The sequence below is a fragment of the Trichechus manatus genome, unplaced genomic scaffold, assembly GCF_000243295.1.
Source record: "Trichechus manatus latirostris isolate Lorelei unplaced genomic scaffold, TriManLat1.0 scaffold00028, whole genome shotgun sequence".
In the NCBI taxonomy this organism is placed as follows: domain Eukaryota; kingdom Metazoa; phylum Chordata; class Mammalia; order Sirenia; family Trichechidae; genus Trichechus; species Trichechus manatus.
In genome coordinates, this window is record NW_004443964.1 from 21557692 (window position 1) to 21697034 (window position 139343).

Consider the following 139343-nt stretch of genomic DNA (forward strand, 5'->3'; position numbering starts at 1 on the left):
GTCTGTTCCTGCTGGCTTCATTGTAGAAGGCGCTGGCTAGGCCTGGGTGTGGCAGGGCAAAAATGAAAGTTGTTCTGGCAAAACACAGGGATCGTCAATATTTCCATCCCAGCAGCTCCCAGGCCTGAGCCCTTCTCCTGCCCAACGTGGCCTGTCAAAATGAGCGCCTGGAATGGAAGCCAGGCAGGGCTGGCCAGGCCTCCGCCCCTCCCTGTGTGTGGTGGTAGAGTCAACACAGGCTCACTTGTGAGCCGACTAACTTCCTTCGTGCCACTGCAGTTATCCTTGCTGCCAGCCTGGTATGCAGCTGTGGCCAGCAAGGTCTGGGAGGGTGCGGGAAGAGACAGAGTGTCTGCGGAAGGGTGGGTCTGTGTGAGGGTCTGTGAGCTCATCTCGGAGCCCAGTAGTGGCTGGCATGCTGGTGGTATCTGTATCATCCAGGCTGACCCTCTATTATGCTAACAGGTGAGAGGCTCACACACTTCAGAGGGAATTTACCACACACGTGTTTAGACTCAGAGGAGCAGGATGCACATGGACGCAGGGCAGGCATCAAGAAGGCCAGGCAGTCCAGTGCTGTTAAGAATCCATCTGCTGTCCCCCTCTGCCTCTTGGGCTTTATTTTCCATCAGGAGAATGCATCCCTTGAGTGCTTACTCGGAAGCGCCCTTCCAGGAGGAAAGGGGACAAACATGAGATGACTAACCTCCTTCCTAAGTCCTTGCTGGAGGACTAGGGGTATGTGGGGACGATGGGGGTGCTGTCAAGGAAAAAGAGACACAAGACACTCAGACCTCATCTTGCCCAACCCTCTCGATACAGGGAGAAGACAGGGCGCCTGGGAGCAAACCTGGAGTTCCCGGGTCACATGAAAGGTTAAGTGCTCAACTACTAACTGAAAGGTTGGTGGTTCAAACCCACCCAGAGGCACCTCAAGAGAAAAACCTGACAATCTGCTTCCAGAAGTTCACAGCCTTGAAAGACAGATGGAGTGCAGTTCTACTCTGCAACACATGGGGTTGCCATGGGTTGGAATCAAGTTGATGGCAACTGGTTCTTTGGTTTGGGAGCAAACTTTGAAGGAATCCCTGGGACAGAATGACAGCCTGGGTTGGGCCATCTCCTGAAGTCCCAGCTCCCTCTCCTCCAGGGGAAACTCCCAGCTCCTCATAGCCTGATGGCATCTCGTCAGGTTCCAGCTGAACCTGGGGGCTCCTGATGAGCTCCCTCCCACTTTGGCATCCCCCTAGAAAAAACCTTCAGTGCATTCTGATTGCAGACCCAGAGAGTGGAATTCAGGCATCGTGGGGACCCTGATAGGTCCCCAATCCACAGCTCTACTATCTTCCCAACTTGGGGCAAGGGGGGACTGCAACCCCAAGTCCCAGACCTTCCTGGGAGGACTGGGCTTGGATGCCTAGAGCAGCCCTAGGGGATGGACTGCCCTGCCAAAGCCCATGAAGTCAACACTAGCCACTCCTGTTTGGTTTCACCAAGATCTTTTAATTTCTTTATGAAAAATAAGATGACATCAAAGAACAAATTGTGGAAATGACAAGGTAGACGTCAGAACCAATTTCAGCTGTTCTCAGAGGACACAGGGTACTGAGAATGGTTTTCATCTGCCACCTGCCTCCCTGGGACCCAGCTAGCCTGAGTGGGTATAAAATGGCACCTTCTCCTTGGCTCAGCCTGGCTGGGGGGCACCCCTAGGTGCCCAGCTCCTCACTGCAGCTGCCGCCCACTCGGTTCCACATCTCGTTCTCCTGCCGAAGCCGCTGGTTCTCGGTCCGCAGCCTCTCCACCTCGGCAGCCAGCTCCTCCAGCTGACGACAGGGCTGCTGGTTGGTGTACCGTTGCAGCTGCTGCAGCCTCCGGGTCTCCTCCTCAGCCTGTGACAGCCGCCTCTCCAGATCCAGGTAGTCTCGCACCAGCTCCTGCTTGCTGCGGCCCTGCAGGCTCTCAGTGTGGTAGCGCTCACAGGCCTCGGAGAAATCCCTCTGCAGGAACTCACCGTGAGCCTGGCCTGGCCCGTCACCGTCCCCTGCCTCACTTTCCCCACTGGAGCCTGGGTGGGAGACCCTGTGGGGCACATCCAGGTCAGGCTCCTCCGGGTCTCGGTCATTCATCAGGAACTGGGTGGTGTTGTAAGGCGCCACAGGCTGGCCCTTGGCGAACATCTCCTCGCGCACCTGGAAGGCCCTCTGACTCTGCCTCTCATCCCGCTGTTGCTTCTCAGCCCAGCTCAACTCCAGATAGGGCCGCCAGTGCCTCTTGCGCTTCGATGGCCGCCGGCGGTGCTTCTTCCGGGCCAGCACTGCCTCTGCTGAGCAGCCCCCTGGGCTCTGGGTCCGGGGACCCCTACTGTTCCAGCCACCAGCAGCCCTGGCAGGATCCTCATCCTCTGAGTTGCTCTCCATCGGAGGTGTCAAGGGCAGGGAACTGCCAGGGTCATGAGGCCCAGGGGGTGTTTCAGGGCTTCTGGGAGCCCCAAAGCTCTGAAGAGAGAGGACAAAGGGGAAGGGATCACAGACAGCCTGTCCCTGCTGGTAGAAACTTTCCCATTCCACCCAGCATGAAGCTGACCTTCCCATACCCAGCTAGCCTGGTCATTCTCTAGCCCGTTACCCTTCTGCAACCATTTTGTTTATTTAGCCTTACCTGTCTACTGTCTGCCCACACTGCTCCATTCCCAAGTAAACTCACAGTGAGATCAGAAACTCTGCCTGTGTTGTTCACTCTAATTTCAATACCTAAAACAGCACCTGGCACAGGGTAGGTGTTCAATGAAAACTATTTGAATGAATGAAGCAGGAGAAGAAAACCGGGATGGAGGGTGACTTAGATGTGTTTGCTCAGTCAGAAGCCCAAATAGTACTTGCTCTTCTTTCTACCTAGAAAGCTTGTCTTTCAGACAGGGCTGGGTCCATGGGCCCCACGTTCAGAAAGGTCTCACACTTGGCTTAAACCTCTGCGGTCACCATCCTGAAATTCTCAATGGGCCCTTTTGCACTGAGCCCCATAAATTATGTAGCCAATTTTGCTTCCAGATATTTACATAGCTGACTCCTTCTCATCCTTTAGGGCTCAGTTCCAGTGTCATCTCTTCAGAGAGGTCCTCCCTGACCACCTATCAAAAGTAGCCCCCACCTCCCTTCCCCAGCAACTCCCTATCAGTCACCCTGTTAATGTCCCACATAACACTGATCACATTACCATTTACCATCTGTCTTCCTCCCATCTGAATGTATTTTGTCCATTCGGTTCACTACGCTATCCCCAAGCCTGACACAAGGTAAGTGCTCAATAAATGTTTGTTAAATGATCCAAAACCTATAAGATAGGGGGATCCAAAAGATAGTGGACAGTGAGACTCTTCTTTCCATGGTTCTAGGGTACAGAAGATAGAGTGTATTTATTCCAAGCAGAAGTTGGTGGATCACTCTTCTACATGAGGGGCAGGAAAGAGGTTCCAGTCGGGAAGAAAAGCCAACCTCCAGTCTGCAGCTGAGAGAGTTCTAGAACTTATCTAAGAGGTGGAAAGGATTCTGCCAAGAGAGTGTGTCTGTGTTCAGGGCATCTGTTTATCTCTCTGTGGTGAGGGTGGGAATACAGAGTGTGGGGGACAGGGAATGAACTGCGCTAAGTTTGTGGTTTGGGGATTTCTAATAATAACCACTGCCACTGGTATGTTGTTTTGTGATATACAACATGGCTCAGAGACATGCGCGCATGGGTCTGTACAGGCATAGGGTGTATGTTAGGGGACATGGTGTGTGCAGCCCTGTAAGAGCTAGGGATGTGCTATGTGCATTTTGGAGACCCTGAAGAGAACTGCTTCAGGGAAAAGGAGGCATGTTAGAGTGTGAGTGTGAGTGTGTGAGTGTGTGAGTGTGTGTGTGTGTGTGTGTGTGTGTGTGTGTGTGTGTATGTGTGGTGTTGGATGGGTTGTACGTTTACTTCACCAGCAGGGAGATCATCAGTCAAAAGCAACAGGCCTTGTCTCCATCAGTGGCTTCGGTCAACTGAGAAAGACCTGCTAGCTGACCCGGGAGAGGCAAGGCCACTAGCTACACTGAGGCAGCGTGGCTTGTTTGTGTGTGTGCACTCACCTGCTCCCAGCCCTCAGCAAATGTCCTCTAAAGATCTTTCCCCGCACCCAAGCTAGCCCTGCCCCTCAGCCCCACATGCTGCCTCCCTCCTGAAGGCTTGTCCTTCCACCACTATTATCACTACTGCAGATAAGCTGTGTGACCTGGTTGAGTCGTTTGCCCTCTCTTAACTTTCTAGCCCTGACATGCCATGAACTCTAAATTAAATAATTCCAGGAAACACTAGAAATAGCTAGGTAGTGTGAGTCAGAAGCTCCTGAACCCCCACTCTAAATTCCCTCCTCATCTACAGGGAGTTAATGGCTGGAGAAGAGGGGGCAAAGTGCGGGCCATGAGAGAGCATAGGCTAGGAGGGTTTTGGTGGTTCAGTAGTAGAATTTTTGCCTCCCATGCAGGAAATCTGGGTTCAATTCTTGGCCAATGCACCTCGCGCACAACTACCACCTATCTGTCAGTGGAGGTTTGCCTGCTGCTGTGATGCTGAACAGGTTTCTGTGGCGCTTCCAGATTAAGACAGACTAGGAAGAAAGGCCTGTGATCTACTTCGGAAAACCAGCCAGTGAAAACCCTGTGGATCACGACGGTCTGATCTGCAACTGATCATGGGGATGGTGCAGGATCGGGCAGTTTTGGTCCATTGTGCATGAGGTTGCCATGAGTCAGGGGCTGACTTGAAGGCAGCTAACAACAACAGTCTGATAAGAAGGTGATGTCCTCAGGGACCTGATACAATCTGCCTCTCCTCTCTCTCCTGGGTCATATCCTACTCCCCACTGCCATCCCAAATTATAGATTAATTGTTCAAACTCTTCTTCCTGCTTCAGACTTGGTTCTCAACCTGGACAACATACAACTATTCAACCAAGTTCTGTGGCCTTGAGGTCAAGGCACAGTTCTGTTGTCAGAAGGCCCTTGGTTATACCTGGGTCTGTTGCTTGCAGGCTCCATGATTCTGGAAAAGTTATTTCAGCTCTCAGAACCTTAGCTTCTGTAAAATGGAAATAATAATTCCTATCTTGAAAGGCTACTAGGATTTCATCAGATAGCACCGATTCAGCATCTGGCATATTGCCCATGACATAGCAGGGACTCATTAAAAAATGCTGGTTTTCCAAATCTGCCACCACACCTGAGACAAGCTAGGATCCCAGCTGGCAGGATCTAAGTTCAGCATAGTCAGGTGGATGGGAGGGTCAGGGCTTACCTTGGCCTCCTCCAGGTCTGCTGGTGACTCTGTATTACAGTTGGTCTGTTTTGGAGCGGCCACCTTCTTCTGTTCCAAATCTCAGAGCAGATGCCTGTAACTACTGACGCCTGCTTTAAAGAACAACAGAAACCTAAGTCCTGAGGGGGAATTCTGAGGAGGGCTCTGGCTATCCAGGAAGTCTTTACGAAGGCAGTGGCAGCCATTTCGTAGCACCAGACCTCCACACCCTCATTTTCAAAGGAAGGCCCTGGAGGCTGCCTCCACGCCCTGGTTTCCACACCTCCAGCCAAGAAAAAAACAACCTGACTTGCCACCAAGTCAATTCAGACTCAGAGCGACCCTATAGGGCAGAGTGGAACTGCCCCATAGGGTTTTCAAGGAACAGCTGGTAGATTTGAACTGCTGACATTTTGGTTAGCAGCTGAGCTCTCAACCACTGCACGACCAGGGCTCCAACACCTCCAGCCAGCCAGGGGTCAAATGGGGATTAAGGGTCTATCTTCCCAGTGCTGTTCCTTAGGCCCCAGGCCAGAGTTCATTTCCCATACTGCCCTCCTGGACGTCACTGAGGCCCAGTCTGGCAGCTAGGAAACTAGGCCTACTCTCTGTTCCCCCAATAACCAAACGGGAAAAGGAGTCCGCCTCAATATACCATCTACAGCAATAACCCTGGGGAGGCTGGGAGTGGGATGGATCTGTGGCTCTGACAATATGTAGCTAGTTTAAAAGGGGTCCTTTACCCACTGCATCCAGAGGCCCCAATCCTGGCTGCAGCCCCCCAACTCCTCCTCAGCCGGGGCTCCAGAAGGCAATGCCCCTTGAAGCATGGCTGGGGGCTGGGCCGAACCTGGGCTGAAGCTTCTTCTCTACAGAGCCTGGCTTGCCACCCCTCTTCCTCTCAGGACCGGGAAGCAGAGGAAAGGGGAAGGAGAAGTAGTCCCACTAGGTGCAGCTGAAAGGGAAACCCAACTGGGATAAGGCTGGATTCCTTTAAAGAGGGCAAATGGTCTGGGAAGGAGATTTTGCAAAAGCAGAACTGACCTATTTGCTGTCAAGGGCTGCGCACACGACTACATCTATGTGTCTTTCTGTGAAGCACCCTGTCTGCAATTCCCAACGTCCAGCCCTACCTCTTGCTGCCATTGCAGCAGCTCTGGTCAAGCCGTTCAAGCACTAAGGTTGGTGGGAGGGGACAGCCTGGACAGCACCGAGCCTGCTGGGGATTGTAGTTCTTCTAGCCTTGGAAGGCGGATCAAGATCCTGTCACGTCAACGGCCACATCCGAGGACTACAAAACCCTTCTATCCTTGCGCGAGTAGGGGGCCTGCGCTCACCAGTTCTGTTCTCTGATTGGTCAAAACATATGCCAGTATTCTTACTTTCGTCAACGATTAGCTGTGCAGAAGCACAACTGGATCCGCCTTTCCGAACTCAATTAAAAAGTTCATTGACGGCGTTAATCTTGAAGGGCAGAAAATAGATCCGGCTGAGGGGGGGGCGGGCCTGGGCGCGGAGGGATCCTCGGCCCTAGAGGAAGGCGACGAGAAGATCGGTGGCCGCAGCCGCCATTTTGGGCTGGGAGGAGGCAGCGGAGGGACTCGCTGCGCAGTGAGAGCACCCCGCGGGGGGTGGTCTGGGCGCGGGGAGAGGCCGGGCCAAGTGGGCTGCCTGAAGTGGCGGCGCCAGGAGACGGTGGGGTGTGGTACCGGGGGCCGGGGGGGGATGAAGGTTGGAGTCTCCCCGGCTGGGCCCGGTCCTCAAACCGCCCCGGCAGCCCCGCAGCCTCTGCTCTTAAAGAGGTCAGGGTTCTTGGGTAATTACCGCGTGTTTCCCGAGAGCCTAGTAGGGGAGAGACCGGGTGAAACGGCTCTTCTCTGCTGTCCTTCCACTAAAGCGCGGATTCTAAGGCCGAGCTCTGCCAAGTTCTCTCCCTACCCCATCCGGCCTGGCATGGCAGCGAGGCGCAGCGTAGCGGGACCCCCACCTCGACGGGCGAAGTGGGGGCGACGCCAGATTCCAAAGACTGGCGCCGCGGGCAAGGGTGGAGGTCGCATCTCCAGCTGCGCGTCTCCCCACCGGGTCCACCCCTTGGCTCCAAGGGCAGAGGGCCTGACGCGACTACCATCTCCCCCAGCCCCATACACCAAGGCCATCCTGTAGCCTGGGCTGCGAAAAGGAACAGCCTTCATACTGTAGCAACCACTGATTTCTCCTGGGACCAGCTAGATAGGGGCACGTGGAAACCTTTGCGAGCCCAGTGCTTGGAGATCTCTGAGCGCACTTGCTCTCAAGATTTCTCCCGTCCAGCCCCGATTCTGTAACGACCAGACTCAGCACGTCTCTAGTCACTTTGGGAGGCTCCTGAAGTGTGCGGTTCCACTTGTCTTGAAAGTTCACACCAAAGGGATGGGTCATTGCCCTTTGCAGAGTTGGGACAGAAAATAACTCATAGTCGCCACAGCCCAGGAATAGAAATGGAGTGGCCCATTTTGAATGCTTCAGGGACATCTGTTTGCATTTTGAAATCCGAGCCATAACTTTTACCAAAGCTTTTGGAGAAATGGCTGCCCTTTTAGAGGAAAAAACGAACTAATTCCAATGTAGTCTTTGTAAGACTCCAAATTCTTTGCGGTTTAAAGAATTTTCTCTCCCAAACTAAGCAAAGTGAGGGAGCATTTTGCAGCCACCGGTGCATTGTTACTAAAGCAAAACAAAACCAAATCCGTTGCCATGGAGTCATTCCGACTCCTAGGGACCCTATAGGACAAAGTAGAACTGCCCCAGAGGGGTTTCCAAGGAGCGCATGGTGGATTCGAACTGCCGAACTTTTGGTTAGCATTGTTGCTAGGAAGTCTCTATTTTGGAATTCCAAGTAATTGAAAATCACTTCTGTAGATCCTAGATGCTACCAAAATAGAGAGCACTTTTTAGCTACTTCATGTATGTGGCGTTTGGGGAGAGAAAATCCACTTTGAAAAAATAAAACGCTCGACCTTACAGCTGTAGCAGCTTCTGAAGGACTTAAGTTTAAGATGAAGTTCTTGTTCTTGAATGGCAGATTAAACCATCTTGTTTCCTACTGCTTGAAACCTAAGTCCAGAGAGGTTTATGGCTTAGGGATATCTTCAAATAATAGTCTTGTTGCTAAAAATAAAAAGTTGGTTAAAATGATGCCTAGGTAGGTTCTTAAGTAGTAGAGATTTTTCTGGGTGACTGGGTAGTGAACTTTGTATTTGTGGGTACCTTGTGATGAATCTTGTTATTAGTTACAGATACTCAAATCATTTCTAAATCTTAATAACAAGAATCTTGGGAGAGTTCTTCAGAACTGAAAACTTGCTCCTGTTACTCAAAAAAAAAAAGCCAAGCCTATTGCCACTGAGTCGATTCTGGTTCATAGCAACCCTTTAGGACAGAGTAGAACTGCCCCATAGGGTTTCCAAGGCTGTAATCATGGAAGCTGACTGCCACGTCTTTCTTCCCTGGAGCGGCTGGTGGATTTGAACCGCTGACCATTTGGTTAGCAACTGAGCACTTAACCACTGTACCACGAGGGCTCCTTGTTCCTATTGTTTATAATTTTTTTAAGTTGTAAGGGTGGGACATCTCCACAGCCTTGACTATTCCTCCTCCCCTCCAAGATGTTCTCAGAAGAAGTCTTAAAACTAGATTGCAAAAATATCACCATTGACCCAGGTTCTTAATGTCAGACTTGAACCACATAGTCCTAACTAAATGAAGCTTTGGTACACTTGATTTGTATTGTAGGTTGACTTTAGTCTGTGTCATGTTCATTTTATACTATTCAGATGTCAGTTAGGAAAAGCTGACACTAACTTGGTAGGAGTTAAGTTAAATAGTTATTAGGAGCTGAAAGGGGCTTTAAAGATTATCTGGTTCTTCTGCGGAGAATTTAATGAAGGAGAATCCCAGGCTCTTGTGATTCATCCTCCATTGTGAAGTAATCTAGTTAAACCTTTGGATGCTACCAAGTGAAAAACACTTTACTAGGTGCAGAAATTTGTTACTCATTTATAAAGATGAAAGCTTGTTGTCTTTAAGGTTGACCCATAAGCTTTTCCATTCCTCGATTTAAAAAAAAAAATGAGAATAAAACCAGTTTATTAATGGTTCTCTGGTTATCTACTGAGCAAAACACAGGCTTGGGAGTTAGGAACTCCAGGTTCTATTTGTTTGTGCTACTACTGACTTCGTTGGCTTGGCTACACTCCAAATCCTGAAGATGAGGCCAGACTGGTCATTTTGTTACTGAGTCTTGTTGTTCATCTAGTGTTCAACCAGACCTTCAGCTTCCTCCTCAGCTCTCGCCTTTCAGCTGAGTTGCTTTGTGGTGTATGACAAATTCTCCAAACCCTGTGTACCTCAGTTTGCTAATTTGAAAGTGGTGTCCATGCTCCCTCCCTCATAAATACCTTGAGGAGTAACTAGTCATCTTCAGTAGCTATGTAAACATCTACTTGCTGTAACTTCATTATTTGGGAACCCTAGAACTTATGCTTCAAAGGTCATTTGGGACAGTTGGGAGGCCTGTCTTATTGAACTATAGCCTGGATTGCCCACAGGACCACAAAAGGTGACCATCTGAGTAGGCTGAACAAAGGGCGGTCTCTCAGGGTGCCAAGCAGTTGTTACTGTGAAGTCCTGGACATTGTGTGTTTGCCTGATGTCCAGCTCCTGCGGGCCCCTGGCTATGTGTGAGCAGAGTTCATTGACAGAGGCAGGGAAGATTTTTAGCCACAGTCCTCCCCTTCAGGATGAAGATGCTTGTTTCTGAACAATTTAGTTTCCACAGATAATCGATTTTTTACTCTCCTTTCTTTAGCTCCTGCCATCCTCCCTCTACTTTTTCTCTTTTTAAATTGTTCAAACACTTATGGTTTTAATAAATATGCTTTTAATAATAACCAAGAGGAAGACAGGACTAACTTCTTAGACATTTCCTTCCATCCCCTAGTTTGGTCTTCCATTCTTCAGTTTGGTCTTCTGAAAGTTGTACTGGGGTTATCCAGACAAGTACATGTTTAAAGCAGGCTTCAAAACTCCAAATTAATTTCCTCCCTTGACCCTCTTGAAGCTAGAACAAGTTCTACTGAGTAGCTTATAAGAGAGGCGTTGCTATCATTTTCTCAAATTCTTGTGTATGGAGCACTCTAAAGCTCCTACATTTCCCTTCAGGAATATCCTTTTTACTCACTGTAGACCCAGGGCTTTTTAAAACTTAACACGAAGTGATCTGTCAAATAGAATACAGCTTTAGATGAGAGTTTACAATTCACTTCTGAATTTCTGTTATTGAAAAAAACTTTTAAGTCAAATATAACTTCTTTTGTTGATATATTGAGGAGAAGATCACACTAGCTATTTCAAAAGACTTATGGACAGTTTCCTGTAGTAGCTGAACCATTTGAATTTTGTTGGTGTGCAAAAGTTATTAGTGAATTATTAGGATTATTCCTGCTGTTGCCCGTGTTGTTAGGTCTTTTGTCATAATTGAACCTTCTCTTCCTAAGTAAAGCCCAAGAAAAAGTTTATTCTGGAGGGTTTGTGAGAGCTAAATTATTGATCTGCCTAAAGGATTCCCCAGCCTTTGTTTTTTTTTTCCAACAAGAAACAGAATGAGGTTGTAAACTTTCCAATATCCAAAGACAAGTGTCAAAAATTGGCCAAAGATTGATTCTTTACCTCCTAGACAGTATATTCTGTCCATGTTGCATAGTATGACTATTACCCTTTGGTCAACAGTTAGACATTTTCTGTCTTTTAAAAGTTACTTTTCATTTCTAGCATGAATCATTTACACTCTATATGAGAAAGGATAGTCAAGTGGAATTTTTATTCCAATGATCTTACATGTGCAAATGCAAAAAATAGCAACTTTCCAAATAAGCTCACATGTACTAAGGTAAAAGTACTACCTTGACTGTAGCCACCTTTTCCATCACACTGTTGTGAATATTTGTTACAGGATGTTAAGGGTGTAAGTGGCCAGTGGGCCTGCCCTCAGGAGAACACCTGTGGTGCATTACCTAACGTTTGACTAAATATAGCCAGCCCTTGATTTTCTGAAGGTAGACTGTTGAATTGTGGATTTTTTAAAAATTCTGTGGATTCTCTTTTTTGGGTTCTCTTAAGTTTTGAAATTATTAGGGTAAATTTATTTTCATTCCCTCAAGCAGAGGATTTTATTTTATTCCGGATAAAGTGAAAATTAAAATACCAATCAAATGGCCAGGTACTCTGGTCTTAAGCAGAACCAATAATAATAACCGTAGCATTACTTTTGTATAGATCTTTACTTTTGTACAGAACATTTTCATTTTTTGTATTATTTCACACTGTCACATTTAATTCTTACAGCAATTATGTGAAGTAGCACAGCAAGTAGTAGCCCCATTTTGCTGATGAAGAAACAGATTGAGACTCTGAGAGGCATAGAGATGTGTCCAGGGTTGCACAGGTAGTTCATGTCAAAGGTGTGACAAGGACCCTGGTTTTTTTTACTCATTTTGGTCTCATTTTTATTATGTCATGTTTCCTCTCTTTAGACATGCCTAGTCTATTTTTCAGAATTAAACCAATCTGAAACCCACTGGCTTTCTCTTCCCAAAAAATTCTGAAAACAAATTCAGGACCCTGTCTCCCGAAAGCCTCTTTCTGTTTTCGGCCAGCCCAAGAAAAGCTGTCCTCACTCAAAGGAGGATTAAGGTGTCCAAGTAGCTGTCTCAAAAGTTTGGTAACCAGTTTGCCCTGGCTGGATACCCAGGCCCCAGTATGAGCAAGGGAACAAACTGAAATTGCAAATTGGTAAGCCTGGTCTTTTGAGCAGCTCAGTTAAAATGTTTGGCATAGGAGGCTTAAGTGAAAGGTTAGAATGCGTGTGAGGATCATTTGTCATCACAACCCTGTTAATAAAGGCAACTCAGAGGCTTTTCTCGCTGTTTGGAGAGCAGTATCCTGGTCCAATGTTTCAATGTAGAAAGCGTTCATAGCTGAAATTTCACACAAACCTCATTCTGAGAACATAAATGTAATAAATATAGTAAAATGCCAGTGTCTTTGAAAGGAGAATTCAAACCAGAAAGTTACATAACTCAAGGTAAATCAATTTATGACAGTTACTTGAAACTGTAAATAATTGTTTTTTTAAAGAAAACTGAATTTATCTCCTAAAAGTAAAACCTTTTTTTTCTGATGGCAAATGCATTTAGAGATTCTTTCCAAGATTCTTTTTGGAATTTTCATTTTTCCAATAGTAGGGGAAACAAGACCTTTATAATTAATCTACCTAACTAAGAAGAAGATCTAAAAATCAAAGGTTCTCACTGCTGCATCCATCCCATAGTGCAGTCACAATGAGGCTTCCACTCTGCAGTGCAAAGCCAGAGGGCAGTGTTGCTGCCTCTCGACAAAGCAGCGGTTTTTTGGGGCTGCTGCATGATGTCATAGCAGAAGGAAGATTGAAAACACGAAGTAAACTATTTCAAAATAAACCTTTAATGTAATTTTTAGGTTAAAGCAAGAACGACCATACATTGTCTCCAGTGGACCATCTGCTAGAATAGGGCCAAGCTCAGTCCAGCTTTGAAGGCCCTGAGTCAGTCCTGACCAACATAATTTCCCTTGATTCATTGATTTGTGTATGCCTCTTACGTATCATAAGGTGCATTTAAAGTTCCCATCTCCACTATTTCCATTTAGATGCAAAACCAAGCTTCCCAATGGGAAGCTTTCTTTCCCTTTCACTTCAGGAATTCTTAACCTTCAGGGGGAGTTTGACAATATGATTCTTTTGAACTCTCTCCCCAGAAAAATGCACATATAACAAGTTTACACATAATGTCATGGAGTTCACGGACCCCAAGGCCCCCTGTGGTTTCTAAGGCCCCAAGTTAAGGAACCCCTGTGCTAGTGATTTGAGCAAAGCCATTGCTCTGGGGAAACACTGACACAGGGCAGGTGAAGATGGGCTGGGTGATGGAAACTATGGTGACAGGAGGGAACAATCTTACCATTCTTACTATTTTAATTTTGGGGCAAACATTAATTCCCAGAGCCTCCCAGCTGTTTGAAGAGCTGAACTACTCAAGAACCTAAGCAGCTATCAGTGCAGTTTACTAGTTGAGAATAGCAGCTGTACAGGAACAAGAAGGGTTCCTCACTCAGCCCTTAAGGACCTAATTTAGCTTAATTAACCAGAAGCTTTACATTTTATTTGGAGTGAGGGGTCTTTAATTTGACCCTCCTATTCCTTTTGGGGGGGAGGTGGGGGTGGGTATAGGAACCACTTGAGTATTAGACAATTAGAGTAAGTCCTTGGGACCACCCAAACAGCCATTTACTCTATAAATCGAGTATTCCCTGCCTCTAAACATCTTAACACAAAGAGCTGCCCCAAAAGTTGTGTATCTTATCTAACCATTGCTTGCAAGGGTTTACTGAGAGCCTCTCCCAAGCATCCAGGATCTCGTTACAGCCTTATTTGCCCCAGAGGTAGGGGGGTTTTGATTGCTGAAAACCACCTTGTACAGATGAAACACGAGGCTGTCCTCTAACCTAACAAACTGCCAAATTATGTTTTTGTTAACACACTTTCTAAATGGCTATGGGTAAGCAGAATTAAATTTTAAGCTTTTTATTGTAGCCGCTTTGCACTCCCCCAAACACCCAACACTGATTTATTTCTCCAGCATCAGGGAAGAAAACCAAGGCACTAGAAAGCAAGCACACTTAAGTACTGAAGATAATTAAATTTTTATATTTTGCCTGAACAGTGTATTGTAGCACGCTAAAACCCTTCAAGAGGAAATTTGGCAAATTGAAAATTCTCCCATTAAGATTGTTTTGCAAACTGACAAATTTAATGATTTCTTTACCCCAAAAATGTAATCACATAAAATAACTCAGTACTATTTTGAATTAGCTAGAAATCACACTGAAACTATGTTACATTTACAAATATTAAATTTATTATAACTAGAATGAATTTAATGGTTCTCAGATTTGGCCACCTTAAAACTCCGTTTAAGGAGGAGGGGATTTTTTTTTTTTTTTTAAACAGAAAAATGCAGTATAACTTGGTCAAATTACACATTTAAAAAAAAAAACCTTCTAAAAAGGAAAAGAAAAGCAACCCTTCAGATTCACATAATTAAAGAACAGGAGAAAGCACACAAGCTACATCATAGCTAAATTAACCAAACCAACCAAAGCCGGGGGGGATTTTCTCTTCTGATTATTTGTCATAAAAAGGTCCACTGTCTTATATACACATGTATATAATGTTACATTCCATCACTGTAAAAAGTCCCCTTTCCTCCCTCCCCCCAAAAGTTTCAGTCTAGTCTCCAAACTTGGAAAGCGGCGCTCGCTCCTGCTGCCGGTGCAGTTCGTTCTCCGTCAGTAGCTGGAGGTTCTCGGCGCGCAGCCGGTCCAGCTCCAGCTCCAGCTCCCGCACCCGCGCGTCTTCGCTGCCCAGCCGCTTGCTTTCCAGCCGCAGCCGGTTGTTCTCGTCTTCCATGCGCGAGAGGCACTTCTCTAGCTCTAGGTATTCCTTGATGAGCTCCTGCTTGCTCATGTTCTGCAGGCTCTCCGCGTGGTACCGCTCGTAGGTCTCCGAGAAGTCCCGCTGCAGAAACTCACTGCCGTCCCCTCCCATCCCGTCGCTGCCCCCGTCCTCCTCACCCGCTTCTTCCATAAAGTCCTCATCGCTGGTGTCGTCGGATTTGGCGGCGGCTCGCTTGGGGTAGAGACCGGTTTTGAGATCCGGCTCCTCCTGGTCGTGATCATCCATGAGGAACTGCGTGGTGTTGTAGGGCGCGACTGGCTGGCCCTTGGCGAACATCTCGGCTCGCATCCTCGAAGCTCGCTGGCTCTGTTTCTCGTCGAACTTTTTCTTCTCCTCCCAGGTCAGCTTGTAGTACGGTTTCCAATGCCGCTTCTTCTTGGAGGGGCGTCTCCTATGCTTCTTCTTGCCCAGCTGTCTCTGCTGCTGTCCCCACGCCTCCTCGCCCCCGGAGGCAGGCGCCCCCAACTTGCTGGCCTCGGAGTCATGACATGGGTGGACGGGCGGTCCGGCCTCGGGTCTCGACTCCCCTCCCGCCGCTGGCGGGGAGGCTCCGCCAGCGGACAGGTCGTCCCCGTTCTGGCCTTCTTCCCCCGCTTTGGGGCAGCTAGGGTCTGGGCGGGCCTGGCTCAGAAGGGGAGGTGGCTGGGGCTCCAGGCTCCCTTCCCCCTCCTGCCCCGGACGGCAGCCCGACTGGGGGGACGCTCTCGATTGCCACCTACTGTCCTCCTTGGGCACCCGCTCCTCCGCGCCCGGGGGGCGCTCGGGGTTCCGCTCTTCATGGACAGCAGCAGCACCTGTACAGTTGGTAGTTTGCGGTCGGTGCTGATATTCTGACAGGAGTGGCTCAGCCATGGCTAAAAGAGTCCTCTTCTCGAAGTTTGAAAAATTTTGGCTATAAGTCCTTAAGGAAAAAAGGTTTCTCTTTTTAAAAATATCCAACGGAGTCCTCTTCGGCTAGTAATTCCTGCAATGAACGCCTTCAACCAGTCCTTCTGCCAGCAAACTCCAATTGCAACTTGGGGGAGCTCAAGTCAGTAAAGGGTTAAGTGCCCTCAGCGCAGCCAGCTAGTGGGTCCAAGGGGGTGCAGTACGTAATGTACGGAGGGGATGGGCCTCAAGCCTCCCGCAGAGCACCCCCACAATCGAAGAGTTGGTGGGCAAAGAGATGAGGTTAAGTCCAAAGGGTTAAGCCTCGTCCCGAAGGGGTTAAAACTACCCGATGACGCTGCCTCGGAGGGGCCGGATCCACAAAGGGTTAAATCCCTTGCCGCAGAGCCCACAAGGGGTTAAAGTCCCTGAGCCACCTCCTCCCACTTCCACGGGTGTCGCTCCAACCCGAGCTCCCAGTTCCCTAGGCCCGGCCGGAGCCTCAGCCGAGGACAGACAAACTCATCTCCCCTTTGGCTCGATGCTCTGCTCAGCTCAGTTCTCCTCCGCCTCCTCCTCTTTTCCTCCCTCCCTCCTCCCCCTTCCGACAGCTTCTCTTCCGCCTCCTCCCCCGACTTCCCCTCCCAACCTGCCTCTCCACCTGCCAACTTCCAACTGCTGTCTCCCAGCCCTCTGCGCCTCTTTTATATACAAGCCTGTCCGCTCCGCCCCTGCGCATGCGTAACGGAGTCCCCATCGCGGGAAGCCGGGAGTCGTAGTTCCTATCTTTTATGCCTGCCGTCCTCGCGCGCCGTGCGACGTAGCCAATCCCAGGACGCGTAGGGGGCGTCTCCCAGGCCGACTCCTTCCATCGCTTATCCCTCGCTAGGGAAACGTAAGAGACCATTGGTCAAGAGTCACACGACTCGCCGAGGAAGGAGGACCAATCGCAGGGAAGATGGGGCGGGTTCTGGACCATACCATTATGCTTCGGGAATATGAGGAGATTTGGTGGTCTGTGAGGGCCCACACAGAATATTTTTACGGAAAGGTGCGTTTTAAAGGATATTATCGTATTTTGTCCTCAGCGGAAGGGTTGTGAAAATCACAAGCATTTGTTAAGTAAAGCAAAAATGGTTTATTCCTAAAAAGTAGTCCCCAAAGTGTAAAAGAGGATTAAATTCTATGAAGAGAGAAGTAGGCCCACGGCTATTAACCCTCAATTCTTAAGATTATAGTGATGGCTTCAAGGTGGGTGGTTAGCTCCTGGAATTGGCATTTGCGGAAGGATATAGTGAACATATTTTGTAATAAAACGAAAAGCGCATCAAGAAGTAAACAAATGAAGAATAAAAAGTGCCGCCTTAAAGGGACAGTGTGACTCCGTTTAGCGTAGCAACCACGTACTAGGCCGCGGAAAATGAGAGGGCGGGTTCGAGTCCCAGGTGACGTTGACCCTTGGTCTGGCCTCAGCCCCTTGAGCGAAGGAAGCCGAATCCCAGCCCCCGCCACTGGCCTGTTCTCTCAGGGCCGCCTCTGCCACAGAGGCCAATGCAAAATGGTGATCCGCCGCCGCGCCTCTCTCCTGGGTGGGGATCGGAAAGTGCAGGGTGTGCGCCTGGGACAGCCGGGGCGGGAGGGCCTCACCCCCGGGGCCTCAGCTTCTGTCGAAGAAAATGGCCTCCAGGGGCCGACATGGTCTTTTCACTTCCGACCAGGAGCATTTCCTGAGCTTCGATGGGGGAATCCAGGCCAACTGAGGGGCCTCTTTGTTGGGGAGGAGTTTGAAATTAATAATGAGTTTAACTCATCAACCCTGGCTACTGAAAGAGAAGGAGGTTGTATCTGCAGAGGCCCTTCCTCATCAGTGGACGCTGGGCAAGACCGGGAGGGAAGCCACCAGCTTCCCTGAGGAGGAGGAGGCCTTGCCCAGAAATGGGGAGGGCAGGGGGAATTCTGGCCCAGCACTGTGGGCAGACTCATAGAGGGCATATTTTCCCTTGAGAGCAATTCTCCAGACTCCAAGCCCTTGACTAAAACCCGAATCCTCCATAATCACTTTTAGGCCTAAAATCTTTTAGTCGCTACCCACGCAGTCAGTGACCCATTCTCATTATTTCTTCCTTAATAGTAATCCCTTCTACATTCCTATCACTTTGCACCATGTAACGTTCTTTTATACAACTATTTGACCTCACCACAGCCCAGTGAGTTAGGCAGGGTAGGAATTATTGGCTCCATTTTAGAGATAAGAAATCTCTGAGACTCAGAAATTAAGTGATTTGTCCAAAGTCACATGACAATTAAGTGGCAATTCCTGGCAGAGGCAGGTTATGCTCCCCATGCCATTTTTCTTTCTGCCACGAAGTCTCCTAACGTCTTCTTTCTCAAGAACTCTGGATTTAGTTCCTTTTCATTCCCTACAGCTTCAGCCTAATTCAGGCCCTTATTCCTTCACTTGGCAAACATTTGTTAGGAGGGCACAAAGGTGAATAAAATGTCATCCCTGCCCTCAGGTGGACTGTGTAGAATGGCTCCAAATCACAATTCAATAGGAAAAGAGCCAAAATGGCAAGTGAAGAAAATCTTGGCAGGAGCTTGTGAGCCAAACTGATGGGAGTAGGGAATTGTGGACAGGTTTCACAGAGGAGGTGACTTCTTAGCTGGGTACCAAAGGATGAACAGTTTTCCCAAGCAGAGTGTCATGTAGAGGGCATTCTGTGAAAAGCAAGCATCATACTAAAGAAAAGACTTATCTGGGGACTCAGGAGGGGTTTTGTGGGACAGTGTAAGGTGTATGGTGGGGCAGTGGTGATGGACATGCCCTCTGTAGACTGTCTCCAAAGTGAGAGGCAAGTGGAGTGCCTCTGGGGCACATCAGGTGTTTTGGAGTTGACCATCCCAGTCTCTTATTCATGTTTTCCCTGGACTTCCAAGAACTCAGGTCTTATCTAAAAAGCCTGCCCTATGTTTCTCCATCCATCAAGCAGGAGACTCCCTGAGGGCAAGAACTGAACCCTTATACTTTTTTGCAGAGTACTCAACTGGGAGTAGGAAACCTCCAAATTGTTACCACATTTTCAGACTCCAGAGGACTCCTGGGTGCCCCCAGTAAGGGGATTTGGAAGATACGGCTGAATCCAGCGTCAGCTCACTGGCAGGGCTCATCCGCATGGTCTCATTTGTCAAATCGGGATGGGGCAGGGGGTGGCCAGACTGATAGGTTTTGTGGAACTTCTAGAATTCTAGCAAAGAAGGAGCCTGACCTCTTAATATTAGCTGAGTTCTAACTCGGGCGGGCATTTTACATATCCTTATCATTTAAACAGTAGGATTGCTTTATGATAAAGAGAGCATCATCCCTATTTCACAGACAAGGCAGCGCAAGCTCAGAGAAGTTAAGAATCTTACCCAAGGTCACACAGCTAGTGTGTGCAAGTGGTGGAGCGGGCTTCAGATCCATGCCTGCATCCCTGGCATCAATTTCGTTCCCTCCCACTGTCCTGCTGTTAGTCCATCCTTATCACAAGGGGTTTATGCAGCCTCTGTGCTTATGACCTTTGGCTGGGTCCTTTGGAGCAGCAGGGTCTGTGTCTGTCCTAAGGGATACCCTCCCCGCCTCGGGAGAAGGACTGATGGACAAAAAGTGACCGTGGCTTCCAGTGGTACAGATGATCGCTACGCCCCAGTCCATGGTCAAGGCAAGGGGCTGACGGAAAACTCAAAGAGGTTAAGAGCATCTAAGGAGGGGTTTTCAGAACTGCTTCTTCCTCACCTAGGGGCGGGAGGGTGCTGGGGTCCCAAGAGGTGGGAATTGCAGGGGGGCTCTGGGCTGCTGCGGTCTTCTGCGGGGTGGGACCCTGGACAGTGGCCTCGGAGGCGCTGGGCACCGGGAGGCACTCAGAGTGGCGAGTTCTGCCACCGAATTCCGACCCGTGGCTGAAGCCAAGGCTGCCCGTGGGGGACGACAGGGCTGGCAATGACCGGAGGGAGCCAAAGCCACAAGGCCAGGGAGAAAAATTAACTCGGAACCCAAGTAGCCTGCAGCAGCTGGGGCACCCGGAGGTCCGTGCACACGCGGGCGCTCTGCCCACTCCGACGGGGTCTCCGGGCCGCACGGGGCCCCGCCCCCCACTCCTCAGACCGGGCGGAGACAAGGCTCCCGCTGGCCCTTGGTCTTCCGGAAAGTTCCCTGGGAAGCCCAAGCGTGGAGGTCAGGGGTATACGGCACCTGGAACCGACGGCTGGGCAAGGGGAGACGGGCAGCTCCTGGGACTGGGGTCTCGAAGCCCCCGCCCCATGCACAGGGCGCGAAGCTGGCAGCAGCCGCCCCCCACCCGTGTTCCTCTTCCCCCACCAACCCGGGCTGCCCAGGACCGAGCCCCCGACGTGCGGGGGGCGGGGCCGCAGCTGCGTCCTTGGCCCCACCCACCCCGCGGCTGTTGTCAGCCCCGCTCCCCTCCCTCCCTTCGGGCGCCCCCGCTCCGCCCAGGGCGCCCCGGGCCTCCCTCCTTCTCAGCCTTTCTTCCAGACCGAGGCCTCGGTTTTCCCTTCTCCCGCCTGGGGGGAGGGAAAATGTTCCTTATTCAAAAACACCAACTGGGGCCTTCTACAAGGGGTGTGGCCTGTGGAGTAGGGGTGCGGGTGCAGGGAAGGGACTTGTTCCTCGCGCGCCCCGGGCCCGGCTTCTTGCCTCACTCTGTGGGAGCACAGACGGCAGCAAATTAAGGTTTTGTTTTATTTTATTTAGTGAAACATTCGTTTGTAAAGTGAATCTTCAGTGAAGATGTCCTGAGTGTGCGTGGTGAACGATCGTGGTGGGGGGCGTCAAGCAAAATCAGTGCTTACTCCTCCTCCGAGTCCTGTCCCCTCCCATTCCCCAACTCGTCCGGGCCTCCCAACCAATCACTTGCCCAGGCCCCGGCCCAAATCCCAACTTGCCCAAAAACTGAGCCTCCTGGGGAGAGGCTGGGGTGGAAGGAGTCAGATCTTGGGGAGGGCAGGGGCTGAGACCCGACAGCCCCGCCCCTGGCCGATTAAGGACCGGGAACCTGCACCACGCTGCCGCCTTCTAGGGAAGGCCGGGCAGTTAGGAGAGAAAGCGTTCATGGGAAGCTTGCAGAGAAGGGTAGGGTCTTATCCAGCCCCATTAGAGGAGGGGGTGTCAAGGCAAACACTAATGGGGTGTGATTTTTAATGCCTTCTTCACTCAGCTCTAGCAAGGCACAGAACACAGCAGAACAGGGGCGCTGGTAGCCTCGCCTTCTCAGTTGGCTGCAGAGACCCCTCCATGGAGAGTCACCTCTTCTGGGTCCGAAACTGTCTGAAGAGCCACTGGACAACGAAGGGCCACAGGAGGAAGAAGAGCAGCGTGCAGCCTGAGAGCCTGAAGGGCCAAGGCCGGATACTGGGTGGGGGCCTCTGCTGCCAAGAGGAGGGAGTCAGGGACCATCCCAGGCCTCAGCACAGACTGGGCCCTCCTTAGGAACCCCCTTCCTGAGCTTAGTGGGAGCTAAGTTGTGAGGAGGGGGACAGAAGAGACCCTCTTCCAGGAGTCTGGAAGGGAAGGGATCCACAATATGTCCCTGACACACTGAGCTCTACCACCCTTCCACATCCTCCTCCCCAGAACAATCCAAGGCTGGGGAGGGGCTGCCATATGGAGGAATGGCTTCCAGGATGTCTCCTCTGGTCCACAAAGCAATGACCCTGTTGGTAATCTGAAGACCCCATATGCCACATGTTTCAGAGGAGAGCCCTGGACACTCAGATTTTTTGTTTCTAAATACCATTCCCCACTTAAAGGATCCAGGTCTTCTTGGAGAAGTGGCTGATTCCAGGTCTGGTGCAGGGAAGGAAGAGGTAAATTGGGACATCTTAGACCAGAAAGCAAGGAAGCTTTTAAAGATTAATGAGGTCCTGTTATAAGGACATAGGACCTCGCTTGAAAGGGTCCTGAAAGGATACTCAAAACAGCAAAAATTGGAAATTTGTCACCACTGAGGTGACTTTTAAATCAACTCCTTACTTAAAAATAGATAGAAAAAGAAATTAAGCACTTATCCTGCCTTTCCATCAAAATCAAACCAAACCCATTGCCATCAGGTCAATTCCAACTCATAGTGACCCTATAGGACAGAACAGAACTGCTCCATAGGGTTTCCAAGGCTGTAATCTTTACAGGTGCAGGCTGCCACATCTTTCTTCCATGAAGTGGCTGGTGGGTTTGAACCACTGACCTTCCAGTTAGCAGCCCAGCGCTCAACCACTGCGCCAACAGGGTTCCTTAAGGAACTATATTTCAGGGAAACCCTAGATGATCAGAGAAAGTTCTACTATACAGAAAAATGACAGCTAATACATGTTAAAGGCATAATAAACTTTAAAAGTCAACATTTTTTGCAACCACTAAGTAAATTATTGATTCAGGCAAGAATTATCAATTGCTGTTTAAAACCATGTGGCAAATGGGGTTAGCAGGGAACTAGACATTTGCGAAGTACCAAGATAACACAAGACAGAATATTCCCTGGCTGCAAGAGGAAATTGTGACTTTATAATGGTGGGATCGGGCCATTATTCCCTTAATCCACACAAGTGGTCCATGCTGGAAACACTACTGGTGTGTCCCCTGATGTGAAGAACATAACTTCTAATATAACCTGGTCAAAATTATCTAACTTGACTCTAATCCAGCCCTTAGGTCTAACCTCTAGCTCACAGGAAATAAAATGTATAGAGGAACTAGCTAAAATGATACCATGAGAATGTGCTCAAACAAACCCAGAAGATGGGACATTCTACAGGACCACTGGCCCATTCTCATCAGCACTTCAGTGGCAAGGAAAAGGGACAGTTCTAGATGACAAGAGATTTAAGGAACGTAAAATGCAGTGTGTGGTCCTGGACTGGACAAATAGCTGGAAAGGGCAATCTTGGAACAACAGGGGCAATGTGAATTTGGATTAGGTATTTAATGATATTAAGAAATTTCTAATCGTGTGATAAATGTTTTGGCTAGGTAGTAGAATGTTCCTATTTTTAGTGATGTAAACCTAAGTATTTAGAAGAGGAACACCCTGAGGTCTACACCAGTTACTAGTTGTTGTCAAACTGATTCCAACTCATGATGACCCCATGTGTGTCAGTAGAACTGTGCTCCATAGGGTTTTCAGTGGCTGATTTTTCTAGATTGCCAGGCCTTTTTTCTAAGGTGCCTCTGGGTGGACTCAAACTGCCAACCTTTTGGTTAGCATTGAAGCACATTAATCATTTACATCACCCAGAGACTCCTATGATGTCTATAATCCACATAAAATCTCAGCCTATAAAGTTAGTGAAAAAAAATAAAGTTCTAAAAATAAATAAAATGTAAGGGAAAAAAATAAAGTCCTGTGTGGGTAGGTGGAAGGTGCTGAAAGGTGGGCTGCTGTGGGTCTGAGGAAATTCCTGCCACCCTGTTTGATTCCAACTGTACAGAGCGGGTTACGGGTCACCTGAGGGATCCCCCATATCGAGCAACTCAGCCCCCTCCTGCCCCACCACTCCAGGCTTATCAAGAACAGACCCACTCAGAGTTAACGATGGGTGCTAGCTTTAGGGGGAGATAGGCCTGGGGCCACTCCCAGCTCCATCACTTAATCTTAATAATAATAGTAACAACAACAACGGGCCCAGTCATGAAGGGCTTCCTGTGTGTTGGGCACTGCGGAAGCACCTGCATGCATTATCTCACCTAATCCTCACAGCAGCTCTGTGAGGGTCTTCCAGGCTGTGCGCCCTCAGGAAAATTACTCAACCTCTCAGAGCCTTAGTTTCCTCATCTGTAAAAAGGAGATGAAAAGAAAACCTATCTCGTAGGGTTGATGTGTGATTGAATGAGATAATGTAAGTAGCAAGTCTGGCACACAGCTGGGGCTCAAGAAATGGCAGCCATTACTTATTTTGCAGAAGCCCAGGAGCCAAGATGTAAGGGGCAAACAGATCTAGGCGTCAAGGAGAAGGGGTGAGGGATGCAAGGGGTGATCTGTTTGTGGGGAAACCTTAAGAATGGGAACAAAAGCCTGACTGAGGGGCGCCCTTCCAGCTCTCAGAATTCATTCTCATTACTCCTTTCTCTTCAGGCAGAAGGAAGGTAAGCAGGAAGGGAAGGGCCTCCCCATTCTCCCTTACAGGGTGGAAGCACTTCAGACCCCCTGGCTTCCCTACTGGCAACATGAACCACATCATTCTCTGAGGAGGCAGGCTGTGGGCAGGTGGCAGCATGGGGACAAAGACAAACGCAGCTGGGTGAGAAGGCTGGAATTGGGACGCCCAGACTTCTGCCCCAGTCTTAATGGGGTTGGGGGGGCCCTCACCTGCTTGTGCGGGTGGGGCATGCTTTCCAGGCTCTGCAGTCTCCCCTGGACATCCTGCATGCTCTCCTGCAGCGCCTGAACTGTCCCCGTCAGCCACGTGTCCAGTTCCTGGGGTCCCAGCAGGCTGCCCCCAAACCCCTCTGTAGAGCACAGACACACAGGGAAGGGAACTCAGGAGGCAGCTCAGCTAGAGGCAGGGTAGGGTGGTGGCAGGCTAGAGCACATCCAGGGAAATGTAATCATAGAATGCAATCCTTGTACCAAGTGTGACTCTTGCAAAGGCCATCCATGTGGCTGAGTAATGGGCCTCCAGGCGTTTAAATCCTGGCACTACCACTTACAGCTGTGTGACTTTGGGCAAGTCATGAACTTCTCTGAGCCACATTTTGTCATCCAAAAATTAGGGTAAGATGCCCTTTCCCTCACAGAGTTGCTTGCTCAGAGAAATAAAGGAGATAATATATATGAAAATGCCCCTATAAGCCTTGGCATACAAGAAGTTCTAGAAGGGGTACAGGGCAGGACACACTGTTCTCCTTTGAGATTGCCAAATGGGAGGCCCAGAGAGAAATGGTGACCTCCCTGGGCCACAAAGCTGTAGGTGATAGAGTTGGGATAGGACTCTCATTCCTTCTCAGCACTAGCGGGGGCTGCAGGCTCCTGGGTGGCCCTCAGGGGGAGGATGCAGGGCAGGGACTTTGCCCACCCAGGCAGGTGTCTGCCTGTTTGGCAAGCCTTCCTGGAAAGAGGTTGCTGTCTCGGTGCCCAGAACTGGACTTTCACCTCTGCCCTAAGGGGGTAGCTGGGGGAGGCCTGGGTGCTAGGGCTGTGAGGAAGGGCAGAGGAAGATGAAAGGTCGGACAGGGGCTCACCTTGCTCTCTGGGGGGGCTGGGGCTGGTCCTGGTGTCAGGCTCTCCTCCAGGTGCTCCCCTCTGCTCTGCCCAAACCTCCTGAGATGAGTCATAAGGTCTGAGGGTGAGTGGGAGCAGCCAGGGCACCATGGGGATGGGGAAGGGGGGGAGAATGGGTATAATCTCACCAGCTCTGGCTCCAGCTGCTCCAGGGAATCACAGAAAACCTCGGAGTCCAAATCCCTGGGCAGCTGGAACTCTGAGGAGTGGGTAGGTGGAGTTATTGACAAGCGGGAGGCTACGGATGGAGGGCAGGGGCATGCAACTGGACAGAGGACCTGTTCAGGGGGCAGTGGAGACATTGCCATGAGGGGCACAAATGGGTCACACGAAATGAGGCCCTGGCACGGGAGTCCCAGAACCTGTGCCCTGGCTTTTGGGAACATAGGCAGTCTCAGTGTCTGTGGGCATGAGGCGTGAAGGGCAAAACATGGCATCCAGCCTTCTCCCCTCCACCCCACCTGGAGGTCTCTATCAGGGTTTGGCTTTCTGCTCCTGTGCCCAGGTACTGACCTGGGCTTGGAGGGGCTGGTTCCTTGCGGGGGCAGGGAGGCTCCAAGTCAGCCCCAACATTCCTGTTCAGTACCCGCTCTTTCTGACCTGCTGAGACACAGCACCAGAGGTGGGTCTAGGGGAAGGCTGGTACCCTTGCTGCCTGTCAGCTCCAGACACTGCCTGAGACCCTTTTCATTGGGGGCACTGGTTGGGGTTCTTACAGGGTCATCATCTGGAGCCCTCTGCCTCAGCCTCCCCACCCCCAACTGAGCAGCCCCCTTAGCACTGGCTGAGCTCCTGTACTGGGGGCCTGACCTGTGACTCTTCTCAGGAAGGTTTCCGGGGGCCTCGGCATGTCAGGGATCACCTGGTACAGGGGCTTGAAGTAACCAAACATGTCCTCTGCCACCTCACCTAGCGGCACTGTGTCGATCACCTGTGGGAGAGGGGGCCTGTTGAGGGGAGCTGGCCCTGCTATGCTCCCACCACTGCTCCCCCTGCCCCTGCCCCTGCCCACTCTACCTTTCTCCAGCCAGGGGCAAGAGACGGGCAGGATTGGGAGGCAGCATGAAGGCAGTGATTCCCATGGGGGTATCAGTGTGTATAAAACATAATGAGGTCAGCACTAGAGGGGTGGAGGGGTTGGGGGCAGGCCACTGGGGTGGGAGCTTGGCCGGCAGCCCTCCCTACCTTCTGCGCCACCACCTTCATCTCAGCGATGTAGGCAGACATGGCCTCCTCCCTGCTCATCCTGCCCAGGCTGTTCCAGGCATCCCTGGGGGGAAGAGGGCTGTGAGAGGGCTGCTTGACAGCTGAGGCTTGCTTGCCCGCCAGGTCGGTAGCTCACCACTTATAGCGTCCAATGGGGTCCCAGAAACCGGGCCGGGGAACCAGGCAGGGCCCCATGGTAGCTTGTTTGTAGTAGCTGTAGAAACGCAGCATCTCTTCATAGGAGGGGCGGTAAGAGCCTGGGCGGGGGTTGAGAAGTGGAGGGCATAGTATCACCTCCAGCCCTGGGAGGATGAAGACGGAGGGGAACCACCCTTGGAATGGACAGAGACAGTGAGGGGTCTCATCTAGAGCAGCTGGACAGGGGCGAGTAGCAGAGGGGTCCCACAGTGCAGCTTTGACAGGGACCAGTAGCAGAGGGGACCCACAGTGCAGCCTTGATAGGGACCTTTCTGTAGGAACTTCAGGGATCAGAGCCACTTTCCACCTACAGGCCAGATCCCAGCAGACCTGACACCCAAAACAAATGCGGGTCCCCACGATGTCCCCCGGCCTCACCGTTCTTGGGCAGGCTCTGAATGACGCTGACTGCAGCCTGGAACTGCTTCTGGCAGTCTGGCTCTGGGCCTTCATCCTCGGTGCCCATACCCAGTTGTTCCGAGCCCTGGAACCCTACTTTTGAGCGATTCTGCAAGAACAAGTCCCATCAGAGCAGGCCTCCAGGGCCCACCCTGTACACACCTCCATAAGTCACTGATCCACTTTCCAGGAGGGCAAACCAAGCTCTTTAGAGGCCTGAGTGGGACATCCTGGGAGGTCAGAGCACGAGAAGAAGAGGCTGAAGGAGATTCCTTTTCCTACCCCAAGGCAACGTGGGCGGGGCCAGAGTATCGGGGAGCTCCGGTGGGTGGGCGGAGAGGCGGGTGGTAAGGGTCCAGTATCAGATACGTCCCTTGATGCTTGTCTTTAGGTACGCATCCCCAACTCCTAGATGGGCGAATGGGCAGGTGAGGAGTCAGGGCGGGGCGAATACTGTCTCACCTTGGACCCCTGCACCCCGACCCGGCCGCCCTGCACTCACCCCGTGGCGCCCACTGCACGGACACCTGGGTCCTCTCTCGGCACTTGCTGGCGGCTTCCGACTGACCGCTGGGCCCAAACTGGCCGGGATGGGCACAAGCAGCAAGGGAGAAAATTGAGCCAATAGGAGAGCCCGTTTCACATTCGGCTTCTAAACCACAACCACTCAGCGTGGCTCTTTCAAGATTATGCAAATAGTTTCACGGTGCCTCTCCCAATCAGACGGGGCGATTGCGCGGGTCCGGCTCCCCTCCTGTGGACTGCCAGAAGCGGGCGACAGCACCCGCTGGTGGGCATAGTGAAATGACGCTGATTCCTCGCGCCACCTGGTGGAAACTCGCGTCTGGCTGCTTAGCTCCCGCCCCTCAATTCGGAAAGACACAACTCACCTCATCAAACACGTATCAGGTGCTGGGGATAAAGAAAGTCATGTCCTGTAGTCAAGCGTTGCAGAGAAGAAACATCGGAGCTGACGCAACTAATAGTAAAAGTAAGCCAGGAGGAGAATGAAGAAGGTCATTCCTGGAAGAAGGAACTGCAGTACAGAAACGGAGACTTGATATTCAGGAAGAAAATTCAGGACCCCAGAGGGGCATGGGAACCCGAGCCACTACGCAGCATCTCTGGGTTGGGGGTTTCTGAGAATGGGATAGAGCCGGGCGACAAGTAGATGGCAAATCTAAGTCCTGAGAAACCAAGCTTTCTCTTTGGGATGCCACGCGCTTGGCCGCCGCGGAGTGACGCTATGCGCCCAACTCCCCGCCCCCGACCCAGGGCACTAGCTATAGACAGCGCAGACGCGCGCACACGCAGACCTTTGTCACCTGTACACCCTACCTTCCGAACACATACTACTCTAGTGGTTTCATATATATTAAGTGCACACGTGACACGGCCACCATGCGATCCCCAGGCGAACGCGCACTAACCTGTTGATGTCGCGGACACCTACGCGCCGTGCGGCGGCCGTCTCAGGACTATCGAGCGCAGGGTGGGGTGCAGACTTGTCCAAGCCTCGAGCCCCAAAACTAGTTGCCGGGGACTCTAGAACTAGCTCCACCCCATCCTCTCTAGACTACTCAGCCTCGAGACTTCTACCACCGAGGGGGCGGCAGCTGGCTAGGCGCCAGGAGGGTTAATCCTATGACGTCACAGCCAGAGCCTTTCTCGCCTCTCCTCCTTCCAGCTCCTACAGCCTAGGCTTTCCCGACCCCACCTTCCCCCGCCCCGAGAACCGCTGGCCCAGGAGGAACCGCCCTGCCGATCCCCGCCCCCTCCGTCTGGTTCCCTTCTGAGACCTCCTGAGGGTGGAGTGTGGTGGGGGTAGAGAGCGCGGAGTCCTCATTGAGTTAGGGTCCCCGGGAAGGAGAGAGTGTCTGTGCCAGAGGGCAGCCTCCGCCCCCTCCGGCGCGCCCCCACCCCCGCCCCGCCGGAATGGAGGTTGTGACCACCGGTGGGGCCGCTATTCGAGGATCGCTCAGGGAATGGGAAGGCAGACCCACCAGCAGGCGGCGAACGCAGAAACTCTGGTGAACGTGGGAAGGCTCGCCCGGCTGGGGATCAGCGCCCCTCCGCACCCCCGCCGCCTCGCACCGCCCTGCGCCGTCTTCGGCCCCTCCCCTCCTCCCTGTCCCTCCCTCCGGTCCCGGTCCCTCCTTCTCCCTCCTCCCGACACCTCCTCCCGTGTCCCTCCCGGCGCCACTAAGTTTTTTAGCTCGCGACTGCGCGCGGAGCCGGGGCCCGGCCGAGCGGCGTTCCAGCTGCCCTGTTGCCGCGCGCAGACCCCGGCCCGGCCCCGGCCCTAAGAGCCATGCTGTGCGGCCGCTGGAGGAGCTGTCGCCGCCAGCCCGAGGAGCCCCCGGTGTCGGCCCACGTCGCGGCGCCCGTCGCGCTGCCGCCGCAGCCCGCGCCCACGGACGGCGGCATCAAGAGGCCCGGGCTGCGGGCGCTGAAAAAGATGGGTCAGTGACAGGCATGGGTGGCCGGGGTGGGAACCAGGGTGTTCCAGGAGTCGTTCGTGGGCTTCTCAGGCTGCGTGGGGCCGTGGGGGGTATGGCGAGGGGTGGAATGTCAGCGCCGTCGCAGATAGAGGTCGCGCCGCGGACTGGGGGAGGGCGGTGGTCACCTGGGGTGCCTGGGACCCGAGCGAGGCGCCCAGGACGTTCTTTGTTTCCCACCAGGAGGCGCCCGCCGGGTGTGCTGGGGTGCCAGCTGGGTCTAGCGGCGCGGATCGGGATCCCCGAAGCCGGGAGAGCAGAGTGGGAGAGGGAGGCTGGGAGGGTCTCTCATCAGCCTTCACCCTGATCCTGTTCCTTCCCGGGTCTTGCGGGCGCCCCGGAGCATCCTGGGTTCCTGGCAGCCCCTAGAAGGGGATGGGGGTTGTTTTAGATGAGGGTGTTTGTGGCTGGCCTCTGTGGGAGAGGCTGGGCTCCCAAACCAGCCCGCCAACCCCCGGCCCCCACAGGGGCAGCAGCAGCCAGACAGCACCTGAAAGACTGGTCTAACTAGTGAGAAAGCCAGGATGCTGATCTTTTTTGATTTTTGCTTTGGGGCGAGTTACCCAGGGGGGAAAGAATGTGGCTGTGGCTTATTAAGCAAGTCCCAGGAACAGGGCCCATGCTGGGTGGTTTACATATGTAGTGTCTCACAATCCTCTTTACCTTACTAAGAGGTGGGTCGTCTAATCCCCATTTCACAGATGAGGAAACTGATTCAGAGAAGTCAAGGAATTTGTCTACGTCCACACTGCTCATCCAGGGGCTAAAGTCTGGGGAAAGTGGGACTCATTGGGTGATTGAGGGGCTTGAATGAAGATGTGTATGTGAGAGTATTCTGTAGACTGTAAAGTGCTGTAAAATGGAAGTGGTGTATTGGAACTGCTGTTGGTAGAAAAGTTAATGACAAAGAGGGACGGGGAGTGAGCAGAAGGGCAGGGCTGCCCAGGAGACTAGGTGAGTCTTGGGGCAGAACTTGGGCATCCTGGCTGCCAGTCTTTTCTTTCCCTTTGACTCTGTCCCCTTTCTTCTACATCCTCTCACTCATTCGACCTACATTCACCAAGCTCTGACGATGTTCCAAGCACTGTGCTTGCCACTTACTGAGACATGACATGATTTCTGCCCTGCCCTCCATTCAATCATACATGCATTCAACAAACATTTATTGAGTGCCTATAGTATACGCAGCCACTGGGATTCAGCAACGAACAAGGCAGACACAGTCCTGGCCCTTCTAGAGCTGAGGCACCAGCAAGGAGGTCAGACAATGAAACAAGACCTTGAAGGGGAAGGGCAAGTGAGATGCTGGGGGACCTAGCAAGGCTGAGGAGCCAGCAGGAGCCCAGGCTGCACCTCAGAGCCTAGAGGGAGCCTGGAGTGCAGCAAAAGGAAACAGTTCCCCTGGTGGGGGCCAAATCCTCATGGCCTGTGCTTGCACAGGTATGGACTTTATCTGGAGGGCAGCAGGAGGCCCGGAAAGGTCTCAGGCCAAGTAAGGCAGACAGTGAGCTGTGAGGAGCGGAGGGGGTGAGTGGGACATAGGCAGGGGTGAAGCAGGGAGACCCACAGAAGGCTGAGGAGTCATTTGGGCAAGGGCCAGTAGGGCTTAGACTTGGGTGGGTTCAGCCAAGATGGATTCAGAACAACCTAGGAGGTAGACTTGGCTGGACTCTAATCGGGGTGAGTGGGGGGGGGGGGGGGGTCTGAAAGATTTCTCTACCCCGAGTGCCTGGGTGGGTGGCAGTGTCATTTTCTGGGCTAAGAACCAGGGGTGGTTTGAGGAGAGGAAGAGAGCCGTGGTGAGTTTGAGGTGCCGCTGAGACTCCCTGGTGTTGGGGGTCAAGTCTGGGCCGGAGACGCAGCCCTGGGAGTCAGCCCTGAAGAGCTTATGGATGCTGTAGGCAGGCTGAAGGCTGTCCAGGACACCCGTCTACCTCATCATTCCACACGTGAGCTAAGCCTCAGCAATGTGCTAGGGCACTGGGCCAGGGCCACTGCTGAGATGAACAACACAGGGCCTTGCCCTTGGGAAGCACACAGTTTAGTGTGAGGAGACACTGGTAAACAAATGATTACAGCGGAGCCCAGAACTTGGCACCGGTCACCTGAGTAAGGCTGCGTGGGCACCCTGTCAGGGTGACACTGTTAGGAACTATGTGGGTGTCAGAAGGTCATTTCGATCACCCTCCCCTCTCCACCACTGCCCCTTTCTGCTGAGTGACTCCCTAGAGAGGAAGCTGGACTCCGTGGGGAATGCCACACTGAGTGCAGGGACAGGTGGAGATGAAACCCAGGTGTCCTGGGGCCCAGCGTCCTGTGCCATCAGGGGCCAAGGCCCAGGCCTGCCACCCAGGTAGCTTCTGCAACTACTGCAGCTGCCACCTCTTCTGAGATGACCCTCACTGCCGCGCCCTACGACCGCCATCTCCACACCCCTTAGGCTAACAGAGAACAGAATTTATTTCAGACCAGGTGACTGGACTAAGTACAGGGAGTGGCTCAGAGGTCAAGGGCTTGGAGGGCCCCAGGGAAAAGGGGCTTTAGGGCCATACTGGGTGGGACCAGGACCATGGGGAGGGCAGTCATTTGTGGAGACTGGGGTCTTGCCCTCTCTGGCCCCCTGCCCCCAGGCTGGTCTGCTGACTTGGCCAGCCCTCAAGAAGCCTCTGGAATAGTTGAATAGTGAGAAGAGGAGCTAATGCTAGGATATGCCAATTCCCATCCTACTTAATCCTCAGACACTCCTGTGGGGAAGGTGTAGCAGGGAGGCACCTCTGCTGCCTCACCTCACAGACAGGAAACCCAGGTGGAGGGGATGAAGTAACCTGCTCAAGGCCACACAATTAAGAGGTAACGTCTGTCAACCACCATAGCCAGTTCTCAATGATAGCTCTTTATGGCCAGAATTAATGAATACTAATTAATGCCTGAAATCTAGTAGCTTCAGCCCTTGTCTACATTCAGGAGGAGAGATGAGAATTAAGATCAGCACAAAGCTGATTCCTATGAGGTGGAGGTCAGATGTACCTCCATTCTCTCAATTCTTCACCACTTCTGACACCAGCCTTCCACCTCAAGGCACTCTACTTCTCTGCTGGGCTCAATTAACAGAGGCATATCTAAGGTATGGCCGATACCCCGCATGCCACTTGAAGGGGGGTGCCACTGAACAGTTTCTATTAACCATTGCTGTTTCCATCACAAGCTGTGAGAGATCATTCAGCAAATTAAAACTAATACTTTCATATTTGAGAGCCTCCATGGGTCAAGGCTGACTGTGTGATCTTGCTCTGCTGAGTGTAGAAAGAGAAGAAGGTGAAGATAATGATTTCGAGCACATCATAGATGAATTTTCATCAGTGAAAGCAAGGAAGGCGCAGTTGTAATTTTCATGTAGTGCCATCATGTGTTAGGTACAAGAATAATGAGCTTGACTTGTATTTTTGAACTGATATTATGGTAAAGCTATCTAAAAGATGGGCATCAGATGGCTGGACAGGGCACAATTTCAGTGCTTGCCGTAGGGGCCATTATTTGTAGATATGCCTCTGGTTCAATAATTCGTTGCAATGGCCACAGAATTCACAGACCATATTCACAGCTATGGGGTTTATTAGGGAAGTAACAGGCTACAACTCAAGATCAGGATAACTTAGAAGTAACAGGATACAACTCAGGAGAGAAGTTACAGTTCTCCTGTAAGGACGGCTTCCAAGTAAGACAGCTCTCAGCTCCTTCTTGGCCATGCCCACAGGCACGTGGCCCTTCTCTTGGCTGTGCCTGCCGCTGGGTCTTTTTTTGGTCATGCCAGCCAGCAGGCCCTTCTCTAGGCCTCTGTCCTGCTGCTCAGGCAAGTGTTACAACTCTTTAGCTGCAATGACAAGTGCCCAGAGGCACTCCAGTCCAACAGCCAGCCTCCTGCCCAAAGGCGCTCAGCTCTCTCTTGCTCTGAGTAGGCAAGCCCACTGCAGCCGCCTTGCGCAGGTCTCCTGGCTCCCGCTGCCGCTCGTACTGCTGCCGTTGTTTCTCTGCCACTAGGCTCTGCTGTGGTTGCCACTGTTTCTTGCCGTCTCCAGTGTTTTAGCTCTCCTGTGTCTAGGAGGTTTTCAGCGCAGGGACCAGGGGTCTAAAGGGCGTGCTCCACTCCAAGCTCTTCTTGATGGTAGTGAGGTCCTGGTCCTCCTAAACCTGTGTGGGATTGGCCTTTATGCAAGCCTACTCTTTGTCATTTTCAAAGCATGGTCCTCCTACCAGGACCACGACCAATTCCCTTGGTAGGCCACAGTCACTTAGTGGGCATAGTAATCACCAATTCCCTCCCCGCCCCCCGCCCAGGTCACTTAATCCTATTGGGTGGGTTTACACATCCTATTTGCATGGTAGACTGACCAGTCCTTGTAAGGCACATAAAATAGACCAATCATAGGGCAGGCTGCAGCCCAAACAATTATTATTATTTTTAATTTTTTTTATTGTACTTCAGATGAAAGTTGACAGCACAAGAAGCAGTTTCTCATTAAACAGTACACATATTGTTTTATGACATTGGTTAACAACCCCACAACATGTCAACACTCTCCCTTCTCAACCTTGGGTTTCCTATTATTAGCTTTCCTGTTCCCTCCTGCCTTCTAGTCCTTTTCCCTGGGCTGTTGTGCCTCATTAGTCTTGTTTTGTTTTTTTTAATTTTTTTGTTATTGTACTTTAGGTGAAGGTTTACAGAACAAATAGTTTCTCATTAAACAGTCAGTACACATATGGTTTTATGACATCGGTTAACAACCCCACAATATGTCAACACTCTCCTTTCCCAGCCTTGGAGGACCTTTTTTTTTTTTTGGTGAAAATATACATAGCCAAAGATACACCATTTCAAAAATTTCTACATGTACAATTCAGTGACGTCGATTACATTCTTCCAGTTGTGCTGCTATTCTCACTTTAGATGAAGGTTTACAGAACAAATAGTTTCTCATTAAACAGTTAGTACACATATTGCCCTATGACAATGGTTAACAATCCCACATGTCAACACTGTCCTTACTCAACTTTGGGTTCCCTATCACCAGCTTTCCTGTCCTCTTCTGCCTTCTAGTCCTTGTCCCTGGACTGCTGTGCCTCATTAGTCCCGTTTTGTTTTATGGGGCTGTCTAATCTTTGGCTGAAAGGTGAACTGCAGGAGTGACTTCATTACTGAGCTAAAAGGGTGTCTGGGGGCCATACTCTCCGAGTTTCTCCAGTCTCTGTCAGGCCAGTAAGTCTAGTCTTTTTTTGTGAGTTAGAATTTTAGTCTACATTTTTCTCCAGCTCTGTCTGGGACCCTCTATTGTGATCCCTGTCAGAGCAATCAGTGGTGGTAGCTGGGCACCATCTAGTTGTACGGGACTCAGTATGGAGGAGTCCGTGATAGTTGTGGTCCATTAGTCCTTTGGACTGATCTTTCCCTTGTATCTTGTTTTCTTCATTCTCCCATGCTTCCAAAGGGCAGAATTATAACCCAAGGCCAGAAAGGCCATGTATAAGAGAAACCCATTGCATCGCAACACCTTTATAGTCTGTGTCAAGAGCTTTCACCTATATCTCATTTAATGTTCACAATCATATGAGGCCCTGCCTTAGTGCCTTCTTTATAATCATTTATTGAGCATCCACACTGGTGCCATTAGCCTCATTTTACAAACGAGGAAACTGAGGCTCAGAGAGGTTCAGTAACTCACCCACGGCTCAAACCCGGAAAGTAGCTGAGAGGATTTGAACCCAGCCAGTCTGACCCAGAGTCTGTGCTCATAATACAACAAATGTATGAGCAGCTTATGCCTCTTACTCCCCTCTCCCATGGTGGCCTTGCCAGGCTCCAGGGGTGCCATCGTAGGGTTGCCAGATAAAATACAGGATGCCCAGTTAAATCTGGATTTCAGATAAACAATGAATAATGTGGGACACACTTATACTAAAAAATTATTTGTTGTTTATCTGAAATTCAGATTTAACTGGGCGTCCTGTGTTTCATCTGGCAGCCCCATTTCCCCAGGGCCCCTGTCTGCGCCTGTGCCCCCAATGCCCCGCCTCTGCCCCTAATCCTTAGAGTACTGAGTGGGCAGAATCCCGCTCCCTTTACTCTCCTGTCTGGACACACCACCAAGTCCCACTGCGCAAAAGGCCTCTCCTGATGGCCTGCCCAGGATGTCTCCTGCAGGGTGAGTGGGGCTGTTGTGGGCAGGGTTGGCATGTGGGGGGCTTCGGAGTAGCCTCTGGCCCTGTCAGACGCTTGGCCTGGGCAGCCCTCCTGGCTAAGCATGGGCATGTCGGGCAGAACTAAGGGGGCTACAGCCAGCTCTGTCATGGCGGGGGTCCCCCCTCACCTCTCCTCCTTCTTCGGCTCTGGGGCCCCCCCACCATTACCCCCAACTGGGCTGTGTGCCTGTCTTGGCCCTGCAGGGAAGGGAGCTGCCACCTTCATCTCCCTGTTTCCAGCCCAGGGCCCCGGGAAGCACTGCCTGCCTTTCCTGACTTTGTTGATTCTCCCAGGAATGTTATGGAGTCTGGCACTGAGCCCCTAGTGGGCTCCAGCCCTGGGTGTGGCAGCCAGCGGGGGTGGGGTGGGGGCACACTTGGTATCTGAGGTGCCGGGGCTGCCTGCTGGCTAAAGGATGAGGGTGGGAAGGTTTGGGATTCCTCGCTGTTGGGTGCCCTCTCCTGGAGCCTCATGGCTCCAGACACCAGGGAACCTGCTGTTTCCCTCCCTCCCCTCCCTTGCTGCCTTGGCATGAGGATGTCGCTGTTCCCGGCATGTCTCACATTCCTGCTGGAGCCCATGTGCCTTACTGAGCAAGCACTGGCTCTCACACACGCTGCCTATTTTCCTCCCTGAGCAGACTCACCTTCCTCCTGGCCCAGCAAGCGCACACACACGCGCGCGCGCACACACACACACACACACACACACACACATACACACACCACCCTACACACACCCTTGCTCCAGACCAATCACTCCTTACACACTCTGCTCTCTGCAGGTTACTACTCTGTGCATACAGCACCCCCAGGCCTGCTCTGGCCTCTGCCCAGCCCTGCCCAGCCGCTGCATCCATCCCTGCCCTGTGACACCCCACTGGCCCTCCCTGAGCTTCAGTGGCCCCATCTATGAAAAGGATGGGACTGGGGGATTTGGACCTGGACTTGCCCTTCCCCAGTGCCCCTCCCACCTCTGACATGAGGCAGTTTCCTGCCCCAGCCTGGACCCCCAGGCAGAACTGTTCAGGCCCCAGACCACACTCCCCAAACAGCCCACACAGTTGGAAAGCTCTGGGTCCTGCCCATCCCTCACCACCTCATGGCCCCTCTCTGGGGCCTGAGATAAGCAGGCCACTCAGGGAAGGTGTCTGGGCCCCAGCTGACAAGACTGGATGGGGCAGGAGGCACCACAGTCCTGGCCTAGAGAAGGACCCACCCGGAGGGCATGGGACTGAGGAGGACAAATGTATGGAACACCTGGTCCCTCTTCTCTTCCAGGGCACTGACTCACTTCCTCAGAATCCAGCCTCAGTTTCCTTCTTTATTATCATTTATCGAGTGTCCACAGTGGGCCAGGCCCTAAACCAAGTGCTCTGTGTGCTGAATGTAGCTCTTAGTAGCCACACGCCAGCCCTCCCAACTCCTGATGCACCCCAGCTCCACCACTTACCAACCTGGTACCCCTAGACAAGTTAGTTAGATGCTCTGTGCCTTTTCTTCCTCATCTGTACAACAGGACAGTAAGAGCGTCCTCTTGGGTTGTGGTAAGGCTACACAGGATTTTCGCCGCTCAGTACATGCTCACTATCATTTTCACTGCTATTATGTCAGGATTGTTCTCCCACCCAGTCAGTTGACCATGGCCATGGACGCTGGCCCAGCCCAGATCCAGGATTAAGGTAGAGGTACTTGGACAGATAGAAACACACAGAACCTGTAGGAGGTGGGCTGCATGTGCACTTGCTCAGAGCAGATAGGAATGAGGTCAAGGAAGCATGTGTGGGTTTGGACAGGCAGGACCTATAAATGATCACTGGGTGGCTGGTGGGGAGCCAGGCCCTCCTAGCATCATTGCCCCGCCCCCTTAGCTCTGTGGGTCCTGCCCTTTCTGACACACCAGTCTGCACACCACCCCAGAGTTCAGAAGCATGCACCCTCATTCTGTTTTGCTTCTCCATGGGGTGTGTGGTTTGGAAGCAGAGTGATCCAGGGGCCAGTGCCAGCTGGGCAGGCAAACTGGAATGCCACCCTTCCCCCCAGCAGGCCTCTATGGAGCCAGGGGTGGGGGCCAGGAGCAGGGCCCCCTGCACGTGGGAACCTGCCCCAGTGGGAGACCATGTCCAGAGCTCAGACGACCTCTCCCACGAGCCTGTTTGTAGAAGACCCTGGACAAAGCAGGCCCCTAGTGACTCACCTCTATTTCCGGCCTTAGTCATTCACCACCACCGCCCTGCCCCCTGGCTTGGCACCAGAGGGCTGTGGAATGACCGGGTCAGGGGAGGCGGCCTTGGCTGCAGAACACAGCATGGTTGTCATGGCAACAAGGGGTCCCCTTCCCAAGGCTGAGCGGGTGGACAAGGGGCAGGCCCAGTCATGGTGGCACTACCTACACCAACCCCATTATTTTTCAGGGTGCGAGGAGTCAGACGTTGCCCAGATGTGGGGCGGAGGTTGTGGGTCTGGTGAGCTCCTTGGCCTGGGCATGTCCTACGTACCCAGCTCTTCCAAAAAAAGAGGGTTCCACCTCCTCTTCCTGGCCAGGGAGCACTGAGTGGGCACTGACCCTTCCAGAGGGCCACAGGCCAGACCGTGAGAGACCCCATGGAGCCAACAGGCCCACATGCTGCCCAAGGGGCATCAGCCTCCTAAGGATGGCAAGTCTCTCCTCCTGCCCCTGAAACCTTGGTTCTCAACCATAGTCTTCCTCCAAGTCACAGAGTAGGTTCTTAAAAGTACCTGCTGGGTGAGAATTTCCACCATGGGGTTTACAACTTCTCCCAGGTAATTCTAATGAACAGCCAGGGTTGAGAAACCCTGACCCAAGGTCTCTGACCTGAACTCAGGACAAGTGAGAGCAGGGCTGGGAAGAGAATGTCCATCCCTCCACCTCCCCCTTCTATAAACATTTGCTGAGAGCCTGGCTCATCCCTGCCCTCAGGCTTATTAAAGTCCACTAACATGACAATATGAGTGACTGTTTGTTTTTTAGTAAAAAGTGTTGTTGGTGGTCAGGGAAGGAGAACTTCCTTACATTTGAGGACAAATCAAAGAAGGCTTCCTGGAGGAGGTGATATCTGAGTTGGTCCTTAAAGGACTTTGGTGTGAGGAAAAGGAGGAGATTGGAGGGATCTTACAAGAGAGTGCCAGGGGAAGGCCGGGGTCTTGAGTCCCTGGGTCAGTTTGTAATTGGGCAGGGGGGCTCCCAGAGGAACTGGCCCACTGTTGTGTTTAGTTTGGCCCACACAGTGGTGTTGTGGTTTTTTTCCCTCAAATATGATTTAGTGGCCAACATTGAAAAATCTGGAGATTTCACATTCAGATCCAGATTCCAGTTGCATGGAAACACTGCTCTCTCCTTCCAAAGGGTGTGGACTCTCCAGTTTGCCTGGTTCGCACCTCATCTATTGTCCTGTGACCCCTGCTGAGGCAAACTGGAGCCCTGGGAAGATTTAGAACAGGGTGTGGTATGACCAGGGCTAGGCAGTGCATGCTTGAGGAACTAGAGGAAGGAGAGTAAGTGGTCACACAGCAGAAACCTCCAAATCTTTACTGGGTTCTAGATTTTGCAGCAGGTAATACTGTCGTCTCTGTTTTACCAATGGAGAGCATGAGGCCTAGAGCCATCACAGGTTAGTGTCACCAAGGCCACGCAACTGGGAAGCGACAGATTGAGACTTGACACCCTAGACCTCTGAATTTAAATTCTGCTCTTTTCCTACAGCCCCCTGCCCAGGGTGGTAGCAGGGATGGGGGAGGGAGGAAGATAGGTGCAAGAGAAGAGCTGTTCACTGGAGTGGCTAAGGGCAAAGGTGGCAGAGCCTGACCTCCGGGGTTTGAAGCCTGCTTCCACTTCCTAGCTGTGGGATTCTGGCCAGTTACTTAAGCTTCTCTGTGCCTCAGTTTCCTTGCGTGCTAATACATGAGCAGGGCCTGGCACCTTGTGGCTTTGCAAACATTTGGTCTTATTTCTGAAGGTGGACATTGGCTGGAGAGCATATGTGGGCTAGTGGTGTGTGTGAGTATGACAGTGGCTGGGCAAGGGAAAAGGCCAAATGTCATAAGTGACCATCCTTTTAACAGGGCCACACCAGGGACACCTGGAGATGTGCCAAGGGCTGGCCAAGGCAGGCTGATCCTGAAGACCGTGGCCTGTGACCTTGGAGCCAGAGTGACCTCTGCTGTTCTCCCTTTTCTTTGGGAAAGGAGAGGCGAGGAGCTTGGGTTGCAGCAAGAGAGATTTAGGTTAGATAGTGAGAGGGACTTCCTGATGGTCAGGATTTCACATCAAGGGAAAGGGCTGTTGGTGGCAGATTCTGGGCTTGAAAGCTGGAGGCTGGGATGGAGGGATGTGGCAGAAAGGGCGACCCTTATTGGGGTTTGAGTTCTAGGCTCTGTCTGAGGGCTTCCTTTACTTTGGGGTACTCCAGAGGTAGCTGCTTGGCAAACAGAAGGGAGGGCCCGTTACTGGCACCACTCCCAAGGGAGTCTGGGTGGGGCACGCCAAGCAGGGACATAAAGCCAAACCCGGTATTGGGGGCTTGTCACAATAAGGAGAGGTCTGTGAGGGGTAGGTACGCTGACTGAAGGGCCAAAGCCTGGGTTTGAAGAGGCTCAAGGAGGGAAGCCCTACAGCTCCCAGCTGGAAAGGGAGCCTCTGGGGTTATGAAGGCCAGGCCCGGACACCCGCTGCCCTCCCGCCCTGCAGGCCTGACGGAGGACGAGGACGTGCGCGCCATGCTGCGGGGCTCGCGGCTCCGCAAGATCCGCTCGCGGACGTGGCAGAAGGAGCGGCTGTACCGGCTGCAGGAGGACTGCCTGAGCGTGTGGTTCCAGCGGCGCATCCCGCGGGCGCCGTCGCAGCACATCTGTGAGCCAGGGCCGGGCGGGCGCCGGGCGGGGACAGCGCCGGCCAGACCGCGGCCCTGACCGGCCCGCTTGTTCCCGTCCCTCTCCAGTCTACGTGCAACACATCGAGGCCGTCCGCGAGGGCCACCAGTCCGAAGGCCTGCAGCGCTTCGGCAGCGCCTTCGCGCCCGCACGCTGCCTCACCATCGCCTTCAAGGGCCGCCGCAAGAACCTGGACCTGGTGGCGCCCACGGCGGAAGAGGCGCAGCGCTGGGTGCGCGGCCTGGCCAAGCTGCGCGCACGCCTCGACGCCATGAGCCAGAGGGAGCGGCTCGACCAATATCCTGCCCGCCCGCCTGGGGGCCGGGAGGCTGAGGGAACGGGGGAAGGGAGGGAGGGAGGGGGGAATGGGAGGGGAGAAGGAGGGCCGGGGTCGCAGGGCGTTCCGACGGTGTTCCCAGGCCGAGGGCAGGGGTGAGCACCGCTCTCAGGGAGCCCATAGTCTTCAGAACTGAGGGCAGAGGCAGGTGCCCTTGCCTTGCCTGAGCTCCCAGTAGGAGGGGAGGCCCGGGCCCTCCTTGGGGTGTACCAGGGCTCCCTGAAGGTGGAGACGCAGCCTCCTGTCTTCTGGGAGCCCCAGTCCCACTGACGAGACACTGCTGCTGTCCTCAGGGAGTCCACAGGTTGAGGGAAAAATATAGCTCCTAAACTGGAGAGCCTTGTACTCGGGAGCCCCTAGACCAAGGTGGTGGTGACTTACCTGTCTGTGACCTGTCAGCTGAGGGTAGGTGCCCAGTCTGTAGCTTTTATTTTCTGAGCACCCACACTTGGATTCACTTCTACCTGCACCGGGCAGACTCCAACCAGGATAGTAAGATGAGCTTCAAGGAGATCAAGAGCCTGCTCAGAATGGTCAATGTGGACATGAATGACATGTATGCCTACCACCTCTTCAAGGTGGGCTGCCTGCCTTGAATCCTGGCTCCCAACCCGTTACCACTCCACCCTCTGCCCTCCTGCAGCCACCATCTGAATCATCAGTGCCCACCCCCCTCAGCTTTTGTGGAGGGAGTGGCCTCTCCCTGCAGAACGGCAACATCTGGGCCTAGTTACCCTTTTACCCTCCCTTGAGGCCACTGGGCCAGTACTGGATTGGGGAGTGCCAGCCCAGGACTTCTTTCCTCGCCCTAAGGCAGAGTCCAAGGGTAGGGAGGACCTAAGTGCCTCCATGCCTTCCCTCTCCAAAGAGAGCAACATAGCTGCTGTGTTATTTGTCTAAGTCTGTGGGCACTTTCTGCACATGTGACCACCTGCAGCTTGCACACAGGAGCACAGAATACCCCACACATGGGAGCACGGGGACACACGGGTGGGCTCTCCACCCATGGCCCAGTCGGGGCACGTGGCAGACACCTGTGCCGATGGATGTTGAATCTGAACTGTCTGTGACATTCATGGTGCCCACCCGTATACTTGTGCCAACAGCTCCGTGTGGACTGCTCCATGTTCTTACTTGTTGCTCATTGACTCTGGGTGTGTATGTGTGAGGACAGTAATGTGTACACACAGGAGGGGAGATTGGGCCACCATTTTTCCTCCCACATCTTGATTCTTGGGGTAGGTCATAGTACAGTAGAGGGACAGGCACTGAACCTGAGAGACTTGCCTTAGAGGTCTGCCATTCACAGCTGTGAGAGCTTGAATGAAACCCTGAGCCTCACTAGCTCTCAGTCTCTCCACCTGTGAAATGGGGACACCTGCCTTCCCAGCTGTTGTCGATGATGAATGTCAGTGTGGGCCAGGTTTGCCAGGTGCCCCCTCCCCTGAGCTTCCTGCCCTTGCCCTTCCAGGAGTGCGACCACTCCAACAACGAGAAGCTGGAAGGGGCTGAGATAGAGGAATTTCTGCGGCGGCTGCTGAAACGCCCTGAGTTGGAGGAGATCTTCCATCGGTACTCGGGCGAGGACCACGTGCTGAGCGCCCCTGAACTGCTGGAGTTCCTGGAGGACCAGGGTGAGGACGATGCCACACTGACCCACGCCCAGCAGCTCATCCAGACCTATGAGCTCAACGAGACAGGTGGGGGTCTGATGACACGGGGTTGGGTCAACACAAGTAGGGCTTGGTCTGCCTTCCCAAGTAAGTGGGCTCCGCTATTACTGGCTGTGGGTGCTATCTCGGGCAGGTTACCTCACCTCTCAGAAACGAAGCTTCTACTTCTGTAAAATGGCATAACAATGTACCTTCCCCAGAGGGGTGGGTTGAAGATTAAATGGCATAACTTATGGAGAGTTCAATCAGTCATTGGGTGTTCATTATTACTAAGTTGGGGGCATTTGGGGCCAGACATGGGGTCCCCCGTGTAGCTTGATGCTGTCTCTTCCGCCTCCCTGTAGCCAAACAGCATGAGCTGATGACACTGGATGGCTTCATGATGTACCTGCTGTCGCCTGAAGGGGCTGCCCTGGACCCGGCCCACACACGCGTGTTCCAGGACATGGACCAACCCCTAACCCACTACTTCATCTCCTCCTCCCACAATACCTACCTGACCGACTCTCAGATCGGGGGGCCTAGCAGCACCGAGGCCTATGTTAGGTATCGTAGGGAGGATGGCGGGGATGGGTGGTGGTGGTGGTTAACATGCCTGTGAGCCCCTTGAGCAAACACCCTTGACTCCCACCATGGGCTCCCTGCGGCCTGCCCAGCTTGGTCTGTCCAGCTCTGCCCAGTGGTACCCACACAACACCTCGCTTGTCCATCTATCCATCTGCAGGGCCTTTGCCCAGGGATGCCGCTGTGTGGAGCTAGACTGCTGGGAGGGCCCAGGAGGGGAACCTGTCATCTACCATGGCCATACACTTACCTCCAAGATCCTTTTCCGCGACGTGGTCCAAGCTGTGCGTGACCATGCCTTCATGGTGAGCCCCTCGGGCCCTCCCAGCAACCCCATCCACACGCCAGCCACCTCAGCCCTTCCAAAGGAAGCCCCTGTCCAGAGACTCATTCACTCACCAAGTGCTACTGGGACAGTTGGCCAGTGGGGTATAATAAAGCCAGGTGAGATGCTCTCACTTCCACCCTCATTTTTAGTAAATGTAATAAAACCACAAAATTTCCAGAAGGAAATCTTGGGGTAGGGAAGGACATTTTAATCATGACTCTCAATAAACCATAAAAGAGAAGCTCAACAGTGGCGTCTACACAAACATTGCAACTTCTGTCAAGCTATATAAATCTTAACCATTAACCAATGACAGGCTGGGGGAAAAGTTTTCAACATAAACTACATGGTCAACGTTCTTAACATATAAAGAGCATTTATAAAAGAAAACCATTGTTGCAGCCACCCCAGCCTCCCAGACAGTCCATCCCTTCCCCGAGGTCCCAGATCAAACCTCCGCCCCTGGACCATACACAGGTCCCAGTGTGTGACCCAGATCCCTCCTACTCTCCATGTCTCCCAGAATGGAACCCCAGAGCCCTGCCTTTTCCCTTCTGTCCTGAAGGGGGCGGGGGGGGGGGTGTGCTGAGGGAGGGGTGAGTGACTCTGAGGTTCTGCCTCTCCCCCATACAGCTCTCCCCATACCCTGTCATCCTGTCCCTCGAGAACCACTGTGGGCTGGAGCAGCAAGCTGCCATGGCCCGCCACCTCCGCACCATCCTGGGGGACATGCTGGTGACACAGGCACTGGACTCCCAGAGCCCTGAGGCAGTACCATCTCCAGAGGTGATACTCCCGGGCCCCAATCTGCCTGAGTGGAGGGTCTGGCTGGGGCCCACCCCCTACCAGTCCTGCTCATGCCTTGGTTCAGGGCCCCTCACCTCTTGCTGCCTTAAATTTGCAGTCCTCTTCCCCCTGCTTCTCCATTCGTCTGACATCTGCTGCCCCATGGTCCTGTCACTCCTGCCCTCTGGCTCTCTGTTCTTGGCCCATTCGCCCTTCTTACCCAGCATTCAAGGCCTCCCATGACTTGGCCCTACCCTGCCTGCTCCCTTCCAGGCCTCTTGCCCACAGAGTCTCTGCAAACTCAGACTTTTCCACCTCAAAGGCCTTGGTTAACACTGTCTTCTCCACCTGGCTCTCCCTTCCCAGGCATCTGCATTTGCCAAATGCCAGCCGCTTGAAATTCTAGCTCAGCTTGAACCGCCTCTTCCAGAGTCTTATAAATGTCCTCAGTCCTCTGGTCAGAGGTGGTCCTTCCTCCTTTCCTCCCAAAACCCCAGAGCATTTGTCCCCTTGGGATGGTTATCCTTTTCTGGCTCCTCGGGAAAACTCCCTTCCTCTTGGGGATTCCTCCCAATCCCAAATATGCAGGGAATGTTGATTCACCTTTGTTGTGTGTGTGATTTGATTTTTGTTATTAGCATGAAAATAACATTGTTGTTAGTTGCTATTGACTCATGGTGACCCCAAGTACAATGAGATTGGACCGTTGTGATCCACAAGGTTTTCATCGGATGATTTTTCGGTAGTGTAGATCACAAGGCTTTCTTCCTAGTTTGTCTTAGTCTGGAAGCTCTGCTGAAACCTATTCAGCATCATAACATACACATGGTTTTAAAAAATCTGAGCTGTACAAGAGTATACAATGAAAAGTATACTGGCTCCCTCAGTCATAGTTCACAAGAAGTAACCATCTTCAAGATTCTTGTGTGTCCTTCCAGAATTTTCCCATGCATATAAATCTATCTATGTGACTATGTTCTCTTTTAATTGTTGCACAAAAAGGATCATGCACTTACATGCTGTATACTTCTTTCATATAAGATCTTTTCTAAAACGGGCACTTTCTCTTTCAATCTGAGCTGCCTTCTCTTTTGAATGGCTGCATAGTATTCTGATGTATAGAGGAACAAGACCTTATTAGCCAGTGGGCATATAGGTTGTTTCCCATTTTGTCCTGTTGGAAATATGCTTCATCTCTGTGTCTCTGTTCCTGCCCTGCACCCCAAGCCAGCCCCTCACACAGCCGTGGTTGAATGACTGATCAACTGGCTGACACAGAGGGTCATGAGGGCCTAATCCTTCCATCCTGGCCCTGATAGCAACTGAAGGGCCGTGTCCTGGTGAAGGGGAAGAAGCTGCCGGCTGCTCGGAGCGAGGATGGCCGAATTTTACCGGACAGGGAGGAGGAGGAGGAGGAAGAAGAGGAAGAGGAAAAAGAGGAGGCAGAGGGTGCAGAGCAGAAGCGGAGGGTGAGTGAGTGAGCCTGGCAGGGCCAGCCTCCCTCCCCCGGGTGTGACAGGGGCAACATGGGGGAGGGAAGCAAGGGAGGAGGACTAGGGGGCTGGAGCTGGCAGACCCCAGCTGAGGCTTCTCTCACAGGCCAAGCAGATCTCCCCAGAGCTGTCAGCCCTGGCTGTGTACTGCTGCGCTACCCGCCTGCAGACCCTGCACCTGGCCTCTGTGCCAGCCCAGCCCTGCCAGGTCAGCTCCCTCAGCGAGCGTAAGGCTAAGAAGCTCATCCGAGAGGCAGGTAGGAGTGGGGTGCTGGGCGCAGGGCCCTTTGCGAGTGGGCAGGGAGAGGTGTCCAGAAGTTAGTCTGGGAAGGAGGTTGAGAGGGCTTTGAGGAGGGGGCAGTCAAACAGTCAGGAGGACACCAGAGAGTGGCTCAGGGATGAGTGCCCACCCAGTGCCAGCCCTGTGCCAGGCGTGGATGGAGGGAAGAGGACACAGGAATAAGAGGCCTGCTGTCTGCCTGCATGGCTCACACCCTTGTGGTGGAGCCAGAAATAGCCGGATAATACAGTAGTGGGTAACCAGGGCTGGATTCCTGGAGCAGGTGATGCCTGAGAAGACACCTGACCTGAAGGATGCATAGGAAGTGGTGAGGTAGTGGGGAAGGATTTCTAAGCAGGAATCAGGAGGAACAGGTTGCACTGAGGCCCGGAGGCATGCTTCTGGGAACCCACTGCGTGGCTGGAGGATGGCGTGGGCGGAATGGGTGGAGAACGACTGGAGATGCCAGGTGGATGATGTGAGTCAGGAATGGGGGAATTTGGGGCCAGGATACAGTGCCAGGTTGTGTGGCTGGAGCGTGTCCTTGTCCCTGTCTGGACTCAGCAGCTTCCTCTTTGAGGCCCCCTCCCCACCTTAGGACTCTAAGGTCAGAGGAAGAGAGGCCTGGGGTCCGAGAGGAGGAGCTGGAGGAGGGGTGGTAACAGGGCCTGGCACTGGGTGAGGGACACCTCAGGGGCTGTCACAGTCCTCCCCCAACTTCTCCTCCCCCACTCTGACCCCCACAAGGGAACAGCTTTGTCAGGCACAATGCTCGGCAGCTGACCCGCGTCTACCCGCTGGGGCTTCGGATGAACTCGGCCAATTACAGCCCTCAGGAGATGTGGAACTCAGGCTGCCAGCTGGGTAAGTGGGCCAGCAGGAGCGGGGATGGCAGGGCACTGCTGTTTGGGGTGACCCCCGGGGAGCTGTGGGAGGCCCCAACAGTGACGGGGCCACATAATTTTCCAGAAGGCAAAAAAAAACCTGTTTTGTGGATAATAATAATTATTAAAAAAGTTGTCAGCAATGTATGTGGGGAAACAGATCCCACCTGTTTGTTCCTGACAGTGTAAAAGTCTCATACATTTTTATGAAGGTAGAAATTAAAAACCTCCACTCCCATGTGCCCCTCCCAACACACATACACACCCAAGAGTCCCACTAAGTCACAGTGATGAGGGCAGGCCAGGGCACTAGCCGAAAGAGGGGAGAATGGTCCCCTTGGGGCCTGGCCCTGAGGGCGGGGGCCCCTCCAGCCCTTCCCTTGACAGCCCTTCCCCAGCCCTGCCCTCAGGTGGTGGGGGATACCAGGGATGAGGTACTGGTGACAGTGGGGGCTAGGTCCTCTGGCTGTCATGAGTCCCCACCCCCAAGCTCCTGAAACTGAGCAGTGAGGAGGGGGGCACTAAGTCCCTGTCCTGACCCTGCTGTGTGTCCCCAGTGGCCCTGAATTTCCAGACGCCCGGCTATGAGATGGACCTCAATGCTGGGCGCTTCCTCATCAACGGGCAGTGTGGATATGTCCTGAAACCTGACTGCCTACGGCAACCCGACACAACCTTTGACCCTGAGTGCCCTAGGCCCCCCAGGACCACACTTACCATCCAGGTCAGCAGCCTGGGCTGAGCCCCACCCTGGGTCCGAGCTGTCCAGGAGAGGTGGAGGAAGATACTGAGGCAGAGTGGGTGTGGTGGGCGGGAGCCGGGGTCTGAGTGCAGGAAGGGCAGCTGGGGCCCAGACTGAAGCACACCTTCGTTCCTGCCCAGGTGCTGACTGCACAGCAGCTGCCCAAGCTGAACGCCGAGAAGCCCAACTCCATCGTGGACCCCCTGGTACGCATCGAGATCCACGGGGTGCCGGCAGACTGTGCACGCAAGGAGACTGACTACGTGCTCAACAATGGTGGGTGGGCCTGTCTGGGTGAACATGGGGGAGGTGCAGGGCCGGCCCTGGGGGCCTCAGGCTCTGACCACTGCTTGTGCCCTAGGCTTCAATCCACATTGGGGGCAGACCCTGCAGTTCCAGTTGCGGGCTCCGGAGCTGGTGCTGGTCCGGTTCGTGGTCGAGGACTATGACACCACCTCCCCCAATGACTTTGTGGGCCAGTTTACACTGCCTCTGAACAGCCTGAAGCAAGGTTGGTGGGGACGGTGGGAGGTGAGGATGGAAAGGGGTGGGGTTTGGGGCGCAGACCCTGGCCACCTTTCTGCCAGGTACTTCCTTAGAGAACCTGAGGTAGATCTGAGCTGGGGCCAAGCACCGGGGTAGGATGTGGTTTGTGCCTGCACAGCCTGGCCTGCAGGGTGGTAGGCAGTAAGCCTGACCCGACTGCCCTCCCCACAGGGTACCGCCACATCCACCTGCTTTCCAAGGATGGGGCCTCACTCTCACCAGCCACGCTCTTCGTCCACATCCGGATCCAGCACTGCTGAGGCCCGGACTGACCCACCCTGGGATTCTGCGGGTGCCATTCTGGTCCCATGGCAGAGACCCTCTCCCCCTTGGAGTGAGGGGCGGTGGGAATAGTAGAGTCTCCAGCCACTCACTGGGCTTTGGCCTCAACTGGATGCTGAGGGCTGCCTCAGCCCCTCCTCTGAGAATAGGCAGTTGATCTTTACCCGGAAGAGTTGCTGATGGGACTTGTGCACGCCAACCCCTGGGGCCTTAGATGGCCCCAGCTTCTCTGGTCCTCGCGCACTTCCCTCATTGTGGCTTATGAAGAGCCTGGCCCGTTACTCCCGGTAGACTTGGGGATCAAGGCGCAGCCGAGCCTTCAGCCCCTCTCTGTCCTCCAGATGGGCCACCCCAGCCTCCTTCCCTTTCCCCCAAGGAGCCCAGCACCCCGTCACTCACCCTGAACTTTAGCCACCCCTTCCTTTCCCTACCAGGCCTTCCTGGCCTCCTCCCTCACCAAGCTCTTAAACCTGATCTCCGTCCCTTCTTAGAGCAAGAAGTATGTGCTGAGGCTTGGGGCCCTGAGGAAACCTAGTACCAAACAAAAACCAAACCCGCTGCCGTCAGTTCGATTCCAACTCATAGCGACTCTAGTGGTAGGTTTTAACTTGTGTCATAGAAGAGTCCTAGAGAGGACAGTAGAACAAGACAATGTATTTTAAAAAATATAGCAGCAAGTTTATTTGAGCCCTTCCACCCACAAACACCTCTATGACGCCACACCCACAGGCCGCGGGAGGAGGACTGGGCTGGAAGGAGAGTCCCTGGGGCCTAGTCCCCCAGCAGTGCTTGCATCTTCTAAGACAGCCAGGGGGTGGGAGGGCTGGAGATACCACAGCTCAAAATAGCCGACCCCTCTCTTGGGTTGGAGCTGCTGCCAGCATCACAAGACTGCCAAGGACACCAATTCACAAGGCCACCCTGTCCCCCAACCCACATACAGGGGGCCCTGAATGGGGAGGCGGCAGGTGGGCAGGTTTTAGCAGGGCAGAACCATCATGGCTCTAAAGAGGGTGGGGACAGGACTCAGGGAACCTCGGACAGGCCCCCACTGTGTAGGCTCAGCTGGGTTCAAGGCCCGTCTGCTCAGCAAGGCAAACCCCTTCTAGCAGCCGATCAGCCTAAGCGAAGGCCTGGGTGGGCTGCTCTGGCTGCCTCTGCAGAGATGTGGGGATCTTGGATGTGGTGAAAAACATGTGAAACGGTTCACTACAGATTAGTAAGTATGCCAAAGTAAGCCCCTGCCGACTGAGTCATCCGCCCTTGTCAGGGATTGAAATTTGAAAAGAGGCTTTGATTCTGTAGGACGTTGCTGTGCGGTTGGGAGAGAGACAGATGGCAGCAATACCTAGAAGCAGAATCTCTGATGTGGTGAGAAAATGTGGAATTGTTCACTACAGATCATCTGGTAAGCAGGGAGTGGCAGTCACTCTGCGCTGGACTCAGGCTGGGAGTGGATTTAAAAAAAAAACAAAAACCAAACCTGTTACTGTGGAGTCAATTCCAACTCATAGCAACCCTACAGGACAGGCTAAAACTGCCCCATAGGGTTTCCAAGGAGCACCTGGTGGATTTGAACTGCTGACTTTTTGGTTAGCAGTCATAGCTCTTAACCACTACACCACCAGGGAGTGGCATTTAGTTCTGATGCATTCCTGTCTCAAGGAGGATGATCAGAATCTCAAGGGGCCCAGAAGCCCCTCTGACCAGGGACCATGGAGGAGTGGGTGGGCACATGGTACTCAGCAGTGTCAGGAAGGCCAGGACGCTGAAATGCAACCCGTGGGGGCGGGTGAGAGCAAGTGCAGCTTTAGTGCACGAAGAACAATTAGGGTCGCCCGGTGCCTGCAGGCCCAGCTCTGGTCAGGGTCCTGTGTCAGGTGAGCACTGGCCCCAAGCTGAGCCCCCAGCCTGCTTCTCTTCTCACCTCTGGTGTAGGAAAAGGAAGGATTTATTATTTATTACTAGGATAAGTTCCCCAGATCTTCCTAAGGGCAAGAGTCTAAGGCTAGAAAGTTGAAAGGAATTGAGTATGAGAGGTGGAGGCAAAGGAGAAACCACAGCTTTTAGCCCTGGAGGTTCCTGGGTGGAGACCACCCATAAGGCTGTGTTCTCCCAGCCCAAATCTAACAGCAGGAATGAAGGTATGAGCCTTCAGGAGCTAGAACCACCTGGTTGAAGCTGGTTGTTCTAGCTCCTGCTCAAGGCCTGACAGCACAGGTGTGAGGGCTAAGGGGTCGGGAATCGTCCGTGAAAAGCCTCACACAACGCCCGAGGCAGGTCCTGCAGCTCAGTGCCCAAGATGCCTGGAAAGAGGCTCAGAGGCGCCAGGCACAGGGGGCCACAGGTAGGGGACCGGAAATGAGGAGAACAGGGGGAAGGTGAGCTGTGCATGTAGATACTTGGCTTGCCCTGAGATCTGATTCAGGAGGTCTGCGTGGGGCCTAGCAATGGCAACGTTAACAAGCACTCGTAACACCTGAAACGCCCCCCCCCCCGGACACTCTGCTAACCCAGAAGTGAAACCATTCCTGAAGCCCACTTTTCAAAGATTAGACAGGCCTATAAAACAAAAAAATAACACACGTAAAGAACGTGCTTCTTAGTTCAAAGATACAAGACCAAATGGGCAGCTCCTGTCGAAAAGCAAGACAAGAAAGCATGAAAGGACAGGAACTAGACAAATGGACACAGGAAACCCGGGGTGGAAAGGGGGAGTGCGCTGTCACATTACGGGGATGGCAACCAATGTCATAAAACAGTATCTGTATACATTTTTTAATGAGAAATTAACTTGAGCTGTAAACTTTCATCCAAAGAACAACAAAAAAGCAGTTCTGAGGCTCATCAGAATCCTGGCCCCTGGCCCAGGAAGGGCGCGGGGCACCTGGACACAGCTGGCCCAGCACCCTCCATCAGAGGACCAAGGGAGCTTCATCCACTCCTGGCCAGTGAAGCCTGGGGGGGCCTCCCACCCCAAGGGGCTCTCAGCCCACTCTATACTGGCCCTTCTGCCAAGGGGCTCAGGTGCTGGCTCAGAGTCCGGCTGCTCCTTCTTACATGGAATGAGCTTGGTTAGCCCCAGCTTCTCTCTGCCGGAAAAAGAGCCAAGTTTGCACTGAAAAAAGGGCAGCCTCGCCCTTGTCAAAAGTTGCCCTGCACAGTGAGCCTTTCTTGCTGGCCTCCTCACCCTCAGGAAGAGAAGGTGCTCTAGGCCAGGCCCCAGCCTGGGATGCATCTGTCCCACTGCCACCTGCTGACCAGAGGAAGACCAGGAGGGCGGAAGGGTTTGTTCAGCTGCTTCCTTTATTAGAAACAAGTGAGATGTATCGAGCAGAACAACAATGTATTTGGTGTTTCCTCCCCCACCCTGGAAATGGACGCCCCTCCCACAGCCCAAAGAAAAGCCAAGACAAAAAGGTGAAGCGGCCCCCTTCCCCATTCCCAGATGTGGCACCTGCCTGCCAGTCAATTTTGAATTGACCTGAATGAACCAGTCCCCAGGGGCAGTCTGTTTGCAGACCTGCCTTCACTGTGCAGGAGGGTAAAACTGAAGTCTCGAGTCTCTTCCCACTCTGGCCAGGTGGGCCAGGCCACAGGAAGGCAGCCCCTAATGGGAGGCAGTGACCAGCAAACCGCTCCTGCCCCTCTTCCCCAGCCTCACGGTCAGCCCCTCTTGCTCTCCTAGACCACAGCTCGGGGAAGCTGTCCCAGGCTGTTGGGGCCATCCCTTAGGTTGGTTAAATGCTGGTCATCTTTTGGGAAAGAATTCAAGACTACAGGGACACCACCTCTGGGCTCCAGTCAGCAGGTAAGAGGGGCTAGGGCAATTAGAAGGGAGTAGCAGGCCAGGCCTGAAATTTTCCATAAACCTGGGCGCTGAAGTGGCTTGGTGTAGGCCAGCCTCCAAACATCATCAAAGTCTTCAGAAACAGGCATTTGGTGGGGGAAACGAGGCCAGTGTCGCCCTCAATCTGGAGCAGAGGCTCATTTCTCCCCAGCACTCTCCCTCACAGAGACGATGGTGGGCGTGTGCCATGGGGACAGTGGTCAAATGCAGAGTCAATCCAAAGGCAGGAGGTAACTGTCATCAGTGAGAGTCCAAAAGCCCACTGCTAGCAGGAATATTGGGTGGTGGGGAATGAGCGCCAAGTTCAGGAAGGCCCTCCAGCAGTAGCTGCCTGAGGCCGCCGGTCCCAGAGTCATGAGCCTGGAGGCCCTGGGTCCTTTCTTTGTTTGGTTCATGTCAGCCATGGCACCACCCGACTGCAACGCTCCTTGGCTGAGACCCTATACCTCAAGCAATTGTTCTCCCTGAGCACTGTGACCCGAAGTCCTGGAAGGGGCTGAGTGAAGAACCCAGGGGTTGTCTGGACAACAGCAGGCACTGAGCTGACTTCTGCAAACCTGGGCAGTGCTGCTGAGGGCCAGGCAGCGTCCCCATCATGAGACACCGGCAGAGTCCAAGGGGCAGTCCACATAGTTTTGGAGGAGACACTGGGCCTCTACCAGGAGATCTGTTTCTTCCCAAGCAGCCACCCGAGTCTTGGTATTTCCATTCCATGACCTGGGTCAACCGAGGCAAAGCACACTCCAGAGAGGCTACTGAACACCCCAAATCCCACAGAAGCAGCTCGGGCTGCGACCTGACCCAGAGTGGACCAAGACTAGGACAGCAAGCCTTTCAAGGTTCCAGCTCCCGCCCAAGGGAGGAAAGAGTTGAGTACTCTGTTCTTTGATATCCTTGCAGATCTGGACAGGTGAGCTGCTCTGGCACTTGGGGGGCTATGTCCGATGTCAGTCAGGCTGTGGATGCAGGCCCTTGCCTCTCCAACTTCTTGTCTGCAGAATGCGGTGTACACCTTGCTAAGAACAGCAGCTTCTTTGGTCTGGGTTCTTGGAGTCAAAGGTCAGCCATGAACAACAGGGAGTGGGGGGTCCCCTGACACCTCTAATGAAAATCCAGTACGTGGAGTCGATGGCTCCAGTGCAGTCTACGGAGGGCAGGAAGCATTCCGGTAGGTGGTGCAGCCCCCATCCCAAGCACACGATTCCCTCCAGCTTTGAGGACTCTGCAGAATTAGCCTGTGGCACATCTCAGCCCAAACCCACAGCCTGAAAACAAACCCCTGTTCCTGCAGAGAGTGACTTCAGTTAGTGGGACCAGGCTGAGCCTAACTCCTGGCTAAGGCTTCATTCCGCCTAAAAGAACCGAGAATGAAAGCAGCAAGGAAACCCCACACATCACATTATCCGTCCACTTACGTCTTCCTAAAGTTACGTGCAAGCCTGGAAGGGGGTGGCTGACAACTGCACAGCCTGGTTCTCCCCAAGCCACTTGGCGGAGCACAACCAAGAACTGCCTACGTGGACAAGCCATGTGCCCAGAGGCTCAATTATGCTTTGGAAAACTGGCAGCATCACTAACCACCACCACCACCACCATCCACAAAGCATCATCAGTGGCGATGTGAAATAATTTCTGCAGCCAAGTCTAGATCTTCCTCTACTCACCACTCCCTGCCACCACTTGCTGGCTGTCTGTCTTGGAAAAAAGCACAAGCAGTGGCTAATGAGCTGACAACAGTTGGAAGGCCCAGGCCGGGTACAGGCCCCATGCCATGCCTGCCCAGCCACCCATCCAACCAGGGTGCTGCCTCTGCTCTCCTGATGAGCTCACCAAGCAGGGCTTGCACTACTATGGTCTCCACAAGGTCCCAGATGCTACAAGGAGCTCCAAGATCCCCTTCAAACTGCCAGTCACCCCAGGCAGTGGGAAAGCCAAATCTCACAGGGGACTCATCCCAATAAAGCTGGCAACTGCTGGCTAAAAAGCCCTTTTAAATTGGTCAGTAGGATGACTTCCCACAGGGAGCAGGCCAAGGGGATGGCAGAAGGGACTTGATGTATGAAATCTGCTTCCACTGATCTTCCCTGCTGCCCAGTCTCAAACGCAAAAAGCTTTGGACCCTTCAGGAACGCCCTGATTGTGGGTCAGCCATCCAGGAGGTCGACCTGCTGTTCTGAGAGATCGGAGCCCTCCCCAAAGCCTGGTAGAGTCCCTGTGCCTTCCCCTTCCTTCACAAAGCCAATCATTCCAGCCAATTCAGAAGGGGAACTGCCTAAGATTCCCCAGATCCTCTTTCTGCTGCTCCCCCAAGAGAAGTCGCTGCCTGCTTCCAGAAGCAAACAATTCCTGTATCAATATGTGTCCTTCTGGCACTGTTCTTGGGTTCTAATTTTGAGGAATGATCTGGATACAGCTTTTCATTAGAGACCAAATATCCTTGTACATTTGGAACATGAATGATATTTAAAATATTTATATATATATAATATATATATTTTTATTATTCACCCGTTAATTCCATAATATGCCAATCACAAGCTAGTTTTCAGCAGTTACATTCCCTTGATCACGGCTGCATGAAGATGTGGTTAATTGGAAAACAGAGACCAAAGACACGGCCAGAGGTGACATCACGCAGCCTATGCCATCGCAATACAATTGTCAAATTCAATGGCGTTTGGTAAAGCCAGTTCAGTTCTGTTCCCTTTGCCAGGGATTCTCACGTTTGTGAAAATCAGACCAACAAGTGGTGGGGTTCCATTTCCTGGTTTGAATTCTCAGTGGCTTTATCCAGAATTTCACTGGCGACTGGTTACTGTAACACCAGTCCAACCTAGGAAAGCCAACAGGGAGAGGCAGAGTTGAGATGACAGTTGTCCAAAGACTCGTACACTTCCCCATCCCATCCTGAAGTTCGACTGACTGAGCCAGACTCCACCTGTATGGTGGGAGCAGACTCCCAGCAGAGCCTGGGACTGTCTCACCCAACCTCTGCGCCAGGGTTTACACATCAGATTCTTCCAGGAAAGCCACTGTCAGCATCCTGAAGGAAAACTGGTCAGAAGGCCTCCCTCAGCAGACCTGTCAGTATTTCCTCAATGCTGCCTGTACCCACGCCCCTGGGCTGCCCTTGGGGATGGAGGAAGAAGGGCTATGCAAGTCTCACACTGTGCAGAGGAAATGACCCACCACTGGGTCCTTAGGCTCTGCCCTTTCTGGCTAATGTTCCCACTGACAGTCTGAAATGGCCTGTCTCCAGCCATCTGAGGTGGCTCGCTGCTGAAAGGGGAAAATGACCCTGCTGGCCTGACTGTCGGGGGAGAGAATCTTTCAAGGGCCCAAACACCAGTTAACCAGAGTTCAAGCTGACGCTGTATCCCACACCTGGGGCACTGGCTGCTGGAGACACCAAATCCCTGACAGGTGGCTCAGGCCAACTGTGCAGGAGCCTCAGTGGAAGGCTGCCCATGGCAGGAAGGCGGCACGTACCTTCTCTGCCCCCATGCTGGGGCACTTCCAATTGTAAAGATAATACTGCAGGTTGCCATCCCCTATGCCGAACTTGAGCTTCTCCAGGAAGGTTTTGTTCTCCATGAGATCCAGTGCATTGAACACGTCAAACCCTTTCTGCCCGGAGGCAGGGAAAAACAAGAACACATTAGGATGGATGGAGGCTGTCTTACCTTCCTGCCCCCTTTAATCACATCCAAACCAACACACAGGCAGCCTTGACAGCAATCTTCCTTCAGAAGCTCCCACTGCTTACTTGTCAAAGCCAAACTCCTGCAAGAGCCCAGCTCTCCAGGTCACGTTCTCACGACACCCTGAGCACCACCCCTGTAGCCCGGCCTCTCCTCAGCATCCCTCTGAGCACACACTTGTCTTGTCCAGGCCACTGCTCCTGTTGTTCCTTGTTATGCCTCCCTGAGACACAATGCAGCGACTTCCACAGTCCTCTATGGAGATCAAGCCCCAAACCCTAAGAAGCTCGCTCTCATCAGCTACTTGGCATTGGCATTGCTCCCTCACTCCTCGGAGACCCCAACTCCTAGGCCTTTGGTATGCATCATGGGATTTAATGACTCCTAACTTGTTGCTTTGACACTGTGAAGCACTTCCTCAATCTCCCCAACTGGATCAGCTCTGAGGGACAAGGACTGGATTGTCCACTTCTGGCCTACCTGCAGTGTGCTGGGCTTGCTGCAAGAGGGCACCCAGAAGCACAATAGGAAGGACTGAGCAATGACCTCTCCAGGGTAACAGCAGCCTGGGCCCCTCCACCTCATGTTTTACAGTCAGATACTCCAATGACTCACCAAGACAAAGACCAATCTCCCCAGCCCCATGCTGGGGAAGTTATAAGGAGAACCCCTTTACGCCCAGGGCAGGCCTGGCTATTCAGGCTATTGGCAGCACCGCCTGTGAGAAGGAAACTCACTGAAATAAATGAAGAGTTCAATGCCTGAGCTTTGTCTGGATGCTCCTTGCTCCCTCCTACTTTTGAGCTGTTGGCTGAGAACTGCTGAGACTCTACTTAAGCAGAGCAGGAGAGTTGGGCAGGGGTTGAAGCCTCCTGGCCTCCAGGCAGCTACCTCCTGGGAGCCGTGCTCACCAGCCCTCCACTGTCCTGCCCCAAAGATCTCTGGAGAGATCCTCTAGTTTGCTCCTCACCGTTTTGGCGAGAACAAGGGCGTCACTCATGAGGTCTAGAAGAGGGGTCTGGGTGTGAACGTTGTAGAAAGAATAAGCGGCTTTTAGACTCTTGTGGGTTGGATGGTTCATGATGGTGGAGGGAAGGGTGTAAAAGCTCAGGAAGTCCGTCACCTCACCGTTTGCGTTCTGAAGGGAAGACAATAAAAGGAGGCAATGTCACACACAGCGATACTGCAGTATGAACAAAATGCTTCCTACCACTCATGTCCCCCTCAGGGTGGACACTGAAACCAGATCTGCAGTGAGGAAGAAAATGCGTTGGCCAAGGGCATTTGAGGACAGAGCCAGGAGGAAAATCCAGGCTGGACTGTGGCTGAGGCTGCCTGGGCATTGCCAGGGACCTCTTCTTGCCACTACTCTTCTTCAAGAGTGTGTCCCTGATGTTTGGTCAGCACCAGATCCAGCTGGGACAGGCAGGGAAGCAAAGGCTTACTTGACTTATTAAGAGGGGCTCAGTTCTCTCTACTCTGTCACCACCCTCAGGGGGCGGGGGAGAAAAGAAGAGCTCAAGCCAGTTCAGAGACTATCATTTTCAACAAATGCAAGCTATGACTCTTACTGTCTTTAGGCAGGACCAAACATGGATGGGCAAGGAAGTCTAGGGTGTCAACGCTCCTGTCAGCGATTCTTCAGACACCAAGTCCTGGAAACCCAGCCACTCAAGGAGGATGCCTCTCTGCGAATGAGCCAGAGGCCCAGGATACCCACTGGCCCCACTCACCTCCACCACAAAAGTGTCGATGATATTCTCCTGGGGGTAGAACCAGTGCTCTACCTCCTCCTGGCTCATGACTGGTGTGAGGTGGAACTGCTTCAAGTACCTGGTGAAGAGTTGGTGCACTACTGGAATGTCCTTCTTCTGCATTGGTCGCAACCCAGCTGTCTTGGGAGTCTGAAAGGAAGAGAAAAAAAACCGCCTCAGATGTGCTGAATGTGAAGTCAGTGCCTTGACTCCCTTGAATCCAGGTGGGCAGCCTTCTGACCAGCAGGCACTCAGTAACTATGGGCCAACTAACTGCTGACAGAAAGAACTCCAAGGAGAGAGAAGGAATTTTAAGAATTCCTACCACAGGCTCCTGAAGCCAGGCACAACTGGAGACCACCAACCTGGCTGGATAGATCCAGGGCCCTCGGCTGTCCTCAACACCTCCCTCTCCCTCAAGGCCCACAACTACTCAGGCACCAGTCCTGCCTCTTCAACAGCTTTTGGAGCTTCCCCGCCCTAGTGAAGGCTGTCATCTCTGGCTGAGGCTGCTGGACTGATGTCTCATTCACATGGCCCCAGGCTGTTTTCCTAAGAAAACACAACCCATCTTTCCCTCCCGTTTCAAACTCCCTAACGAGGTCACAAGCCTTCCACCCACTGGACCAGTTGGCTGTTCTGGCTGTGTTTCGTTCCTCTAGCCTGGACGCTCTCAGGCGTGGGGGAAGTTTTGCCCCCCAAGGGACACTTGACAATGTCTGGAGACATTTCTGGCTATCACAACTGGGGGGAGGAGCTACTGGCATCTAGTGGGTAGAAGCCAGGGATGCTGCTAAACATTCTACAATACACAGGGCAGCCCCCCACAACAAAGAATTACCTGCCCAAAATGCCAATGGTGCCATGATTAAGAAACCTGCCTGACCCATGGATGTGTTGGGGGCTTTCCCACCACCTTCCTGTGCCCAGCACAGTGCTACTCCCAGGCCTCTGCACGCGTCCCTTGGCTCCTATCCCAGGCCCCCAGCCTCGCCACACCGCACTGTAACTGATCTCTCTCTTCCTACACTGGTGTCTCTCCTACTAGGCTCAAAGCACTCACAGACAGGGCCAGCCCACAGTCTGCCCTGGATGCTCACAATGTCCGTTCACTCAAGACACCACTGTACCAGCAGTGCCCCAGAGGATACTGCAAGTTAAACTCAGAAGAAAAGCAGCGAACTCCTCGGCTTTAATCTCAAACCAGAGTCCCATCGCACAGCTGCCTTTCTGTAGGAAAAATGCTCCAATGGAATGAGATCATGTGTTCCAGTGGAGAAAATTCTGGGGCTGATAGAGCCTCTTGAGAGGCTGATACACAAAAAGGTGCAGTTGGGCCAAACCTCAAAACAGGGTGGAGTTACCAGTTTATATACCCTCAGTCACTGCCTGGTTCAACTGCTTCCCAGTGCCTGCTTTTAAAACTTCAATTCCAGGGCCTGTAGCCTCTGAAATTCCCTGCTAACCTTGACCTCTCTAGGGAGCACTTACTGACCTTGTTTCTACACAGCAGCTCCCACAATAACACTTCATGTCCTGGGCTGAAAAAGCAGCCATGCCAGGGTTCTCACCCAGATCAGTGGCTGCTACACCACTTTAGGAACACTCTGCCTGCCTGCCTAGAATGCAGGCAAATTTGTCATGGTAACAAGAAGACACACATCATGACTTCTAAAACCTGTTTTTTGGCACAGTGTCTAACTGCACTGCAGCAGTCTCTCAAAATGGGATGCTAATGACCCCAATCCCATGGTAGATTAGCTCGATCCCAGGGTGATTAATCCAGTTTGATGGCTGATGAATCCAGGCGGGCGGCCTTCTGACCAGCAGGCACTCATTAACCATGGGGTGACTGACTACTAACTAGCAGAGTTTTGAGAAAGAGAAGGGATTTTAAGAACCCCTACCATCAGATCCTAAAGCCAGGCATAACTGGAGAATGAGGAGCATTTGTTCCTTTGGGAAACCAGGCAAACTGAGACCCAGCACAGAAAAACCACTCCCCCGAGGCTGCCCAGTCCTCCAGTGGTGAACTCTGGGTGTGGGAACTGGGATTGGAAACATGGTCTTCCAGGCTGAGGGGAGCAGCAGACACCCTACAACTCCCTTACACTGGGCTCTGGGATGTGATGCTGTGTACATGAAGGTTCAGTAAGTGGATTCATCTTTCTATTTATGCTTCACTTCGGCTAAAATTAGAAAGAATAGGTGTTTTCTCTGAGCTCATCAACAGATGGCAGGGAAGCTGGCCCAGGCGCAGAGCCAGGAGAACTGAGAAAGTCAAAATAAAACCTTTGCTATGGATGGGGAGCCCTGGTGGTGAAGTGGTTAAGCACTTGGCTGCTAACCGAAAGGTCAGCAGTTTGAACCCATCAGCCACTCCTCAGGAAAAAGATGTGGCAGTCTGCTTCTATAAAGATTTATAGTCTTAGAAACCCTATGGGGCAGTTCTACTCTGTCCTACAGGGTCATTATGAGTTAGAATCGCCTTGACAGTAATAGGTAATTGCTATAGATAACAGCAAGGACAGAAATGGCAAGTCCAGGAATCTGAAAACTATGGGTTGATTGACTTTTCTGGTAAGAGAACCTCCCCCAGCCACGGCCCATCGCCAGGCTCTCCACAGCCTCTCCCCGCACCCCGCATCGCCCCAAGGCACCACTGGCCTCTGGCAGTCGGTAGAGCTTCATGGTACGCTGCATGGTCATATTTCTGCTCAGGTGGGAGAACTTCACTTCAATCAGCTTCCGAGGGTTTAGCGACCGATGCCAATACCTGTGGGGACACAAGCGTCCTGTCCTCCGGATTCTGGCCAGTCCCATTAAGATAACAGCATGGAGATCTCAGGATGGCCAGCAGGTGGCGTGAGAAACACGTCAGGCTCCACTTGAGCCAGGGGCGCCCCACCCTGCCCTCCAGTGAAAGCAGAGTCTTATTTTCTTCCTCAGCCTCAAAAGCCACTATTTTGTTACTGGGAAGAGCAATCCTCACACCATGCTCTCTTTGGCCTACACAATATTCAAAACAAAATTGAGCCAACCATTAAAAAAAATGAGGACATTTCTCATAAAAATCAAGATTAGCTGGCTCATCCTCAAAAACAAAATCCCCAGCAGATCGACCCTCTACTTCCAAATGGCAGTAGTCAGTAACCGAGAAGGGCTGACCCCTTTAGACAGGGCATGTACTTTCCAGCTGTCTGTTCCCACAATGCTCCCCCTCCACCCCTCCATGCTCCCCACCTGGTTCCTGTGGGCTTCCCACCACCCATTTCACCAGAGACTTATAAGTGAGATGCTCCTGGGCAGGCACTGAGCTGAGAGGTGACACAGGGACTCACAATGACACAAGCCCCTGGACTACAGCAGATGGCAGAAAGAGAGTTTTACCTGCAGGTGCCAACAGGCTTTGGTAGTACTACCCCAGCAGTGTAAACAGCTTGGAAAATGCCCTCCAGGTGAACCCGCCGAGTTATCTCCCGGATCAGGACTGGAGCCACCCTCTTGGAGCGCAGCTTCTTGTGGACACATAAGAAGTTGATCTCCACCATCTTCTTCTCTCTGAAGGAGGAAGAAAAGACCAGGTGACTAGGCTTTTAACAGGGGAAGGTTATCATTTCCAGGGTCTGGGGCTACACTTGGAGGGCCCAGGCCTTCAGTACAGGTATGCATTCTGCTGCCACCTGCCCCTGGCAATCAGATCTTGGACTCTCGCCGCTCTAACAGCCTCTACAGGCAAGAAGCCCGCTTCCTCTTCCACACAAGCCCAATTCCAAAGGAAAGTGCAACTCAAGCAAGCTCCTTTATTTGAAGGCACCACCAGCATCTATCTGATTCATCCCCAACAGCTGGGCTGGAGGTGTCCCATCTTTAAGAGGCAGGGAAGTGGCACAGGTAACCCCTCAGAGTAAGCAAAGGCTATTCTAGGATTTCAAGGTTTTGATTCCCACAAGAATCCATGGCCTATAAGCCCAGAAGACTGTGGCAGATAGTTCTGACGTTTCCAGGGAAAATGGAGAGATAAAAGCCCCAATGATTGTGTGAATCTGGGTTACACCGGCTCCAGCCCATTTCTGAAACTGCACAAAAGCATCAGCAGGGGACTGGTGCAGGAGTGCAAAAATGAGCCTGTTTAGTTAGTGCACCTTCCAGCCCAGGTCACAGACAGGAGAATCAGCAACTCAGAGCAAAAGAGGTAGTGCCGATCATGAATTCCTATTCTCAGGACCCAGGCTTCCTGCCTTTGTGGGACCTTCCCTTGTTCTTTCATTGGTGGGGGGAAGAAGGGGAAAGACAGGGATATGTGTATCTTTTTTCTTCTCCCTCTAAGACCAAGCAGGATGGTGGTGATGTGAAGGCTGGAGGTGGGCACTGGTGCTTACGTGTCATAGATATGGATGATTGCTGGGATGGCACTGATGAACCCAACCAGTTTCCGACTTGAGACCACTCGAACCCCGCAGTGCCACTGGGGAAGCCAGCCGGGCGGCCGGAGAGCCCTGGAAAGGAGACAGGGGCTGGGGTTGTGGTACTGTTTGCAGCAGGCTGGACTAGCTGTTTGGGCTCCACAGCTGCCACCCACTAGGGGTTGAGAGCTGAATTCTTTTTGGGACCAAGCTCTCCAGGACACAAGCGTAACTAAGCCTTGGCCCTTTCTCTCTGCTCAGCCCGCCTGGCCTACTCACTCACTCAATCCAAGGCTGGTATACTGATGCTTTCAAACCCAATCTAATTTTCTTTATGCTCATTTTGACAGCTCAAACCAAGCTACCAGAGGACTAGACTCCTCAGCTCAAGGACAGTGGGTCTGTGGTTGGGAGTGGATCATGGAGCCCCTGGAGCTCTGGCCTCCCATCTGCCCTCCCAGCATCACCACTCCCCTCCCTCTGCTTGCCCATTCTTCCTTCCTCGCCCCCTTCAGGCAGTTCCTCACCACTTCAGCCTTCATGCCTCTACCCTCCTGGATAGTAACTGTGGCCCAGGCACGTAGATGGCTCAGCCAGGCAGGGTCATTTTTATACAACAGCATGCTCAGGAATGGGATAGAAAACAACCCTGCTTTTCTTTTAAATCATAGTAGGTCTTATCCCCGTTTCCTTCTTCCATAAAGTCACTGTACAATAGAGACTTTTCTTCTAGGTACCAGTTCTACAAAGGTCTCCCTCATCCAGCCATTCTGTCTAAACAAGGTTTCATCTCTAAGCTCCCCTGGAAGCAAGTCTCCTTCAGATGCAATGGGAACTCAACAATCACACACTAATTTGCCATTCGAAGGCTGGCTCTTGGCAGGCATGGTGACTGTGGTACCCTGCGGTTGTCCTGCTCTCTGCCTTATACTCAAGAACCATAAGAAAACCCTACGACTCACCACAAAAGAAATTCTGGGGAATAATCAAATCGGAACATGTTGTCATCATCTTCCACATAATTCTCATTCAGGAGGGTGTACAGTTCTTTCAGCTGTAGAGAAATAAGGCGTTTGCTTAGAGGTATTCTGCCAGGTGGGGGACCAACTCCAGGACTCGGGGGCACCAAGCCTTTCAGGAGGAGGCAAACCACCAAAATGCTTGGTCTAATGTCATGAATCCTTCTCACCCCGGGTACGACAGGTCTTCTCGGAACAAGCACCCTAGTTGTGATAGGAATTTGAGCCACTATGGGTAGAGTGGCTGACTTAAGGTACATAAAGTGGCAGACCAAGAATGTTATCCAACTAACCAACCATTCTATCACTTTTGACCTATCAGCAATGGAGAGCTACTGGTTTCTACTGTGCAGTTCTTTGGAGAACTGACCCTTGGGGTTAGTCAAGGAATCACTCCAAGCAGAGTCACTGCCATTTCCTACCATGTCTGGTTTTTATTTTCTGGCCCAACAAAAGCTTTTGACCTTTTTCTCCTTTCCCAGCTGTCTCCACCTGTGGGCCAAAGTCTGGAATTAAAAAATTCTGTTCGTGTTTTCAACGTTCCTTACAGAGGAAATAAAACAAAGAGAAGAGGCTCTGGGCAGCTGAGGTGGGAAGGTGAGGAGAGGCCTTCAATGAGCAGCCCCAACTTATCAGTTAGGGTACAGGCTAGAAATAAGATAAGGGAATGAGTGAATGAAAACAAACCAAAAAAAGAATGAATGAAAGAAGGATATCCATCTTGGGGAGCTACAGAGGTCAACTCTCAACCTGCCAGAAAAGCAAAGTGTTATTTATGTGGAGAATCTGTGTGGGGTCTCTGCTCAGATCTGTTTGGTTCAGCTCTCAAGAGGTTCCTTGAGGAAGGCTAGGTGTAGCTGCAGGGCTTACTGTGAAAACAGCACCCAACCCATACCTGTGGCCTGCCTGGGCCTACTCACCACACCACGGTCCCCCAGGTCCAAGGCGTCCCAGGTGAAGCCCTGGGGCAGGGTGTAGGGCTCCTGGCGGATGTTGTCTTTGTCAGGCTCCACAGGGCCATGGGTGTTCACCACCTCTCCTGGAAGAAGGGCACAGCCATGAGCCTCACTCTCTGCCTTCTTGGGGAGGGAGGGGGCTCAGCTACCCCTGTTCCTAGGAGCCCCCCATCTGAAGTACATACTGTACTCAGCAACAGTAGCCCATACCTCCAGCTATCCTTGGCCTCGTATTGAGGGCCAATCCATGGCAAAACCTCAGAACAATCACTAGGATCCACGGTGGCTGTTTTTTTTTGGAAACCTTTCAAATGTCCCTTCAGTTACTGAATGAGAAACATTTATCTTCACTAATCTGGCTTTGTGCCTCCTGGTTGGTGTAAAGAGTGCTGTCATGGCCCTGGCCTGGGCCCATCGATCTGGGACAATTTATAAGAAGTTGCAACAAGGCTGCTTTTGTGTTAACAGCTACAACAATGTGCTGGGCCCATTCCTGAAACAGATGATGGCACCTAGGCGCCAGGCTCAATCTCAGCCATGCCAGACTTGGCTTTCAGCAATGGGAGCCAGTTACTGTCATTGCCAACCCAGACCCTCAGTGTTTACAGAGTCTTACAAGTGCCCTTGAGCTGAATCACTGAGTCTCCACAGTGCTGCCGGGAAGCGACCCTCACACAATACCCCCAGCCTAGACAGCAAGCCCCTCCTCAGGGGAGTGCATGGGAGTGCTTGGAAGGCACGGCCTGATTCCTATCTAGTGCCCAACAGGACTCATCTGATAAACCTAGACAAACTGACCACCAAATTTTGGCCCTTGAGATTAGTTTCTAGAGTTCAGAACTCATTTCATGTTCATACTTGGAAGAAGGCATTTAGTACATTTTGAAAACTGAGTTTTCAAAAGGTTCCCACCCCGTCAGTACACTGCTCCCTAGCATAGAGCTCTGCACATACTAGGTACTCAATTCATGCTTTTACTATCAGAGTCCTGGCCCAAAACTTCATTGTAGTGTATGAATGAAGAGGCAGCTCGAGGCCCTCAGTCACTGATCCGTGGGGCAGGTGTAGTGGAAACGGCTACAGCAGGCTACAACCTGAGGACACCACCATCAGCACTGACCATTCCACTCACTTTCATTCAACCTATTCGCTGAACATCAACCATGCACCAAACCCCGTGCCTTGCACTAGGACAAAGCAGTGAGAAAGACAAGGTCGCTGTCCTTAGACAGTGTACCATTTTCTGGAAAAGATGTTCAATAAAAAGTCATTACCAATGTGCTAAGAGTCACAAACTGGAAAGCGCAGGCAACGACAGGCATCTAGCAAGAAAGCGACTAGCAACCTTCCACTTACACTCTAGCTCCCTAAAAGGTTTGGTTGCTTGAGCAGTTAAGATTTTTCTTCCCTAGTTATGAAACTGGCCTTTTGATTTATTTACAAAGTAGTCCTTGTGAATTCATTTAATGTAAGTCAACCCACTTCCAATTCTATCATGTACATGAACAAAATCAAATTGGAGCCTACTAAGCTGAGGGCTAGACCCTGGAGTCTAGTGAGGCACTACATTTCCACTCTGTAGTCTTGTCTGGGTGGCCAGACATTTTCCCATCTCTGACTGAATTTATACCCTTTCCAAAATGCACTTAATTTCATAACCTTTTTATTGTTGTTTTTTCTGTCCTGATTTCCATGGCCAAGATACTGTAGTCTTCCCTACTATATTACAAGGCCAGAGCTTTTCATCTGGGCTGGTAACAAGGCCCTGCACACAGCAGGTATTTCCATTCACGATCTGGGACAATTTACTTCACCGAATGTTTACTCAATCCTGGAACACACCAGTTCTGTGATGGGAGCTGGTGAAGGAAATGGACGTAGGTCCTCACCATCATGGGCACCAAACAGACAAGCAAGTACGTATGCAAAGGCCTGCAGACGAAGGACAGGAACTGAAACTAGGAGACAAAGCTGGAGACGACAGCTGGGGTAAATCATGGAGAGCCTGTGAGCCATTCCAAAGAAGCTAGGCTTTATCCTCAGGACTGTAGGATGTCCTTAATGGGTTTTTAAGTGGGAATGGGGGGTGGAGGATGGTGGAGACAAGGTGTTTAGATTTGCATTTTACAAGGAGCATTCAGTAAAGGCTTGTCAAGTGACATTACCAGTGAACTTTTTTATACATTATTCAAATGGTAAGGATCTATCTTTTGTTAAACCAGCTCTCATAGGTTATCCGAAGACTGTGTAATATACGACAGAGCTGACAAAGCAGAGTTACAGGGAACTCTGAGAAAGCAGCAGCCACTTTGAACAGACTCCCAGTCTGGGGTGGCAACAAGGCTGAGACACGGCTCGAGCTCCTGCAGTCCTTCCCAGTGCCCAGCACCGTGGGCTTCTCCAGGGCCTACTCTGGGGTGCCAGCCAAAGCACATGCGGTATTTCAGGTGCTGAACCACTGCTGCTAAGCAAAGTTTCAAATTACCGTGCATTCAGTAAGCATGCACTGACTTAGAGACAAGGGGAAGAGGCTAGGGACTCTGGCCATCCCAGGCTTAAACATTTGCCCAGATAAACAAGACAGTTTCTCTGTATAAAATCTTTGTGGAAGAAAGACCCATGGGCAGACATCCTTGCTCATCATGTGCCAATACAGTTTTTCTTTGTCAATTTATACTGGATGATGACACACTAAAATAATCATTATCTTCAATGTGTGCTACTGTAAAATAATAAAGTCCCTGAATAACAGTCTTTTCTCTACTGCATGTTAAAGACTACCCTCTAATAATAACCACCCAGAACTCTGGAACTCTACTGCTCTTCCTCAGATTCAGCGTGGAACTCTCGTGCAGGTACCACTGAGGCACATCTCTCTCCCACGCCTGGGGAAGAAAGAATATACATACCCAGTTTGGGGACGGGCTGTGTATCCCAGAACTGGTAGCTTCGCTTGCTAGCCTCCTCCATGGTTTTGGCAGGCCCCTGGCCCACTGAGAACAGTTCAATAGCCTTCTGTATTTCCTGGATCCTCTCTGCTGGCAAAGAGTTCATCTGGGCAAGACAAAGTTGGGAAGAGAAAAGGCCCATTATGTTAATAAGTACTTTTGATTAATTACAAGCTCAAGAGTTAAGGGTGGGAGTGGGGTGTGGCTCCTCTGTCCTAATCCCAGAGGTCATATACTGTATGACAACTAGAGAAAGAGGGGTTGATGATGAGCTATCTGATGGGTGAGTATTTCTTATAGGGTTCCTCTCCTTCTTAGTCTTTTTGTTTGATAGCAAAAGTAATACATGCTCAGTATAAAATTTCAAACAATGCAGAAATGTGTAATACATACAGAAAGTAAAAAACCAATAATCTTATCCCTCCAATATAATCCTTGCCATCTTAATCCAGGAGGTAGGGTGGACAGAGGCATACATACTTTCAGACTTTTTTGCACACAAGTTCCAAACACACACACACTTTTCAAAAGCTAAAATTGGATTGTATGATATTATTCTACACACATCTCTTCTTCAAACACCATATCTTAGAGACTTTTCCATTTGAGGACGCACAGACTGGCTCATCTCTAACAACCAAGTCCACCGTGTGCATGGACCACAACATATTTAGCCATCCCCCTTCTCATGGGCATTTTGGTGGTGGTGGTCTTTAGTTTTACAAGCAATGCTGTAATTAACCTTCTTGTACATCTATTTCTATACGATAAAGTCTAAGAAAGAGGCTTGCTGTGTCAAAGGGTGTGCACATTTGAAATTATAATAGATACTGTCAACTTGCTTTCTAAATAGAGAATGTTAATCAATCAATGAACAGAGTTGGAGAGTATCTGTTTCTCCACACCTTTATCATTGGATACTACCAAGCTTGAACCTCTGCCAATTCAGGAGAAAAAAACAGTTTCTATGTGCATTTCTTTCATTGTGAGTTTAACCATCTTTTCATACACTGATCGAACATCTGTATTTTTTCCTTTGTGAACAACCTACTCATTTTATTATTTTTAACTGACTGATACACACACTGCAGATATCTTCCACAGTCTGCTGTCTTTTGACTTTTACAGTACTTATTGCCAGAGTAAGTTTTAAATTGGTCAGTTTTTTCTTTTATTGCTTCTGGGTCTTATGTCAGGCTCAACATGATAAAATATCCAAATTTTCTTCTCTTTTACTTTTTTAAATTTAAATTATGAAGAAAAGGGAGACTATCAACTAAAATGTTTACACTGCTTATTTCTAGGAAGTAGGACTAGAAGTGATTTTAATTTTCTTCCTCTTAGATGTTTTTTCCTAAAATCTATACAATGAAATGTATGACTCTCACAGAGAGGAAAACAGAAAGGCTATGTAAACGGTGTTTTGTTAAAAATTCCTAATTTCCCACAAACTGTTTTAATACCAGGTTGGAGTTCTAATCCCACTGGAGGCATCTGAACACCTACCCCTAAACAAATAAACTAACAATCCTAAAGCCACAGCATGGGCTTGGGCTAGAGTTCATGACAGACAGACTTTGGGTAAGTCACTTAAACCTGTCTTTGAAATGAGAAGACCCCACTTACTCTGCAGGGACGGTGAAGGTTTGGAGCTAATTTAAAGTGAAGTGCCTGCCAATGTGATGGTCAGTTGTTGTTGTGTGCCATGGAATCAATTCTGATTCACAGAGACCCTATGCGACAGAGTAAAACTGCCCCATAGGGTTTCCTAGGCTGTAATCTTCACAGAAGCAGATCACCAAGTCCTTCTCCTGCGGAGTTCCAAGTGCTTAACCACTGCACCACCAAGTCTCCTTATAATGGTCAATAATAGCAGTTATTTTCTTCATAGTGGGTTTGACATTGGAAATAGTAAAAAATTACTTGGAGACACATCTGAGTAAGGTTGTTGTTAGGCGTTGTCAAGTCGATTCCAACTCATAGTGAACCTATATACAGCAGAATGAAACACTGCCCAGTCCTGAGCCATCCTCACATTCCTTGTAATATTTGAGCCCACTGTTGCAGCCACTGTGTCAATCCATCTCACTGAGGGTCTTCCTCTTTTTCACTGACCTTCTACTTTACCAAGCATGATGTCCTTCTCCAGAAACTGGTCCCTCCTGGTAACATGTTCAAAGTATGTGAGACTAAGTCTCACCATCCTTGCTTCTAATGAGCATTCTGGCTGTACTTCTTCTAAGATAGATTTGTTCATTCTTCAGGCAGTCCACAGTATATTCAATATTCTTTGCCAACACCATAATTCAAAAGCATCAATTCTTCTTCGGTCTTCCTTAGTCATCGTCCAGCTTTAACATGCACATGACGCGATTAAAAACACCATGGCTTGGGTCACGTGCACCTTAGTCCTTAAAGTGACATCTTTGCTTTTCAACACTTTAAAGGTCTTTTGCAGCAGATTTGCCCAATGCAATGTGTCGTCTGATTTCTTGACTGCTGCTTCCATAGGTGTTGACTGTGGATCCAAGTAAAATGAAATCCTTGACAACCTCAATCTTTTCTCCGTTTATCATGACGTTGCTTATTGGTCCAGTTGTGAGGATTTTCGTTTTCCTTATGTTGAGGTGTAATCCGTACTGAAGGCTGTGGTCTTTGATCTTCATCAGTAAGTGCTTCAAGTCCTCTTCACTTTCAGTAAGCAAGGCTGTGTCATCTGCATGTCGCAGGTTATTAATGAATCTTCCTTCAATCCTGATGCCCCGTTCTTCTTCATATAGTCCAGCTTCTTGGACTATTTATAAGTAAGGTAGGAGATTCAAATTGGAGCATAACATTTGAGGCATAAAGCAAAGTGTGGCTCATAAGCTTGTAAGGCTCATAAATTCTGTCTGAGGCAATTCTAAAAGGAGAGTTATGGATATGTTTTGAGTTTCCCTAGGGGCTTACTTTGAAGAGCAACACTTACCTGAATGAAAAGGCTTTAAAACAGATGTTTTATTTAAGAAACAAACAATCCTTATCCGTACCTCCGGGTTCCATGTCAGGCAGTCAGTCCTAGGTTATAAACTCTAGGCCAGTGGTTCTCAACTAGTGGAACTCACAAACAGACTTTGTGGGACTCATGGTTTTCACTACAATGACTTTGGCATTAAGAGAATGCTTGCAAATACATAAAGGTCAACCTCAAAAAGAACAGGTTAGGGGCTTAAGACAGAAAAGGTTGAGAACCACTGCTCTAGGCAACAGGGGCTGTTACTACGTAATTATCACTCTATGGCACCTAGCACAGCACCACATGCAATGACGTACCTGTAAATTCTGATGGGGCTCCTTGCTTGGGAGTCAGTGTCTAACCTGCTGTGTCTTTTAAGGTACTGATAGCAGTTTTATCACCTAGGTATAGGACAGCAGAGGGATCCCATTCTTCCATCTTGAAGTAATACCAGTGGAGAGCATCAGTCTAAATTGTTCCTATACAACAATCTCAAAACTCTCTCAGCTGAGAAACTGACCCTCAGTCACAAGAAAACAGAGCCTCCTTGTTACCTTCACAGGCTGATCCTGGGCTGAATCGGTCTCACTGCCTTTTTCTTTCTTCTTTTTTTGTTTCTTTTTCTTCTTTTTGGCTCCGGTGTCATTGGCTGGACTCAAACCACTGTAAGACAAAGTAAATACTGATGCAGGGTTTTTAAAAAATCATCTGTTTTGCGCTACACTGACAAAACAAAGAGCTTTCTGTGGAGCCAGCCCTTCCTTAATCAAACCCATTGGCTTCAGAGGCTGACTGGAGAATCCAGGTCTCACAGAGACATTCAGAGGACACCAGCAAACACCACTCTCCTCCCCACTCCTACCCCACCTAGCCTCCCACGGATGGAGTGCTGGGCAAGGAATGTCCTATTTGCTTGAAAGGGCCTTTTCCATTCTTGCTGGGTTGGTGTGCTTATTTTCTTTAGATTGCCAGGTTGATGGCATCAAAGTCACAGGATACTTGTTAACAGGACATTCATACCAGCAACACTCCCTTACAGCTCTGAAGCTCAAAGGATGACAGCCAAAAGGCAGTAGTCGTCTTTCTGGAATGCTTTGCCCTTCCTTTCTACCCCCATGCTCCAATAGGTTAGGTTTTATTGAGTTTCCTCAGCTGAATCTAAAGTACAAGGCAGTATGGGAAAGGGAGGAAGGGACAAGGAAAAAAGCAGTTTAAAGTTCCTCCGATCCGTGTCCAAAATAGTCAAACGATCATGAGAAATGCCCAAATCAGGCCTGTGGGATGAAGGACAAATGTCAGCTGGCTCAGACTGAGTAATCACTACAGGTAAAATCCAGCACTAGAGATCTAAGGAAAATTCAAAAACCAAACCAAACAAACAAAAAAAAAGACACTCAGCTGCTCCTGCATGAAGAAACTACACGAAACATGGGTGTGCACATGAACAGCGTGAACGAGTCTTCTTCACGCTACTTCCTCACCCCTACATGATGCATCCAGTGAAGGCAGCAACAGCAGTTTCTCAGCCACATTTATCAATTTCCATAATCTTTTATTATCGTTTCCTGTACTGTATCTCAACATCTTTATTGAGATACAAATCATGTATTATACCGTTTCTTTGATATTTTCTATTCATTCTCTCCCAGATGTTTTCTCTCACTTCTTGTTCATTTGGTCTTCCTCTAATTTTAGGATAATGGTTTTGATTTTGGGGTTCCTTCATTTTATTGATGAATTTTAAGGTTCATTTTGCAGCTTGCTTTCTAGTTACTTCTGTAGTTTGCTGGTTTCTGTTGTGTCTAAACTGAGTTGGGTACTGTCAGTCTGGGATTAATGCCTGATGTCACTCTGCCATAGTTCCTGAAAATCTTCCATTAAAAAGACAAAACTTGGAGCCCATGACCATTATGGCAAGTACTATTTAAACTTTATCATTCAGAAAGCTTTCAGGGTCTTAAAATGCCTTGGGGTTATTATGAATATTAATTACTTTACAGTAAGTGGTACTCTCTGGGGAGAAGACAATCTGTAACCAAGTGCTGATATTTCCTTTTGTAGAATATCTTCAAACTCACCTCTTCCTGCTCCTGGCAGGAGCACATGTGTCCAGACTTCATGACCTCACACTGGGACTAAAGTAATCTCCAGCCTTTCCTGGGTCTCCCTGACTTCAGAGTCTTTCTGGATCATCCTAACCTATGTGCAGCTGCAGGACTCACCTCTGTGAAAATGGCTTCCCATGTGTCCCTTTCACGCTATGAAAGCTGCTTAACTTGGAAGGTATCAAGCCCAACCTTCCTCTAGGCACATCACCCTCAGTTCCCAGCCAGCTCGTCCTAGTGCTGGATTTTCCATCCCACTGCTCTAGACTAACTGTCCCAATACCAGTCTGGCCAGGCCTCTCGATGGCCCCTGATGCAGAAAGACTGTGAAGTCAGGGAGATCTAGTAAAGTCCAAGCATAAAGTCATGAGTCTAGATGAAAGTGCTCCTAAAAAAAAAACAACAACAACAACAAAAAACCGTTGCCATCAACTCGATTCCAACTTGTAGCAACTCCACAGGACAGAGTAGAAACTGCCCCATACGGTTTCCAAGGAGCAGCTGGTAGATTTGAACTGCTGACCTTTTGGTTAGCAGCTGAGTTCTTAACCAGTATGCCACCAGGGATCCTACTAGGCATTATATTAATGGAACACAGATGGCATAATACGGAAGGAAGACTGATAACATTCAGAGGGGGAAGAGGTGAACTCCTTAAAACCTGATGCTCAGAAAAACCTCCAACGCCACGGCAAAAAACAGGAACCACAAGTCATTTATGGCCTGAAGATAATTTTTTCCTCTTAATAACTCTTTTTTTTTTTTTTTTTTAAATCACACACAGGCACATTCGCAGACTACGACAACTCTGTGGTTTTCTCATTCCAGAGATATTCTCACTTCAGTCTCTGGATTATGAGCTGCATTATAACATTTAAACTCAGCTGATGTTAGGAGACAAAGCAGTGTCCCACTGTCAGGTATAGTTTCTAAGTCCTTATTCATATTGACTTATGGAATGAACTATGTAGTCCCTGTATATGAATTAGCATAAGGATTTTTATAATTCTGTCAAAGACAGAACGATAAAGTTCAAGGCGAAGAACTGCCATGTACCAACCAATGGGATACTTACTAAACACTGTTTCACATGAGAAAAATAGAGGAAATGACTTCCTTCAACTTTACAAGTCTTTACAAGTACAAACAACCACTATAAAAACTACCTTCCTGCCCCGCCCTTTACTCTTGTTATTCTATGGAGCCATCCTCGTGGAGCCCATTTCTGTTGAAGGATTTTGAGCTGAACTCTTGTTCTGTTTTATGTATTATCAATACAAGTGCCTGGTAAACTCGAAGACCTAAACTAAAACCAAGCACTAATTTCATTTTCCTTGTATTGGCTTGATTTGCACACACAGCTACTGAGCGATGATCTTGTTTCAACTTGTACACCAAGCATACAGACAGATGAAGAACAAAGGCAAAAAAAAAAAAGGAGTCATTTTCACTGAGCTATCAGATATTGCACCACATCCATGAGAACACATTATAAGCTCAAGATAGTCTTACAATCAATACCCCCGGACAGGAAAACAATTGAGTCAGAGACTTGTAAGAAGCCTGCTGGGGTTAACATTCAAAATGATTATAATCAATTTAATTATTCATAAGAAACCATGTTCAGAAGCCTTGAAGTAGGACTTCAAGAAGCATCGCAGAAGCCAAAGCCATCTCACAGGAAAATGGCCTCCATTTGGCTCTGGGGAGCACCAAGCCAGAGTTTGGTACCATGCTAGACCTCTCCAAGAACTCAGCATTGCTTTTAAAGGGCCCTAAGGTCCATACAGAGCGCTGGTGGTGCAGTGGTTAAGAGTTATGGCTGTTAACCAAAAGGCTGGCAGTTCGAATCCACCAGCCACTCCCTGGAAACACTATGGGGCAGTTCTACTCTGCCCTGTAGGGTCGCTATGAGTCAGAATCAACTCCATGGCAGCAGGTTTGGTTTTTTTTTGGATTAAAGTCCATACAGGACACCTGGTGGTGCCGTGGTTAAACACTTGGCTGCTAACCAAAGTCAGCAGTTCAAACCCACCCGCTGCTCTGTGGGAGAAAGATGTGGCGGTCTACTTCGTAAAGACTACACCCCTGGAAACTCTATGGGGCAGTTCTACTCTGCCCTATGGGGTCGCTATGAGTTGGGATCGACTCAGCGGGAACAGGTTGGTTTGGTGTAAAGTCTATACTTACTGGGTGGGTATCCCAGGGCATGCTGGGATTCTGTGAACTGAAACAGAAATCTCTCAAAGATCTCTGTAAACCTGCAAGTCACCTTAACATCCTTCAAACTGAGGTTGGCCCGAACTAGAACCTTAGAATACAACAAGTCAAAGTCCAATTGCTCCATTTGGTTTTCTAGTCGATCATGAAATCATCCTCGAAAACAAAGAGCAGTGAATTAGGTAAAATTTGCCTTCTTTGGTGGGTGCCTGTTATGGAAAGGGAGATGGGAGTCCATACAAAAATTTTGAGACTTATATCCTCTCAATGTAAAGTTGACAGAACCAAGTCATTAATAACCAACTTAGTGAATGTGGGACTAACTAGTAAAATGACAGACCCAGGAACAGGGTCTGTCATCTTTTAAAGAAAGCCAGAACATTCTAAGTTCAAACGTATTAAGAAATCCTATGGATGACCTTAAATAAAGTCAGGGCTAGGGGATGGAGCTGGAAAACAAATCTCAGTACTTATTTCTAAAACAGAATGCAGTGCCAGGGTGTGTGAGTGGGTGGGAGGGACGGACAAGCTGACAAATGAGCAGTGGGAGCAGAGAACTTCCAGACAGCATAAGCGGTGAGGGTCCATAATGGAGGCCTCCCCTCAGTCCTACTGGATGACAAATCCACTCCAAGCTGACAAAGCAGCTATAAGAGGGAACGCAAACTGAGCCACCAGCATTGGAAGGAATCTCAGGGCCATGTGGCTTAACCTGTTATTTACAGATGAGGAAGCCATGGCCCAGAGACATCATCTAACCAACTAAACTGGGGACAAGCCACAGATCCCTGAGAACCTGGGGCCACGCCTCCCCAGACACTAGACTCACTCCTATCAGAATTTATATGAGAATCCTCCGAAGCCAAAAGAACACTCATTCTATTTCACCACACAGGGCCCTTGAACAAAGTTTTAGTGTAGCAGAGGACCAGGTAACTACAGGTAATGAGGAGAGTGATCCATGTTATCCAGAAAGCCTCCACTGACTACTCTAGCTCTCACTGATCACTGTTTTAAAATTAAGCAAAACTAGTTGCTATCGAGTCGACTCAGACTCATGGTGACCCCATGTGTATAAGAGTAGAACTCTTCCATAGGGTTTTCAATTGTTGATTTTTTTCCAGGGCTTAAAAGCAATTCGTTTCAGTTCAAGCCCCCTGAGAGTGTGCATCACCACCCCACATATACTGAATCAGAATCTACATTTTAACACGATCCCTGGGTGACTGTTATATACACATCACCTGGGGATCCTTAAGAATCCCCCGGGGAATCTTGTTAAAATGTAGATTCTGATTCAGTATATCTGGGGTGGAAATGCAAATTCGCAGCAGGAGGTTGAAATGAACCAGTTCAAAGCGCTGCTTTTTTTCAGAAGTAGACTGCCAGGCCTTTCTTCCAAGGCATCTCTGGGGAGACTCAAACCTCTAACATTTTGGTTAGCAGCTGAGCACATTAACCATCTGCACCACCGACGGACTCCGCTCTAAAATCACGGTCTTCTAAACAATTCGATACGTTATAAATAATAATATGTGTTTTCTGGCTTCCCAATGAGATTACAAACTTTCTGAACCTAAGGACCACTATACAGCTTTTTCCTACAGCACCTCTCAGCTGTGCTGAGAACACAGTAAAGGATTCAACAAATACATGCTTGACTGAAGCTTTCCAGGCATAACAGACTAAAATAAAACCCTGAAAAGTCAAAGCCCAAAAGAGGGTCAGCAAAACATCTTTAGAAATGTTTCCACAGGACAGCTGTGTTATTAGTCTATGAAAGCAGTGGAAATGCTGTGCTCTTTTGAGCCACTGGCTGAGATTTTAAATTCTCAACTTTCTTATTCACTGTCTCCTCTCCTTAGGGCCTGTCCTATTCCTACAAAAGTTAAAATACAAAAGCTTTGCTGTAACTATTTCAGATGGCCTCAAATGTCTTAAACACAGGTCACAGGACTAGTTTCGACTGAGATAAAGAGTTCAGGAAAAAAAAAAAAATCACAACTTTTAGTCACTTGTTTTCTACCCAGAAACTAGAAGTTACTGCTTTGGGCTAAAATTCAACTTTACCAGAGAAACTTACTAAGATAAACTTAGTTTCTAATATCCTTTTGATTCTACCGTTACACATTAGGAGATCCTCTGGCAAGTCAATTTACTGATGAATATGATCAGCAATCCTACTAGCACTCAGAAAGCCCAAAGAGAGGTGAATGAAGTGGCATTTACCAGGTGGAAGCCAAATGGCATGCATCATGCAGTATCAGCTGCCTATTCTCTACTGCTGTGGCTACAGGATCACTTAATGCAATAACACAATATCCAAACTACAAATTTCCACCAATTAGTTATTTATATTTAAAAATGCTTGTGAATTCAAAATGAGGAGAAAAACAAAAACACTTCACTACTGCCATCAGGATATCCTAGAAGTCCTGTGAAAAGCACAGCAGGTCGTGCGACGGGATTACGAAGATTATTTTTACTGCCATCCTCTATCCTCCCTGGTTAATTACCCAGAGATTTGAGGGTGAACAAGCCAATTCCCTTCATAAAGGATAACCATTTTCAGGGTCACAAAAGCTCCGATATACTAAACTGTTTTAAACAGGCATGAGACAAAACTGTAGAATCCCCATCCTTTGGGTTTGTTTGGTGAGCTAGACTGAGAAGGCAACTCCAAGGTCAAATCAAACACTGTTCAGAGACCACTGCCAGGAATTTTCTGAGCACTGACTCAATGCTGGCAGCAATTTCACATACCAGAATGACATCTGAAAAAGATACTGTCTATCAAGGAGTGTTTAAAGGGGCCAGCCATCTCTACCACCAAGGGGCTCCCGAGTTTGGTAAAGTCCATGAGTTTCTGAACGGATCCAAAGATAGGACTCATATACCACTGCAGACTCAGGATGCAGAAGTTAATGCAGTAGGGATAAGAATCCAGCAAGAATCCCGAATGGACCTTCTGAGGTAAGAAAGGGAGAGGCGGGGTGCAGATCCTGAGCCTAACAACAAAAACTAAATCACACAGTCTTTATAAGTCTCTATAAAATAATCCACGTCAAGGGCTTAGCACAGTGCCAACACACAGTAATAACAGTAACAGATGACATTTATTTAACACTTAACACTAGTGAATCCTCACCTGCTTTTCAGTCAGAAGCACCAGAAAATTTTTTGAAGCACTGACCCTGTTGAAGAATTCTAGTTTAGTTTTGCTTTTTTGGCGCTTTCAACAGAGAACACCAAGTTCTGTGAGCCTTAATACAACAATCACAAGGGCACCTTCTTCCAGTAATTAGAAGAGAGGCTTGCAATGCAGAATTAGGGTTTCAGATACTAGATTAAAGAGGAAGAGCTGCAGAGGCATACTCCTAAAATTACTAAAATCTATGAACTCTGCAGGGAAAGGGTTAACTGCAGACTTAGTAAAGCTGGGAAATAAAGGGGTGAGCACATTAGTAACAATGTGAAAAATCAGCAAAACCACTTTGCCATGAGCAGTCTCCCTGAAATAGGCTCTCCTTTACTTTTCATTTCTTCTGCTTTCCAGTCTGTTCTCTTTGAAGCAGCTCTTGATTAGTTTCTTTTTTCGTTTCTGCTTTGATCTAGTTTTGAAAAACTAAAAGCTTGAAGGGGAAGAATAAATAAGGACTAAAAAGATTTCTTCTTTCCAAGAGCTAGATGCAGCTATAAGCCATCAAATGAACAGGGAAAGAACCACTCTTGGAAAATCTAAAGAATAAAACAAAAGCAAATGAGGATAGTTTTATGGAATTTACTTTCAAAAAGATCTTTCTTTTCTCTTCAGTTTCTTCACAAGAAATAATATATTATGATCCACAGGTGAGAAAAACTTATAAGAATTCATGCTAACTGTCCCCATTCACGCAGTAAGAGCGGGACGAAGAGGCATTCTTTATCAAAGGGCTCTTGCTTGACACATGGCTTACTGACATCTCAATGGTATTAATGACGCTACAAAATAAATTCCAAAAGAATCCTAGGAACAAAATAGTCTAAAAGTTCTTTCCTGTTCTTAAACACCCAGATAAGCTTTGTTACCCCAAAATTAAAATCTACTGCCTACTGACAAGGTTTGTTCTTTAGCAATACTTCTTGAAAGCCTTTCACTAAAAAACAAGCAAGCAAATTAAATCACACAGATGAATACAGACTTTTAAACAGCCCTCTGCTTGCTCAGAGCCACAGAACTGCAGAGATATACAGTATAAAATTATTTCCTTCTGATTCTCCTCTCAGTTGCTGAGGCTAACTTATGTCAGGCAAGTAACTGGGGGAAAAATGCTGACCTTTCCTCTTGAGTGGATTTTTTAAAAAAATAGCTGATAGATAAAAACTGTAGACAGATATACACGTACCATATATACAATGTATATGTACGCATTTGTACCTAAAAACATGTTTATATGCATATGTTAAGCTTTATATTCACCGAATATTTATGCTTATTTGATTATGGAGAAAACACATGACTGGAAAAGTCAAGAACTAAACTTAGACACAAAGACACATAAGAAACTAGCACAACTGCATTTCCTATTAACCCAGTGCATGAATGTAACTCATCTTAGTGTAAAGCACTATGAACCCATCCTGAAAGAAAATCCTAAAAGAATGAGATAGTTTTAACTCTCATTAACCTTTACTGCATATTGTACTTTAGAACACTAGCATTAAAAAGAGGAATTCCCTTTCAATTCTTACATGACTTTTGAAAACATTTTAAATAACATTAAGTAAAGACCACCACCCATCTGTCAGTTTATCATACTGTGGCGGCTTGAGTGTTGCTATGATGCTGGCAGCTATGCCACCAGTATTTCAAATTCCAACAGGGTCAGCCATGGTGTACAAGTTTCAGTGGAGTGTCCAGACTAAGATGGACTAGGAAGAAAGGCCTGGCAACCTATATCTGAAAATTAGCCAATGAAAACCCTATAGATTCCAAACAGCATATTGTTTGATATAGTGCTAGAAGATGAGCCCCCTAGGTTGGAAGGCACTCAAAATACACAGTGGCTGCAACAATGGGTTTCAGCATACCAACAACTGTGAAGACGGTACAGGACCAGGCAATATTTCATTCTGTTGTACATGGGGCCTCCATGAGTCAGAGGAGACTCAACAGCAACTAACAATAAAGACAAAAACAATTTCAAGAAGCAGAAGCTTCTACCACAAATTGAAGGATCCTCGATTTCTGCTGGTTTGGCACAAAAACTGTAGTCAAGTTTACAATGAGACTATTTTGGGGAAAGAAAGTGTGTATGTAAGAAAAATCTCACATCCTTTCACTCAGTGAGGGGAAATGAAACTACTTTAAAATTTGTGTCAGGCACTTGACACTTACCATTCATTCATCCAGGAAATACTCAATAATGCCCACTAAATGTGAAGCATCTCAAGGCCACAATCCCTGTTCTCATACACCTTACAACTGGATGCAGGAGGGATCCGACACATTAAACAAAATTATCAAATGTTATTTAATTGGAGCCCTGGTGGTGCAGTGGTTAAAGCGCTTGTCTGCCAACCAAAAGGCTGGTGGTTCAAACTCATTAGCTGCTCCATGGGAGAAAGATGTGCTTCCATAAAGATTACTGCCATGGAAACCCTACAGGGCAGCTCTGCCCTGTCCAACAGGGCTGCTATGAGTCGGAATCAACTCCATGGCAGTGGGTTATTTAATTATTGTTAAGATAAAAGCTATGAAAAATACAGTATGTGATAAAAGCAGGGAGGTGGCTAGGGGAAGCAGATCAGGGAAGATTTGAAGAAAGAGGAGGAGGCAAGGTCAGAGGGCTGCACTCCAGATGTTATCTTATTTAATCCCCACAACAACTTCAGGTTAAGTAACTTTCCCAAGGTCACAGGACTATTAAGTGTCAGAAGCAGGCTTTGAACCCAGGTCTAAATGACTCCAAAGTCCATGCTTTTCCCACCATGCCACGCTGCTTCTTCCCAAACCTCCTCTAACAAGTAATTGAAAAATGTTGATTCTACCTCAGATTCTATTATCTAAGTGACAGAATTGGACTCTCTCCTCCAGCAGAGACCTCTAGATTCAGGATGCTAATAAACTTAATTTACGCACCCAGACCATAAACAAACAAACCAGATTCCTACTCAAGAGTGACCCTATAGGACAGAATAGAACTGCCCTATAGCATTTCCAAGGCTGCAAATCTTTATGAAAGCAGACTGCCCCATTTTTCTCCCGTGGAGGGACTGGTGGGTTCAAACCGACCCCTTTTTGGTTAGCAGCCAATTGCTTTAACCATTGCCCTACCAAGGCTCCTTACCCAGGCCATAACCATGTACAAAAACAACAACAAAAACACCTCCAAAGTTTTTTTTAGGCTGTCACTTTGTTGTACTATAAACACTTTCTGCCAAACGGTTTTGCAAAGTGATTCATAGCATGTAGGGAACAAAACCAACTGAAGTATAGACACAGGTCAAAGTGATAGCTTACGCAGACAAAACTCAAAGCAAACTATACAAAGAGCAATGAAAAAGCCCTATTTTCACTTCTGAAATGACTTTCACATTTAGTAACTCTCATCTCTCACTCCAACCTCTACCCAGGACAGCTACACTTTCCCTTCTTCCTGTTCCTACTTCCTCTTTCTTAGCTCTTCTAAGGAATCTCAAACTTCTAAACAAGGCTTTTATTACACTAGAACTGTTGTGAGTTACACCAACAGAACACAGCCTTATAAAACCAAATCTGGCACACTGCCTTTCCCTCTACATTCTTTGTGTGAATTTTAACGCTTTCAGAAGAACATAAAAGCTAAATCTTTTAACCTAAGGATTTATCACAACAAGCAGATTATAAACTATTTAAGTATTCCTTCACTCTCCAGTCCCCACTAGAGAGCAGAATTAAAAAAAAAAAGTTTATCCAAAAACCTCAACCTTCTTCCTCTGAGGCTACCATGAACACTACAAATGACAAGCTGGCTATGAAAAATCAGACTACCACAGACTCAGAAAAAGTTACACAGCCAAAACAGTGTCTCATGACTAATAATATATATGTAAATACAGTTGATTAGATATACAGAAAGAGAGAGAGCCAGCCCCTATAAGAATGTGAAGAAAGAAGAATGATAGGGTTTGGCTTAAAAGAACTCATCACTCAAAAGCCTGATGCATTTCTTCCTCCTGAGGAAGAAATGCACAGCTACTAATAAGCAATACTCTAAAGTGTGAGTATTAAATCCACAGTTTCCAAACTGTCCAAGAAGCAACATCACTCAATTTCTTCAAGCTTGAGGCTACTTCGCAAAGTTAGTAGAACAAGGATGCTGGAAGACCTAATTATATATTGTTCAGGAAACATGGATTATTTGGAGCAACGGACGTGTAACTCAAAACACTATCATACAGTTAATTACCCAGGATTTATAAGGTGAGTATACATTTTGGGATTCTGTAATAGTGATATTTTACAACATAATTATGGTTTGTATAGCTTGATGAATTTCCTCATTGAAGGTGAACTGCAGCGAAATGCTTTATTATTCGTTTATTGCTAATCAGTTCGTTCATACACCTCTACAGATAACGTTCCCTTTGAACTGTACTGTCATTGGATTGCCCCGTGTTGTGCTATCAAAAACCATCGTCCAAATTGTTCTTTTCCTCAGATGCGCCTGAAACACACGAGTAGAATATTACACAGAAGAACTTTTATATAAAAAAACTATTGAATGTCTCCGGCCCTCAATATACTAAGCACCCACCCTTCGTGAATGACAAAGACAGCAACCAATCGCCAGGCAAGATCCCAATGCCTTAGCCAATAAGAATATAGGGGTGGGGTTAGACTAAGCTCCGGGTGACTTCCCCGCACCCCAGATTGTGGGAGACTGGACGGGAACTGAACTCCGAGGATCTCATTACCCCCGGTTGTAGCTGTTGTCCTCCTCGTTCTCGCAATCGCTGCAGTGTTCATGGCCGTTTCCGTTCCCTTCCATCATCTGCGGCGGCGGAGGTGCCGGCGGCTTCACTGCTGTCTCACTCTCGTCCGCCATCTTGAGTTCCCAGAGCCGGGCTCCGCGCCCCGCTACATGGGGAGTTCCTATTGGACGAGGGGAACTTGCGCTATCTTCTGGGTTTTGTAGTTTTTTTGGCGAAGGGATGAGCCGCTACTAGGCGCGGCTTACTCCCTGGAAACGGAAACGAGTGGACTACAGTACCCAGAAATCATGAAGGGAGGCTGTCCCCTAGATTGGGCGGCACAGCGATACCCGGAAGCCCTAGGCCTTCGACCGCGCTTTGAGGAAAGAAGGCTCCCAAAGTTGGTGGGGTCGGCTTCCCCGACGCGGGTGGCCGCATGGCATGCTGGGAATTGTAGTTCGATGCTAATTTAGGGTTCCAGGTGTGGAGGCTCCAACATCCAAGGTCTGACCTCAGCCTGCTCTTGCTATTGCCTAGGCCACAGGTGAGCCGTTATTGGCTGCCGTTAAGGACCGTTACCATTCCCGGGTAAGTGAGAGGGCCAGAGGCCCGTGAATATGACCCGCCCGGAGCCCGCCTGGGTCAGGCCTTCTCGGATGGGGGTTTCCTGCAAGAAGTCAGGTTGGCTTCTATCCGCCGTCCTCACTCGAGACTCCTGGCAACCCCTGGTCGTTGGTAGTTCAAGGCCTCGCGAGGGAGAAGACCTGGCTGCTCTTTACTGAGCACTTATATGCAAGGCCCTGTGGTAAGGCTTTTCGTACAGTCTCTCATTTTATCTTCTCAACAAGCCTAGAATGTGGGTGATGTTGTTATTCCGTTTTTTCACAGATGAAGAAATGAGGCCCTGAGAGGTTGGTCAGTTGCGCAGTCACATAGCTAATAAGTGGAGAAGTCAGTATACAAATTGGGATCTATCTGCCCCTAGACTTTCTGAACTCTTTACCACCACAAAAGTTCCGTTGTCTGATACACACATCTACCCAACGAAATCAGTTATTAGAAGGTAATTGCAACTTTTTAATCTACTTTTAACCTTGGCTGAATGCTTCAGTCCCTTGGGTCTCACCCCTTTGATGGAGTAATCTTTGACCTGGGTGCTGAAGAGAGATTCCATGGTTTCCATTCTTAGAGGTTTCCTGTGTAGTTTGGGTGTAGTGGGTGGTGAGGGAAGGACTAAACCAAACCACACCAAACCCCTTGCTGTAAATTCGATTCTGACTCATAGCCACCCTATAGGACAGTCCCCATAGGGTTTCTAAGGAGCGGCTGGTGGATTTGAACTGCCGACCTTTTGGTTAGCTGCCAGGCTCTTGACTATGCCACCATGGCTAGTTCTGATCATCAGAGAGCTCTGTGGCCAAAAAGGGAAAAGATTTATGCCTTTGGGAGACTCTGGACATGGGAAGAAGGGCAGGGTGGGAAGAAATAGTTCCTATCTGACTCAGGTAACAAAACACAAGTAAAACATAGAGCTAAATGTAGTCAACTCTTAGTTTTTGTAAGTGGCAAGAGCAGAAGTAAATGTGGTCCAAAGCAGTAGATAATCCACAATCATTTATATTTGACTTTGGAAGGTAGTCAGAGACATCCGCTCAGGCTGAGAGCTGTCACCCATGCTCATCTCTCCAGGACCAAGACTGTTGTCAACGCGATGCCTTATATGCAGCTGTAGGAGAAGGAGAAAAGGTCAGAGATAATAATAAAGCCTTATACGTGTTAGATGGATTTAACTTTTCTAAGTGTTTTCACCTACCTCAGCTCATATATTTGACCTTGTGAAGTAGATAAGGAAGTGGTGACTTGAAAATTGTGCTTGCAAAAAAAAAAATCACAGTAGACCCAGTTGCAGAGCTGGGACCACATCTGATATCCTAATTCCCAACCCTGTATTTTATTTTCCCCACAGATAAGCAGAGGTTGAATGAAGGCTAATGAAACATGACCAAGGAAGAATGATTATGGGGAATGAGGGTGCTGGTTTCTGTGGACCCTGCCATTCTTGCAGTTCAAAGCTTAAGTAAGATACTCTGCCTTGTATTTCACTGTAAACTGAGCAGTTTTTTTTTTTTTAACTGTAGAGCCTTTCTGGGAGAGAGGCAGGCAATGGGGCTGACATAACCAAGCTCAAAACACAAGTATAAGACGAAAGTTCTGGAATCCAGCACCTCTGAGAATTTCAGAGTTAGAAAGGACCTGAGCCACACCTACTCATTCTCTCTCTCTTTCAGGATTTTTCAAGTCAGACTTCTCACTTATATTTTGTAGAATCCATAAAATTTAAATTTATGTTTTTAAAAAGAAATTGAGTACCTGTGATCACTTTTTTTAAATAACCACTTAATAACCGTGATTTTGGTGCCTAAGTTTCCATTTGGGTTTACGGTCACATTGGTACAGAATTATCACCCAAGGCAAAGCAATGTGAAGTTTCCTAAATCAAGTCTACAGATGTTTTCTTGGGTCCCATCAGTTCTCATATTTGCTCCTCTCCACTTCCCTATAAGGGTCTTCCACTTTTAGACAGCTGCAATTGGTGGAAAATTGGCCAAATTCTGCCTTACAGAGTTATGCAGAAATATGTAATCCTGTGTCATATGTTGTAAGATATTCTACAATTAGTATCTGGTTCCCTAAAATTCTTCTCTTTTCCTAAACAAACCTTCCCAGCTTTCTGAACCCCTTATCACACTAGAATAGCAGACCCTCCCATCTAGCCCTGCTGGCTTGTCCCACTGTACATTCTGGCAGGTACATCATGTGAAGGTCGTAGAGTACAGCAGGGCCCAGAGGGTGGCTGAAGAACCTGCCAGTGAAGTTCTGGAATTTACTCCTACCGTAGACACTTCCATCATCCCCTCACAGGTGTGGCTAAGAGTGCAGTCTCCAGAGTCTGGCTCCCTGGGTTCTAAATCCTGGCTCTGCCTCTGACTTAACGAGTGACCTTAGGCAAGTCACTTAACTTCTCAGAGCCTCAATGTCCTCATCTGTAAATGTAAAATGAGACAGTGCATGCAAAGAACTCTGGGACAAAGTCAATACCCAGTTATTGTTTCTCTTCCCAGGAAGTCAGCATTACTGCTGTGGTAACCAAAGAAAAGCTTTCTCATGATGTCTGTCACAGATCAAGGCCCTTGCTGTACTGCCAGCATATCAGAGATACCCTTTCTTCCAGTGGGCCTAGGAAGGCATGAGCCAGGTTGTGGTTCATGTAGTCAACATTTTGGAGCACTCACAACATATCAAACTCTATGGCAGGAACTGGAGAATCAGGAATAAAGAACACAGTCCCTGCCCTGGGTTCCTTCCAGGATCTAGTAGGTACATAGACTGATAGTAATAATACAGTGCCATGAGAGAGTGGGGAGCACAGGGTATAGTGGGAGGCCAGAGGAGGGACCCTTAATCTGGGGAAAGGGATCCTGCGGGAAATGACGGTTGAGTTTTTGTAGAGGAAGCAGGCAAACGGGTAGATGTTCTAGGAAGAAGGTGTGAACGTCCATCTGCCTGAGAGTAGCATGCTTTTGAGGTATTGCAACGAGAATGATGTGACTGGACCTTAGGGTGTGAGGAGCATTTTTTTTTTTTATTGTGTTTTAAGTGAAAGCTTACAATTCAAGTTAGTTTCTCATACAAGAATTTATACACACATTGTTATACTGTGACAGCACCCTCCTTTCCACCCCAGATTTCCTGTGTCCATTCAACCAGCTCCTGACCCTCTCTGCCTTCCCATCTCGCCTCTGGACAGGAGCTGCCCATTTAGTCTCATCTAAATGAGCTAAGAAGCACACTCTTCACGAGTGTCATTTTATGTCCCATTGTCCAGTCTAATCTTTGTCTGAAGAGTTGGCCTTGGGAATGGTTTTAGTTTTGGGCTAGCAGAGAGTCCGGGAGCCATGTCTTCTGGGGTCCCTCCAGTCTCAGTCAAACCATTAAGTCTGGTCTTTTTACTAGAATTTGAGTTCTGCACCCTACTTTTCTCCTGCTCCATCAGGGACTCTGTTTTGTTCTCTGTCAGGGTGGCCATGGGTGGTAGCTGGGCACCATCTAGTTCTTCCGTTGGAGGAGAATTTTGAAAGTTGAGACTGGAGAGACAGGCAGGAGTTGGACCGTGAAGGAATGCGATGCCACTCTGAGGAGTTAGAGTTTCATTCTGAAGACTCTTGGGAGCCATTGAGGGATTTTTAGCTGGGGAGAGACATGATCAGATTTTTTTAAAGAAGGATGATACGGGGCAGCAGCCTGGCTGTCCTAGGGAGAAGGTTTTCCCCCTCTGAAGAACAGGGCTAGTGGGCTCATTGTGAAATAAGGAATGGGGAGATGGCCTTTGGCAGCTTCCTGTCTCCCCTGGAGCTCCCCTTTAGGAAGGGTACCCTTCCTTCCTGAGTCACGGCCCCTACTGGATCTCAGTTTACATTCACTCATTCAATACATGGGCCTGAAGCACAGTGGGCCGAGCCTTCTGCTCAGTGCTGTGGGATTTAAGTAGTGTGCCAGGATTTCTCTGCCAGAGGGCACTTACAGTAAAATCAGGAAGACTAGGCACACTTGAAAATAAAATAACAAAGCCTGACTGCATATGATTAGATAACAAATGAGCCAGATAGATAATAAGTCAAGTCAAATGGTGGTGGGGGAAAAGGTGTTAGAAAAGGCTTTCTGAAGAAACCAGACTTTGAACTTGGCCTCTAGGCTATTTAGGCCATTACAGGTGTCTTAGTTATCTAGTGCTGCTGTAACAGAAATACCACAAATGGATGGCTTTAACAAACAAATTTATTTTCTCACAGTTAAGGAGGCTAGAAGTCTGAATTCAGGGTGCCAGCTCTAGAGGAAGGCTTTCTCTCTGTCAGCTATGGAGGAAGGTCCTTATCTCTTCTGAGCTTCTGCTCCTAGGCAATCTTCATGTGGGTTAGCATCACTCTTCCCCATCTCTGCTCTGCTAGCTTGTTTAATTTCTTTTATATCTCAAAAGAGATTGACTCAAGATACACCCTACACTAGTCCTGCCTCATTAACATCACAAAGATAACCGTTCCCAAATGGGATTATAAACCAGGCACAGAGGTTAGGATCTACAACACATATTTTTGGGGAACACAATTCACCCATAACAACAGGCGTTCTGGGACCTGTGGACTCCCTCTCCTAAGCCAATGTAACAACTGCGCTTTTACTTTTGTATGGTTGTTTGGTTTGTGATGATCTTCCCCCACAGGTTGCTAAATTCTATGAAGGCAAAGACTAGGCTGGCTTTTCCTCACCTCCGTCCGTGGTTAAGTGCTATGGCTGCTAACCAAAAAAGGTTAGTTCGAATCCACCAAGTCTTCCTTGGAAACTCTATGGGGCAGTTCTACTGTCCTGTAGGGTCGCTAAGAGTAGGAATCAACTTGACAGCAACAAGTTTAGTTTGGGGTTTTTTTTAATCCCTTGGGCGGAGCCCTGGTGGCATAGTAGTTAAGCGTTCAGCTGCTAACCAAAAGGTTGGCAATTTGAATCCACCAGCTGCTCCTTGGAAACCCTGTGGGGCAGTTCTACTCTGTCCTGTAGGTCAGTATGAGTCGAATTGATGGCAATGGTTTATTTTTTTTATCCCTTAGGTGGGCCCTGGTGGTGCAGTGGTTAAGAGCTATGGCTGCTAACCAAAAGGTTGGCAGTTTAAATCCACCAGCTGCTCCTTGGAAACCATATGGGGCAGTTACATTCTGTCCTGTAGGGTTGCTCTGAGTTGGAGTCAACTCGATGGCAACAGGTTTTATCCCTTGGGCTGGCAAATAGCCCTCAATATTTGTTGAATTAATGAGTGAGTGAGTAAATGAGTGAATGGCAAGAAAGCAGGATTGGGCCTTCAGGATAAGAGAGTTTAACAAGCAAAGGCAGAGACAGGAACACATACAATATAATGATTTCTTATGTTTGTACAGTGCTTTGTTGCTCACAAAATGCACTAGTACACTATCTCATTTGATCCCTACCATGACCTGTATGGTGAGCACGGCAGGTATTATTCCAGTTTTACAGTGAGGAACCAAAGAAAAGTTCAGTGATTTGCCCAGAGTTTCTTAGTTGCTACTTAGTATGGACTTCAGACCTGAATTTGAGTGTTTTAACAAAGTCTGGTGTAATAACTAGATTACCTTCCTCCTCTCCTTTGCCAAGGGGAACATATGTCTGGTGGAACTTTATCTTCTAGATGATAAGGACCTATGGGAGGCTTTTTTTTTTTTTTTTTTAAGGTTTTTAATAGAGGATAAATATTAATGGTATTTGTGAGGCATGATATAAATTTAATTGCATATTAATATTTATTTAAAGTAAATATGCAGAAAATAAATTTTAAGAATCAAGAGTCAAAGATCCAGGAGTCAAAGGAGTCATCTCTAATGGACTCAGTTGTTCATCAAACAAAACTTGAAGCATCACTGTGTCCCAGGCATCATGCTAGATGCTAACAACACAGAGGTGACTGGGTTGCAGGTCATTTTCAGGATGAAGTGGGATCATATAAGAAGCTAGAGCCAAATCAAAGTTTATGATTGCCTGGTGCATAAGGGAGGATATGTGTTTGGGCTGAGAAAACTCTTGATGTCATCACCTCAACACTGCTATGGTGAGTTTCAGTACCAGGAGGTGCCTGGGTTGAAGCCCCTGCAGCAGCTCTTTAGCCTTTGCTCTGTCCCAGGGTAAAGGTTCAGCAGCTGTTGGCAGATTGGACCACAAGGACACCTGCTTAGAAGGCAAACCCTCACTCATATGCCAATAGCTTATGACACTGTAAGGCAGTATCTGGGTGTCATGGATTGAATCATGTCCCAAAAAAATATGTAGCAATATGGCTAGGTCATGATTCCCAGTAGTGTATGATTGTCCACCATTTTGTCATCTGATGTGATTTTCCTATGTGTTGTAAATCCTATCACTATGTTAATGAGATGGATTAGCAGCAGTTATGCTGATGAGATCTACAAGATTAGATTGTGTTTTAAGCCAATCTCTTTTGAGATATAAAAGAGAGAAGGGAACAGAGAGACTTGGGGACCTCATACCACCAAGAAAGCAGCACCAGGAGCAGAGCATGTCCTTTGGACCCAGGGTTCCTGCACAGAGAAGCTCCTAGTCCCAGGGAAGATTGATGACAAGGACCTTCCTCCTGAGCCAACAGAGTGGGAAAACCTTCCCCTGGAGCTGACACCCTAAGTTTGGACTTGTAGCCTACTAGACTGTGCGAGAATGAATTTCTCTTTGTTAAAGCCATCCACTTATGGTATTTCTGTTACAGCAGCACTAGATGACTAAGACACTGGGGAAATCAGGATCATCTGCAAGGATTTCCTAACAATGTGCCCCAGGAATATCCCGGTAATCTGGGGGGAAGGGTGGCCATGTTCTTATCGCTATCACTGCCATGGTTACTAATGGGAGCCTGGGTATTCCTCTGATGTGTCAGGAGTAGAGAATAGGTTGAGAACCACAGAACTAGGTTATGTGTATGTTGTTTGGCTTGAGGAAGGGGGTGGAGGAGGAAAGGGACTGGGCCATGAGATCTGGCTCTATGGATTAGGGATTACATTTGTTCTTATATGGCTTTATGGAGTGGAACTAGGAGAGAGATCATCTAAGAACTTTCTAACTGCCAGGAATGAACTTCAAAGACAGCATAAAGCTGCTTTGAGAGGTAGTGAGTTCCCTGATACTGGATGTGTCCAAGTATATATAAATGGCAGAGAAGACATGGAAGGGATTCAGACACTGGCAGGGTGTTTGGACCAATTGACCCTTTGATTGTGAGACATTATTGGGTGATGGCAGTCAGTGCTGTTGGAGTCAAGCTTTCAGAGAAAGATGTTAAGTTCCTTCATTACTCAATGTATTGAATTCCTACTATGCCAGGCACTGTTCTAGGCTCTCGGGATATAGTGCTTAAGATAGACAAGATTCCTACTTTAAAGGAAACAGAGAGCACAGACAGTTTAGGGAAAGGGAAGGGAGGTGGGATAGGAGTGATTTAAGGATCACTATTTGTGGGATGGAAACCCTGGTGGTGTAGCGGTTAAGAGCAACGCCTGCTAACCAAAAGGTTGGCAGTTCAAATCCACCAGGCACTCCTTGGAAACTCCATGGGACAGTTCTACTTTGACCTATAGGGTCGCTATGAGTCGGAATCGACTCGATGGCAGTGGTTTTGGGTTTTTATTGGTTTATTTCTGAGATACCATTAGATGCTTTATGTATTTCCAATTCTGTCAATAGAGCTACACAGTAGCAATTATCTCCACTTTAAGAAATAGGATAGTCCCTTGGTGGCACAAAAGGTTAAGTGTTTGACTAGTAACCAAAAGGTTGGTGGTTGCAACTCACCCTGTAAGACAGACCTGGCAGTAAGCTTCTGAAAGGTCACAGCCTTATGGAGCAGTTCTACTTTGCACACATGGGATCACCATGAGTTGGAATCAACTTGAAGGCAACTAACAGGAAGAAACAGGATGAAAGATTGAGTGACTTGCTAGGGACAGAATATGAGCTGTGCAGCCAAAAGACTTTATATGAGAAAGCAAATTGGTTAGCCTCTAAACATTAGTTTCCTCGTGTAAAATGGGGATGATGACAGTACCCAACTGAAGGACTGTGAGGATTAAATGGGCTAGTAACTACACAACACAGGACCTGGTAGAAAGCGCTCGGTTAATCACTGTAGCTATCTTTACCATTGCCAGAGGCTACACAACAAGGAGCGGACAAGACTTTATTTGAATTTACAACGCTCTGAAGCGCAAAGGCTCAGGCTCCGATGGAGTAGTAACCTGGACCTCCTGTCGCCCGCACTGTGTCCCACGATATCGTGCCACGCCCCGCCGCTTACCTCCCCGGCCACGCCCCTTCCGCCGGGCAGACGTCCGGTTTTTCCGCGCGCGCCCCCGAGACCACGCCTCCACCGCCGGGAGCCATCCAGTAAGCGCAGCGGAGATTGGGCGAGTGGCGGTGACTCGGGCCTGGTCAGAGGCCCTTTGGTACGTAGGGCGTCGCGCGGGCGGGTGAGAACGAGCCCGGCCACGAGGCGGGGGCGGCTCGGATGGCGGCAAAACGGGAATGTTTTGTTCGCCTTCGTCGCTCCGACCACCCAGGTCAGAGGGCTGAGTTCACCCAGAGGCGCTATGCCCACGCTGGGTTGAACGCTGGTATCTGGGCGCTCAGAACCACCGGTCGAGGCGCCCAGGTCGTGCCGCCTGGTGGGGCGCAGAGTATGCGCCGTTTTTAAAAGCCTTGGTTACAATTTCTCCAGCAAATAATATGTAGCAGACAGCGTGTCAAACGCTTTGCATCCATGGCTCATTGCCTTCACCAGGGACGGATTACCCAATAACTAAGGTCCGCCCTGGCCTTCACAGCAACCCTACAAAGCAAGATGTTATCATCCCTGTTTTACAGCTGTGGACACTGAGAAAGGTTAACAATTAGAAAGCGGCGGAAATTGTAGATTAAAAACAGGTGCGAGTCCAAAGCTTCTACACTTTAGAACTTTGTGATTAGACCTAGATTTGACTTGTGAATCCAGCCTCGGCCACTTCTAGTTGTATGACTTTGGGTACCTTTCCGACCCTCAGTTTGCCCATCTGAAAAATGGGAATAATGGTACCTGTTTCACAGGGTGGCTGTGCAGTGTTTTGCTGAGTAGTTACTGTTGTAATGAGTGCTTATCTTCGCTTTTCAAACTTCGCTTCTCCTCCGCTTCCTCCAAGAGGCTAGGCTGCTTGTCTAAAGTTTTAGTGAAAGCCCTGAGGCCTAGGAGGGGGCGTGGAGCTCCCATTCGTCCCCTAGTGAAGAGGGCCACCAGACCGCAGAGAAGAAGCTTCCCAAATGGAGGCATTGGCATCCCTGATGTTGAGTCTGCTTATGAAGTTTTCAGAATTTCTGTCTCCTTTAACTATGGGGAAATTATCGCCGGAGTTGATATTAAGTCCTAATTCTAAAGCGGAGGAAGTGGAAGGCTTTAAATTTGTTTTATGTATTATTTTTGGTGGAGGTGAGCTGATATTGCCTGAATCAATCAGATTGACTGGGGGTTGGGGGTGCGGGTGTGGGCCTGGGGAAACGGGTGAACTGTTCGAGAGGAATCTGGCTGATGAAGAGAAAGTGGCCAGTGTGGTTGGGGTGGTTTAGTCTTAGTCCGCTGCCATGGAGTCGATTCTGACTCACAGCTATCCTATAGGACGGAACAGAACTGCCGTATAAGGTTTCCAAGGCTGTAATCTTTACAGAAGCAGACTGCCGCGTCTTTCTCTCGCAGAGCGCCTGGTGGGTTTGGACCACCCACTTTTCAGATGGCAACGGAACCTTAACCACAGTTTGGTCTTAGCTGGGCCCTACATTCCTACCGAATCGTCTTCTGTATACCTTGGGCAAGGTCTGAATGTGTTCTCCTGGGTGATGTGTTAAAAATAAAGGGCTTCAGGGTGCCTGCGCCTTAGGAGAAAAGATAAGGGCTGCTAGCTGAAGGCAGGCAAGCAGTGAGCTTTTTAACAGTTGAAATTCCATATTGTTCCTTTTTCCTCCTTGAACTCATATTTTCACTTTATTTCCTTGGCCGAAGTTTTTTCTAGTATAATAGATTTTATGCCTGAAAGCCTTTGGTTTATTGTCCTACTTCTCTGCAACAAAAACATATTCAAAAATTAAAATTTATATTTTCGAAATTGTGTTTGATTATAATATTAAACATTTTCTTTTGGATTGAGTTATAATTATTAGTACACAATTGATCAAAACAAAAAATAAATACATTACAAATTTTGATCATTGTTAAACATAATTTTAATTGGAAATGTTTCTCTTAATAAGCTGAGTGGAGTTTTTTTTGTTGTTGTTCATGCATCCATCCATGTATGTTTGCTTCTTGAATGAAACAACTATTTTGTTTGTTTGTTTGATTCTTTTTTTAATAGCATTGAAAAAGTTTGTGTGAATAACTACACAGGAGTTGCAGGCACTTTTTTGCAGCAGTGTCTCAACTCTTTGAACACCTGAGTTATGGGACAAAAAAATCACGTAGCCATCTATCATCCAAATCAATTATTGATGATCTGTCAGTGGACAGTTTTTTTAGGTCTTCCTTTAGTTTTGTCACCAGGCCTTCAGCATTCTCAGCATGGAGACTGATGTTTTGAATAGGCCGTTTTTGCTGCTCAGGGATTTTCGCACTGTGGGACAATGCATCTTAGTAAGATTTGGGATGAGTGAGTACTTAACACCTGTCTGGGAGACTGAGTGATGGTGAAGGGGGAGCTGGGAAAAGAGAGCCTGCAGGCAGTTTCCCAGGCAGGTCTGTTTAGGGGGAAGATGGCTGTGGAAGTTGAGGAGTTAGGAATTTCTTCCCCTTTGTGCCCCTTGGAAAGTTTCATGCATCCCCCCGAGAGGTTCTCATTGCCCAGTGTGAAGACCACCTGGAACTACTGTGGGCAGATATCTAACTTCTTTTAACTTCCATTTCCTCATCTTTACAATGAGAATAAATGAAAACTTACTTCATTGGGTTGTACTGATCAGATGGGATCAAGGATGTCCCTGGCACATAGAAAGTGCTTGAGTAGTGGCTATTTTTCCACACTAGTTCCTGCTGGCTCAGAAACTCACTTTCCTAGACACACAATGCCTCAGTTTCCTCACTATGAGCCCAAGATATTGTCAGCCCAGGAATGTGGTGGTGGGAAGTGATGTGGAAGAGATTTTGTGATTCTCATAGTAGGTTTCCGGAACAGATATGTTCTTATTTTATAATAACAATACTTAATGTCAAGTTCCTGCTTACCGATGAGCTGGGCATTTTGCTGGGTGTTTATTCATTCAGCAAATGTTTTTTGAGGGCCTTCTACTTGTCAGGCCCTGTTGTAGGCATCTTGGATGCAGCAGTACCGAGATTCTGGGGGAGAGAGGGTGATTAATAAATACATGAATATATAATCTGTTGGGTGGTGATAGGTTGATACATGCTATGAAGAAAAATGAGACTGTGAAGAGAGAGTGAAGTGGGTGTGCTGTTTTCTATACGCAGGGACAGTCTTTCTGATAAGGTGACAGTTGGGCAGAAAGGAGCGAGCAGTGCAGCCCTCCAGGGGAAAAAGCTTTCCGTGCAGAGGGAACAGCAGGTCCACAGGCTGAGGTAGCAGTGTGCTTAGCCTGGTCAAGGAGCACAAGGCCAGTGTGGCTGGAGGGGAATGACCTGCAGGGGTGGCAGGAGGTGACTGGAGAGGATCTAGCCTCCATCTCTCATGACAGGACTTGACTTTTTTTTTTTTTCCATAGATACCCCATGTGACAGAGTAGAACTGCCCCATAGGATTTATTTATTTTGTTATTGTTGAAAATATACACAGCAAAACAGAACACCAATTCAACAGTCTCCATGTACAATTCAGTGAATTAGTTACATTCTTCAAGTTGGGCAACCATTCTTACTCTCCTTTTCTGAGTTATTCCTCCCTGGTTAACATAAGTGCACCGGGCTGTAAGGTTCCTATCTAATCTCTTTGAGTTGCTGTTATCAATTTGATCCCATATAGATAGTTAAGACTTGGCCTTTACTCTGGGTGAGCCATTGGAGGGTTTTGAGCAGAGGGATGACATGACCTAACTTGCATTTTTAAAGGTTCACACTGGCTGTTGTGTTGTGAATAGCCTGTCTGGGAGCAGAGATGGCAGCCGGGAAGTCACTCAGGAGGCTACTACAGCGATCCAGGAGCGAGATGATGATGGTGTACAGATCCAGGGGTGTCTGGTTAGGTCGTGAAGGTGGGAGGTGGAGCTGGCAAGGTGCTCTGGTGGATCTGATGAAGAGGGTGAGAGAGGAGGCAGAAGGACGCCAAGGTTTTTGGCATGAGCAACTGGAAGGATGGAGGTGCCATTTATGAAATGGGGTGGACTGCAGTGCCCGTGACATGCCTCACACTGAGCTGGGGAAGATGAGGTGACCATGACTTATGTCACTTCATTTAATCCTGACAAGACCTCTGTGGATAGTCAGTACTCATCCCATTTTAAACTCAAGAAAACAAGCTCAGGTTGCTGAAGTAAATTGCCCAAGGCCGCACAGCTAGTTAAGGGACAGAGCTGAGATCCAAATCTAGGGCCCTCTGGCTCGGAATCCTCTGGCAGTTGGTGTTCTCTGTGATCCTTTGTCTGCATAAACTCCAGCATAGTAGTCTATCCAGTAAGCTTCCCTGCCCACCTGTAAAAGCTCCCTGGGTGCTGGTTTGTGCTGGGAGAGTGTGCAAGTAGAAAAGAGAGACCTTTTTTTTCCCTTCCCTTGGTGTTAGCAGGTAGGGAGGGAGGGAGAGACAGCATGACCGTCCACACCTCCTCTTGGGCTCCCTCCAGGTAATTGGCCAGTTGGAGGAGGTGGAACTTAATAGGCCAAGCCGCAAGGAGAGAACTTGGACTCCAAGGTTTAAACAGCAGCTTCTCACCTATAAAGAAAGATTAGGAGTAAGGAAACCGTATATAAAAATAGCACTTAGTAGTTAACTGGAAAACAATATATTTTTGCAACCACTGGTTCCACGAGAAAATAATTGGGTCCCAAGGCAGGGAATGACTCGTTTTTGTGAATGATTGTATTGATCATTGGTGCAAAATAGATACATCTCCTTTGGAAAGCAATTCAAAGGCGAAGCTTCTGGCTGGTCAGCGTGCCCAGTGTGAAATCCTGAGAGACTTAGAAAGGAGGAGGAAGCAAAGCTGCACGCTAATGAGGGAGAGAGGTCCTGGCCCCATACAAGCAGATTTGGGCTGTTGATTGGGAAATGTGAAGCAATAGAACGTGCTTCTGACTCAAGTCCCAAGGGAGGGAAGAGAGGGTCCATTCAAATACTTGTTCCTTACTCTGTTTACCCCTTGGGTGTTTTGCTTGTTTCTGTTTTTTCCAAGAGAGATTTACTAGCAACTAGGAGCAGGTTCTAATGGAAAAAGGAGCAGGCCCCTCCCCACCCTGGGTTGACACCTAGGCCTGCTCATGAAGTCATTCAGTCATTCATTCTGTAAATTAAATTCACTCTAATAACAAACAGGGACCATTGACTGAGTGCTTGGTGTGTGCCAGGCGCCATTCTGAGCACTTCACGTGTACTAACTTATTTACTCTTCACAGCAACTCAGAGAAGCCAATGCCATTAGCTCCATTTTACAGATGAAGAAACTGAGTTGCAGAGAGATTTAAGTAACTTGACTAATTCACTCACCTGGTAAGTGACAGAATGTGCTGGACACCATACTCAGTGCTGGGACAAAGGGACGCATGCTAGACATGGCCCTTGGCCTGTGGAGCTTAGTTTATCTAAAACATTCCTAATAGTCACACGAACAGAAATAAAAGTACAAACCATGATAGGTACAAGGGAGGGAGAGTAAACAGAGCCATGAAAGACTCAGGGAACTGATGTGGATTAGGGGATCAGAATAGGCTTCTCTGAAGAAGAGCTGTGACTTGCTCCTTCACTGCTTTCAGGTCCTTGCTCAGAGAGCCTGCCTCCCTGGTCCCTCATTTAAAACAATGCCCTCATCACTCTTGATACCTTTACCCCCTTCTCTTTTCTTCGTAGCACACCGCCACCACACGTTGTGAGTTTACTGTTTATATCCCCCCTCACCACCACCTCCTACATTAGATTGTAAGCTTAAACAGTGCCTGGTGTCTGATTAGTTGCAGGAATAAAGAGGAGTTAGCCAAGAGGATAGTTCTGGATGAGGGAGCAGCATATACAGAGGCTTTGAGGGAGGAAAGAGCCTGCATGTTCAGGGACAGAGGGAAGGCCAGTTTGACTTACACAGGACATGGACAGTGAATCACTGAGGGGGTGGAGGGGTTGATGGTGGCAGGTCACACAGTGCCTGGAGGCCTCTGGGAGGGGCTAGGAGGAGGGACAAGAAGGCAGTGAAGGTTTTAAGCAGGAGAATGACATGATCCAGTGTTCACTTTAAGCCATGACTGACTGCCATGTAGAGAAGGCCTTGAGGAGAAATAAGAGGCGAGTCAGGTCGCACGCAAGGCTACTGCAGTGGTCCGGACATGAGGTGCTGATGGCTTAGATTAGCCAGATGGGTCTAGAGGGGTTACAACTTGTACAAGATACACCGGGCAGTTGTGGCTTTTTGCCTGTTGGCATTTGAAGCCGCCCACTCATTTTTCCCTAAGAGCAGCACTGCCAGAGGAGATTCCAAAACAGACTGTTCTTCCCTGAATGTATTTTCTTTGTCTCCTTGGGGCTTTTGGGGCAGGCCCAGGAGGTAAGAGCTGAAAAACAGTTTGAAGAAGCCAATGAGAGGGGCCCACCATTTATGGAGCACAATAGAATTTGATCCTCATTTCACAGAGTTGGAAGCTCAGACCTCAGAGCTTTTTACCCCCTTTACCCCCTGCTGCCTTTCCACTGACATGGAGAAGGAGAAAAATGAAAGGATTCAAATTGGAGCTCTGGCTTTTCCTCCTGATCCTACCTTGGCTGATGTCTCCCTTGCCTGGGATTAGTTCCAGAATCTAGTGTCCCTTTTCCCTCCACAGGGCATTGGCTTCTTCTCTGTAACTATGGGACTCAGTGTTGTCCTTCCTCCTCCAGCCAAGCCAGCTCTGTTAATGACTTTTGGTATTGAGGAGGAAGATTCCAGGCCACCAACAGTCATTCTTTGATCCACTAGGTGAACATTTATTGACTGTTTTTGGAAGAGCGCTGAACCCCAGAGGGAGAGGAAGAAAGGACCACTGTGACTCAGAGCCTATCCAGGAGCTGGCACTGTTATTGGCACTGGAAGGCCAGCTGCCTCATTTTACAGAGATGAGAAGGCATTCAGGGCCAGCCCCCATTTCTTATTTATGGAGCACTTGCAGCACTGGGCCTGGGGAGGAGGTCTGCCTGCAGCCACACGGGTGGTTTTATGGCAGAGCTCAGAGACTGCAACCCAGGCCTTTCAACTCCCAGCTCACGATCTTCCATTCTAGCAGGGGTTCCAGTGCCCTGCTGGCTGGGACACCAGGGTCCCACCTGAGATTCAGATTCAGTAGATCTGGGGTGGAACCTGGGTTTCTGTACCTTTCCTAAAGTTTTGTAGGGCATGCAGATCCAGGCCAGGTTTAGGAGTTGCTGTGAGGTGCCACTGCCTCAGTATAAATGGCAGTGGAATAAAGGACTGGGGTGCGTTCTGGAAAATGATCACTTGAGCCAGAGCAGAAAGAAAGTCACGAATACAGGTTATCAAAGGGAGCACTTCTCCGTGGATTCCTGGGGAGGAGCTGCCAGAAAGGGCTAGGTGGGATTTAGAGGCAGCTCAGAATCTAAGCCTCTGTTTCCTCCCAGCTAAGCCTTGAGAGATATCCCTGGGTGGTGCAAATGATTAAATTCTTGCCTGATAACCAAAAAGTTGGTGGGTCAAGTCCATCCGGAGATGCCTTGGAAAAAAGGCTTGGCCATCTACTTCTGAAAAATCAGCCATTGAAAACCCTGTGGAGCATAGTTTACACACAGGGAGTCGCCATGAGTTGGAAGCGATTTGATGGCAACTGTTTTTTTTAAGCCCTAAAAGGACAGTAGGCTCTTGCTGCAGCTCTCTCCCTGGCAGGTACGTGAGCCAGAAGGAAGGCACCTCCACATACCTTCTGGGCCCAGGGGGAGTACCAGATGACCACTCCTCCTCACCTGTTGGTGCTCTGTTTCTCTGCTGGTTTCAGTTGTTACTGTTTGTGTCTCCAACCTCCCTGAGGAGCAAGACCTGTGCTTTCATTTGGTTGCTCAAGAAGTTCCTGGCACTGAGCTGCAAAGCTCAGAGATGCTCAGTCAATGGTTAGGGAGGGGCTGAGTTATGGAGGGGCTTGTTGGACAAAAACAGCTGTTATTTGTCCAACCCCTTTAAGCCAGCAGCCCAGAGCCTCCACAGGCATGTGCTTCTCCATCCCGTTGGCCTTCCTGATGGAGGCAAAGCAGCTGTTGATCTGTTTCCACAGATGGTAATCCAAGGCTCTGAGAAGGGAAGAGATTTATTAGGTTACCCTGGGACAGAGCTGAGCCTGGAATTTATGTCTGTGTCCTGATCTCTGTCCAAAGTCCCCTTGACCCCATTCTGCAAGAGGAAAAACAATAGTATGATAATCAAAATATCATTTCTCATTGGCTCTGAATTGATTGGCCTACAGACAGATTCACATTCTTCATTTTGTCTTACTTAGTCTAAAGGTGGAGCCTTGGTGGCGCAGTGGTTAAGAGCTCGGCTGCTAACCAAAATGGCAGTTTGAATCCACCAGCCACTCCTTGGAAACCCTATGAGGCAGTTCTACTCTTCCTATAGGGTCGTTATGAGTCAGAATTGACTCGACGGTGATGGGTTTGGTTTTTTTTTGTTAGTCTAAAGGTAATTAATTTTTCATTCCCTGAGTACATTAAGCAGAGCCCTGGTAGTGTAGTAGTTAAGAGCTCGGCTGCTAACCAAAAGGTAGACAGTTCGAATCCACCAGCCGCTCCTTGGAAACCCTATGGGGTAGTTCTACTCTGTCCTGTAGGGTCGCTATGAGTCAGAATTGACTCAGTGGTAACAGGTTTGGAGTACATTAAAGGCAGGGGTCTAGACTAGGGAATTGGGAGCCTTGAATTCCATCTGGGGTATGCTGATAGCTGTGGCCCTGGGCAAGTCTCTTCTCTCTGGCCGTCAGTCTTCACCGCTGTAAATGAAGAGTTAAGTTGATCCCAAGCCCTGCTGTACATGAGAACTACCTGAGCAGCTCCATCTCCAGAGATTCTGATTCAGTAGGTCGCAGGAGAGATCTAAGAATCCTTGGGTAGCACAAACAGTTGAGTGCTTGACTTCTGTCTTAGTCATCTTGTGCTGCTGTAACAGAAATACCACAAGTGGATGGCTTTAACAAAGATAAATTTATTCTCTCACGATCTCATGGCTACACGTCCAAATTCAGGGCGTCAGCTCCAGGGGAAGGCTTTCTCTGTTGGTTCCGGAGGAAGGTCCTTGTCGTCAATCTTTCCTTGGTCTAGGAGCCTCTCTGCGCAGGAAACTCAGGTCCAAAGGACACGCTCTGCTCTCTTGGTGGTATGAGATTCCCATGTCTCTCTGCTTGCTTCTCTCTTTTATATCGCAGAAGAGATTGGCTTAAGACACTATCTAATCTTGTAGACCTCATCACTATAACTGCTGCTAATCCATCTTATTACATCATAGTGATAGGATTTACAACACACAATCATACAATACTGGGAATCATGACCTAGCCACGTTGACAGACATTTTGTGGGGGCACAATTCAATCCATGACAACTACTAACCAAAAGGTTGGTGGTTTAAGCTCAATGAGCAGCACCACAGAAGAAAGGGCTAGCAATCTGCTTTCATGAAGATTACAGCCAGAAAAACCTTGTGGAGCAGTTCTACTGTGTATCCATGGGGTCAACATGTGTCAGAGTCGATTCGACAGCGGTGGGTTTGGATTTTGGCACTAACTGAAAGGTTGGTGGTTCAGACCCACCCAGAGGCATCGTGGAAGGAAGTCCTGGCAATCTGCTTCTGAAAGGTCACAGCCTTTAAAACCCTATGAAGTGAAATTCTACTCTGCAACATATACGGTTACCATGAGTTAGAATCAACTCCATGACAACTGGTTTTCGGTTTGGGCGGGGTCCTGGCATCTGTGTACTGTGGGGATTGAGGTTGCCTCAGCCAGATGGTCTTTGAGGCCCCTTCAGCCAAGCCTGGCAAATTTGGGTGACCAGGTGACAGCAGCGTGCATTCAGTGATACGGGGTCAGGGCCCTGTGGAGAGCTGGCTGTTGCTCCTCCTCCAGGCCCTGGCCTGTTCTCAGGGCACCCCCCATTCCTTCACATGGGTCATTCAGCAGAAGAGAAGCCAATTCCCATTGCTTTAGGGACAGCAATACTCAGGTCTCCTTCATTTGGGTGGTGACTCTCGTGAATATTTTCCTGTCTCCACCCCTGGCTTCCCTGGGTGAGAATGGTCCTAGGCAGATTTAAACTTCAGTTGGTGCCTCTGCCGCCCCAAGCCACCCACCCACTCAGCCCACATCCCGAGCGCTGCCTCCCCTTGTCATTTGGAGTGTCCTCAGGGGAGACAAACTCATTTCAGGATAAGCTCGAGCAAAGTGTAATTAGGACAGTAATCTGCTGTTTAACAACAACAACAAAAAAGTCCTGTGACAGATCTCAAGGTCCTGGAGAAGTGATTTGCTATCGAAGGAAGGGTAGAAAAGAGCTGGCCTTCCATTTAATTTTCTTCTAGCTTGGGTATCAAAATCCAGGACATGGGAGCCCTGTTGACTCCAGAAAATGAAACCTAACTTTTGGAAGTGGCTGGACAGAGCTGGTGAGAGCAGCAGTCATACTTATCCATTGGAGACCCTGGTGGTATAGTGATTAAGAGTTCGGCTGCTAATGAAAAGTCTGGAGCTCGAATCCACCACACACACCTTGGAAACCCTATGGGGCAGTTCTCCTCCGCCTCTGTGGTCACTATGATTCAGAATCGACTTGACAGCATCGGCTTTGGTTTTTTGGTTTATTGTGAGATAGTATGAGGGTGCAGGAATGGGGACGTGACTTCGTGAAAGTTTTTTTCTTTTTTTCCTCTCTTAACCCACACTTTCCACCCGACCTCACCTTCCTCACTGCTATTTATTGAACATTTACTATTTCTCGGGCAGTGCTGTTGTTGTCAGCTGCCATTGAGTCAACTCTGACTCCGTAACCTTCTGTCCAACAGAGCAAGTGTTGCCCAGTCCTGCGTCATCCTCACAATTGCTGGCATATTCAAATTCATCACTGCGGCTGTTATGCCAGTCTCTCTCACTTAGGGTCTCCCCTGCCCTTGTTGGCCCTCTGCTTCACCAACCATGATGTCCTCCTCCAGCTGATCCCCCCTGATGACATGTCCAAAGCCAGCGAGTCAGACAGTGTACGGTCAGGTCATATGTGAAGGGCATTATGTATGTTTCCCATTCAGTCTTCACGACAACCGTATGAGGCAGGTTTTGCTATTTCCATTTTATGGATAGGAAAACAGATTCAGAGAGATAAGTGACTTACCTAGCATCACAAGATGTAAGTGGAGGAGCTGGGATTGGAGTCCAGCCTCCTTCATGGCCTGTGCTCCTGACCTCTGTGCTGCACCGCTGCTTCTCCTTCAGGGGGAGCCACAGATCACACCACGGAGCTCAGAGTCCCCTCCTGGCCTGTCATCCTTCCCCTCACATTCCTCCTTGGCAAAACCCGGGCTTCTCTAAACCTTCAAGCTTAGTGCTGCCAAGCCCAAGCCATTGAGCCCCACCTAGGCCACTTGTTGGTTGAGCCGGAGGGATTAGGCATCTCAGTCTAGACCAGCCACCCATGTGGCCCTGGGGTTGGTGCTCAGGGTGGGGCGGGCAGAGGGGGCTTGGAGCAAGAGGGCCCAGACCCCAGGGGTCTGTTTGTAATCTCTCCTGCGACCCACTGGGGTGGTTGCCGGTAGGCCCTTTCTTTCCCATGAGCCTCAGTGTCCCAGATAAGAGTGGAGGCTGTGATTGCATTGTTCTTTTTCATCAGGGGCATCTGAACTTGAACTGGGTTCCCCACAGAGGGATGGGTGTCTCCTTTCTGCCGATCAGGCAAACGGCCTCCTCCAGAAAGCACTCTTTGCTTAACAGCACCTGACCTGGTTCTTGTCTGCTCAGCATTTTGATTGCTAAATTTGTACTGTGTTAGTTTGCCTTCTTTAGGAGTGTTTTTAAAAGAATACTGGAGGCTTTTCCTGGAGGCGTTCTCTGTCTCCAGGTGGACCCAGTGCTCCCCAAGCTCAGGCTTGACTTTCCCCGGCCAGGCCGTATCTCCCCTCCCTTCCTCTGCCTCCCGCTCCCCCAGTCACCCAGCCGCAACACTGATCAGGCCTGTTCTTGTCTGACCAGCAGGTCCTTTTGTCCTTCCTCCAGTAGCTGCTGAGCTGTGGTTACTCTCCAGTGACTGCCTGGCTCCTGGTTCTGAGGGTTCTGACCTCCCTCTTTCCTGGGCAACATGTTCCTGGTGGGCCTGACGGGGGGTATTGCCTCGGGCAAGAGCTCAGTGATCCAGGTGTTCCAGCAGCTGGGCTGTGCAGTGATTGATGTGGACGTCATTGCCCGGCATGGTGAGTTGGGGAGGGGGTGTCTGGGGGATTGTACACATCATCTCCCCTGTGTGCCCTCTTTTCTGCCATGCCTCACCCTTTTAATTCCTTACCTCAAGGTGTCAGAGGAGGCAAAGGCTTTCTTGCCTCCCCCTCTCTGTTCTGTTCACTCTTCCCTCTCGTTGGGAGTGTCCTCCTCCTTTACCTTGTCCATCACCAACATAAGGAGTCTGTGCCTTCTCTTCCTAACTGCTTTCCCTCTCCTCTTTTTTGTTCTAGTTTTTTTTTTTTTTTTAATTTTGTTGTTGTTGAGAATATACACAGCGAAACATACACCAATTCAACAGTTTCTACATAAACACAATTCGCTAACATTGATTACATTCTTCGAGTTGTGCAACCATTCTCACCCTCCTTTTCCAAGTTGTTCCTCCCCCATTAACATCAACTCACTGCCCTGTAGGTTTACTATCTAATCTTTCAAGTTGCTGTTGTCAATTTGATCCCATATAGATAGAGCTTAAAAGAGCACAGTGCTCAAGGCGGATATTCTTTACTAGTTATGCTAAACTATTGTTTGGTTTCAAGAAGACTTCAGGGGATATTTTTGGTTTAAGGTGTAAAGATTATCTCAGGGCAGTAGTTTCGGGTTCATCCAGCCTCCTTGGCTCCAGGAAGTCTGGAGTCCTCCCCTCATTTTGTTTTTTTTTTTCCAACTGCAAGAAGCATCCCTTGAATTCTTCCATCATCTTACATCAAGTCACTTGGGGTCCTCTGGCTGGCCTGGAGGCTCCTGAGAGTGACTCAGCCTCCTCCCTGTGCCGCAGTGGTCCAGCCAGGATACCCCGCCCACCGGCGTATTGTGGAGGCCTTTGGCACTGAGGTCTTGCTAGAGAATGGTGATATCAACCGCAAGGTCCTGGGGGACCTGATCTTTAACCAGCCTGACCTGCGGCGGCTGCTCAACACCATCACCCACCCTGAGATCCGCAAGGAAATGATGAAAGAGACCTTCAAGTACTTTCTCCGGGGTAAGACCCAGGGGCCAGAGACAAAGCCCGCTCCTTCCCGGGCCAGGGTGGAGGAGCTGGTTTTTCAGGCTGGTCCATTCACACTTTTCATTGGCACAATCCCCAGAAGAAAGAAGTACATGTCCCCCAATTCTTAAGGAAGTTGACAATTTAATGAGAAGAGACACATGAGGCTTTTGATTCCTGATCCCTAGGAAGTAAGTTGATTTTTCTGGTGGGGATGAGAGTGATAATAGCTGAGGAGTGATGGAGTCCTTAGACCTGAGTTCAAGTCCTGGCGATCCAGCCCCTCAGCCTGTTTCCTCAACTGTGTAGTGAGGATAAGAATGCTGACTTTGGAAAGCTGTTGGGAGGACTGAAAGTCCATGCTAGGGATAGTCAGTCACTACACAAATATAAACCACAGTCAGAGTCAGACTGGGGAATGGTTGAGCCACCTGGGAAAGTAAGTTTGTAAATGGAATGGAAGTTGGGGAGGGACCAGGATGGCCAGGGCAGGTGGTGGAGGAATTCTAATTGGGGGACAATTATACAGAGGTAGGGCTCAGTGGTCAGAGTCAGCCTGGCATGTGCAAGGACTGCCAGCAGGTATGCCTAGCTAGAAGGAGGGGAGAGGGTTTGAAAAGCAAGGGCCTTTGGTCATTGACAAGAACCTTGCTCATGCAGCTGTGTAGCCTTTCCCAAGCCATATACTATGGTGCAAGCCCTGTTCTACAGGACAGTGTTGGGCAGGAGTGAGCTGACACTTCCTGTCCAGGATGGGGTCAATTCACCAGGAACATTGGGAGAGCAGAGAGGAAGGGCTCAGGATCAGGCAAGAGGCTGGCGTGAGGCCGGGTGAGTCTGCTGCCAGCCTTTGGCATACATGGCCTCCAACGTTGGCCTTGGTGCTGCAGGTTTGGCTGTCTTTCTCCCCACTGTCGGTCACAATGGAGACTTTCCTGCCTGGATGGCATAGGGGGGCCTTCTAAATTTTCTTCAGGCCTTTGCACTGTGATGGTCAAACCCCTTTTTCTCCCAACTTCTCATGTACAGAGTGAGGAACCCTCCCCACCCTCACCCTCACTCCCTCTAGAAGGAGATGGTGACTGGACACACATCCATGACATTGAGCCCCCCAACTTCCCCAAGCTCTGGCAGGCTGGAACTGGCTCCAGACATCCTTCCTACTGGACCAGCCCTGCTTCCCCCCTCAGCACCTTGCCATAGCCCTTCCTGCAGCCCCTCTTCCCCCCTGAGAAGAGTCTCTGGTCTTTCTGCCTTTGTCCTGCTGCCTGTCTGTGCCAGTACATCTCCCATCCCTTGCCCAGGAGCGGAGCCTTCTGCTTTTCATTCCTGCCCTTTTGCATTTGGTCCCAGGCCAGTTACAAGTATATCTGCAGGGCTCTGACAGTGGCTCTCTCCTTCTGAAATTAACCATAGGATAATGTCACCCACTCCAGAGCTCTCCCACTGTGTCATCCACCCAGCCTCCCCCGCCACCACCACTTAAATAAAAGCCAGAAAGCTCTTCTCAGCTCCATAAGGTGAAAAACGGGGACGACAGCTGTGGCTTGCACAGTCCCAGTTTTTCCCTGATGAGTGAAACAAATACAACTGTCAAAGCTGGTATAATCAAACATCAGATAAGATCACCAGCTGTTGGGGAGGTCTCTGTGTAGGCAGACGGATGTCTTAATAGAGTCAGGATAGTTTGCAGAGCTTATCAAGCAGGAGGGATGTGACAGCTGAATAGCCCTTTGCCGGTGAACCAAAGAGCTGGCCATGAGCTCCCGAGAGGGCCAAGGAGAAAGGCCAGCAAGAGGAAAGGAGGCGACGGGAGTGGGGCAGGAAAGGGAGATAAGAGGCCCAGAGAGGATCTGGTCTTGGCTCGTGCTCTGAGGTGGGGGCATAAGAGGGTATCCAGCACTGCTGGCCTCTCTCCTGGGAACAGTGGTCATAATAACCATCGTTTATGGAGCGCTTAGCAAGGCTGGAGGAGGGAGTGCCGGGCGGTTTGCATGTGAAAGGTGGTTTGCGTGCATTCCCTTATTTAATCCTTATTATCATCCCATGAGGTGTAGATAGTTTTATTTTACTCACACAGATGAATTCCTTAAGGAGCTTAAGGTCACATGATGGGCGGGTGGGGGTATATAAGCCAACCTATGTTATCAGAATCTGTGCTCTTGACCCCCTCATTCAGCTGAGGGGTTCTCTTAGGCTTCCTTGGCAGCAGGTCCTGGGGGCCAGGAAACCCAGCAGCTGGGGTTGCCTCCCCAGTTCCCTGCAACACCTTGAGCACCACATTCCCTGTGACACCCGTGGAGTTGGTATGTGTGTGTCTGGTTCTATGGTTGAAAGTGTGTGGAGTCAGGCATGTTACCATCAGGGTGTAGTCTCTGCCCCATCCAGGCCAGCTTGTCTCTGGGTAGAAGCCGTCCTGTCCTTTACCCTCAGTACTCCCTGGATCCCTGCCAACTTTTTCACACATACACAGGGATTGCTGGCCTAAAGAGAACTGGGAGGGTGTTTCTGGGCAAGCAGCCCAGGGAACATGCCCACTCACAGTAGTCAGGGTGCTGCCTTTGACTGGCCTTGGCTTGTTAGTGGGAAGTTCAGCCAGCACCTTTTGCCTCGTGGGAGTCATATAGTATCAGTTATAACCAGCCCTGCCACCTCTAGACCCAGTCCCCACAGTCCCTGGTTGGAGGTCTGCCTCTGACACTGAGAAGCAGCCTCTTTCATTTTGGGGCTGCTGCCCTGGTGAGTTTGTTGAAAGAGCCATACCAGACTTCTCCAGCAGGGGGTCAGGCTCAAACTAGTTTCTTGAGGAGGAACTTATCCTTCTGGTCTTTTTGAGCAAAGGTAAGATGAAGTAGGGCAGAAAGGGTCATTACTCCAGAAAACTCTCCCCAGTCTCCTGCAACTCTGGTTGTGTCATTTCCCTGCTCGGAAATCACAACTCCCTTGGGTTCAGGATCAAGGCCAACTAACTAACCCCTTTGTACCTACCCCAACCACCTTGTCACTTTTGCCTCACAGTGTAGGAGGCCTGCACTTCAGCCCGAGCAGGAGACGCCTCATTGTTCCCTGTGCTCGTCTGTCCCTCGTGCTGGGATCCCCCTTTTCAAGGCCAGTACAAATGCCATCCTTCCTACAAGTCTTCCCTGAGCATCGAGCCAGAAATGATTTTCTGTGGCATTCTGTTCTGAATGGCATTGGAACTGGCTAGCGTTCAGGTTGTGTCTGTCCTTGGAAAGTCTCTGCCACTGCTGAGGGCCCTCCATCCTAGGGTTGGTGGCTTCCTTTCTGTTCCCACACTTGGTCATCTTCAGTATGTGCTTGCAGAATTGAACTTGTGGGTTTTCTTGCCTGTTCCCAGGATACCGCTATGTGATTCTGGATATCCCCCTGCTGTTTGAGACCAAGAAGCTGCTCAAGTACATGAGACATACAGTGGTAGTGTACTGGTGAGTACGTGGCCTGGCCCAGCCGCACTAAGGCTGGGAAGGAGTGCCCTTGGAGTACCTTTTTCCCTGAACGTGGCGAGGAAGCACAGGGGGTTTGGCAGCAGTGCCCAGAGTCTATAGAAACTGACCTCCCTGCCCGACCCAGGTATGTCTGGGGGGTAGGTGTGGGAAGTGGACCCTTTTGTCTGCACTGGTGATGCAGTACCACCACTGCTTCTGTAAGTGCTTGGGAAGGGCTCCCTCTGCTGGCCGTTGGCAGCGGTTCAGCCCAGATACCTGGCCCTCCTGTTAGGTACTGTTGAGTCTGTTTTGACTCATAGCAACCCCATGTACAACAGAACGAAACACTGCCTGGTCCTGCGCCATCCTCAGAATCATTGTTATGCTTGAGCCCATTGTTGCAGCCACTGTCAGTCCATCTTGTTGAGGGTCTTCCTCTTTTTCACTGACCCTCTATTTTACCAAGCATGATGTCCTTCCCCAGGGACTGGTCCCTCCTGACAACATGTCCAAAGTACGTGAGATGTAGTTGTTATTCACATTCACTGGATCCCTTTTCCCTCCTATAACACTTCTCAGCTTTCCAAAGCAACTTGCACATTTATTGCTTCACTCACTTTACCTTTCAACAGGAGGTGGTCAGGGCAGGGGTTGATTCTTCTGCGTTACAGAAGAGAAAACTGAAGGAGGGAGTTAAGGAATTTTTCCAGGCTCACCCATTGGCAGTACCCGAACAAAAAGTTGCATGGAGGGACGTGTCAGAGCCCAGCTAAGGAAGGAGCTTTGTTCTCAGAATCCCCCAGGACATGAACTAAACCAGAATCCGGGTTTGGCAAACAGAGGAGGATCGAGCTGTTGGAGAACATGAGTCACAGTTGCAGCGGGGTGAGAGAGTAGATGAGGCTGCAGAGTGTCTTTGCCTCCCAGAAACTTCCTAGACGCCACCCACAATGCAGCAGACACATAGGTGGGCACTTGGCTCTGCAAGTATTTTGGGCGCAGGGTGGTTCTCAAGAGACTAATGCGTGGGAGGCTTCTAGCACACAGGAGGTGGGGCCTGGAGTACTGTCTCAATGCCCCGAGATCACCCCCACCTCCCAACTCCCCACCATGGGGTGTCCTTAAAGCCCAGTATGAATCCCATGAGCCTGGTGTGGGGTCTCAGGCATCCTTCTCAGCTCCCCCATTGGCCTGTGTCTCCCCATGTAAACTTGCAGCCTCTCTGGGTTCTTTGTTCCCTGTTTGTGGAAGACTATCAACTGAGGCCAAATGGGCTCCCTGAAGACGTGGAATCCTCTTTGCCTTAGAATCTTGATGCAATTGGAACTTTGTACCTGGGGATTAAAAAAAAAAAAGAAGAAGGCTCTTAGTGTGTAGGTAGGGAAACAGAACAGGCCCATAATAAGACTTAAGAACACGCAGGGCATTTGCAGTCACAGATGACCTCATGCCCACCCTTGCCACCCTCTCTTCCTGCGTTTTCCTGTTCAGTTGCTCTGTTTGCTAAGAGCAGGGATAGCTGTGGCTTCTGGCAGATGAGCGGGACTTTTTAGCCTCTGCCTCCTCACCAAGAGATCTGCTCCAGCCCCACTTGCCAGCCAGAGGAGGCTTTGCCAGAATCCTGGGTTCTGGGCTGCCCCTCTTTGAGTACACATGGGTATATGACTTGAGAGATTCCAGAGAGCTACAAGGGAATGATTATTTGCTTTTCGCTAAAGGAACCTACATTTTACAAAAGTAAGGTTCCCCTCATGGGTCCTTTTTAATGGCAAGCAATCCCTGGTGCATCTGAAATAATATGGGGCATTTACCAAAGTGTGATTATACCAAAATGTGATTATTCACATTTCATGAGGCACTTGTCAATAGTGGAATAGGTGTTTGGGGAAAAATCCCATTACCACAAATAGTAGCAAGTCTTAAGTGAACCATAACAGGATTATTTCTGGGCCCCAACCCAGGGTTGAAGGAGGATGCTGCCTTCACATCCCAGAGGCCTTTGCATCTCGGCTGCACCCTCAAAAGGATGTGCACCCACAGGGCCCCAAGCCATCTCCAGTCTCTCACCCAGATTTTCCCAGCCACATTTGTGGTTCCCCTGACTAAGTTTAGATAGTCCTTGTTCTCAGCCAAGCAGGGATTTTTGGTGCCATGACCTCAACAGTATGCCGTTCCCTGTGCCAAAGGAAATCAGTGGCCTCTTGCAGTTCATTGTCATGGAGGGGTGGGCTGCCACTCCCACGTGTCTGGCTTTGCTTAGTCTGCTTCCCAGGGTCCCTAAGAGGGGACCAAATTGCAGTGATCAAATCCTCCCTCCTTGTAACTGGAGAAACTCAGGTCTAGTGGCAAAGCAGAGAGGCCCCAGATGGCAGAAAACAGTGCTGCCACCCTTCCCCCACTCGTTCCCATTGAGGGGCTTAGGAATCCCATAGAGCCAGAGGAGTGGTGGAGAGGAGCCCATTCCTGAGGACTGACCGTAGCCAGCCAAGCCAGGTGGTCCTGTGCAGCCAAAGGCAGGAGAGGGACCTTCCGGAGTGAGGAGGAAGGACCCAGATGGTAATATCAGGGTGGGTAAAAGAAGTCTTCTCTGAATTTCCTTTGGAGTTGGAAGACCTGGGTGTTGTTCAGCTTAATGCAGTGCTTATCCTGTCCTAAGGACTGAGGGATCCAATTCTCAGTTCCCAAGTCCTTGCTCCTCTTTGAAGCAACTTGGGGCTTGCCCCTTGCATTCATTAGTGGCATCAAACACAGTATCTCAGCACACTATTTGCTCTAGATGTGTGTGCAGGTGGGGGTGGGGGTGGGGCGGGGAAGGAGAGGGGTCTTTGTGGTGGAAGCTATTTTTGATGCAGCAGGCCCAGCCCCAGGGGAACTGCAGGGAATGTTTAACTTGCAGGCACAGGCCTTTCAGTAAAGGTCACCCATCCAGGGATCCAGGATGTAGCTGATTTCAGGTGATCAAATCCTCCTGTCTTATAGCTGGGGAAATGTAGGCCTAGTGGCAAAGCAGAAAGACCCCAGATAGCAGAAAACAGCTGCTGCAAACCTTCCCCCCACCCTTTGCTTGTACTGAGGGACTTAGGTGGCCCACAGAGCCACCAGCCTCACAAGGAGTGGGGTGAGGAGGGTATAGATGGTGAGCTTCCAAGCCCCTCTCCCTGGGGGTGGAACTCTGAGTATCCTAGAGCAGGGCAGGATTCCAAGAAAGGTCCAGCCCCCAGACCCTGTTCCAGGCTGGGCCAGATGGGGATGTCCCAGCCCTGTACCTTGCTGGGGGAGGGAGGCTGGGCCTGCAGTGCCTGAGCAGCCCTCTTACCCTGTACTTAGTGACCGGGACACACAGCTGAAGCGGCTGATGCAGCGGAACAAGCTGAACCGCCAGGACGCAGAGGCCCGCATCTCAGCTCAGCTGCCCCTGAAGGATAAAGCACGCATGGCCCGCCACGTTTTGGACAACTCAGGCGAGTGGAGCATCACCAAACGCCAGGTTGTCCTCCTGCATGCCGAGCTGGAGCACTCCCTAGAGTACCTGCCGCTGAGGCTTGGCGTCCTCACAGGCCTAGCTGGCATTGCCAGCCTCCTCTACCTGCTCACCCGCTACCTCCTGCCTGCCCCCTAGCTGGGTACTCCAAGGCAGGAAGTCACAGGTCAGGCATCCTGTTTCTCCCCCAACCCCTCACACCATACACACACACTCACACAGACACACACACATACTCACACACGATCTGAATCTGGGCTGTGCCCTCCTCTGGGTGGACCTTTCTTTGGAGAGCATCCTGTTGGAAGTGGAGAAACAGCTGCCAGTCGCTATTCCTTCCTACCTTCCCCAAGGCTTCTCCCCTCTGGCACCACCTACAGATCAGTATCCATGATGCTGCATGACAGCAACACTCAGACACCATCTGTTACAGGTGTCTTGTGAACTGGGTGGGGAGCACTGTTTTGGTGGCCCTCACCAGTGTAGAGCTAGGAGGCCAAGTGTTGCCTGGGCTTGAACCTGCTCCAAGCAGTTGCCCCCATCATGGCCAACATCTCCGTAGTGGACAATGGGGAATCCTTTTGGACCAAGGGCTGCCACCTTCAAACAGAGTGCAGAGAGGATTCTCGTGGGTAATGCTGTAGCCGGGCAGGGGTCCGACTTCTAGGACGCCCCACCATCCTACCATGGGACCTCTCCAGCACTCCCATACCCTGCACACCACCTCCCAGCCTTCCGCCACCCCGTGCCTCCCACTAGATGCTTTCCTTGGTACGCCACATGCGCTAGGCTGTTCTCGCCTCTGTGCCTTTGCCCGTGCTGCTCCCCCACCTGGAATGCCTGTCTTTTTTTCCTACAACTGGCTAACTCCCTGCTGAAACACTTTGAAGCCCCAGGCTGGGTTAGGTGCTCTAGGATACCATGCCCCCTTGTTTTAATCCAGAGTATAGTCATAAGCCAAAAGCTGGTTGGTATCCTAGACTGTAAGCCCTTTGAGGGCAGGGACTGTGTCTTATTCATCTCTGTGTTCCTAGTGTGAAGCCTGGCTCCCTGTTGGTGCTTAATAAAGTGTTAATCTGAAACACCCTGCACTGCCTTCGTTACTGAGGACCATGGACCAAACAAGGTTCTCCAATTTGACTGATACCATTTGGAGTTACTTGGCCTCTTCCTGGAGCCCTCATGGTGCAGCGGTTAAGGCTTGACTGCTAACCAAAAGGCCAGCAGTTCGAATCCACTAGCCCTCCTTGGAAACGCTATGGGGCAGTTCTACTCTGTCCTATAGGGTCGCTAAGAGTCGGAATCGACTCGACGGCAACCAACTAAATGGCAGTGGTTTGTTTTCGTTTTTTTTTTTTTTTTTTTTTTTTTTGGCTCTTCCCACACTGGGCCTGGGGGCCTCACTTCCTAGGCTCCAGAAGGCACAGTAGCCCCCCTGACCTCTCTCAGCCCAGGAGGATTCCAGCCACGTCCAGATGTATGTATGTGGGAGGTGGATGAATGTGCCGGGGCAGCATCACAACCCCACCCACCCCACTGCTCCATCTTCCTTCCCCATCCCAATTAGACCAGTGTAGACATCAGCCTTTCCCGGCCAGAGCCGGCAGGCCTGCTAATGTGTTGATCCTGTGGCCAACAGCCTATTAAGGCCAGAAATGAGCATGACAAATGTGAACGCTGTAGTGGCCGTATTCAGTGCCCCCTTTCCCAGAGCTGCCCATTCCTCAGAGGCCAGCTCATTAACTCACTGCAAACCCCTAAAGGGCAAAGAATGGCTGGATGAGGAGGTGGGGAGCTTCCAGGTGGGGGGCCAGGGTCAACCAGGCGGGATGAGAACAGCCTGCTGCTTCCTTGGTTTGGTGGGACCTGGCAGGAGGGAGGCAAAGGAGAGGAAAGGGATAGACCCCTCCCACACTGTTACCCCAGTGATTGAGAAAATGACTAATGAATGCCTGTGGATGCTGGGCTCTGTGCTGGACGTGTGACACCCTATAGGTAAGACAACATCAATTATTCCAATTCACAGAGAACAGTCCAGAGAGATTTGATTCTGGTCACAGAGCCAGACTTCAGAATTCTGCCATGTGCCCCCAAGCCTCAGAGCAGGAGACCTGGGAGTGGGTCCAGGCTCTGTCACCTACTTGCTGTGTGACCTGGCTTCAGTTTCTTCTGTAAACTGGGCTTCATAAAGCTTACATCATAGGGCCTAATAAACGGAGGATGGAAAACCCTTTGCAAACTGTAAACTTTGAAAGAATTTTTTTCTTCCCTAGCCCAGGCTGCTGAGGTTAGTGCAATGCTATCAGAGGGCGGCCAGGCTGCAAGGTGTGACGAGAACTCAGTTTCTGTCCTGCCTTTGCCCTGGTCCCACTCTCCCTCTCCTCAGGCCTCCCTCCTCCTGGGCTCCCTTTCGGTCGCCTTAAATCAAGCACTACCTACCCTGGATGTGACTTCCATGTTTAGGCCATGTGTGGGAGCCCAGGACCAGGGACGGATTACTCAGCAAGGTAAGCACGGGTTTACTTGTGCTTATTTACTGCTCTGTAGTGCACAGTTTCACTACAGATCACTAAATAAGCACAAGTAAGCCCATGCTTATGTTGTCTATTGGGTAATCCGCCCCTGTCAGGGATTGTAAATTTCAGAAAAGGCTTTGATTCTGTAGGAAGATGCTGTGGTGTTCGGAGAGACAGATGTCGGCCATACCTAGAAGCAGAATCTTTGATATGAAAAAAATGTGAAATTGTTCACTACAGATGATCTGGTAAGCAAGGTAAGCACCGTGCTTGCCTTGCTTATTGGATAATCTGCCCTTGCGGCCCAGAACACACCAGGGGCCAGGTCACCAGAGCTGCCGTCCAGCGCCCGAGCGGGCGGCCTCCCCTCCGGACGGCAGGTGGCAGCACCCACCCAGGTTGGGTGTGGGTTCGGTGGCGGGTGGCAGCGGAGCAGTTACTTTCTCCCGGTCGTTTTCCCGCCTCCCCTCGGGGACCGCGGACGGCCTCAGATCCCCGGCCGAGCTGCTCGGCAGGAGCGCGAGCCCCGGGGCGCGGAGCCGCGCGGGGCGGGGTCGGGGGCGGCAGAGGCGCGGGCGCTCTGCTTTGCCCCGGGCGCTAATTAAGAAGCTGTGTCGCCCGCTCGCGTCCTCTTAAGTCGGAGCTGCGGGGCCCGGGCGCCCTGCGCGCTCAGCTGGCACCGCGGGCGGAGGATGTTTCCATTCCCACTCCCCGCGAGGGCGACGCTTACAGGACCCTGGGCTCCATTCCCCTACTTTGGGGCTTACCAGACCAGCGCGGAGCGAAGAGACACCAGCGAGGCCTGAAGACGCCCGGGCCTCTTGGCTGGGGAAGAGACGGACAGAGAGGCCCCTAAAACCATCACCACCCCGGGGGGCTCGGATTGGCCCTAGGGTAACTCGCAGAGCTTTACGGTTTACAAAGCACATTCACACCCACCGTGTCTCCCAGCTCTGCGAAGCAGGCCGGTCAGGATTTTTTACCCAGGAGGAAACAGGCTCAGAGGTTGAGTCATGTGGCCAAAGTTACAAACCAGTATAATCTCCAAACTTCTGGACTCCCAGCACAGTGCTCATCCCATTACCTGCACCATCCCCATTAAGTACACCTTAGTTCTTTATCTAGGAATTATTGTCAACTCTTCAGATGTTCAGTCTCTCTCTCCTCTTGGGGAGGGAGGTGAGGCAGGGGAATGGTTGGGACACTCCATGGCTAGAAATGGGGTGAGTGGAGGGTAAACCATGTCTGCTGAGCATCCCCAGTTCTCATAAAAGCACTTTAGGTCAGAAGAAAACAGTCCCAGGGCAGGAGAGGGAATGGGGTAGCAGTGACGACCCTGGGCAGTGGGGGCATAAAGGGGGGCAGGGGAGATACCCAGAGATGGCTGGAGAGAAGGAGCAAAATGAAGGAGGTAATGAGGCCCTGTGGGTTGCTTCCCTAAAAGGGGAGATGTGGTTGGTGGCTCCTCTGTGCCACCCGCGGGGAAGGTGGGGGGGCTAAGGCTGCACCCAGCTGTGGCCCAGGAGCCTCCTCTCACTGCTCGCACCCTCTCCTCCCAGTCGTTCAGATTCCAATACAATTTTCAGCTAACCAGCATGTCGATAGAACAAGTCAGTCAGCCGGATTGCTGGCCAATTACGGGAAATCATTCTGCTCCACAGCTCAGTGGCGGTGTTGTGGGGGTTGTGGGCGTTGTGGGGGTTGTGGGGGCTCGAGGGAGGGAGAGTGAGGAGTGGCGCCCTGTCTGCCTGCAGGTTGGAAGGGGCTCCAGGACAAAGCCAGGAGTGCTAGGGCCCCAGGAGGGCGTGAGGGCAGGAGTGGATGGGGAGACTACTCGGGGTGGTCAGGCCAGGTTCTTCCTCAGCCAGGCCTTGGCTCCAGCTCTGCTGTGATGCCACAAAGAAAGAGCCCTGGGGGCTGAGGTGGTAAGGAGGGCCTGGGAGGCATCAGCTTGGAGTCAAAGGGGGCGGGGTGGGGGGTTGGGTAAGACCAACCTCCCCACAGCCTTTTGTATAAGGAATGGGGAGGGGATGGCGCCCAGGCCTCCCTCAGCTAGAGGAGCCCAGCAGGCCATCGGAGTGCCTGGAAGCCACTGGGAGCCCAGGGCTGGGCCCATACAGGCGGTACTAGGGCTTCCACACCCAGCCTTGGGCCAAGGGGAGTCCCAGGGGATGAGGGGTACAAAGGGGAGGAGGGGAGGAAGGGGCTGCTGCCTGCAGCTGAGTGAACCAGCACGGCCTGCCTTGGTGAAGGGGTAAGTCTGCTAGCCATCCTTCCACCTCAGAAGGTGGGCACAGTGCTATGGGAGGGGATAGGGCCTCTCACTTACCTTTCCAGCCCCTCCACCTTCTCCTTCACCTCTGGCCTTTAAAAACCCCTCTCCCCACTCAGCACCTCAACTCTCCTCCGCTCCCACACCCTCAGCTCTACCTTCTAGGCCTACCTGGATGCCTCTTTAACCCCCCTCTCCATCTCTCATGACGTCCCTCCCTGAACTGCCATAGCCCAGGCTGCCCCACCTTGCAGACCCTGAGGTGCCCACCCCCCAGCACCAGTGGTTAGCTCCCCTTCCATGCCCCTCAGATCTGTCCCTCAAAGTACTAGAGGATTGTTCAGGGGACAAACTCTGCCCAGTGAATGACTATTGTCACCATGTTTGTGTTGAGCCACAAAAGGAGGAAAATGTGGCCCAGTGATCTCTTCCCCTGCCCTGGACTGTAGTCTCCTCCCCAGATCCCCTCCCCACTTCCCCAGGATCTCACTGCTCCCTCCCCCAGTCCAAACCCTCTCCTGCAGACCCTCAGGTCTCCAGGGTGGGACCTGGGCTGGATTCACCCTCAGCTCTTGAACCAACCCAAGGGTGGACAGTCGGGCAGGCACAGGAAAGGAAATGGGACCTGAGCGCCCAGCTTCGCACCTGTCACCCAGCAGAGCTCAGGAAGATGCTGAGTGACCGCTGCTGGATGGCAAGACCCGCCTGCAAAGTTCCTTTGGTGAATGCACTTGAGTGGGGGGAGGGGCCAGCAGCCCGGGACCCCTCCTTTCCGAGGGTCCCTGCGCAAGCGCACTGGTCCCGAAGTCCGTTCGGGGAGGGGGTGTCGGGGCCGGCCCTCACCCACCTGGCACAGAGTGGACTCCTGTCTGCTCGGCCGAGCTGAGACTGAGCTCCGGCTCCCAGCTGCCGCCCCCGCGGTCCCTCCCTCGGGCGCTGCCTGTCGCGCGTCGGGCGCCCGGTGCTCGGCGATCCGGAAGGGGGCGCCGCCCGGCCCTGGTACTGCGGGCCCCTAGCCCAGTATGTTGCGCTCCGCAGCCCCCAGGCTCCGCGCCATTGATCGGGCCGCGGGGACCCGGGCGTGCCTCCCACCCCTCACTCCTCGCTTTTCGCTTTTAATTGAAGTTTCTTTGAGTAGAGCGCGGAGCGGGCAGAGGCAGAAACCAAATATTTAGTTGCTGCAAATTGGCACCTCCAGATCAATTACTCGGCCCGTGTCAGGCCTGCGCCGCCCCCAGCGCCCGGCAGAATCTCAATGCCGCGCCGCCTCCGCCCGCCCGCCTCCATTCCGCTGCACGTTTCTCATCAGCTCCAGCCATACATCACCCGTGGCCGCAAGGGGAACAGATTTTCAATGGGAAAAGTTCCCCTGGAGGATCCTCGTTGTTGATTCCTGCTGCACCCGGCGCTGTCTGGCCCCCGCCCCCACGAGGCCTGTTTGATGGGGACAGCCCCGGCGTGGCGAAACAGCCCGGGCTTGGGGTCACAGGGACCTGGGTCCAATCCCAGCAACTCATCCTACCTGCTGGGAGCCTTAGAGAAGTTACTTAAGCTCCCGGAGCCTCAGCGTCCCCATCTTTAACATGGGGCTCAATCTTCACCTTGCAGGTTGTTGTAGGGTCTACCAAGTGGGGTGGGGGGGAGCAGCACCCTGCACGTGGTGGCGCAGAGCGACAGTCCATACGTTAGTTCTCAGCCCTGCTGGGGTAAAATAGGTCCAGAATGAACTGAGGGAGACTGATGGGAGGCGGGTCAATCAAGCCACAGAGCTGGGGGCAGACAGCACCCCCAGAGTCCCCGGCATGGCCTGGGCAGGCAGCAGGACTCGGGTCAGGCTCCATCAGGGAAAGATCTGAGCCAGCCTCAGAGGAGCGGCTTCTCTAGTACCAAGGATGGAGAGAGTTAGTTGAACTTGGAGGTGAGCAGAAAGCAAGCTGTAACCCCAAGGCTGCGGCCGGAAGAGGACGTTGAGAGACCTGAAGAAGGTCATCCAAGGCCCCCTAGCCATGCCAGGCTGAGTACCAGAAGCTCATGCCTAAGGCAGAGGGCAAGGAGGCAGCCCTAGAAGGAATCTCGACAGCTGGGAATTGAGGCTTTGCCTTTTAACAGCCGTGTGACCCTGGGCAAGTTATTTAACCTTGTGGAGCCTCAGTTTTCCCACATGTAAAATGAGGCTGATGCTCTCCATCTACCTCTCAGAGCATTTATGAGGAATAAAGGCGATGATGTATGTAACAGGGAAGGAAACTCAGCAATAGGTGTTAAGAAGATGATGCTGAGTTTGTATGTGAGTGCCCTTCCTTTCCATGCTCAATGTTGCTTCCATTCCAAGAGCGCCTGGAAGGAACTGGAGTCAAATAGTTTGGCATTTTTAAATGGCTGCTGTGCCAGGCAGGCTGACAGGTGTTCTGGGTGGGAGGAGAGGTGTGGGAAAGGCTGTGGGTCCCAAGGCTAGTGTTCTGAGAACCTATCCTTCCCCCATCACACGTTAAAGGGTGAGGCTCCAGACTGCCCTCCCCTCTCTCTCCCCACCCCCTCAACCAGTGACCTTCCCCAGCCCGCAACTCCCTCAAGACAGCAGTTACCCGCACCTGGAGGAAAGTCCTTTTCTCATTAACCCAGAGTCCAGGTGGGAAGGTGAGACCGACATGGAATCCAAAAGCCCAGATCCCAGCCACCAGAAACAAATTCATTCCTCAGCCTCTTCATTTTCCCAGCTGTGAAATGGGTCCATAGGTCCTGAGCCACTAATTCTGAGGTGTTATTTGGACTGGTGGGTGGCCTCTAGAGGTCACTAAATACACTGCCCTCCCTTCCACATGGGCTCCTACCCACCCCTACTCCCACCTGCACTAGGAGTATCTCTGCTAGTGAGACAATCCCTCCAGCCTCCTTGTGGATGGCAGCCCACCATTTGTCAAGTCAGAAAGTCCTTCCCACAGTCTACCTTAAATCTCTCATTGCTTCCTTCAGGGGAAATTTAAAAAACAAACAGCAAAAGATAAATGCCTATGGACGGGAGATGCCACACTATTTTTGAAAAATACCCCCCAAAGAGGATGAGGGTGGGAATTACCTTCGGACACAATGCTCTTTACACTAAACATTTTGGCGATAAATACAGCTGTGTAGTTCTTTTTTTCTCCTTGGCAGAGAGAAAGGCTGAGGCTGGGCAGAAAGGCAGAGGGACCGGAAAATATAAATCAATATGTGACTTTAATATATGTGCTCTCAGTGTCTGTGTGTGCTGGGGGATTATTAGTAACCTTGATTCCAGCTCAGTGTCCATGTGAGGCGGGGAGACGTGCGGCCCCCAGGGAGGAGAAGAGAAATTAGGAAGCCAAATTCTTCTCCTGATTGACACCTGGGTAAACATTATCCTGGCAGAAGGGGAAGAAAAAAAGATCAATGCTGGGTATTTTTATCATGTTCCAGGGACGCATGGGCGGGCGGGGGGGCTATTAAAGAAACAGTCCCCCGGCCTCATTGAATATGCTCATCTCTGAGGGGAGGAGATGCGGGGGAGTGGGCTGGGGTGCTGTGTGGGTATGTCCCAGGGAGCGGTGGCTGTTGCCTACTTTGTCCTGGGGCACTTCCATGAGTGGCAGCAGGTACAAAGGAGCCATGCCTTTAATAACAGGGCAAAGGCACCAGCTTTGATGAGGGAGTCACAGGCCACAGAGTCTAATGTGGGGTCAGACTCTGGCTTTAATGGAGGGCCAAAAGGCATTCGTCTTAATGGGGTTATCAGGGAGCTGTTTCTATGGGAGGCTCCCAGAGCATGGGGAGGAGGGAGTGGCTTCATCAGGGGCTGGGGTGGGGGGATGTGGTCCAGGGTGTGTAAGTGCTGATGCGGAGAGAGGGGCATCTCTCTGGGTTGTCTTGGAAAGTGGGTCCCAGATCTGGAGTCAGGAAACCTTGGGTTTGCATCTGGCGTCCACCCTTTCCTGGTCTATGACCTTGGCCAAATCATTTGACCTCTGAGTCTCACCTTCCTTATCTGTGAAATGCGGATAGGTGACCCCCACTCTGCTCATCTCACAGAATTTTGTAATGAGATCATATAGAACACAACACAGCGGTGAGGGGCTATCGCTATCCAGAGCAATGCTGTCCAATCGAAATATAACGTGAGCCACATGTGCAATTTTCAATGTTCTAGTAGCCACACTAAAAAAGTAAAAAGAAACAGGTTAAATTAATTTTAGTAATTTTTTTTATTTAATTCAAAGCAACTGAAATATTATCATGTCAGCATGTGGCACAAGCCACATTTCAGGTGCTCGGTAGCCTCATGTGGTGATGGCTATCCTATTGGACAGCGCAGATCTAGAATAAGCTAGTGGGGTCCCCCTTCCAGGGTGGGGGCTCTTGGTCCTCATGACAGTGAAGAGGGGCCTCTGGAGTCAGGGGCAAAGCACCCATTTGAGAGGCTATTTTACAGCTACTAAGGGGCCACCAGAGCTCTGGTGGTGCAGTGGTTAAGAGCTTGGCTGCTAACCAAAAGGTCTGCAGTTTGAATCCACCAGCTGCTCCTTGGAAACCCTATGGGGCAGTTCTATTCTGTCCTATAGGTCACTATGAGTCAGAATCAACTCGAAGGCAATGGGTTTGGTTTTTTGTTTTTTTTTTTCCAAGAGGCCACCAGGAGTCCCTGGGTGGTGCAAATGGTTAACGTGCTCAGCTGCTAACTGAAAGGTTGGAGGTTTGAATTAACCCAGAGGTGCCTTGGAAGAAAGTCCTGGTGATCTACTTTAGAAAAATTAGCTATTGAAAACCATATGGAGCACAGTCACCATGAGTCGAATAGTTCACAGCAACTGGGTTTTTTGTTTTGTTTTGTTTTAGGGGGCCACCAAGCCCCAGCAGAGGCTCTTTTGGGGAGATAGACTGATGGCAGTGGGGACCAGGCCTTCCACAGTGGGCCCACCTCAGGTCTCCAGTTCACCTGGGTGGGACCTGGGCCTGGGAGCAGATGCTGAGCTCTCCCTGGCAACCCCGCACTTAGGGAAGGGTCTGGCAGTTGGACTTGGAAAACCCTGTTCACTCCTGGTGCCTCTGTTTTCTGGCTGTGGGACCAGGGCAAGGCCCCTCTCCTCTCTGAGCCTCAACATTACCATCTATATGATGGGAATGGTCACGATCAACCCTTCTTCGGCAGAGGTAGAAAGGTTTCTCACACCAAGAGCATATGCTGTTTTAGCCGTGAAAATGTGAGAGGAAAACAGAAAATGAGGAGGAAGGGAGAGAATCTCCAAGGCTGCCCCTTCCTTGGGTGGCCATAGCTGGACATGTTCTCAGGGTCTGCAGGAGCTGCCCTGCTCCTAGGGGAGACAGGCTCCAGCTGGAGGAAGAGGATGGGAGGGGTGGCCCAGAAAAGTTGTGGTTCTCTAGGAGCCACTTGGCAAACCTAGAAGTGGCTAAGCTGGAGCTCCCTGGTTTGGGGCCAGGACACCTGGAGCCCCCTTCTCAGCTGCTCCCAGTGATAGGGGTTGTGGGAAGGAGTGAGCAGGGGTATTTCAGGGCCATGTGGAAGGTGTTCAGTGCTGGCAGGGAAGCAGCCCTCCAGGGCCTGGCCTGACATTCTCTGCTGATGCTGGGAGCCAGGGAAGGAGGCCTGGCAGCCTTGAGGTCTCGTGCTGGTCCTAGAGGCTGGTCCTGTGCCTGAGTGGTCCCAGCCCCAACTACCACGGGGCCTCCCTGTCCTGGCTGCAGAAATTGCCCTGTTTGGGGAAGGGTGTGGGGAGAGGCTCCAGGCTGCCCTAGGACCAAGTCCCCCAGCACACTTGCTGGGTCTGACGGGCAAGGTGAACACCCAGTTATTATCTTTTTTTTTTTTATTATTGTGGTAAAATATAGCTAACAAAAAATTTGCCATTCTAACCATATTAAAGTGTACAATTCAGTGACATTAATTAAATTCACCATGCTGTGTAGCTATACCACTCTTTCCAAAAGTTTTCCATCACCCTAGACAGAAACTCCATACCCCTTCGGCAATGACTCCCCACTCCCCACAGCTTTTGTCTCCACACATCTGCCTATTCTAGATACTTCATAAAAGTGGGATCAGACAATATTTTTCTCTTTGTGTCTGGCTTATTTCACTCAGTATTTTCAAGTTTCATTCATGTTATAGCAAGTATCTGAACTTTATTTCTTTTTATGGCTGAGTAATATTCCATTGTATCCCAAGTTATATCTTATACAGATTCTGTAACTAAGGGGGAGAGCTGGGACTTTAAAAGTTCTAACCCTAGAAAGGTTCCTGGGTGGCTCAAACTGGTTTTCGCTCAACTACTAACTGAATGGTGGGCAGCTCGAACCCACCCAGTGGTGCCACAGAAGAGAGGCCTAGCAATCTGCTTCTGTAAAGATTACAGCCAAGAAAACCCTACAGAGCTCAGTTCTACTCTTTAACACATTGGTCACCCTGAGTAGAAACTGACTTGATGGCAGTGGGTTTGATTTTTTTTTCTAACTCACCAAAAGTTTGGCAGTTCAAATCTACCCACAGGCACATGGGAAGAAAGTCCTGGCAATCTACTTCCATAAGATTGTTGTTGTTGTTAGGTGCCATCGAGTCAGTTCCAACTCATAGTGACCCTGTGTACAACAGAATGAAACTCTGCCTGGTCCTGCGCCATCCTCACAATGTTTGCTGTGTTTGAGGCCCGTTGTTGAGCTACTGTGTCAATTCATCTCACCGAGGGTCTTCCACTTTTTCGATGATCCTCTGCCTTACCAAGCATGATGTCCTTCTCCAGGGACTGGTCCCTCCCGATAACATGTTCAAAGTATGTGAGATGAAGTCTTGCCATCCTTGCTTCTAAGGAACATTTTGGCTGTACTTCTTCCAAGACAGATTTGTTCGTTCTTCCATAATTCAAAGGCATCAATTCTTCAGTCTTCCTTATTCATTGTCCGGCTTTCGCATGCATATGAGGTGACTGAAATACCATGGCTTGGGTCAGGTGCACCTTAGTCCTCAAAGTGACATCTTTGCTTTTCAACACTTTAAAGGGGTCTGTTGCAGCAGATTTGTCTAATGCAATATATTGTTTGATTTCTTGGCTACTGCTTCCATGGGCATTGAAAACCCTACAGAGGGCAGTTCTACTCTGACATGCATGGATTTGCCGTGAGTCGGAATTGACTCAATGGCAAGAGGTGTTTTTTTTTTTTTTTTTTGAAAACCCTAGGGATCCAGCAAATGGGCTTCAGGAGATCTGTGAACCTCCTCCTGTCCCCATCATCAAAGGCAAACCAAGGGTCTAACCTTAAAAGGGTAAGAACCATCACTCTAGACACATACACACACTCACACATACAGGTATGTACAGACACATTCATATACATACCACGTATACACACAAATACATATACACATACCCATATACACACACACACACACATTCTCTCTCTTTCTTCCTGTTTCAGGTCGGTCTCTCCCATCTGGGTTCCATCCTGTACAGAACTGTCTCCAGAGACATCCTCTCCCCAAAACTGCTTTATGCCTATTCTTCCCATTTAGAGACTGTCAGTGATTCCCAATATGTCTACCAAATTCCGTTTCAAACTCCTTGGCTTGGCATTCAAAGTCCTGCACCATAAGCCTTTTCTCCCTGACACAATCAGGACCCTTGCTCCAGTCCAGCCCACTGCTGCACTTTGCCCGGGCAGTTTTCTCCTCCTGCAACATCCTTCTTCCTCCCCATCCCACTTCTACTTATTGAAATTCCCCCATTCTGCAAGGCCTGGCTCAGATGCCACCTCTTCTGTGAAGCCTTTCCTGGTAGCCTGATCATCTCCCATAGTCCTTTGCTCCTCCCAGGCCTTCATTACCTTTCATAGCCTCAGATGCTGGCTCTCGGGGGAATGAACTTAGCTTATCACTTCTTAGAAACTGTAAGCGCCTAAGGGCATGGTCTGTTGTGGGGTTGGTGTCTGTGAGTGCTTTCTGAATCATTTCCCACCATCATACTTCCCGTCCTGCTCACCCCTCAAGGTAACACCAAGGGCGGATATGAAAAAGATAGATGAAACAACATTTTGCAAATCATAATGTAAGACTCCACTCAAGTGCTCCCGTCCTCCCAGTAGCCTTACTGGACTCAAGCCTGACCTTGGCTCTGGTCCCTCCAGCCCCTCCCCATCTACCCAGTCCAGATGTCCAGAGCCTGATTGGCTCAACTGGAGAGACATCGGGTATCTCTATCTCTGAGTCTGGGTCTCCGTCTGTGTTCCCAGCAGACATCTGGTCTCCCCTGTCGGGCTGGAATCAAAGGGAATGTGAGGACCTACCTTTTTTTCCTTTCTTTCCCTACTCCATTGAAATAAGGATTTCAAGCAGCTTTCAGAGACACACGTAACAAGATAAAAAAATGAGGGAGGAAGCCGGGAGTGGGAGAGGTCCTGCTTTCTCCTTCCTCAGTCTGTCTCTGGCACCCAGCAAAGGGCACCTTTCAGAGCAGCCTGTCGTGGGCCTTTGCCGAGCCCGTTTATCCTCCTTTCCCGGGACCTCAGGGGCAGGCTTGGCCAGGGCCTCTCCTCCCTTGCCAAGCCGCCAGACTCCGCTGCCAACAGTGGCCCTCCAGCCCCAGCTCTGGCTCCTTCTCTCTCCCACCTCCATCTGCAACCACAGCACATCCCAGCTGTCTGATTAACTCAATTGATTAATTAAGCTCTAATGAGAGCCGTGACTCACCCCTGCAGCTGCTGACCAGGAGGCCAGCCGTGCCAGGGCAGGCACTGGGGCCACAGGCATGGGCTTAGGACGGCCTGGGGGCAGGAATCTCAGTGGTTGGTGCCACTGAGCTGATAACAGAGGCACAAAGCTTCCTCATAGCTAGCTTTCCTGCAAAGTCCCCATGGGGGGTTCTGTGAGGTTTGGTGGGGGTCCACCCTCTTGGCCAGCTAGCTAGTCAATTCCAGAATGGCACATCTGGCACCAACCCTGCCGAAGCGGGGAGGGCACAGTGGGTGCTGATTGGCTGAGAAGTGTAGGGAGGGGACCAGATCCCCTCAGTCCCAATTTGACTCCAGGGCCTGTAGTGCCCCCAGCCAAGGGGGCACTGGCTGTGTGGAGCTGGCAACCTACCAGAGCGGAGCTGAACTCAGCCCTGCCAGCAGCCACCAACTCTGAAATTTCTTCCAGCCCCATAACTTCCAGCCATGTGGTCAAGGTCCTTCCCCTACCTGGCTGCTGGCTAATGATCCCAAATAACCAAAAGGGCTCTGCAGAGCAAGTCTGAAATTCCAGCTTCTCCCATCCCAGCCTTCCCCGCCAACCCTGACCACTGCCTTGGTGTTGGCCTGTACCCACCCTTCCCCGAGACTCTGTCCCTTAAGGGGGGCAAATGCCTTTCATTAACAACAATCAGTTGAATGGAATTTTCCATCTCACTAAGTACATCCATGCCCATTCTTCCCCAGAATCCTGTGAGGCAAACAAGGCAGGGTGTCCATTCTAAAGATGAGGAAACTGAGACCTCAACTTGCCCAGGATCACACCTGTTTCTTTCTTGCTTCCCAGGCTTTACGTTTGTCTTAGGAGAACACTCCTCCTCCCCTTTATCACCTGGTTAACTCCTCTTCAGCTTTGCCACCTAAACTTAGAGGCACCTCAACCAGGAAGCTGTCCTTGGCTCCCCAGCTGCAGGTAAGTGCTGTCCTATTGTGTTGTGGTTGCTAACTTCTCCATACCTCATACTGGGTCATGAGGACAGCCGCCCACTCTGCCTATCCCTTTTCATCCCCAGCCCCCAGCTCAGGACCTCACATCCAGTAAGGATCTAATGAATAGTTACTAAATGAAGGAAGAAACGAATGGGTGAAGAAATGAATGAGCTGCTGCAAGTGACAGATATTCTGACCCCTCTTCTAGTGCTAGGAGAAAGGACACCATGAAGGACGGGGCAAGGCAGCCCGTTCTGGCATTTCGGCTGTTAGTATACAAGGAGCCACAGCATGCCTGGTCCACTGGGCTGGAGAGAGATTAAGCAGGTAACCCCTTTCCCTCCCCTCAACAGAGAGGATGTGGTGGGACCACCCCAGGGAATCATGGGAGATGGAGGGATGAGCAGGGCAGGAGAAGGAGGTGGGGGAGAGCTGGAACACTGGCGTATTAGGGCTTTTTTCAGGAGAGACAAGAAACTGGGGCGGGGACAGAACACTGGATAGAGAGTTCCAGGTTGGAATTCTGGCTTTGCTTGACCCCTCTGGGTGACCGTGGGCGTGTGGCCTCTCCAATCTGGCCTGTGAATCAAGAAAGTCTGAAGGCATAAGCTCTGGGAGTCCTCCAGCCCCAAGAGATATCTGCAGCCAGAGGAAATGAGGGACGGTGATGACAGTGAGGTGGGGAGGGGGGCTGACTTTCCCCACTGGGTGGTGGGAGGGGTGACCACGGCCAGGAGGCCTCTGATCCCCACCATTCCCCACAGCCCCTCTGCTGTCACCGCCCCTCAGATTCAATTACCAGCCCGGCTTTCAAATTGGGCTCCAGCCACTAACTTTACTAGAGAAAATGATTATGTGATTATTTCAACCTTGCTCCAAATGCTGTCTTAATTGGATCTGGGAAAAGGCAATTTGGGCATCAGAGGGGCTACACGGGGTGGGAGCAGTGTGGGAATGTCAGGCGGGAGCCAGATAGCCCCGGAGCCTCAAAGGACAGTGAAGGGACTGCTTCTGAGATCCTCCCAGCCCCCCTCCCTGACCCTCAGTGAGCCCCCACCCCTCCCCGATATTCATCCCGGATCCAGGATGAGCCTCAGCAGGAAAGAGAAAATTGGTGGTGGTGAGGGTGCTTCCCAGGCAAGCGGGTTGGGGGACTGCAGGGGGTAGGGACAGGGTTCCAGCAGCCATGTTTCCTGCCAAAGCAGCCCTCAACCACTTAGAAAAGGGCTTCTCTGCCAGTCTCCCTTCTTTGCCCCTAACCCCAGCCCACTGAGAGTAAACTAGCTTTAACACTAGCCCAAGGGAGCAGAATTGAAACCAAACTTGATTTGCCAGAATCCAGCAGAACCTTCTAAAGGGATTTGGATTATCTGCTACGGGGATCCCCTGCCTGACTTCTCCCTATTAGATAATTGGGGTTTGACCACAGGCTTACCTCTGTAAGCCTCAGTTTCCCCATCTGTCAAAGAGGGGTGTCATGGTTTGAATTATGTCCCCCAAAAAATGTGTGTATCAAGTTGGCTGGGCCATGATTCCCAGAATTGTGTGGTTCACCTCCATTTTGTGATTGTAATTTTATGTTAAAGAGGATTAGGGTAGGATTGTAACACCACCTTTACCCAGGTCACATCCCTGATCCAATGTAAAGGGAGTTTCCCTGGGGTGTGGCCTGCACCACCTTTTATCTCTCAAGAGATAAAAGGAAACGGAAGCAAGCAGAGAGTTGGGGACCTCATACCACCAAGAAAGCAGTGCCAGGAGCAGAGTGCGTACTTTGGACTTGGGGTCCCTGCATGGAGAAGCTCCTAGTCCGGGGGAAGATTGCTGAGAAGGCCGACAGAAAAAGAAAAGATTTCTCCTGGAGCTGACGCCCTGAATTTAGACTTGTAGCCTACTTTACTGTGAGGAAGTAAACTTCTCTTTGTTAAAGCCATCCACTTGTGGTATTTCTGTTATAGCAGCACTAGATGACTAAGACAAGGAGGTTGGTCTTAGGTGACCACCAAGGCCCTTCCCTGCAATGGAGGAGGCGATTTTGGCTATTTCCCGCGTGTCCTGGCTCTCCACGAGGCTGGGGACATCCAACCCCAACTCCTTGATGACCAGTTCCACAGGGCCTGTGTGCTCCTGAGCAGGTTGTCCTTCCCCCACCTCTGAGCCAGAACTCAGCCAGGTGCCAGGTAGAGAGAGTGGGTCTGGGGCTGGGGCAGCGGGACAGAAGTGGAGTGCGCCCCAAAGGCTAAGGCATCAGGAGGAAGGACTCCGTGAAAGGCCCTCCCTTTGACTCCATTGCCGTCTGTCCCAGGGCTCCCTCTAACTCCTTTTCCCCATCACCTTAACAAACACCAAGTCAATGCTTTTTAACAAATTGTTTAAAAGGCACCATTTTCTAGAATGTGCTCTAGGGGAGCTGCCCACAGCAGGACTAAATGCACCCCCTGCACTCTCCCATCAGACATGGGCCCTGGAACTGGATAGAGGACTGGCCGGGCCCTGGCAGACCCCAGCATCTGCCAGTCATCAGCAAGCACTGACCGGGCACTTGGAGGGGTTAGGCAGAGGGGCAGCGAGGCAGACACAAAGAGGATAGAAGGTGTTGGTGAAATTCTGTCACCAGTTATTGAGCATCAGCTGGGTGCAAGCATAGGGCCAGTGCTGCCTCAGGGAAGCTGACAATCTGGTCTGGGAGACAGGACACCCTCTTCATGGGAATAACCTAGAACTCTGAGACTTGGCAGAAAAGATGGGTCAGAAATGAAATGCCGAGCTCTCAGAAGCCAGTTGGTCTTAATAGGATGAAGCCCTGGTCAACTTCCTGGAGGAGGTGGTTTCAAGGAGGTCTGGGCATGGTTTGGCCATGTGGAGGTTGGTGGACATTCCAACGGACCAAAGAGCAGAGGTGCAGAGGGAGAAGGAGGGAGGGAGAGAGAGAGAAGGAAGGTAACCTTTCTATTTTGGCATCTCTGAGCCTCACGACATCCCCTAAAGGGGGGAATTATTATTTCCATTTTACAGATGAGAGTCCTGAGCCTAAGACAGGTTCGGTCACTTGCCAAGGTGACGCACAGCCAGGAGGGACTCTGAGCACAGGTCTGCCTGTGCCCCACGTCCTGTCCTTTGCACTCCTCCCTTACTTCCTATCTCCCAGAGCAGCTGCCCTTGAGCTAGGGGCCCCAGGAGGCAGAAGCAGAGTGCTTAGTTGGGAATCAGGAGACCGTTCCTGGGAGCTGCTCAGACCCACGGAGGATCCAGGAATAAGACTGGAGACAAACAGGACCCCAGCCCTCTAGGCGAATGCCTGCTTGGAGATCGGGGCTTCAAAGGTGCATATCACAGGGGAAGAATTATGTTGTCAAAGAAGAAAGCCAGTGCCGCCACCCCTCCTTCACTCATTAATTTCTGGGGAAGTATTAGCTGTCAGCAAGCAGCGGCCACCAATTCAAATTACAGAATTTGAATTCTTAATTTCTCGTAATCCATCAGTGAGCTGCCTTCCTGGGCTAATATTAGCAGCGCTGGTGAGGCTTGTAGCCAAGTCATTGCTGTCTCTTTCCCTCTGCAAAAAGCCCTAATAGATAGGGCTGGGCCAGGACCCGGACCACTCAGAGGTAGGGACCCCTACTTCCTCCCCAGATGCCTCCAGCCCCAGCAAGAGAGAGTGTGGTGTTTTAGGGAAGCCCCTGGAGAGGCAGGAGAGCAGAACAATGACAGAGGAAGAGCAACAGAGAGAGGGAAGATAGAATCAGAGCCTGATAAAGACTTGGGTAAGGGAGAGAGAGACCCAGGGAAAGACAAAATGAGTGACAAGTGGAGGCAGAGAGTGATGGAGAGACTGAACCAGAGGCCAGATGACTGGAGACCGCAGAGGAGAGGAGGGAGGGAGTCCTGATCCTAGGTGGTGACTGCACAGCAAAACAAAACCCCACAGGTCTCTCATAGTGTTATGGGGAGTGTCAGACCCCGTGGATAACGGGGTCCCCATCACAGGTGGGTCCACTAGTCCACTTTGCCTATAGGTGTTCTGGAATCAATCCGAAACCCAAAAACCAAACCCGTTGCTGTTGAGTCTATACCGACTCATAGCAACCCTATAGGACAGAGTAGAATTGCTCCCTAAAGTTTCCAAGGCTGTAATCTTTACGAAAGCAGACTGCCACATCTTTCTTCCGTGGAGCAGCTGGTGGATTCAAACTTCCAACCTTCTGATTAGCAGCCAAGCACTTAACCACTGTCCCACCAGGGCTCCTTTGGAGTCAGGCACCTCATCTCAAATCGCTGCTCAAAGGCCCGCTCTGCCAGGAAGCCCTCTTGCTTTCTACGCAGCAGCACTGTCTCTTAACCCCTGGGCAACAAAACCCCCTCCTAGTCAGTCACCTGGGCCCTGGGGACACTGTGCTTCTGTCTCCACACAGGTGGAAAGAACATGGGAGACAGAACAGGAGGGACAGCCACTAGGCGAAGCACCATGGGTGCTTTTCTTATTTCATCTCTTCAACAAGGCCGTGAGGTAAGGCCTATCCTTACCCCAGTTAGCAGGTGAGGAAACAGGTACAGAGTTAAACTGCTTGCCCAAGGTCGGAGAGCAGTGAAGTAGTGAACCCAAGCAGACTGACTCCAAAGCAAAGTGCTTAACACCATGTAACAGATGCTGGGGAAAACCCCAGGGAGTTGTATATGGAGTAGCCCCTGTCCTTGTTGAGCTACCAAAGATGGAAAGACATACCAGGAGAGTCCCACGACTTCCTCATATGACCCCGGTGCCATCAGTCAGTCGCCTTACTAACATCCAGGTATCCTTATACATTCCAGCCCCTAATCCAGATCCCACACTACCTCCCTCTTGCCTTTCCACCTTCCTGAATCTAGCCCTTCATCCAGGCAGGCCCAGTTCAAGTTGGGCCTTCAGCGGGAAGCCCTCCCAGAGCCCCCACCCCTGTCCCCACGGCCTGTCCCTCCTCGGCCGGGTCCTTGCCCTTCCTATGAATGTGCTACATCTCCAGCAAGTTGTGAGCCTCTCCTTGCACAGCCCGGGTGCCCTCTGATGTCCTAGGACCGAGTCTTGCCCAGGTGAGTGCTCTGTAAATATTTGTGTACTTATCAACTGATTGATTGGTGAGGTAAAGATAGGAGCCCAGGGACAGAGATGCCTGAGAACTGACCAGTGTTCCTCTCACACGCAGGCGGGGACTCCAGGGCCCAGCATACGTATGTGGTATGTGGCCAGATGTGGGCAGGGTAGCACTCCAAGTTGCTCTCCCAGCTGCCCCTTTAGTGACCCTGTCTCCCCAGGGTTGGAGGATGTGAGTGAGGGAGGGAAAAAGGGAGGATTTCCCTCTCCCCTACCAGAAAGCCATTCAGGGCAGGGCCCCTCATCTTGGGAAGGGCACCCTGCAGCCTTCTCTTGAGGCTCCCCTCACTGGCCCTGCCTAGGCATCCGGGGCAGTGGGGGAAGACTCCAGGGTCTTCACCAGGACTGGGTTATCTGTCCCCACTCCCTTTGCTGCTCCTGCTACACCTCCTCCTTTGTCCCCGAGGCGGGGCCAGAATAGAACTATTTTGGGCCGGATATCTGCATTATACATGGTCTGGCCAGTGAGCCTGCCACTCCTGACTAGTGGCAATGGGGGCTGGGAGTACAGCGATCACTGCAGTTCATTTTGGTGTCAGCATCTGAGCTTGTGTACATGTTAGGTGAAGTGTACTGGAGTCACATGCATGCACTTGTGTAGGCTTTGTGAATGAGGGGTTGGAGGTGTGCATGAAGGATTGTAGGTCTACAGGTGAGGGTCCCAGAGGCACTTTCCCCTCTCTCCAAGGCTCCAGGATGGTGAGCCCAGCCCTGTTTGGTCCCTAAATCTGGGTGTCTTGGCAACAGTCAGGATGGATGCAGGCCCAGCTTCACATGGGATGATGACAAGAGTCGTCCTGCCCCCACTGCCTTGGCTTGCCATGGGATCCTGGGGAGCCAGATGGACAGAGAAGAGCCGTTACCCCACCAGGGCCAGATCCAGCAGAGGTGAAGGAGAGGCCATTAACTGCCTGAAAATAATAGCAGTAACAGCCACCAAGAGCTGAGGATCTCCTCTGGGTTCAGGCACTTTACATACATTAACTGAGTTAAATGTCACAACACCCCTATAGGGTAGGTGATATTATCCCCATTTTACTGATGAGAAAACTATGGTGCAGAAAGGCTATGTAACTTGCTCAAGATTGCATAACATGGAACTAGTAGAATCAAGAATTGAACAGCTAAGAAAATAAAAAGGCAAACCACAGCCTAGGAGAAAATATTTGCAATCCATATATCTGACAAAGGACTTGTATCCAGCAAATTCTCACAACTCAATAATAAGAAGACAAAAAAATCCAATTTTAAAATGGCCAAAAGAAGATATGGAATGGCCAATATATACATGAAAAAGATAGCTAACATCATTAGTTGTCTGGGAAACACAAATTAAAACCACAGTGAGATAGCATTTCACACTGTTGGAATGGCTAAAACTAAAAAGAATGACCATACTAAGTGTTGACAAGGTTGTAGAACAACTGGAACTCTCATACACTGCTAGTAGAAATGTACAGTGGTACAACTACTTTGGAAAACACTCTGACAGTTTCTTTAAAAGTTAAACATGCAATTACCATAGGACCCAGCCATTTTACTCTTAAGTATTTACCCAAGAAAAATGCAAACATATGTTCACACAAAGACTTGTACACATATGTTCATAGCAGCTTTATTCACCACAGCCAAACCCTGGAAACAACACAAATATCCATCAACAGATGACTGGATAAACAAATTGTCATATATTCATACAATAGGATACTACTCAGCAATAAAAAGTATGAACTACTGACTTAACAACTGTACGGATGAATCTCATAAACATACTCGGTGAAAGCAGCCAGACATAAAAGATTACATATTACATGATTCCATTTATATGAAACTCTAGAAAAGACAAATCTAATCTATAGTGACAGAAAACAGATCAGCGATTGCCCGGAACTGGGGGAGGTGTGGGGATTGACTGAGAAGGGGCATAAGGGAGCTTTCAGGGATGATGTAAATGTTCTATATCCTGTTTATAGCAGTGCTTATATGCGTGTATAAATTTGTCAAGACTCATCGAACTAAACACTTAAAATCTGTGCATTTTATTGTATGTAAATTATACCTCAAAAAAGTTGAAAAAAAGAAAGCCAGGAACCTGAGCTGAAACCCACACCTGTAACTACTTGCCCTCTGTCTCTCCAGGTAGTGGAAGCAAACAGCAGGTACCTCAGGCCCTTTGGGAAAGAGAAAAAGCTGTGTAGTTCTTTAGAATTGAGTATTCAACCCCACTAGGAAGGAGGTATCCAGTTTCTCTCTGCCTTACCCCACCCCCAGGCCCTCAAGGGCTTTCCCTGTAGCCGGGAGAGCTGACCACCCCCCAGGAACGGGGTCTAGCCTTCTGCTGCCCCGCCGCCATCCCTCCAACAGAAGGCAGCTTCCTCAAGAAGCAGCATCCTGATTGGCAGGCCAGGAACCCAGCCAGGAGTCAATGTTTTGTCTCCTTTCACCCCTTGGAGTCAAGCCCACCCTGTGTATCTCCCTGAGAGGCATGATTCCACACCCCTAGACCCAGGGTACTGGTGGTTGGCCCCAAGTGCAGCGGGAGAAGCCTGGGGAAGGGCTCACCTGCCCAGGTGCCCCTGAGGGTGTCTAGGAGGGGCTGGCTGGCATGGTAGAAGACCCGTGTGCTGGTGGGTGCAGCTCCTGCCGTTAGTCTCACTTGCTGCTAGCATCCATCATTTATTAAATGGCTGTGAAGTGCTAGGCTTTAAGTTAAGCCCTTTGCCTGCATTTTTTCTGTTAATTCTCTGGACAACCCCATGAGGCTGGAGCTATTATTGCCCTCATTTTACAGATGAGTACACTGAGGCACAGAGAAGGTAAGTAATTTGCCCAAGATCACACAGCTGATAGGTGGAAGGAAAAGCTGACAGCAGCTAATGTTGTTTATTTCCCAGCAGTCCTTGCACCATCTCCATTTGAGTCCCTTGGAGGGTTATTTTAAAATACAGATTCCTGGCCGATGCTTTGCTTTGCCCTTTTTTCCTCTAGATTCTTAGGGGATTGCTCAGGTATCGAATAAGCCTGGCTCCCTGCAGAGGCTTCTGGGCCGTGACCCCTTCCCTGCAGGTACTCAGCACCAGGCTTCACGTGACTGGCACGGTGCCAATCTATCTGACTGATAGGGATGCAGGTCCATACTTGGTCAGGGCTAGCTGGGGTTGGGGGGCTGGCAGGGAAATGAGATCTACAAATTGCAGCAAATTGTTCATTGATTTCTGTCCTGTTGTGGGGGAGCCCTGGGACCAGCAGGAACGGGATTGGGTTTTAACTAGAGAAGTGGAGAGACAGCTCAGCCTGGGGCAGGTGGGCAAGGTTGGAAGGCAGGACACCCAGGGTCCTTGTGGCCTCATCAGGTACCAGGGCCTCGGCTGTGGCCTTGGGGAAGCGGTATCCCCACCTCCGCCTGTCCCTGGGGTGTAGGGTCCTGGAATATGGCCCAGAATCGAACTAGCAGGACTGGAGAAGAGGTGGGAAATTTAAGAGAAAAAAGTTCCACCACCAAAAATGCCCGCTTTTCCAAGATGGCCCTCATTTCAAACATCTGGCCCCATCAGGTCCTTAGGCACACACAACCAGTCACATCATGTGCTCAGATCTGGGGATCAGAAAATAGTCTTCGTTCTTTTTTTTTTTTGAGGTCTTTTGATTTGTACTTGTAATTACTTTTTTTTAAATTGAACTTTAGATGAACAAACTAGCTTCTCATTAAACAATTAGTATATATACTGTTTTATGGCATTGGTTAAGAACCCCATGACATATCAGTACTCTCCCTTCTCGACCTTGGGTTCCCTATTACCAGCTTTCCTGTCGCCCCTGGGCTGGTGTGCCCCTTTGTTCTCATTTTGTCCTATGGGTCTGTCTAATCTTCGGGTAGAAGGAGAACCTCCAGAGTAACCTCATTACTGGGCTAAAAGGGTGTTCGGGATTTCTCCAGCCTCTGTCAGGCCAGTAAGTCTGGTCTTTTTTTGTGAGATAGAATTTTGTTCTACACTTTTCTCCAACTCTGTCCGTGACCCTCTGTTGTGATCCCTGTCAGAGCAGTCGGTAGTGGTAGCCGGGCACCATCTAGTTGTACTGGACTCAGTCTGGTGGAGGCTATAGTATTTGTGGTCTATTAGTCCTTTGGACTAATCTTTCCCTTGTGTCTTTAGTTGTCTTCATTTTCCCTTGCTCTCGAACGGATGAGACCAGTGGAGTATCTAATGGCCGCTCACAGGCTTTTAAGACCCAAGATGCTACTCACCTAAGTAGAATGTAGAACATTTTCTTTATAAACTATGTTATGCCAATTGAGCTAGATGTTCCCCAAGACTATGGTCCCACAGCCCAGCAATTCAGTCCCTAAGAAAGTTTGGATTTGTCCATGGAGCTTCCATGACCTTACCCTGAACAAGTTGTACTGGCTTTCCCCAGTGTTGTGTAGTGTCTTACCCTTCACCATAATTACCACTTATCTATTGTCTATTTAGTGTTTTTCCACCCCCACTCCTCCCCTCCCTCGTAACCATCAAAGATTGTTTCTTTTTGTGTGTAAACCTTTTCATGAGTTTTTATAGTAGTGGTCTCGTACAGTATTTGTCCTTTTATAATTGATTTATTTCACTCAGCACAATGCCCTCCAGATTCATCCATGTTGTGAGATGCTTCGCAGATTCATCATTGTTCTTTATCGTTGCATAGTATCCCATTGTGTGCATGTACCATAGTTTGTTTATCCCTTTATCTGTTGATGGGCAATAGTCTTCGTTCTTGAAAGGTCATTTGAAAGGTCGCCTACTCACCCCCTTCAGCTTCCCCACATCCCGCCTACACTCCAGGCTCCGTGGAGTTAGCTGCACGTTCCCTCTGCCCCACCATCCCCCTGCATGCCTTGCACAGGCTGTTCCCTCTGCCTGGAATGCCTTCTCCACCTCCTCTCCACAAATCCATGTCCTGTGCAATCCTGAAGACCCAGAGTAACTCCTGTGACTCACCGAAATCTTCCTAGCACTCTGCAGCCTCCTGGGATTCCTCCTTCTTGAACTCCTCTGGTCTGTCCCATGAAGCCTCACCCCTGCCATCTCCTTTGAGTTTGTGTGTGTACGTGTGTGTGTGTGTGTGTGTGTGTGTGTGTGAGAGAGAGAGAGTGTGTAAAGGTCTACAAGCAGAGGCTCAGAGAACGCTGCCTCCTGTGGTTTCTTGGGTAACAGCCCCATCTTCACTGGATGGTAAAGGCCTCCCCATCAGGAGCCACATTTTAGCAACTCCCCCTCACCCCCACCCCTGCAGTAGCTGGTACAGCACACAGTGCTGCCTGGTGAGCCTTAGACTCACAGCCTCCTACAGCCAGAAGGAACAGCAGTGGCATTTTCTCTCCTTCCCATGAGGTCAGAAAGTTCTCATGATGGAAGGCAGTCCATGAGTCTCGCTGAGCTTCTGCCCCGTCTGCAGGTGGCATCATGACTTCTGGTCTCAGGGCTGCTTCCCATCTCCTCCATCTTCAATCGCTTCAGTTCCCAAAGCTACTTTCACTTCCCCTGCCCCATCTGGCGTCTGTCGTGAGCCAGTCAGCCCTGGGCAGCTTCCCAGCTCCTGAGCCCACCTCCCTTCATGCCTTGGTGTAAGGATCCTCAGCTCCACTACCTGGACAGACGATGACTCTCCCTGGGTCCCCAAGGTGGGGCTAGAGAGCAGAAAAAGGCCCCAGAATCCAGGAGAAGTCATTGCCGTTGGGCGCAGCCTTCTTTCCGTTCCAGACAAGTCACAGGAGTCTGTGGCAGCACATAGGAGAGGAAGCGGGGAGCCCCAAGACCACCCGTCAGGGAAGCTGGGGCAGCACCATTCCACAAAGGAGGAACTGAGCCTCCTCATTGGAATGATGGGAAAACTGAGGCCTAAGGAAGGGATATGACTTGACCATGGCTATACAACATGTCAGAGTCAAATCCAAGAGCCAGTTTCCCACCCCAGGTCTGGACTTTCCTGGGCCTTGGTTCCAAGGTTAGCACGTGCAGACCCCCGGACAGCCCCACAGAGGACGAGGGTGGAGAGACAGCCTCCTGACCCTTCGGCCAGGGCTGGGCCAGAGCTTCCAGGGACAGAGTGATTTCCTGTCACTTGGCCTCTGGGCCCAGAGTAGCTGCTCCCTTGTCTAATTAATGGCCCTGGTTCTGAGTCCTTGATGATGGGGATCACAAGCAGTCGCTCCGCACGAGCCTGCACAGAGCTTTCCATTAATAAGCAGGGCAGCCGGGAGGGGTGGAGGGCTTGCAGCAACTCACAGGGCAGACTTGCTAAGAACTGCCCCTCTTCCCACCTCTTTCTTCCTGTTTTCGGCCCTTTCTTAGCTTCTTGCTTCTCCTCCCCTTGGGCTTGCCACTGCCCCTTCCCTGGCCTTACAGGCCTCCTCTGTATCATCTCTCACACTCAGCCCATCCTATCCTCTTCCCTTCTCAGTGGCTTCCCTTGGTCCCTCCATCCCACTCCCTACCAGCCTGGCTTCAAGAGGGGAGTGGGCAGGGAGAGGCGCCTCCCTCCACCTACAGTTCACAACGAGAGCAACAATCTTGGGGCTTTCCCTGTGAAAGCAACCCAAACTCAGAGCCATCACCCTCCACAGACTGTTACTCTTAGCAGCTAATAGCTGCTAAGGGTTGGAGTTGTATGGAGGCATCCAGCAGGCAGCAGCCAACCTTCCCTGAGGATAGCCCTTCCCCCAAAACTCTAGTCAGCTGGTCAATGCTGGCTGGTCACAGTCATTAGGGGCTGGTCAGTCAGAGAGGGACAGGACTAGAGATCAAACAGCTCCACCACTGGCTGACTAGAAAGGTCCCAGAAGCCAGAGGAAGTTCAAATTAGTGCCCAGTCAGGGCCAGGAAAATCCAGCTATGACCAGCAGACATCTACTAGACACACAGGGGTCTAGTAGAAAACAAGGAAGTCATGGTCAGTGATGGGGGGTCCTTGTTGGACAGAGTTTTAGATGGTCAGTAGAGGGTGGCTTAGAATGGTTAATTTGGGGTGGTCAGTTTGAGGACGTCTGTATTGAGGGTCATTATTGGATGTTAGGTATAGAGATGTTGGTGATGGGTGGTCATGTTGGGCAGTTGGTGTTGGTAGTATAGGGAGGTTGTATTAGGAGATTGATGTTGGGCCACTAGGAGTGGCTGGCCAGGATGGATGGTTGACACTGGATAGTTGGTTGGGCATGGGCTATCAGTGTTAGGAGGATGGGACTGGGCAGTAGTCAATGGGTGGCCAGTACTGGTGGTCATTGTTGAGCATTCATTTCTGGGAATGGTTAGTGTTGGTTAATCAGTGTTAAGAGGTAGATACTGGGTAGTCAGTGTTTGGAGTTGGGATAAGGTGGTCACCCTAAGCTATGACACCCCCTCTCCCACTGAGCTATCAGGATGGTGCCTGATAGCTCAGTCCTAGGCTCCCTGCCCCAGGTCTTCCTCCAACCCCAGGCTACACCATGCTTCTTGCTCAGCCAGAGCAAAGTTGTCCTGCGGCTGGGGTGGGACTTAGTCTCCTGGGATTGTGGCAAGGGGAAAGCAGGCCCAAGTCCCTAGAAGTGATGCATGGGACACGGGGGTGGAGTGCACAGGGAGTTGAAGTGCTTAGGGATGTAGCCAAGCTCCACAGGGGGCTGGGAGCCGAGAGCCAAGGATACTCATCGATGAATTGATTCCCATTATTGATGCTGCTTGGAGAAATTTCAAAAGACAGAGCTGAGGGAGAGGCTGAGATTCTCACCAAGAAAGCCATGGCACAGCCTGCCACTCAGAATACAAATGAGACCATCTGCTCACCTGGCCCTTCACAGCTACCCCCTGTGGTGCTGATGGGAGGTGGGGGCATGCACCCCAGGCATGCAGATGTGGGTGTGGGAGACCCTGGGTAGCAGTGAGCTACAGCTCTTTATGTAGTCCCCAGCACTGGGCAGACTGCAGCCTTGCAGGCAGATGTGCACAGTATCGGGTTGCATAGGGCAGTCAAAGGGGAATCTGAGAGTCCTGTGAGGACCATTTCTCCAGAAAGCAGATCATTCTGCACAAGAGAACTTTCCTACCTCAAGAGGAAGTCAGCTCCCTGGACTGGAGGTGTCCAAGCACAGTCTGGAAGATCACTTGTCAAGAAACATGGCCTCTAAGACACCCCCCTCCCACTAGCCCTGCCCTGATATTGTCACGAGAGGTCCCATTAGTGATGTCAATGGTGGGAATTGGTCATAACTGGCCAGGGCATATAAGTGCTTACCGTGGAAGGCAAGGGGAGTGGCTGCTGTGCTGATCATCCTTGAGGGACCAGGCAGAGGAAAGAGTGCCCACTTGGGCAGAGC

General features: G+C 50.2%; 6 protein-coding genes and 2 long non-coding RNA genes across 10 annotated transcripts; 3 read left to right on the plus strand and 5 right to left on the minus strand.

The window, feature by feature from the left end:
- Positions 1-1635: 1635 nt before the first annotated feature.
- On the minus strand, positions 1636-6146 carry HEXIM2 (HEXIM P-TEFb complex subunit 2). The gene is made up of 3 exons (XM_023729441.1): positions 6060-6146; positions 5035-5064; positions 1636-2498 (listed from the first exon to the last, which is right to left on the minus strand). Exons 1-3 carry the CDS (start codon positions 6144-6146, stop codon positions 1710-1712), a joined length of 906 nt encoding a protein of 301 aa, XP_023585209.1. The 3' UTR covers positions 1636-1709.
- An 8230-nt stretch (positions 6147-14376) lies between these two features.
- On the minus strand, positions 14377-16471 carry HEXIM1 (HEXIM P-TEFb complex subunit 1). The gene has a single exon (XM_004374275.3). It carries the CDS (start codon positions 15755-15757, stop codon positions 14678-14680), a length of 1080 nt encoding a protein of 359 aa, XP_004374332.1. The 5' UTR covers positions 15758-16471; the 3' UTR covers positions 14377-14677.
- Positions 16472-20442: 3971 nt separating this feature from the next.
- Positions 20443-27056, minus strand: ACBD4 (acyl-CoA binding domain containing 4). The gene is made up of 9 exons (XM_023729145.1): positions 26824-27056; positions 26384-26504; positions 26227-26311; positions 25852-25972; positions 25555-25641; positions 25170-25240; positions 25002-25080; positions 24130-24269; positions 20443-21196 (listed from the first exon to the last, which is right to left on the minus strand). The coding sequence occupies exons 1-9, from the start codon at positions 26909-26911 to the stop codon at positions 21071-21073; spliced, it is 918 nt and encodes a 305-aa protein (XP_023584913.1). The 5' UTR covers positions 26912-27056; the 3' UTR covers positions 20443-21070.
- Positions 27057-27389: 333 nt separating this feature from the next.
- Positions 27390-28882, minus strand: LOC111820152 (uncharacterized). The gene is made up of 3 exons (XR_002823692.1): positions 28848-28882; positions 27735-27823; positions 27390-27425 (listed from the first exon to the last, which is right to left on the minus strand). It is a non-coding gene; the product is annotated as an uncharacterized LOC111820152 (long non-coding RNA).
- Positions 28883-29061: 179 nt separating this feature from the next.
- PLCD3 (phospholipase C delta 3) lies at positions 29062-48662 on the plus strand. Its single transcript, XM_004374276.2, has 15 exons — positions 29062-29306; positions 40285-40446; positions 40535-40763; positions 41252-41381; positions 42275-42503; positions 42821-43022; positions 43201-43345; positions 44002-44154; positions 45474-45623; positions 45754-45904; positions 46675-46791; positions 47369-47535; positions 47694-47829; positions 47915-48064; positions 48271-48662. The coding sequence occupies exons 1-15, from the start codon at positions 29156-29158 to the stop codon at positions 48357-48359; spliced, it is 2361 nt and encodes a 786-aa protein (XP_004374333.1). The 5' UTR covers positions 29062-29155; the 3' UTR covers positions 48360-48662.
- Positions 48663-51669: 3007 nt separating this feature from the next.
- NMT1 (N-myristoyltransferase 1) lies at positions 51670-82485 on the minus strand. Its single transcript, XM_004374277.3, has 12 exons — positions 82274-82485; positions 70565-70673; positions 66977-67121; positions 64032-64150; positions 63055-63146; positions 62069-62185; positions 61077-61247; positions 60354-60462; positions 57666-57836; positions 56903-57070; positions 55721-55858; positions 51670-55064 (listed from the first exon to the last, which is right to left on the minus strand). Exons 1-12 carry the CDS (start codon positions 82402-82404, stop codon positions 55044-55046), a joined length of 1491 nt encoding a protein of 496 aa, XP_004374334.1. The 5' UTR covers positions 82405-82485; the 3' UTR covers positions 51670-55043.
- A 159-nt stretch (positions 82486-82644) lies between these two features.
- Positions 82645-91199, plus strand: LOC111820175 (uncharacterized). Of its 3 annotated transcripts, none has more exons than XR_002823721.1 (5): positions 82645-83075; positions 83159-83333; positions 83905-84016; positions 84237-84347; positions 91045-91199. It is a non-coding gene; the product is annotated as an uncharacterized LOC111820175 (long non-coding RNA). The 3 variants fall into 3 exon arrangements; XR_002823722.1 differs by lacking the exon at positions 91045-91199 and adding an exon at positions 87549-87618; XR_002823720.1 differs by lacking the exon at positions 91045-91199 and having other exon boundaries at positions 84237-85172.
- Positions 91200-103368: 12169 nt separating this feature from the next.
- DCAKD (dephospho-CoA kinase domain containing) lies at positions 103369-111817 on the plus strand. Its single transcript, XM_004374278.2, has 4 exons — positions 103369-103480; positions 104287-104490; positions 107855-107942; positions 111270-111817. The coding sequence occupies exons 1-4, from the start codon at positions 103369-103371 to the stop codon at positions 111559-111561; spliced, it is 696 nt and encodes a 231-aa protein (XP_004374335.1). The 3' UTR covers positions 111562-111817.
- The last annotated feature ends 27526 nt before the right edge of the window (positions 111818-139343 follow it).

Bases quoted from the DNA above. Each gene is read 5' to 3' on its own strand.
- PLCD3 (XM_004374276.2), top strand. From the start codon at position 29,156: ATGCTGTGCGGCCGCTGGAGGAGCTGTCGCCGCCAGCCCGAGGAGCCC. The intron at 40,764-41,251 runs ATATCCTGCCCG...GAGCACCCACAC, and splicing joins CAGAGGGAGCGGCTCGACCA to TTGGATTCACTTCTACCTGC. The intron at 43,023-43,200 runs GTATCGTAGGGA...ATCCATCTGCAG, and splicing joins AGCACCGAGGCCTATGTTAG to GGCCTTTGCCCAGGGATGCC.
- NMT1 (XM_004374277.3), bottom strand. From the start codon at position 82,404: ATGGCGGACGAGAGTGAGACAGCAGTGAAGCCGCCGGCACCTCCGCCG. The intron at 57,837-60,353 runs GCCAGTGGTGCC...TCTTCCTTTCAG, and splicing joins AGCTCTACCGACTGCCAGAG to ACTCCCAAGACAGCTGGGTT. The intron at 55,065-55,720 runs GTACGTGCCGCC...TGGCTTTCCTAG, and splicing joins CCAGCATGGGGGCAGAGAAG to GTTGGACTGGTGTTACAGTA.
- HEXIM1 (XM_004374275.3), bottom strand. From the start codon at position 15,757: ATGGCTGAGCCACTCCTGTCAGAATATCAGCACCGACCGCAAACTACC.
- ACBD4 (XM_023729145.1), bottom strand. From the start codon at position 26,911: ATGGGCACCGAGGATGAAGGCCCAGAGCCAGACTGCCAGAAGCAGTTC. The intron at 25,973-26,226 runs GTAGGGAGGGCT...CCTCTCCCACAG, and splicing joins TGAAGGTGGTGGCGCAGAAG to GTGATCGACACAGTGCCGCT. The intron at 24,270-25,001 runs GTGAGCCCCTGT...TGTGCTCTACAG, and splicing joins CAGCCCCCCCAGAGAGCAAG to AGGGGTTTGGGGGCAGCCTG.
- DCAKD (XM_004374278.2), top strand. From the start codon at position 103,369: ATGTTCCTGGTGGGCCTGACGGGGGGTATTGCCTCGGGCAAGAGCTCA. The intron at 103,481-104,286 runs GTGAGTTGGGGA...CCTGTGCCGCAG, and splicing joins GGACGTCATTGCCCGGCATG to TGGTCCAGCCAGGATACCCC. The intron at 104,491-107,854 runs GTAAGACCCAGG...GCCTGTTCCCAG, and splicing joins CTTCAAGTACTTTCTCCGGG to GATACCGCTATGTGATTCTG.
- HEXIM2 (XM_023729441.1), bottom strand. From the start codon at position 6,146: ATGCTTCAAGGGGCATTGCCTTCTGGAGCCCCGGCTGAGGAGGAGTTG. The intron at 5,065-6,059 runs GTAAAGGACCCC...TAACTTTTCCAG, and splicing joins GGGGCCTCTGGATGCAGTGG to AATCATGGAGCCTGCAAGCA. The intron at 2,499-5,034 runs GTATAACCAAGG...CTCTCTCTTCAG, and splicing joins CCTGCAAGCAACAGACCCAG to AGCTTTGGGGCTCCCAGAAG.